Genomic DNA, 144,179 nt, shown 5'->3' on the forward strand with positions numbered 1-144,179 from the left:
CGTGTTCGACAATCTATTTAAAAAATATTTTGCAATATAAATGTCTTACATATGTTTTATTAAAAATAAAACCATTAAATAAATACAATTTAAAAAATAATATTGCATAAAAAGAGCAAGGATTATAAGTGAAATTAGTTGTTTAAGGCATAATAAGATCGTGTGATTGGAATAGTGGCCAATAATACTCATCAACACACGAACAAAGATGTTAGTTATTTGGTCAGATAGACTTGAGAGCAAATTCGGCTGTCTTTTTTTAGAGAGAAAGTAGTAGAACTCTGCATTGAAGATCAACTCATCGCCTTCTCGGCTATTGACATGTAGGGTCTTTTTTTTAGAGAGAAAGTAGTAGAACTCTGCATTGAAGATCAACTCATCACCTTCTCGGCTATTGACATGTAGGGTCTTTTTTTAGAGAGAAAGTAGTAGAACTCTGCATTGAAGATCAACTCATCACCTTCTCGGCTATTGACATGTAGGGTCTTGCAGAGAAACATAATAAGGAATTCCGGTTACAAAGTTTATTCACAACACAGCAAGCATAAGAGCTGCATCGGCCTGTTTGAAAATGGTTGTTTCAAATGTCAAAATGCGCGAATCACAGGTCGTAAGGTGAGAAATACTTCAAATGAGTAACATTATATCATTATTATTATTGCCACTCGTTTCCTCGCGTTATTCATCCGGAACGGGTCAACCTTGTGACATGCAAGTGTGGAGCTATGCTAGCTGCTGGCTAGCTCTTTGAAAACAACTGCTGTGCTAACACATGACTTGTGCAATAATAACAAGATAACAACCTGACAAGTATTATATTATATTCCTCTGGAAGCCCATCTTTATTTATCCATATACTTGCTAGCTATTAACTTTAGCCACTGCTCTTACTTTCACACCACATTCATAATATTGGGTTTAGATGTAGGTCAACTTTAGTCTAATTATCTAATCAAAGAGCCAACCCCTTTCTATAACTTGCATCAAATATGTCTTCTGCTCTCTGCATTTGGACTGCTCTCACAGTGGATGTCAGTCAATGATACCATCATGTTGTGACTTAGCTTACTTATTAAAAAAAAAACGCAATAGTTCGCAGGAAGCCAGAAGTTAAATCGAATTAAATTCTAACTTATTCTGTTGGTTGTCTGTATGCTTGAACCCTTGTGCAGTAGGGAATTTGAGAAAAACAGAATGGAATTTATAATTAAACAGAATGTCCAAATGTGTGTCTGTTGGAGACTCATTCAGTTCCTCTCTGCTTACCTCGTGTCAAAATAAAAGTCTTGCTTTTTTTTGTGCAGGTATGGTGCACGTGCAGGACTTTTATTTTAATATGAAGTAAGCAGAGAGGAAGTGAGTCTACAACATACCTGCACAAAGAAGCAGATTTGTTTAGTTTTTTCCTGCACAAGGACCTACCCTACGGACAATCTGAATAGTAAATTGAATTAGATTTAACTCCTGGCCTTTGGAGGACTATTCTGGGTTTTTTGCAAGCTAATATCTTGCAACGTTAGTGTGTAAATACTAGTGTTGCTAAAAGTAGCTACTTGTGACTGTGGCAAGAGCCTTATGTAATGAGGACTCTGTCTATTTAGCCTGGGTGATCTACCCCCATGCTATATCTCTTTTCTCCTGCTGAATAATCCTCATTGGCTTGTTATAGTTGCAGCCTATCTCACAGGCTCTGTATATCATGCCCTCTGTCCATTATGTGTCTCTCTCGTTCTCCCCCTCGCTCTCTCTTTCTCTCTCTCAGCTCCCAGAGAATCCAGGCAGTTAACACCAATGCAGAGAGCAGCTTGGAGAGGTTCAAGGCCTATGCAGTCTTCCAGGAGATAAAAAAGAAGCTGGAGGAGGTATCTTCATTACTGTGTGTTATCTGTTTCAGTTATCAATTATTGCTTCATCCTCTAAAGTAGGCTAAAATGGCATACAGGGAAACAATGGCTATTTGAATATGTCCTGCTTATGCTGCAAACCTGCTTATGCTGCAAACCTTCTTATGCTGAAAATCCTGTTTTCACACCAACTTGTTTAGACCTCTTTTCTGTTCCTTATACACATTTTCAGTGAAATTGTGACCTCTGATCCATTTCCTCCACACTACAGCCATATGAGTGTTATTCATCTCGATCATACATACTACATGAAGGAGACAGCCTATTTCCATTTCTCTTTCCACTTCGACTGCAGCACACATGCATCCCTTCCCGGAAACGGGCTTTTCCTCCATGTCATACAATGATAAAGTTATGTTGTTTGAACCAATCAGATAACTTTATAGAGTGCAGGACCATTTATCTGATTGGTTCAAACAACATAACTTTATAGAGTGCAGGACCATTTATGTGATTGGTTCAAACAACATAACTTTATAGAGTGCAGGACCATTTATGTTGTTTGAACCAATCACATAAATGGTCCTGCACTCTATAAAGTTATGTTGTTTGAACCAATCAGATAAATGGTCCTGCACTCTATAAAGTGTGTTTATTGGTAGCTGCTTTGCTCCTTCTGACCTCATCACTACTATAAACATCACAAGCTAGATGATGGCAGATCTCTCTCTCTCTCTCTCTCTCTCGCCCGCCCGCCCGCCATCTCTCTCTCTCGCCTTAACACAGCCTAGCCATCAGTGAAGAGCAGTGCTGTTGGGTCCAAAATACACAACTAGACCTCTATTACACAGACAGAAATAAACGGAACTAAACTAACTCTTTTGACTCTGGATGTGTAACATTCATCTCTTGTAGGGATGCACGATATATCAGTGAATATATCGGAATCGGTCGATATTAGCTAAAAATGCCAACATCGGTATCAGCCCAACGTCTAGTTTATAACGCCCCATTGTGCAAACCCGATGTCAAAGCTGACGTGCATACTATATAACGTAGGTACATGACATAATGACGCCATGTAAAATCTGAGCTACACGTGCAACACGGCATTCTTAAACTAGCCCCACAATGTCTGCTGTGTGGATCGAGCAGTTGTTTCAAAGAGTAACAACATTTCAGCGAGACGACTCCAAGGCAAAATCCATGAAAGCCAAGATAATGTAATTCATTGCCATTGACAATCAACCGTTCTCTGTCGTGGGTGATGTTGGCTTTCACCGACTGGTCGAGCACCGGTACATGCTACCAAGTGCGCTATCGTTCAGATGGTTCCCTATCGGCGTTACACAGTAATAGCATCACTGCTGTTAGCTTCACGACACACATACTATGGAATGCCGTTTGGGTCTTTGCGTGTTAAAAAAAAAGATGTACAAAAAAGGTCTGCAAACACCGGCCACGAACGATGTGTTTACCATACCGCAACTCCAAATCACGACCGGATGTGATACAGCCTGGATTCGAACCAGGGACTGTAGTGACGCCTCTTGCACTGAAATGCAGGGCCTTAGACCACTGCATCCGTGTGTGTTAACTATTTAATTGTACTAGAATGCTTAAAAGGCCGCAAACATTTTCAATATCGGTTATCGGTATCTGTTTGTTTTTTTTGCCAGGTAAATATCGGAATCGGCCAAAAATATCATATCGGTGCATCACTAATCTCTTGTCCTACTTTAGATTTTACAAGTCTGTCTGGGAGCAGTGCTGGCTATCTGGTTCCTATTAGGATCTCTGTTTTGGTGTAATGGTATTCTACTACTATGTATCTGATAATCAGTGTGTGTTTTCAGTGAATTCTTTGCAGTTCTTTTAATGATTTTACAAAGCCCATGGATCAAAGAATGGTTGAACTAAATATTAAATGTCTTGTTAGGGATACATTTTTTGTTGTTGTTGCTGTTTCCTAACATCAGTCCTTTTTTTTCCCCCATATTTGGACATGACATTATGATATAGTACTGATTTATCAATCTTATGACTTATACTGCCTTGTATCTCTGTGTAGGATGGGGAGTCATTTGTGAAGAAGATTGGGGGGGTGTTTGCCTTCAAGGTCAAGGATGGTCCGGATGGTGAAGAGGCGACCTGGATAGTGGACGTGAAGAATGGCAAGGGTTGCGTTCACAATGACACAGGTAAGAACAGCAAGGGCCACAACAACAGGTCAGAATGAGAGGTTTCGTCCACATTGACAGTAAGAATGTAAAAAGCTAGTTGTATTTTCACAGGCTGTATTGTGATTGTTGTGGTCTCTCTGTATTTCTCCCGTTCTTGCGCGCCTCTTCCTCTCCTCCTTCTCCGCTTCTAGCAAAGAAAGCGGACTGCACCATTGCCATGTTGGATGCAGACCTGCTGTCCTTGATGACGGGGAAAATGAACCCACAGACAGTAAGTATTACCTGGCCTTGGTGTGGCGTGATTAGACTCAACAAACTCTTTTCTCCCCATAGTTGTTAGTAGCAGACTTCTGCTGTTATTACTTTAGGGAGTTGATATGCTGTATTTTAGCCAGTCTCTTTGTTTAAGTTTGCAAACTTAAACACTCTTCTTTGACTTATGGGTGTGAGGGAGGCTGTCTATATTCTAATTGGTCCATTTCAATATTTAGGTTTTACACAATGGTGTGGGCTGTACTTCTGCTCTTCATGACCTCTCATTTGACTTAATTTCTTTAGTCAGTCAGCCAGCCGACAAGCCAGCCAGTCAGACATACTGGCTAACAGTACGCTAGCTAACAAGGGCTAACAGTACGCTAGCTAACAAGGGCTAACAGTACGCTAGCTAACAAGGGCTAACAGTACGCTAGCTAACAAGGGCTAACAGTACGCTAGCTAACAAGGGCTAACAGTACGCTAGCTAACAAGGGCTAACAGTACGCTAGCTAACAAGGGCTAACAGTACGCTAGCTAACAAGGGCTAACAGTACGCTAGCTAACAAGGGCTAACAGTACGCTAGCTAACAAGCTTCAACACTGAGTTTTTACATTTAAATTATTATACAAAATGTTATATACATACTGTACAGATCCTTTCGGAATAGTATTCACGCTTTTTCCACATTTTGTTATGTTTCAGCCTTGTTCTAAAAGTTATTTAAAAAAAAGTTTTTACCCAGCAATCTACACACAATTACCCAATACCCCAAAGTGAAAACTTTAAAAAACTGATACCTTATTTACGTAAGTATTCAGACTCTTTGCTATGAGACTTGAAATTGAGCTCAGGTGCATCCTGTTTCCATGAAACATCCTTGAGATGTTTCTACAACTTGATTGAGTCCACCTGTGGTAAATTCAATTGTTTAGACATGTTTTGGAAAGGGACACACATCAATATAAGTACGTGTCAGAGCAAATACCAAGCCAAGAGGTTGAAGAAATTGTCTGTAGAGCTCCGAGACAGGAATTTGTCGAGGCACAGATCTGGGGAAGTGTACCAAAACATATTTGGAGAGACTTGAAAATAGCTGTGCAGCGATGCTCCCCATCCAACTTGACAGAGCTTGAGAGGATCTGCAAAGAAGAATGGGAGAAACTCCCCAAATACAGGTGTGCCAAGCTTGTAGCATCAGACTCGAGGCTGTAATCGCTGCCAAAGGTGCATCAACAAAGCACTGCGTAAAGGGCCTGAATACTTAAGTAAAAAATTCATTTAAAAAAAAGAAAAATTGCAAAAATGTCTACAAACCTGTTTTTTCTGTGTCATTATGGGGTATTGTGTATATTTGGGGCGGCAGGGTAGCCTAGTGGTTAGAGCATGGACTAGTAACCGAAAGGTTGCAAGTTCGAATCCCCGAGCTGACAAGGTACAAATCTGTCGTTCTGCCCCTGAACAGGCAGTTAACCCACTGTTCCTCGGCCATCATTGAAAATAATAATTTTTTCTTAACTGACTTGCCTGGTTAAATAAAGGTAAAATAAAAATAGATTGATGAGGGGGAAAAACTATGTAATCAATTTTAGAATAAGGCTGTAATGTAACAAAACGTGGAAATGTTAAGGGGTCTGAAAACGTGGAAATGTTAAGGGGTCTGAATACTTTCCGAAGGCTAAGTATACAAAACATTAAGAACACCTGCTCTTTCCATGACAGACTGACCAGGTGAAAGCTATGATCCCTTATTGATGTCACTTTTTTTCTATTGTGTTATTGACTGTACGCTTGTTTCTGCCATGTGTAACTCTGTGTTGTTGTTTGTGTCGCACTGCTTTGTTTTATCTTGGCCAGGTCGCAGTTGTAAATGAGAACTTGTTCTCAACTAGTTTACCTGGTTAAATAAAGGTGAAAAAAAAAACTTGTTACATTTATTTCAATCAGTGTAGATGAGTTAAATATGTTATTTTCAAGCCTTGAGACAATTGAGACAAGGATTGTGTATGTGTGCCATTCAGAGGGTGAATGAGCAAGACAAAAGATTTAAGTGCCTTTGAACAGAAGAAGAAAGAAAGAAGAAAGGAAGACAAAATAAGGACAAAAGAAGGACAGAAGAAAAAGGAAAAGAAAGAGGACAACAAAGTGAAACAGTCAGCACTTCTATTGCAACTTCGTATTTCGTCGTCCTAACGTAGTCTACACTGCTATCTGCCCAGCAGCTAGCCAGCTAGCAAACGTCCACCGTCTACCGAATAGCATCACTGTAGAAACTATTACACTCAACTGAACGACTTGATTAGTGTAGTGTTAGCTAGCTACATAGTTGTCTTTGCTGTCTTCGTATCCAAGATAATTGTGTAGTTTAGAGCGTGTAGTCTTAGAGTGATTATCTTAATTTACCGAGGTTAGCTAGCCAGCTATTTGTCGTCCTTAACGTAGGAGACACTGCTAGCTAGCCAACAGCTAGCCAACATCTACTGAATAGAACTTCCGCACTCAACAACCCGGTCGCATTCCGCTTCGCTCCACAGGTAGTATCACATTTTTCATTTCATTTCATTACAGCACAACGGTTTGATTTGTTTGATCGTAGCTAGCTACATAGCTAGCTACATAGCCGTCTGTGTATCAAAGATAATTGTGTAGTCTAGAGCGATTTTCTAGGTTAGCTAGCCAGCTATTGTCGTTCTTTTAACGCAACGTAACGTAATCAACACTGCTAGCTAGCCAGCTAGCCCCGAATAGCAGCACTGTAGAAACTACTACACTCAACGGAACGACTTGATTAGTGTAGTGTCAACAACGCAGCCACTGTCAGCTAGCCTACAAAGTCAACAACGCAGCCACTGCCAGCTAGCCTACTTCAGCAGTACTGTATCATTTTTAATAATTTTAGTCAATAAGATTCTTGCTACGTAAGCTTAACTTTCTGAACATTCGAGACGTGTAGTCCACTTGTCATTCCAATCTCCTTGCATTAGCGTAGCCTCTTCTGTAGCCTGTCAACTATGTGTCTGTCTATCCCTGTTCTCTCCTCTCTGCACAGACCATACAAATGCTCCACACCGCGTGGCCGCTGCCACCCTAATCTGGTGGTCCCAGCGCGCACGACCCACGTGGAGTTCCAGGTCTCCGGTAGCCTCTGGAACTGCCGATCTGCAGCCAACAAGGCAGAGTTCATCTCAGCCTATGCCTCCCTCCAGTCCCTCGACTTCTTGGCACTGACAGAAACATGGATCACCACAGATAACACTGCTACTCCTACTGCTCTCTCTTCGTCCGCCCACGTGTTCTCGCACACCCCGAGAGCTTCTGGTCAGCGGGGTGGTGGCATAGGGATCCTTATCTCTCCCATGTGGTCATTCTCTCTTTCTCCCCTTACCCATCTGTCTATCGCCTCCTTTGAATTTCATGCTGTCACAGTTACCAGCCCTTTCAAGCTTAACATCCTTATCATTTATCGCCCTCCAGGTCCCCTCGGAGAGTTCATCAATGAGCTTGATGCCTTGATAAGCTCCTTTCCTGAGGACGGCTCACCTCTCACAGTTCTGGGCGACTTTAACCTCCCCACGTCTACCTTTGACTCATTCCTCTCTGCCTCCTTCTTTCCACTCCTCTCCTCTTTTGACCTCACCCTCTCACCTTCCCCCTACTCACAAGGCAGGCAATACGCTCGACCTCATCTTTACTAGATGCTGTTCTTCCACTAACCTCATTGCAACTCCCCTCCAAGTCTCCGACCACTACCTTGTATCCTTTTCCCTCTCGCTCTCATCCAACACTTCCCACACTGCCCCTACTCGGATGGTATCGCGCCGTCCCAACCTTCGCTCTCTCTCCCCCGCTACTCTCTCCTCTTCCATCCTATCATCTCTTCCCTCTGCTCAAACCTTCTCCAACCTATCTCCTGATTCTGCCTCCTCAACCCTCCTCTCCTCCCTTTCTGCATCCTTTGACTCTCTATGTCCCCTATCTTCCAGGCCGGCTCGGTCCTCCCCTCCCGCTCCGTGGCTTGACGACTCAATGCGAGCTCACAGAACAGGGCTCCGGAAGGCCGAGCGGAAATGGAGGAAAACTCTCCTCCCTGCGGACCTGGCATCCTTTCACTCCCTCCTCTCTACATTTTCCTCCTCTGTCTCTGCTGCTAAAGCCACTTTCTACCACTCTAAATTCCAAGCATCTGCCTCTAACCCTAGGAAGCTCTTTGCCACATTCTCCTCCCTCCTGAATCCTCCCCCCCCCTCCTCCCTCTCTGCAGATGACTTCGTCAACCATTTTGAAAAGAAGATCGACGACATCCGATCCTCGTTTGCTAAGTCAAACAACACCGCTGGTTCTGCTCACACTGCCCTACCCTGTGCTCTGACCTCTTTCTCCCCTCTCTCTCCAGATGAAATCTCGCGTCTTGTGACGGCCGGCCGCCCAACAACCTGCCCGCTCGACCCTATCCCCTCCTCTCTTCTCCAGACCATTTCCGGAGACCTTCTCCCTTACCTCACCTCGCTCATCAACTTATCCCTGACCGCTGGCTACGTCCCTTCCGTCTTCAAGAGGGCGAGAGTTGCACCCCTTCTGAAAAAACCTACACTCGATCCCTCCGATGTCAACAACTACAGACCAGTATCCCTTCTTTCTTTTCTCTCCAAAACTCTTGAACGTGCCGTCCTTGGTCAGCTCTCCCGCTATCTCTCTCAGAATGACCTTCTTGATCCAAATCTGTCAGGTTTCAAGACTAGTCATTCAACTGAGACTGCTCTTCTCTGTATCACGGAGGCGCTCCGCACCGCTAAAGCTAACTCTCTCTCCTCTGCTCTCATCCTTCTAGACCTATCGGCTGCCTTCGATACTGTGAACCATCAGATCCTCCTCTCCACCCTCTCCGAGTTGGGCATCTCCGGCGCGGCCCACGCTTGGATTGCGTCCTACCTGACAGGTCGCTCCTACCAGGTGGCGTGGCGAGAATTTGTCTCCTCACCACGCGCTCTCACCACTGGTGTCCCCCAGGGCTCTGTTCTAGGCCCTCTCCTATTCTCGCTATACACCAAGTCACTTGGCTCTGTCATAACCTCACATGGTCTCTCCTATCATTGCTATGCAGACGACACACAATTAATCTTCTCCTTTCCCCCTTCTGATGACCAGGTGGCGAATCGCATCTCTGCATGTCTGGCAGACATATCAGTGTGGATGACGGATCACCACCTCAAGCTGAACTTCGGCAAGACGGAGCTGCTCTTCCTCCCGGGGAAGGACTGCCCGTTCCATGATCTCGCCATCACGGTTGACAACTCCATTGTGTCCTCCTCCCAGAGCGCTAAGAACCATGGCGTGATCCTGGACAACAAACTGTCGTTCTCAACTAACATCAAGGCGGTGGCCCGTTCCTGTAGGTTCATGCTCTACAACATCCGCAGAGTACGACCCTGCCTCACACAGGAAGCGGCGCAGGTCCTAATCCAGGCACTTGTCATCTCCCGTCTGGATTACTGCAACTCGCTGTTGGCTGGGCTCCCTGCCTGTGCCATTAAACCCCTACAACTCATCCAGAACGCCGCAGCCCGTCTGGTGTTCAACCTTCCCAAGTTCTCTCACGTCACCCCGCTCCTCCGCTCTCTCCACTGGCTTCCAGTTGAAGCTCGCATCCGCTACAAGACCATGGTGCTTGCCTACGGAGCTGTGAGGGGAACGGCACCTCAGTACCTCCAGGCTCTGATCAGGCCCTATACCCAAATAAGGGCACTGCGTTCATCCACCTCTGGCCTGCTCGCCTCCCTACCACTGAGGAAGTACAGTTCCCGCTCAGCTCAGTCAAAACTGTTCGCTGCTCTGGCTCCCCAATGGTGGAACAAACTCCCTCACGACGCCAGGACAGCGGAGTCAATCACCACCTTCCGGAGACACCTGAAACCCCACCTCTTTAAGGAATACCTAGGATAGGATAAAGTAATCCTTCTCACCCCCCTTAAAATATTTAGATGCACTATTGTAAAGTGGTTGTTCCACTGGATGTCATAAGGTGAATGCACCAATTTGTAAGTCGCTCTGGATAAGAGCGTCTGCTAAATGACTTAAATGTAAATGTAAATGTAACAGGGTGTGGTAGTAGGTGTCAGGTGCACCGGTTTGTGTCAAGAACTTCATTCAACACTGGGGTTTTTCACACTCAACAGTTTCCCTGTGTATCAAGTGGTCCACCACCCGAAGGACATTCAGCCGACTTGACATTTTTTAAAAGTATTTGGCATAATTTTCTTGATAAAACGCTTCACTTGTTGATTAACTTCATCAACACAGTCTAGACTTTTGCTATGGGGCACAGTCTTTTACTAGCCAGATCCCAACACTGGCCTCTTGATAGGTGATCCCTTTAGAAAAGAGCCCATTAACCTTATTGTTTCTTAAGTAGAACACGTTCTGGAAAATGAAAGAACGGGTTCAATATGAGGTCAACGTCTGTGTCAATGTCTGTGTTATTTTACTTTTAATTTGCTCTGTTTGAAGGTATGTCTGATTTTAATGGACTTTTGTATACTAAATTGTAGTATAGGAACTCGGCTGTGAATTTGTAAGGTTTGTTCAGGACTCTCCAACCCTGTTTCTGGAGAGCTACCGTACTGTAGGTTTTCACTCCAACCCTAATCTAGCGTACCTGATTTTTAATAATTTTCTGGTTGATAAGCTGCACCAGGTTAGTTACAACTGGGCTTGGTGCAAAAAAATCGAAGAGGGTTGGGATCTTCACAGTGCAATGATGTCATACTTGTTGACCTTAGATCCGACTGTACTATTATCTATCGTTCAAAAGGTTGACTATGGTCCATTTCTTCTCTAGTTTTCCCCCGTTTTATATAATGGTGCTTTTGTAATGGAGGATAGGTGTGTCTTTGGAACTACGGTCTCACCAAGGAAACCTCCAGGGTTTCTGTTACGATGTCTATCGTTGTTGCTTAAGCCGGCTGTACACTACACAAGTACATTGAGTACATCAGACAACGTGTTCACACTTGTAGCTCTGAGAAGGCCTGCATGCTTAGTGCTTCACTCTCTTATTGAGCTGTAGCCTATATTGGGCAATACAGCGGGGAGAGATTTGTCCATGAAGGCTGCCTGTTTAGTTAATCTGGTTTCACTTTTCCCAGTGGTTTTTCACACGCTGGGTGAAGTGCCAAAACCGTTAGGGTCACTGTGTCTGCTGCCTGCCACACAAGGCACACAAGGCACAGGATATGCAGATCCTGCTGCTGCCCCACTCTCCACACTGATGCTAATTTCTCCATTTTAACTCTTTAAACCAGACAGGAACACACACTACCGGAGTATAGTGCAGGTCAGGAATCATTTCAAAATGGTTTGTTTTCCGACCCACTCCAGAAGAGTATTTCCTCATTGTGTTGTCTGCAGTGTGATTTACTTTCCACTGCTCAAAATGGAGGCTGCACTTTGACGAACAAATGTTTGGAGAGATGAATTGTGTGTGCAACATGTGTGTTTGTGTGTTTAATAAAAAATGGTCTTGTGCTATGCCCTCCCAAAAGCATCTGTGAAATTAGTCTTGCTTGCTCTCTCTCTCTCTCTGTGTGTTTTGATTCTAATGACTGACTCTCTATTCTGATCCTTAGGCGTTCTTCCAGGGCAAGCTGAAGATCACAGGGAATATGGGAATGGCCATGAAGCTCCAGAGTTTGCAGTTGCAGCCAGGCAAAGCCAAGCTGTGAGGTAGAACCTGGGGCTACAGTCAGAGGTCACCTCCCTAGCACTATTCTAGTGTCAGATCTTCATATCCTAACCTGAACCACTAGGGGTTACAACAACAAAACTGGTCCCAGACCTGCACTAATGGGTAACTTCTACCATTTCTCTAGCTCAACAGCAGCCACCCCCATCCAACTCTAGTAGTTTGAGGAGAGGAAGGATGAGGATGTGAGGAGAGAATGATGAGATGGAATAATGGATGAAGAGAAAGACTTTTCTCCCTTTCGCTCTCTCTGACCCCTCTGTCTTTTTCTAATATATTAATGACCAGAACACACTAGACTAGAAATATATATATTGCCTCCAGGACCCTGAAGGTCCTCTATGATAGATTTTCTGCCATTTTAGAATTTTGTTCAAAAAAAATAAAAAATAATATTACTCCTCTGGCACCAAATGACACATCTGTACAACACTTGATACATGGCATCTATGGACCAAGCTCTCACATGTTTTTCCAGGACAGCATGTCAAACAACATGGCGGCTACTGATCAATAAACATTAATAAACAACATAACAACTTGGTACACGTGTTCCAAACACTGTCGAGACTCTCAACATCTATGCACATTCAGATCGACCAAACAATGGCGCTATAACGGGCACATGTTTGTCTCCCCTGATCCTTTTTAACTCAGACCGATGAGTCTAGCTAGCTAAGTTATAAAGTGTGATTCAGTTTGGCCACATGGGGGAATTGTTGGACAGAATCATTCATGCGTTGACTCATAGAACCCATATTGTTTGAGAAAGGTTCTTGGAAAATATCACATTAAAAGCCTATTGCATGATCTGTTTGATTTTGAGCTCTGATAATTGGCAAGCTTGGTAAGGAGTACAGAAGTAGCTCGTCCTAGGGCAGTTTATCCAATTTGTCCTGATGGTGGAAAAGTGGGCCCACAACTTGATCCCCAGCATTGCATCTTCCAATTCTATTTTTATATGAATTCGGTTTGATTTATTATGACTCAGAGAAGATCTGTTTGCATGAAAATTATGTCATGAATTTAATCATGCCCCTCTCATCTGACAATGTCTGATCTTTTTCCCCCCATTAAGTTTCATGTGGTAATGGATATGTTATCGATCTTGACATAATTCATGTATTGTACTGTCTCAGAGCTGCGCTATAGTCATTTCTCCTTATGCAGCCTTTATGAGATATGAAACACTAAAGTGCCTCTCAGGTGTGCAGTATCCCCTGTTACTTTATGAACAAGTGTAAAACTATTGATAAGCTCTCATCTGATTCATAAAAATCTGAAATACACCTGAATGAATTTTACTGTGTTACTTTCAGCCATGTTGTTCTGACTGTGACCGCCTGAATGACTCATGATGCTAAAGTGATTTATCCTAAATAAACTCTCTGTTACTTGCTAATAAATGCTGTTTAAAAATGGTATTCTCCCTCTTTAAAAATGGTTTACTCGTAGATAGGCATGAAGGATAGGAGGTAGACTCATAGATGGCGGGAAATGCAGAGGTGAAAGTTGCAGATCCCAGTTACTGGAGGCCATACATAGTCTTGAGTCTGCAGCTCTACCACTAACCATTCTTTTTTTCCCTTGGAAATGTTTTAGGTTTGTTATATACTATCCTTTATCATTTTCCCCTAACCCTACCTCTCCCCCTAACCCCACCACCACCGCTCGCTCCCCTAACCCTATCACCGCTCGCTCCCCTAATTGGAGTAAACTAATGGACAACATCACTTAGGCTTCTACTTCCAGATCATACATACTATATGAATTTTACGGACAGTATATTTTACATTAGTTATAATCTGTTTGTTTTTAGTCCCATCCTTCAGCTACCCTCAACCCCTCCCATCTATCTCTGAAAACCATTGAGTTTCTATTTCTATTTGCCATATATTTTTTCAACTGTAATGTTTCACAAAAGTTCGGAACCTTTCTATTCTCATAGCTTCTACAGATTGTAAATTAAAGATAAAACATTTTGAGAATTAACTCCAGGTAAATGTTGCTTTTCTTCAGCCAGTCCTGAACCTGCGACCACAAACAATCTAGATATGGTCAGTACCAAAACGAAGCATCTAATGATTCTGTCTCTTCACAGCAAAATCTGCAGAGCTGGGATGGTTGTATCCCCTAAATATATTTTTTATTTCACCTTTATTTAACCAAGTTCTCATTTACAACTGTGACCCGGCCAAGATAAGGCAAAGCAGTTCGACAGATACAACGACACAGTTACACATGGAATAAAACAAACACAGTCAATAATACAGTAGAAAAATAAGTCTATTTACAATGTGAGCAAGTGAGGTGAGAAGGGAGGTAAAGGCAAAAAAGGCCATGGTGGCGAAGTAAATACAATATAGCAAGTAAAACACTGGAATGGTTGATTTGCAATGGAAGGATGTGCAAAGTATAGAGATCGAAATACGGGTGCAAAGGAGAAAAATATATAAATACAGTAGGGAAAGAGGTAGTTGTTTGGGCTAATTTATAGATGGGCTATGTACAGGTGCAGAAATCTGTGAGCTGCTCTGACAGCTGGTGAGGGAGATAAGTGTTTCCAGTTTCAGAGATTTTTGTTGTTCGTTCCAGTCATTGGCAGCAGAGAACTGGAAGGAGAGGCGACCAAAGGAAGAATTGGTTTTGGGGGTGACCAGAGAGCTATACCTGCTGGAGCGCGTGCTACAGTTGGGTGCTGCTATGGTGACCAGCGAGCTGAGATAAGGATGACTTTACCTAGCAGGGTCTTGTAGATGACTTGGAGCCAGTGGGTTTGTCGACGAGTATGAAGCGAGGGCCAGCCAACGCGAGCATACAGGTAGTATATGGGTAGTATATGGGGCTTTGGTGACAAAACGGATGGCACTGTGATAGACTGCATCCAATTTATTGAGTAGGGTATTGGAGGCTATTTTGTAAATGACATTGCCGAAGTCGAGGATTGGTAGGATGGTCAGTTTTACGAGGGTATGTTTGGCAGCATGAGTGAAGGATGCTCTTTTGCGAAATAGGAAGAAGCCAATTCTAGATTCAACTTTGGATTGGAGATGTTTGATGTACACCCTACTGTTCAAAAGTTTGGGGTCACATAGAAATGCCCTTGTTATTGAAATAAAAGCAAATTTTTTGTCCATTAAAATAACATCACATTGATCAGAAATACAGTGTAGACATTGTTGATGTTGTAAATTATTATTGTAGCTGGAAACAGCAGATTTTTTATGGAATATCAACATAGGCGTACAGAGGCCCATTATCAGCAATCATCACTCCTGTGTTCCAATGTCACGTTGTGTTAGCTAATCCAAGTTTATCATTTTAAAAGGCTAATTGATCATTAGAAAACAATTTTGCAATTACGTTAGCAGATCTGAAAACTGTTGTGCTGATTAAAGCAATAAAACGGTCCTTTAGACTAGTTGAGTATCTTGAGCATCAGCATTTGCGGGTTTGATTACAGGCTCAAAATTTCTAAAAATAAAGACCTTTCTTCTGGAACTCATCAGTCTGTTCTTGTTCTGAGAAATTAAGGCTATTCCATGTGAGAAATTGTCAAGAAACTGAAGATTTTGTACAACTCTGTGATCAGATTAAGCAGAAGCTAAACTACAGGATTGTTTTGCTAGCAGACTGGAATATGTTCCGGGATTCTTCCGATGGCATTGAGGAGTACACCACATCAGTCACTGGCTTCATCAATAAGTGAATCGATGATGTCGTCACCACAGTGACTGTACGTACATACCCCAACCAGAAGCCATGGATTACAGGCAACATCCGCACTGAGCTAAAGGGTAGAGCTGTCACTCTTAAGGAGCAGGACTATAACCTGGAAGCTGATAAGAAATCCTGCGATGCCCTCCGACAAAGCATCAATACAGGACTAAGATCGAATCATACTACACCGGCTCTGACGCTCGTCTTATGTGGCAGGGCTTGCAAACTATTACAGACTACAAAGGGAAGCACAGCCACGAGCTGCCCAGTGACACGAGCCTACCAGATGAGCTAAACTACTTCTATGCTTGCTTCGAGGCAAGTAACATTGAAATATTCATGAGAGCATCCGTTGTTCTGGATGACTGTTTGATCGCACTCTCCGCAGCCAATGCGAGAAAAACCGTTAAACAGGTCAACATTCACAAGGCCGTAGGGCCAGACGGATTACCAGGGCGTGTACTCTGAGCATGTGCTGACCAACTGGCAAGTGTCTTCACTGACATTTTCAACCTCTCCCTGTCTGAGTCTGTAATACCAACATGTTTCAAACAGACCACCAATGTCTTTGTGCCCAAGAACACTAAAGTAACCTGCCTAAATGACTACTGGTCCGTAGCACTCACGTCTGTAGCCATGAAGTGTTTTGAAAGGCTGGTCATGGCTCACATCAACACCATTATCCCAGAAACCCTAGACCCACTCCAATTTGCATACCGACCTAACAGATCCACAAATGATGCAATCTCTATTGCACTCCACAGTGCCCTTTCCCACCTGGACAAAAGGAACACCTATATGAGAATGCTATTCGTTGACTCGAGCTCAGCGTTCAACACCATAGTGCCCTCAAAGCTAATCACTAAGCTAAGGACCTTGGGACTAAACACCTCCCTCTGCAAACTGGATCCTGGACTTCCTGAAGGGCCGCCCCCAGGTGGTAAGGGTAGGTAACAACACATCCGCCACATCAGCGTCCACATCACCAACAAACTAACATGGTCCAAATACACCAAGACAGTCGTGAAGAGGGCACGACAAAACCTATTCCCCCTCAGAAGACTGAAAATATTTGGCATGGGTCCTCAGATCCTCAAAAGATTCTACAGCTGCACCATCAAGAGCATCCTGACGGGTTGCATCACTGCCTGGTATGGCAACTGCTCAGCCTCTGACCGCAAGGCACTACAGATGGTAGTGTGTACCTCACAGTACATCACTGGGACAAAGCTGCCTGCCATCCAGGACCTTTATACCAGGCTGTGTCATAGGAAGGCCCTAAAAATTGTCAAAGACTCCAACCACCCTAGTTATTGACTGTTCTCTCTGCTACCACACGGCAAGCGGTACCAGAGCTCAAGTCTAGGTCCAAGAGGCTTCTAAACAGCTTCTACCCCCAAGCCATAAGACTCCTGAACATCTATGCAAATGGCCACCCAGACTGTTCGCCCTGCTACTCTCTGTTAATTATCTATGCATCTGTCTTTTCTTCACGCAAATGATGGGGATTTGGGCCCATTCCAGAGAAACCAGTTTATCCTTCGCGGATACAGTCCTTAGCCATGGTATATTGGTATTATACCACAAACCCTGAGGTATCTTATTGCTATTATAAACTGGTTACCAACGTAATTATTATATTGTTAAAATGATTGTTAAAATTATTGTGTTAATTCACAAGTTGAATCAAGTATGCTAGCTCTGGAAAATCTGGGGTTTACAAACCACTGATTGTCACGTTCTGACCTTTATTTCCTTTGTTTTGTATTTATTTAGTATGGTCAGGGCGTGAGTTGGGTGGGCGGTCTATGTTCGTTTTTCTAGGTTTTGGGTATTTCTATGTTTCGGCCTAGTATGGTTCTCAATCAGAGGCAGGTGTCATTAGTTGTCTCTGATTGAGAATCATACTTAGGTAGCCTGGGTTTCACTGTGTGTTTGTGGGTGATTGTTCCTGTCTCTGTGTTTGCACCAGATAGGACTGTTTAGGTTTTCGTACATTTATTGTTTTGTTAGTTATTTCATGTCTAGTTCCTTTATTAAAGAACATGAATAACCACCACGCTGCATTTTGGTCCGCTTCTCCTTCACCACAGGAAAACCCTGAACACCGATTTAGGTATCAGTTCTCAATTGACATAATATAAGACACATGTGAGTCTTTCACATGACACCATCTTTGGCCATAGTCATAGTTCATATCTAATAGAATAACACAACAGATTACATAAACTGGAATGTTACTCTCACTCACGGTTTAAAAGAAATAAACTACCCAAAATATTAATACGTGCTGCTGCCCCAACATTTTAATTATCACTAAAGCCCATGATACACTGGTTTTTCTCTTGCCATATTGCGGAGCAAAAGTTTCTGCAACTAGTTTACATTTGAAAAATAGCAACGTTTTATTATCTGGCGTATCTTGACATAGTGGGACATTTTTAGGAATCCTCCAAACAGAGGCCAGATATTGGTCATGTGATCAGCTCTTCCGGAATATTTTGGAAAAAATGGCGATCGTTTTTGAGCTCAAGCGAGAGACAATGAACTCCAATGTTGGAGTAAAATGTTGGCCGTTCATGTCTCATATGTTGCTTATTTTATCATGATACAGTAATACATACATACCATGTTCAGTTTCAAGTTGATATATGAAGTCTATTATTCATGTCCATGTTGCTCATTGCGAATCCAGTGTCTCATACCCCACTCCAATGCCAGCTAAATTGCTTGGCAATATTTCCCCCAAAAATGACAAATGGCCCTAAAAGAGCAAATAACCCTTTTGTGAACTGCAAACAACCATTGAATTGCTCAAAGGGGTTATTTGAGTCATTATGGTTCCACATAGAACCATCATCTTTCCCAAAGAACCCTTGAGGAACCCTCTTTCCTTAGTGTGCACTGTATCGTTTAAACAAAAATATCCAGATTTATGGAAAGACAGGCCTGCTAACGGTGGAACTATCATCATTTGTGTTACAAAGAAATGTCTACCGAAAGAAGATAGCATAGCATCTGATGGTAGGTATAGGCTGCGTCTCAAATGGCTCCCTATTGTCTATATAAAGTAGGTCCCAATGGGCCCTGGTAAAAAGTAGTGCACTATATGGAATAGGGTGCACAACGTGTGTGCTATTATGACATATCCTGTCTGACGCCGTTTTTTGGAAGACTCTTGTTTCCTGTCTATATGGAATGTCACCTTCCAAAACAAATATCATTTTAAGACGAGCTGGAATGATACGAGTTCTCTCTAAATGCTTTAATGCTAATGCTGATAAGTTTATAAGCTCATATGATATTGGTTCCCCATTGGTGGTCAGTTGCAATTTAGGCCTTTGAGGGAACAAATGGCTAATAACACAATGGCACTGCCATCCCTGGCTCACTGGTTCATGATAGCTCTCTCTTTGTACTTGGCTCAAAGAAAAACAGGGAATGTATGATTCAGCATTAGCCAAGATACGACATCCAAGATACTTTCGGTCCAAGATACAGTCTCACTGTGATACTAATCCATGTTGATTCATGAGCAATATGAAAGTTATTCTTGTTGAATCATAACGGAAATAAATAAAAACGTCCCCTTTTCTTTCTTTCTTTCTTTCTTTCTTTCTTTCTTTCTTTCTTCAGAACAAACTAATTGCAACATGAAATGGCCTCATTATTAAATGGGGATTGGAAAAGACCTGTCTCAGACCATGAAAAAAATAAAAGTTTAAAAAGCAAAGAATTTTGTGCTTTTGGCTGTCCTTCAGCCCAGTTTTTTCTCTTCTATCTTTTCTTCTCCCCTTCTTTCACTGAACTTTCCCTCTGTCACTCCCACTCTCCTATTACATCTGGTAGGGATCTGTGATCTGGAGTGACTGTGGCTCCTCTCTATCCTGCTATGTGATTGCCTCTGGTTCGACTGGACACCAGACTACCTTTGTCACTGCTAACCTCCCTCCGTCAGAGAAGGTAAACAATGCATGTATTGTATAGATATGCTGTAATGATGTAGGCATCTATATTAGATATGCTCATTATGTGCTATGTATTATGGACTGGCTGTGAATGAATTGGTAACGTGTCACCAATCATATACCGTCACATTAGAAAAGGATTGTCTGTATATGGACTGAGTGGCAGTGTGAATAATAGTAAGTTGTACAAGTGCTGTTCAGATGTGTATGACCTTTTACAGACTCACCTACAACTTTGATAAAAATATATATTTTTGACAGCTTGTGAGTCATTGATTCAATGTTGTTGTGTTTTTTATTTTTTATTTTTTAACTTTAACGAGTCCTTTAGGTAGGTGTGAGAACATGATGTCTGTCTATGAGTAGTTTTATGCATGTGGGGTTGAATATGCTCCCTTTTGTTACAGTCGTGGTGTCTGGTACGTGTGTGGGGATATACTCAGGATCACATGTGTAGGTTTGCATGGTTTTTAATTGTATTTATTTTATCTGACGTGAACATAGACACTCGGCACACACACACACACACACACACACACGCACGCACGCACGCACGCACGCACGCACGCACGCACGCACGCACGCACGCACGCACGCACGCACGCACGCACGCACGCACGCACGCACGCACGCACGCACACACACACACACACACACACACACACACACACACACACTGTGAGGCTCCAGGGTCTGGCACACACAGGCTCTTGGCTGGTGGTGTGGTAGCGACACACACACACACACAGACACACACACAGACACACACACACACAGTGCCTGTTTGGAACTTTTTACTGGCTGGCCATAGGATCAAAACACTTCTCTACTGGGACACGTTCTGCCTGCTGGGAGAATAATATCACCATTACAATGCCTTTATTGTTAAAAAAACAACAACATACAGTGGGGCAAAACAAGTATTTAGTCAGCCACCAATTGTGCAAGTTCTCCCACTTAAAAACATGAGAGAGGCCTGTAATTTTCATCATAGGTACACTTCAACTATGACAGACAAAATGAGAAAAATAAATCCAGAAAATCACATTGTAGGATTTTTAATAAATTTATTTGCAAATTATGGTGGAAAATAAGTATTTGGTCAATAACAAAAGTTTATCTCAATACTTTGTTATATACCCTTTGTTGGCAATGACAGAGGTCAAACGTGTAAGTCTTCACAAGGTGTTCACACACTGTTGCTGGTATTTTGGCCCATTCCTCCATGTAGATCTCCTCTAGAGCAGTGGTGTTTTGGGTCTGTTGCTGGGCAACACAGACTTTCAACTCCCTCCAAAGATTTTCTATGGGGTTGTGACCTGGAGACTGGCTAGGCCATTCCAGGACCTTCAAATGCTTCTTACGAAGCCACTCCTTCATTGCCCGGGCGGTGTGTTTGGGATCATTGTCATGCTGAAAGACCCAGCCACGTTTCATCTTCAATGCCCTTGCTGATGGTAGGCTTTGTTACTTTGGTCCCAGCTCTCTGCAGGTCATCCACTAGGTCCCCCCGTGTGGTTCTGGGATTTTTGCTCACTGTTCTTGTGATCATTTTGACCCCACGGGGTGAGATCTTGCGTGGAGCCCCAGATCGAGGGAGATTATCAATGGTCTTGTAAGTCTTCCATTTCCTAATAATTGCTCCCACAGTTGATTTCTTCAAACCAAGCTGCTTACCTATTGCAGATTCAGTCTTCCCAGCCAGGTGCAGGTCTACAATTTTGTTTCTGGTGTCATTTGACAGCTCTTTGGTCTTGGCCATAGTGGAGTTTGGAGTGTGACTGAGGTTGTGGACAGGTGTCTTTTATACTGATAACAAGTTCAAACAGGGGCCATTAATACAGGTAACGAGTGGAGGACAGAGGAGCCTCTTAAAGAAGAAGTTACAGGTCCGTGAGAGCCAGAAATCTTGCTTGTTTGTAGATGACCAAATACTTATTTCCCACCATAATTTGCAAATAAATTCATTAAAAAATCTTACAATGTGAATTTCTGGATTTCTTCCCCTGGTTTTGTCTGTCATAGTTGAAGTGTACCTATGATGAAAATTACAGGCCTCTCTCATCTTTTTAAGTGGGAGAACTTGCACAATTGGTGGCTGACTAAATACTTTTTTTGTCCCACTGTACTTTGTACATTTTTCACTTGACTATATTTACATTTACATTTAAGTCATTTAGCTATATGGAAAATAGAAAGAAGTTACAGTATAGAGAACATGCTGGGTGCTGTAGGTCAACCCATATGATCGTCACAATAAATGAGAGAATGGATTTTTAAAAATACGCCAAAATAGGAACATAATGTCTACCACTAAACATTTTCAATACTAAAGCAGACGGTTTGATCTTGTCCCAGACAATACACGTTCTGTCCTCGTTAGACTGCTGTTCTGACAATGTAACCAGCTACTTTTTTCACACACTCTTTAAAAAAAAATCTCATGTCCTATAAAGCTACCTATTCCATATACACACATACACTTTTATGTTTGGTAATCTATTTTTCTGTCTCATAATACTTGCCTCTTGCTTGAAATCCTCTGTAAAGCTGTAAAATAAAATAGGAAATATTTGTCCTTGGTCACTGATTATAGTTCAAAAATATATATATATCCATTCATTGATTTATCACACTGTTATATAGACCCATCTGATCATTGGTGCTTCTGGGCAGCTGAGGTATCTGAGGTAGCTTGACCACCAGGCACGACCAGCAGACATGGCCAGCCCCAGGAGGTCTCTCTTTCAGGGCCTGAGTATGCTGCTCCTGGCCTGGGCTCTGGTACACTGCCAGCCCCCTCTGGAGCCCCAGAATGAAGAGGAGAAGGAGGAAGAACCCATGGAGGAGACAGAGCCAGAGATAGAGACCTTTACAGTCCCGGCTGTAGTGAAGGCCGAGCCGGGTGTATGTCCAGGGGAATGTACCTGTACAGAGGGAGCGGTGGACTGTGCTGGGGTTGACCTCATGGAATTTCCTAGTGAGCTGCCTGAGAGCACACGCATTCTCTCGCTGCAGGTGGGTCACACACACACACCCAACACAACACCCACATTCTCTCCCTACAGTTGGGTCTCAGACATCCATTAGATACATCAGTCACAATTGACAGACACTCCCAATACCTGATAGATCTTGTTACAGGCGGGTCACACACACCTAAAACGCGATAGATCTTTCTTCATAGGACTGATTTAAGGTTTAAAGCACATAAGTGAGGGCTGGACATGTCCAGGGTAGGAGTATATTTATCTAAGTTAATCAATAATGAATGAATGAAGCGTTGCTGTTCTGCCAATAATACTTTTGCCTCTTCTTCGTCTCAGAACAACCAGATAGAGGTAGTAACCATTGAGGACCTGACACGTCTGCAGCAGCTGGAAACACTAAACCTGCAAAACAACTGTCTGACCACGCAAGGTAAAAACCAGACAGAGACTTATAGAGCTAGGTAAACCAGACAGAGACTTAGAGAGAGCTAGGTAAACCAGACAGAAACTGAGAGAGAGCTAGGTAAGCCAGACAGAGACTTAGAGAGAACTAGGTAAACCAGACAGAATCTTAGAGAGAGCTAGGTAAACCAGACAGAGACTTAGAGAGAGCTAGGTAAGCCAGACAGAGACTTAGAGAGAGCTAGGTAAGCCAGACAGAGACTTAGAGAGAGCTAGGTAAACCAGACAGAGACTTAGAGAGAGCTAGGTAAGCCAGACAGAGACTTAGAGAGAGCTAGGTAAACCAGATAGAGACTTAGAGAGAGCTAGGTAAACCAGACAGAGACTTAGAGAGAGCTAGGTAAGCCAGACAGAGACTTAGAGAGAGCTAGGTAAACCAGACAGAGACTTAGAGAGAGCTAGGTAAACCAGACAGAGACTGAGAGAGAGCTAGGTAAGCCAGAGACTTAGAGAGAGCTAGGTAAACCAGACAGAGACTTAGAGAGAGCTAGGTAAACCAGACAGAGACTGAGAGAGACAGACATTTAATCTGAAAATAGCCAAGGGAGAAAGTGGCAGACAGACAAACATTAGTCTGACCATGCAAGGTAAACCAGACAGGGGGACTTAGAGAGAATCAAACGAAAATAACAAAGGACTTAAGGGGACAGAGATCTGAAAGTAGCTAGGGGAGATACAGACAGACAGACAGACAGACAGACAGACAGACAGACAGACAGACAGACAGACAGACAGACAGACAGACAGACAGACAGACAGACAGACAGACAGACAGACAGACAGACAGACAGACAGACAGACAGACAGACAGACAGACAGACAGACAGACAGACAGACAGACAGACAGACAGACAGACAGACAGACAGACAGACAGACAGACAGACAGACAGACAGACAGACAGACATTTAGTATGGTTGGAAGTTGTCCAATTGGTTGATGATAAACTGTGGGAGCTCTGTTAGCGTCTGTTAGCGTCCTGTTCTCTCTGGGATTCACTGTCTAGGTCCATGTCAAATCGGAGCCTCCAGCTATTTTACTGGTTTGTTCATTTATTCGAAACCCTTTTGCAGAAGCAGCAGCTACTCTTCCCGAGGTCCACAAAAAACACAAAACATTGATACACTGATAGATGAGGACAGTCACACACATTTTAAATAAAACGATATATAAACAACACAACACAAAATAAAAACAATACAACAAAACAATTGTGTGCATTAGAGTGTGCCTGTGTGTTTGTGTGTCTCCTCACAGTCCAGGCCTTTCCATTTATTTTTTGGGGGCGACAGGTAGCCTAGTGGTTCGAGCGTTGGGTCAGGAACTGAAAGGTTGCTGGATCGAATCCCCTAGGTCAAATCTGTCGTTCTGCCCCTGAACAAGGCAGTTAACCCACTCTTCCCCAGTAGATCATCATTGTAAATAGGAATTTGTTCTTAACTGACTTGCCTAATTAAATGAATGAGTTGTTGTTTAATGTGTTTTTTAAAGGTCATTTTGCTGTTTGCTTGAGTAATTGGAGATGGAAGGGAATGGCTCTGTGTGTTGCCATGAATTTGTTTTGGACTTGTGGCATATGTATGGGTGTCTGAACTGAATCTGATTTAATTTTAAAAGTCAGTTAAGAACAAATTCTTATTTTCAATGACGGCCTAGGAACAGTGGGTTAACTGCCTTGTTCAGGGGCAGAATGACAGATTTTTACCTTGTCAGCTCAGGGATTCAATCTTGCATCCTTTCGGTTACTAGTCCAACACTCTAACCACTAGGCTACCTGCCGATTATGCTAACATAGAATTTCCGTCACAGTAATATTTCTCATGAAAACTAGAAGAGAAGTGGTTAATTTTTCAACAACCAGGAAAGACTGGCATGCGTGTTGTTGTTGATAGTTCTGTTTATGCAGTTAAAGGTGCTACACTTAGTATAAAAAAAAAAAAAAATTGCATTGTAACAAACAAACAAAAATACATGATATATCTGGTGCTAATAGTGGAATGATAGTGTTTAACAGTATTACTTATCCTCCATTGTTGTGATTGGCTGTGATATTCGCTTATTGATTTCTTCCGCCGGAGTGGCATCTGTTGTCATACTGGGAAAGCTGTTCTGATTTGTGGATGTGTCAATTTCAGTTTATGTGAGAAAACAAGTACCGAATAGTGTAGGGAATCATTGTCACATCGTAATCGCTGTGAAATATATTTTTAATAACAAGAAATAAGCTGGTAGACCAAATCAGCTGTTTGAAGCTGGCAGTGGTGTAAAAAGTACTTAATTGTCATACTTGAGTAAAAGTTCTAGATACCTTAATAGAAAATGACTCAAGTGAAAGTAACTCAGTAAAATAATACTTGAGTAAAAGTCTAAAAGTATCTGGTTATAAATGTACTTAAGTACAGTGGTGGGAAAAGTACTCAATTGTCATACTTAAGTAAAAGTAAAAAGTATAAGTCAAGTCTACATCAAATTCCTTATATTAAGCAAACCAGACAGCACGATCTTCTTGTTTTTTAAATTAACGGACAAACGGGCACAATCCAACACTCAGACATAATTTACAAACACAGTATCTGTGTTTAGTGCGTCTTCCAGATCAGAGGCAGTAGGGATGACAACTCGTTACATTGATAGGGGCGTAAATTTGAACCATATTGCTGCCCTCCCTGAGCATTCAAAATGTAACAAGTACTTTTGGGTGTTAGGGAAAATGTATCGGGGTCAAAAGTACATAACTATAAATAGTAAAGTACAGATACCCATAAAAAAACTTCTTAAGGAAAGTATTTAAAGTATTTTTTGGTCCACCAGCTTCAACCAGCTGTAAAAACTATATTTTTTGTTATTGAAAATATATTTCATAGCGATTTAGGTGGTACAACAATTATTTAGAAAATGTTTTGTTGTCTAAGGGAAGGAAATGCTGTGAGTTAAGAGGACTCTATTTATTTTGAAAGATGAGAGGTTGAGGATTATAATAAATACTGCTTTGACGTCATCCAAGCAAGCCTAATGTGCACTTCACATCTCCATAGCGTAGCACCCCATATTATCGGCATATTCAACCGTGTTTAAGAAATATATTACCTTCAACAGTATTATCTTGTGATCAAGCCATCAATGTTTTGTAATTATTGGTGTCGTAAAAATGTTAGCTAACGCGTTAGCAATTAGCATGTTTGAAATTTCAGTGGAAATACTACTACTATCAGCTTTTTAATAAGCGGTTTAGCAAAAATAAATATGTCCCGTATTATCGGCATACGGTCTCCAGTTATTGGCCACCACACTATTTTGGATCAAACAGAGGCTCTTTCTCTTACAGGGCTATCCTGCAACTGGGGAGCAGACAGACACTCTCTTGTCATCAACCAATCAGGGCCTGTGTCCTAAAGTGGGAAGGATCAATGGAAAACACAGTCTCACATTGGAATGAGAAATGTTCAAAAAAAGAGTCACCAACCTCGTATCTGAAGTGTTTACTAGATAGTTGGCTAGTTCGCTAGCCTTCCAATGAAAAAATAATAATACTTGCCTGAATTCTGTTCAAATCAAAAATCGAATCAAATCAAATCGAATCCAATCAAATGTATTTGTCACATACACATGGTTAGCACGTGTTAATGCGAGTGTAGCGAAATGCTTGTGCTTCTAGTTCCGACAATGCAGTGATAACCAACAAGTAATCTATCTAACAATTCCAAAACTAGTGAATTCTGTTAGCTATATTTCAGAGGTCAATAGTTGGATATTAAATGAAGTATGGTCTGTTGGGCAGTCAAATTTTGCAATATACAGCGTGTCCCACAAAATGTGTATATATATAGTACATGTAATATATATTACTTAAGTAACATAAATTGCAATGAAAATTGGTGGTCAGCTAGCTAGAAGGGTGTCTTCAGTCGCAAAACTTACCGTTATTTTCCAGTCCATTTAAATGTTGATCTCCAGGTGATTTAATCCTCTAACTGCTAGAGAGTGTCCGAAGTTAGGGGGTGTCCAATGTTGGGGGGAAATTAGCTACCATAAAACTCATATCATATACAATGTCAACTTTTATGATCACTATGTTTGATGTACAGTTATAAGATGACATGGTGTCATACCCTTAGTTGTTCTGAACAGAATGAGTCTGTTTGTCTATTGTAAAGAGAATTACCCTGAGTTGTTCTGAACAGAATGAGTCTGTTTGTCTATTGTAAAGAGAATTACCCTGGGTTGTTCTGAACAGAATGAGTCTGTTTGTCTATTGTAAAGAGAATTACCCTGGGTTGTTCTGAACAGAATTAGTCTGTTTGTCTATTGTAAAGAGAATTACCCTGGGTTGTTCTGAACAGAATGAGTCTGTTTGTAAAGAGAATTACTCTGGGTTGTTCTGAACAGAATGAGTCTGTTTGTAAAGAGAATTACCCTGGGTTGTTCTGAACAGAATGAGTCTGTTTGTAAAGAGAATTACTCTGGGTTGTTCTGAACAGAATGAGTCTGTTTGTCTATTGTAAAGAGAATTACCCTGGGTTGTTCTGAACAGAATGAGTCTGTTTGTCTATTGTAAAGAGAATTACCCTGGGTTGTTCTGAACAGAATGAGTCTGTTTGCAAAGAGAATTACCCTGGGTTGTTCTGAACAGAATGAGTCTGTTTGTAAAGAGAATTACTCTGGGTTGTTCTGAACAGAATGAGTCTGTTTGTCTATTGTAAAGAGAATTACCCTGGGTTGTTCTGAACAGAATGAGTCTGTTTGTAAAGAGAATTACTCTGGGTTGTTCTGAACAGAATGAGTCTGTTTGTAAAGAGAGTCTGTCTATTGTAAAGAGAATTACCCTGGGTTGTTCTGAACAGAATGAGTCTGTTTGTAAAGAGAATTACCCTGGGTTGTTCTGAACAGAATGAGTCTGTTTGTCTATTGTAAAGAGAATTACTCTGGGTTGTTCTGAACAGAATGAGTCTGTTTGTAAAGAGAATTACTCTGGGTTGTTCTGAACAGAATGAGTCTGTTTGTCTATTGTAAAGAGAATTACTCTGGGTTGTTCTGAACAGAATGAGTCTGTTTGTCTATTGTAAAGAGAATTACTCTGGGTTGTTCTGAACAGAATGAGTCTGTTTGTAAAGAGAATTACTCTGGTTTGTTCTGAACAGAATGAGTCTGTTTGTAAAGAGAATTACTCTGGGTTGTTCTGAACAGAATGAGTCTGTTTGTCTATTGTAAAGAGAATTACTCTGGGTTGTTCTGAACAGAATGAGTCTGTTTGTAAAGAGAATTACTCTGGGTTGTTCTGAACAGAATGAGTCTGTTTGTAAAGAGAATTACTCTGGGTTGTTCTGAACAGAATGAGTCTGTTTGTAAAGAGAATTACCCTGGGTTGTTCTGAACAGAATGAGTCTGTTTGTAAAGAGAATTACTCTGGGTTGTTCTGAACAGAATGAGTCTGTTTGTAAAGAGAATTACCCTGGGTTGTTCTGAACAGAATGAGTCTGTTTGTAAAGAGAATTACCCTGGGTTGTTCTGAACAGAATGAGTCTGTTTGTCTATTGTAAAGAGAATTACTCTGGGTTGTTCTGAACAGAATGAGTCTGTTTGTAAAGAGAATTACTCTGGGTTGTTCTGAACAGAATGAGTCTGTTTGTAAAGAGAATTACCCTGAGTTGTTCTGAACAGAATGAGTCTGTTTGTCTATTGTAAAGAGAATTACCCTGAGTTGTTCTGAACAGAATGAGTCTGTTTGTAAAGAGAATTACTCTGGGTTGTTCTGAACAGAATGAGTCTGTTTGTCTATTGTAAAGAGAATTACTCTGGGTTGTTCTGAACAGAATGAGTCTGTTTGTAAAGAGAATTACTCTGGGTTGTTCTGAACAGAATGAGTCTGTTTGTAAAGAGAATTACTCTGGGTTGTTCTGAACAGAATGAGTCTGTTTGTAAAGAGAATTACCCTGGGTTGTTCTGAACAGAATGAGTCTGTTTGTAAAGAGAATTACTCTGGGTTGTTCTGAACAGAATGAGTCTGTTTGTCTATTGTAAAGAGAATTACCCTGGGTTGTTCTGAACAGAATGAGTCTGTTTGTAAAGAGAATTACCCTGGGTTGTTCTGAACAGAATGAGTCTGTTTGTCTATTGTAAAGAGAATTACTCTGGGTTGTTCTGAACAGAATGAGTCTGTTTGTAAAGAGAATTACTCTGGGTTGTTCTGAACAGAATGAGTCTGTTTGTAAAGAGAATTACCCTGAGTTGTTCTGAACAGAATGAGTCTGTTTGTCTATTGTAAAGAGAATTACCCTGGGTTGTTCTGAACAGAATGAGTCTGTTTGTAAAGAGAATTACTCTGGGTTGTTCTGAGTTGTTCTGAACAGAATGAGTCTGTTTGTCTATTGTAAAGAGAATTACTCTGGGTTGTTCTGAACAGAATGAGTCTGTTTGTAAAGAGAATTACTCTGGGTTGTTCTGAACAGAATGAGTCTGTTTGTAAAGAGAATTACTCTGGGTTGTTTCTGAACAGAATGAGTCTGTTTGTAAAGAGAATTACCCTGGGTTGTTCTGAACAGAATGAGTCTGTTTGTAAAGAGAATTACTCTGGGTTGTTCTGAACAGAATGAGTCTGTTTGTAAAGAGAATTACCCTGGGTTGTTCTGAACAGAATGAGTCTGTTTGTAAAGAGAATTACCCTGGGTTGTTCTGAACAGAATGAGTCTGTTTGTCTATTGTAAAGAGAATTACTCTGGGTTGTTCTGAACAGAATGAGTCTGTTTGTAAAGAGAATTACTCTGGGTTGTTCTGAACAGAATGAGTCTGTTTGTAAAGAGAATTACCCTGAGTTGTTCTGAACAGAATGAGTCTGTTTGTCTATTGTAAAGAGAATTACCCTGAGTTGTTCTGAACAGAATGAGTCTGTTTGTAAAGAGAATTACTCTGGGTTGTTCTGAACAGAATGAGTCTGTTTGTCTATTGTAAAGAGAATTACCCTGAGTTGTTCTGAACAGAATGAGTCTGTTTGTCTATTGTAAAGAGAATTACCCTGAGTTGTTCTGAACAGAATGAGTCTGTTTGTAAAGAGAATTACTCTGGGTTGTTCTGAACAGAATGAGTCTGTTTGTCTATTGTAAAGAGAATTACCCTGAGTTGTTCTGAACAGAATGAGTCTGTTTGTAAAGAGAATTACCCTGGGTTGTTCTGAACAGAATGAGTCTGTTTGTAAAGAGAATTACCCTGAGTTGTTCTGAACAGAATGAGTCTGTTTGTAAAGAGAATTACCCTGAGTTGTTCTGAACAGAATGAGTCTGTTTGTAAAGAGAATTACTCTGGGTTGTTCTGAACAGAATGAGTCTGTTTGTAAAGAGAATTACCCTGGGTTGTTCTGAACAGAATGAGTCTGTTTGTTTGTAAAGAGAATTACCCTGAGTTGTTCTGAACAGAATGAGTCTGTTTGTAAAGAGAATTACTCTGGGTTGTTCTGAACAGAATGAGTCTGTTTGTAAAGAGAATTACCCTGAGTTGTTCTGAACAGAATGAGTCTGTTTGTAAAGAGAATTACCCTGAGTTGTTCTGAACAGAATGAGTCTGTTTGTAAAGAGAATTACCCTGAGTTGTTCTGAACAGAATGAGTCTGTTTGTAAAGAGAATTACTCTGGGTTGTTCTGAACAGAATGAGTCTGTTTGTAAAGAGAATTACCCTGGGTTGTTCTGAACAGAATGAGTCTGTTTGTAAAGAGAATTACCCTGAGTTGTTCTGAACAGAATGAGTCTGTTTGTAAAGAGAATTACCCTGGGTTGTTCTGAACAGAATGAGTCTGTTTGTAAAGAGAATTTGCCGTTGCACACGCACCTTAATGCACTCATGACTCCTTTTTATGCACACCACAATTATGACTCCTTTTTATGCACACCACAATTATGACTCCTTTTTATGCACACCACAATTATGACTCCTTTTTATGCACACCACAATTATGACTCCTTTTTATGCACACCACAATTATGACTCCTTTTTATGCACACCACAATTATGACTCCTTTTTATGCACACCACAATTATGATTCCTTTTTATGCACACCAAAATGATCTGTTTCCCTGAATTGCATTGTGAAAGCCAAACAGTGTAATATCGTATTTTATAACTTCTACTTTACTACTCATGTTGCAATAGAACAGGCTTTCAAATGATACACACCTGACTCAGATTGCGATTTATAATGTACATTTTTGGATTGTGTAAACAACAACAGTAATCCAAACAAAACAACTACAAGTGAGTTTGCTCTAGTTCCTCGACGGCACAGCTAGGAGAGCTCAGAAAAGCTCCTTGTAATCGAAAAGACTCTTCTTTGAGTCATAAAAGTGCATTGAAATGACTTGGGAACTGGAGATAACACGCGATAAGTGTGGCCACTTGGAGACACCAGTTAGTCCTCTAACTCAAACCCTTAAGTGTTGCACCTACCACACATTATCCAAGAATATTCTTATCATGTTACTGAATGTATCCAGAGTATTTTCACATTTGGTTATCAACAAATGCAGTGAAAAGTACAGCTAATTTAAAATTCACAGAAAGTCAACAGTGTAATGTTTGGATTCAGTCTTGTCAGGTGAATTGTTGTGTCCTCACATTTGGTCCAATACTTTTCCTATAATCTCGAAACGGTTCCCTTTCAATTGTTACCATGGTTATGCATTTCATATTTCTTCTGTAGGAAACATTTACATTTAGCCCTATCCATAGGCTAATTCCCATGAGTGTAAAGGGTTAAGGAAATACAGGCTGGCACCACATTACTACAAGACAAAACAGCTCAATCAAGCAGGATGGTCTTGTAAGTATATAAGCAAAGCTTGCTTTCATGTAAGTCTATATATGAGTACCTGTGACCAGCACACCACCACCTGCTGCCCAGCTGATTGGTTAGCATACTGTACATGTAAGTCTATATATGAGTACCTGTGACCAGCACACCACCACCTGCTGCCCAGCTGATTGGTTGGCATACTGTAAATTGAGAAATGTTATGACTAAACTTAACAAAAAGAAGAAGAAATTATATTTTCAAACAAAGATAAATGACATAAAACACTATGGAAAAAGACTTTGGAGTACTGTAGCTTAAATAATAAATAAATAATCATAATAAATTAATCTCCATCGTTCATTGAAGTTGATGGGTAATTTATAACAAAACTTTTCGATATTGCTAATCATTTCAATTATTATTTTACTAGTAAAGTGGAACGACTCAGAAGGGAAATTACAACATTGAACAATAATAATGAAATAATGAAAGAGAAGGATTGCTGTTTTGAATTAGGTAAAGTTAGTGTGGGCGAGAAGGAAAAACAATTGTTATGATGAGCCTAAAATAATAAAGCACCCTTTGCTGGTTCTAACAGCCGCCTAATCAGTTTGCTGCCTATTCTTAGTAAACTGATGGAGAGAATTGTGTTTGACCAAATACAATGCTATTTTTCAGAAAACAAGTTAACTACTGACTTTCAACATGTGTATGGAGAAGGGCACTCAACTTGTACTGCACTGACTCAGATTACTGATGATTGGCTAAAATAAAAGGATAATAAGACGATAGTTGGAGCTGTATTGTTAGATTTCAGTGCAGCCTTTGATGTTATTGATAATAAATTGTTATTGGAAAATACTCACTTGCTATGGCTTTACATCACCGGCCTTCACATGGTTGGAGAGTTATTCATCCAATAGAACCCAGAGAGTGTTCTTCAATGGAAGCTTCTCTAACATCAGATATGTACAGTGGGGTGTCCCTCAGGGCGGTTGCCTTGGGCCGTTACTCTTCTCTATTTTTACAAATAATTTGCCACTGGTCTTACACGAAGCTAGAATGACTATGTATGTGGATGATTCCACACTAACCCTAACCCTAACCCTACAACAACAATGTGTGCTGATTGAACCAAACTAAATAGATTCAACCAGTGTGTGGGTTCTAGTTCTTCTAGATCCACTCCATTAATAATGTATACCTAATTAAAAGGATGATTAACCATATGTGTTTTATTTTCTCTGCTGTCCAGGTCTATTCACTAAAACAAATCAGTCTGATCTTTATTTTCTGTGTTGTATATGTTTTTAGTCTGAATAACATTTTCCATGTTATATTTTTCTTGTGTGTCTGTGTGTGTCTGTGTGTGCCTGTGTGTGTTTGTGTGTCTGTGTGTGTTTGTGTGTGTCTGTGTGTGTTTGTGTGTGTCTGTGTGTGTCTGTGTGTGTCTGTGTGTGTATTCAGGCCTTGAAGATGAAGGATTTACAGCGCTGGAACAACTGAGTTACTTGTACTTGGCCAATAACAAGGTGATTAATTCTAAACACAGCCGTAAACATAGACTTTACCCATTCAACAAAACAACACATCACGATTCCTCCGTCATTGCGATATAACTTGAACAAGGGGAATATGGTTCCATCTAAACATTCTTCAGTACATGTTTTCACTTGTGGTCGTCATTAATATATAATCAGGTCTCCCAGGAGTGAGTAGCGTACAGTATAGTGTGCTGTGCTCATTTAAAAGTACTGCTAGTGTCATGTTTGTCATTTATTATCATGTCTTGTCCCTGTGCTCCCCATTCTATTCGTTTCCCTCTGCTGGTCTTATTAGGTTCTTTCCCTCTTTCTATCCCTCTCTCTCCCCCTCCCTCTCTCACTCTCTGAGTCTCTCTTTCTCTATCGTTCCGTTCCTGCTCCCAGCTGTTCCTATTCCCCTAATCATCATTTAGTCTTCCCACACCTGTTCCCGATCCTTTCCCCTGATTGGAGTCCCTATTTATTCCTTTGTGTTCCGTCCCTGTCCTGTCGGTTCCTTGTTTAGTATTCACCGTGCTGTGATTGTGTTTAAAGCCCTGTCCTGTCGTGTTTTTGCCTTCATCAGATGCTGAATGAGCAGGTGTCTCTGTCAACTACGGCCTGCGCCTACCTGAAGCGACCTGCAGTCTGTTTTCTCTTGTTATTCCCCTCTACAGACTAGAGGATTTCTGTTATTCCCTGTTTGGACTTGAATAAACTCTGTTCCTGTTAAGTCGCTTTTGGGTCCTCTATCACCTGCATGACAGAAGGAACTGACCAAGGAATGGACCCAGCGACTTCAGACGCTGAGTTACACTGCCGTCAAGATCCAGGAGCCATGCTCGGCAGACACGAGCAGGAATTGTCTGCTGCTCGCCATGCCGTGGAGAACCTTACGCTCAGGTTTCCGACCTTCTGGACAGTTCCAGAGTCTACGTCTCGTGCCACCTGTTACTTCCTGGCCTGCCGACTCCAGAACCTAGGGTTAATAACCCACCTTGCTACTCCGGGCAGCCCACTGAGTGTTTGCTCCTTTCTCACGCAGTGTGAGATTGTGTTCTCTCTCCAACCCAACACATACTCTAGAGAGAGAGCTCGGGTTGTTTTACGTCATTTCACTCCTTACTGGCCGGGCTCGAGAATGGGGCACAGCTATCTGGGAGGCAAGGGCTGATTGCTCTAACAAGTTCCAGAACTTTAAAGAGGAGATGATTCGGGTTTTTTGACCGTTCAGTTTTTGGTAGGGAGGCTTCTAGGGCCCTGGCTTCCTTATGCCAAGGTGAACGGAATAACGGATTATTCTATTGAGAGCACTCTTGCTGCCTCTAGTGAGTGGAACTGTTTGTAAAGAGCGCTGCTCGCTCGTTTTCTGGAGGGACTCCACGCAGTGGTTAAGGATGAGATTCTCTCCGGGAGGTTCCTTCAGATGTGGACTCTTTGATTGCTCTCGCCATCCGCATAGAACGACGGGTAGATCTTCGTCACCGGGCTCGTGGAAGAGAGCTCGCATCAACGGTGTTTCCCTGCTCCGCATCGCAACCATCTCCCTCCTCTGGCTTTGAGACTGAGCCCATGCAGCTGGGAGCGATTCGCATCTTTGACTAAGGAGAGGGAACGGAGGATCACCAACCGCCTGTGCCTCTATTGCGGAGTTGCTGGACATTTTGTTAATTCATGTCCAGTAAGAGGCCAGAGCCCATCAGTAAGCGGAGGGCTACTGGTGAGCGCTACTACTCAGGTCTCTTCATCTAGATCTTGTACTGTTTGTCGGTCCATCTACGCTGGACCGGTTCTGGTGCACATGCAGTCTGTTTGATTGACTCTGGGGCTGAGGGTTGTTTCATGAGAACGAAGCATGGGTTCGGAAACATAACATTCTGTCAGATTGTAAAGACAAGCCTACGCCCATGTTTGCCTTAGATGGTAGTCATCTTCCCAGTATCAAATTTGAGACACTACCTTTAACTCTCACAGTATCTGGTAACCACAGTGAGACTATTTCAGAATGAGTTTTTGATTTTCCGTTCACCGTTTACACCTGTTGTTTTGGGTCATCCCTGGCTTGTATGTCATAATCCTTCTATTAATTGGTCTAGTAATTCTATCCTATCCTGGAACGTTTTCTTGTCATGTGAAGTGTTTAATGTCTGCCATCCCTCCCGTTTCTTCTGTCCCTACTTCTCAGGAGGAACCTGTTTGACAGGAGTGCCGGAGGAATATCATGATCTGAACAGAACGGTCTTCAGTTTGTAAAGAGAATTCCCTGAGTCCTCCTCACCAGTATGATTGTAGTATTGATCTCCTTCCGGGGACCACTCCTCCTCGAGGTAGACTATACTGAGTCTGTCGGCTAAAGAACGTAAGGCTCTCGAGGATTATTTGTCTGTGTCTCTTGTAACGAGGTACCATAGTGCCTTGTTCTGAACCGAATGGGTCGGGGTTTTTTTGTTAAGAAGAATTACCTGGTTGTTCTGAACGCCCTGCGTCTGTTTGTCTATTGATTATCGAGGGCTGAACACATAACGTTTGTTAAGAATCAGTTGTTGAACAGTTATCCGTTCCCTTATGTCATCAGCCTTCGAGTTGTTCTGAACAGGAGCCAGTGCTGTTTGTTGGACCTTCGTAACGAATTACCATTGTTCTGATCAGAAGAGTCTGGGGAAAGAGAAAACGGTTGTTCTAACACTCCGTTAGGCATTTTGAGTACCGGGTTCTGCCGTTGTTCTGAACAGAATGCCAGCTGTTTTTCAGGCATTAGTTAATGATGTTCTGAGAGACATGAATGAACATCTTTGTTTTTGTCTATCTTGACGAATATCCTGATTTTTTCTGTCACTCGATGATTCATGTTCAGCACGTTCTGACGTGTTCTACAGAAGCGTCTGTTTTAGAGAATTGTCTCTACGTTAAGGCTGAGAAGTGCTCTTTTTGTCTCCTCCGTTAATTTTCTCGGTTCCGTTATTTCCGCTGAAGGCATTCAGATGGATTCCTTTTAAGGTCCAAGCTGTCAGTGATTGGCCCGTTCCAAGGTCACGTGTCAATTTGCACTCCTTTTTAGGTTTCGCTAATTTCTACTCCTTTTTCATTCGTAATTTGGTCAAGTTGCTGCCCCTCTCACAGCTCTTACTTCTGTCAAGACGTGTTTTAAGTGGTCCGGTTCCGCCCAGGGAGCTTTTGATCTTCTAAAAGAACGTTTTACGTCCGCTCCTATCCAAACAGTTACTCCTCGTCACTAGACAATTCATTTCGACTGACGTTGCAGATAGGCAGCCATTCAAATGATCCCAGCGCTTCCAGTCTGACGATAAGGTTCATCCTTGCGCTTATAAACTCAACAGCCTAATCCCATCTGAAAACAACTATGATGTGGGTTTGAACTCTAGCCATCCGCTTAGCCCTAGGAGAAGGCAGAAAAGTGGTTGGAGGGGGCGAAAAGACTTTGTCGTTTGGACAGACCATAAGAACCTTGAGTACATCCGACTTGCCAAACGAGATAATGCACCGATCAAGCTCGTTGGGCGTTGTTTTTCGAATATTCTTATCGTTTCGAGTTTGTGATTTCTTACCGTCCGGGTAGCAAGAACACCAAGCCTGATGCCTTATGTTCTGTTTAGTTCTTCTGTGGCTTCTACTGATCCCGTCCAGGGGATTCTTCCTTAATGGGCGTGTTGTCGGGTTAACAGTCTGGGGAATTGAAAGACAGGTTAGCAAGCACTCACGCACACTTCTTCTGTAGGCGCATTGTCCTAGTAACCTCCTATCCGTTCCTGTTTCCACTCGTCTGGCTGTTCTTCAGTGGGCTCACTCTGCCAAGTTAGCTGGTCATCCCGGTGTTCGAGGCATGCGTCTATTGCCAGCTTTTGGTGGCCGACTCAGGAGCGTGACATCGCCGTTTCGTGGCTGCTTGTTCGGACTGCAGCAGACTAAGTCGGGTAACCTCCTGCCCCTGCCGGTCGTCTCAGACCGCTCCCCATTCCTTCTCGACCATGGTCTCACATCGCCTTAGACTTCATTACCGGTCTGCCTTTGTCTGCGGGGAAGACTGTGATTCTTACATACTGAAACGGTTGTCTAATAGGTTCTCTAAGGAAGAAATTTCATTCCCCTTAAACAAAGATAAGGAGACGGCACAAATCATTATTGAGAATGTATTCAGAATTCATGGCCTCCCGTTAAACGCCGTTTCAGACAGAGGCCATAATAAATTCACGTCACAGTTTTGGATGGGAGTTCTGTAACAAAACGTTTGATTGGTGCGTAATCAGTCTCTCTTCCGGGTTTCATCCCCAGTAAACGGTCAAGCAGAGAGGGCCAATCAGAACGATTAATGAAATAATGAAAGAGAAGCCTTTCTTTCAGAAAGGTAAAGCGTCTTGGGCAGAACAGCTCCCCTGGGCAGAATACGCTCACTGGTCGCTTCCTTCGTTCTGCTACCGGGTTATCTCCGTTTCAGAGTAGTCTGATTACCAGCCTCCTCTGTTCTCATCCCAGCTTGCCGAGTCCAGCGTTCCCTCCGCTGAGCGTTTGTCCAACGTTGTGAGCGCACCTGGAGAGGGTGAGGTCTGCACTTTGCCGTTACAGGGCACAGACGGTGAGAGCCGCCAATAAACGCAGGATTAAGAGTCCAAGGTATTGTTGCGGCCAGAGAGTGTGGCTTTCCACTGCAACCTTCCTCTTACGAAAGCTTCTTGGAAAGTTGACTCCTATGGCTTTCATTGGTCCGTTCCGTGTCTCCCAGGTCGTCCAATAGAACGCTGTGAGTGTTCTTCAATGGACATCTTCGTCGTCCATCCTGTCTTCCATGTCTCCTGTGTTAAGCCCTTTCTTCGCACCCCCGTTCGCCGTTCTTCCCTCCCCCTCCCGTCCTTTGAGCGCACCTATTTACAAGGTACATAAGATCATGGACATGCGTTCTGGGGACGGGGTCACTAACCTTAGTGGATTGGGAGGGTTACGGTCCTGAGGAGAGGAGTTGGGTTCCGTCTCGGGACGTGCTGGACCGTTCACTCATCGATGATTTCCTCCGTTGCTTCTAGGATTCCTCCTCGAGTGCGCCAGGATGGCGCTATTTTCTCTCGGTGAGTGGGGGGTACTGTCATGTTTGTCATTTATTATCATGTCTTGTCCCTGTGCTCCCATTCTATTCTTTCCCTCTGCTGGTCTTATTAGGTTCTTTCCCTCTTCTATCCCTCTCTCTCCCTCCCTCTCTCACTCTCTCGCTCTCTTTTCTATCGTTCCGTTCTGCTCCCAGCTGTTCCTATTCCCCTAATCATCATTTAGTCTTCCCACACCTGTTCCCGATCCTTTCCCTGATTGGAGTCCCTATTTATTCCTTTGTGTTCCGTCCCTGTCCTGTCGGTTCCTTGTTTAGTATTCACCGTGCTGTGATTGTGTTTCGCCCTGTCCTGTCGTGTTTTTGCCTTCATCAGATGCTGCGTGTGAGCAGGTGTCTCTGTCAACTACGGCCTGCGCCAACAAAACCACAGCGACCTGCAGTCTGTGGCCGCTTCTCTTGTTATTCCCCTCTACAGACTAGAGGATTTCTGTTATTCCCTGTTTGGACTTGAATAAACTCTGTTCCTGTTAAGTCGCTTTTGGGTCCTCTATCACCTGCATGACAGCTAGGTCATCATGGAGCTCTCTGAAGCCATCTTCACACCTTTATGTGTTCTACTCCTATTGGAATCCTAATTTTAAAAACATGGATGGTCTTAAGGTTGAGACAACCAAAGTCCTGCATCCACAAGAATTCAGCAATACAGATATGTAATAACTCAGGCTAAAGCAGTGTCTCTCTTCAAAGTGTAATTGTTTTCTGAACTAAACTGCAAAATAACCAAATGGCTGAAAGAAGTCAAAGAACCATCAGAAAATGTAACTTATACACACTGTATGTATGCCATTCAGAGGGTGAATGGTCAAGACAAAATATTTAAGTGCCTTTGAACAGGGGTATGGTAGTAGGTGCCAGCCGCACTGGTTTGAGTGTGTCAAGACATGCAACATGGCTGGGTTTTTCATTCTCAACAGTTTCCCGTGTGTATAGAATGGTCCACTAACACAATCAATGGGGGCCCCGTTCTGTAATTCAACCACTACAGTTTTAGATAGCTGGCTGCTAGACAAACTTACCAGTCAACATGGGCTAATTTAGTGACTGTCAGAACAAAAGGAAAACTGCACAACCAAATGTTTGAAATTGCACCTTGTGTATTATACTATTGTAACTCTCAACAGTACGTTTTTTGTATTTAATTTTTTATTTCACCTTTATTTAACCAGGTAGTGTTATGCAGGTGAATGAGGACCCAAAAGCGACTTGGCGAAAACAGAGTCTTTATTCCAGTCAAGGAAATATGCAATACTCCTAGACAAATCGGAGCGGTAAACAAAGCATAAAAAACAATTCCACTCGTAATGACGAGGACAGACTGGAGACTCGACCATAAACTGTAGGTTGCCTCGGGAAGGCACTGACCGTAGCAGACTCAGACACCTGCTCACCACGCAGCATCTGAGGGAAACACGACACGACAGGGCGAGACAAAGACACAGCACGGTGAACAATATACAAGGATCCGACAGGACAGAAACGGAAAACAAGGGGAGAAATAGGGACTCTAATCAGAGGAAAAGATAGGGAACAGGTGTGGAAAGACTAAATGATTGATTAGGGGAATAGGAACAGCTGGGAGCAGGAACGGAACGATAGAGAGAAGAGAGAGAGGGAGGGAGAGAGAAAAAGGGAACGAACCTAAAAAGACCAGCAGGGGGAAAACGAACAGAAGGGAAAGCAAAATGACAAGACAATATAAGACAAAACATGACAGTACCCCCCCACTCACCGAGCGCCTCCTGGCGCACTCGAGGAGGAATCCTGGCGGCAACGGAGGAAATCATCAATCAGCGAACGGTCCAGCACGTCCCGAGACGGGACCCAACTCCTCTCCTCAGGACCGTAACCCTCCCAATCCACTAAGTATTGGTGACCCCGTCCCCGAGAACGCATGTCCATGATCTTACGTACCTTGTAAATAGGTGCGCTCTCGACAAGGACGGGAGGGGGGGAGGGAAGACAAACGGGGGTGCGAAGAAAGGGCTTGACACAGGAGACATGGAAGACAGGATGGACGCGACGAAGATGTCGCGGAAGAAGCAGTCGCACAGCGACAGGATTGACGACCTGGGAGACACGGAACGGACCAATGAACCGCGGAGTCAACTTACGAGAAGCTGTCGTAAGAGGAAGGTTGCGAGTGGAAAGCCACACTCTCTGGCCGCAACAATACCTAGGACTCTTAATCCTATGTTTATTGGCGGCTCTCACAGTCTGTGCCCTGTAACGGCAAAGTGCAGACCTCACCCTCCTCCAGGTGCGCTCACAACGTTGGACAAACGCTTGAGCGGAGGGAACGCTGGACTCGGCAAGCTGGGATGAGAACAGAGGAGGCTGGTAACCCAGACTACTCTGAAACGGAGATAACCCGGTAGCAGACGAAGGAAGTGAGTTGTGAGCGTATTCTGCCCAGGGGAGCTGTTCTGCCCAAGACGCAGGGTTTCTGAAAGAAAGGCTGCGTAGTATGCGACCAATCGTCTGATTGGCCCTCTCTGCTTGACCGTTAGACTGGGGATGAAACCTGGAAGAGAGACTGACGGACGCACCAATCAAACGACAGAACTCCCTCCAAAACTGTGACGTGAATTGCGGGCCTCTGTCTGAAACGGCGTCTAACGGGAGGCCATGAATTCTGAACACATTCTCGATGATGATTTGTGCCGTCTCCTTAGCGGAAGGAAGTTTAGCGAGGGGAATGAAATGTGCCGCCTTAGAGAACCTATCGACAACCGTAAGAATCACAGTCTTCCCCGCAGACAAAGGCAGACCGGTAATGAAGTCTAGGGCGATGTGAGACCATGGTCGAGAAGGAATGGGAAGCGGTCTGAGACGACCGGCAGGAGGAGAGTTACCTGACTTAGTCTGCGCGCAGTCCGAACAAGCAGCCACGAAACGGCGCGTGTCACGCTCCTGAGTAGGCCACCAAAAGCGCTGGCGAATAGAAGCAAGAGTACCTCGAACGCCGGGTTGACCAGCTAACTTGGCAGAGTGAGCCCACTGAAGAACAGCCAGACGAGTAGAAACAGGAACGAAAAGAAGGTTACTAGGACAAGCGCGCGGCGACGCAGTGTGCGTGAGTGCTTGCTTAACCTGTCTTTCAATTCCCCAGACTGTCAACCCGACAACACGCCCATAAGGAAGAATCCCCTCGGGATCAGTAGAAGCCACAGAAGAACTAAAAAGACGGGATAAGGCATCAGGCTTGGTGTTCTTACTACCCGGACGGTAAGAAATCACAAACTCGAAACGAGCGAAAAACAACGCCCAACGAGCTTGACGAGCATTAAGTCGTTTGGCAGAACGGATGTACTCAAGGTTCTTATGGTCTGTCCAAACGACAAAAGGAACGGTCGCACCCTCCAACCACTGTCGCCATTCGCCTAGGGCTAAGCGGATGGCGAGCAATTCGCGGTTACCCACGTCATAGTTGCGTTCAGATGGCGACAGGCGATGAGAAAAATAAGCGCAAGGATGAACCTTATCGTCAGACTGGAAGCGCTGGGATAGAATGGCTCCCACGCCTACCTCTGAAGCGTCAACCTCGACAATGAATTGTCTAGTGACGTCAGGAGTAACGAGGATAGGAGCGGACGTAAAACGTTCTTTTAGAAGATCAAAAGCTCCCTGGGCAGAACCGGACCACTTAAAACACGTCTTGACAGAAGTAAGAGCTGTGAGAGGGGCAGCAACTTGACCGAAATTACGAATGAAACGCCGATAGAAATTAGCGAAACCTAGAAAGCGCTGCAACTCGACACGTGACCTTGGAACGGGCCACTCACTGACAGCTTGGACCTTAGCGGAATCCATCTGAATGCCTTCAGCGGAAATAACAGAACCGAGAAAAGTAACGGAGGAGACATGAAAAGAGCACTTCTCAGCCTTCACGTAGAGACAATTCTCTAAAAGGCGCTGGAGTACACGTCGAACGTGCTGAACATGAATCTCGAGTGACGGTGAAAAAATCAGGATATCGTCAAGGTAGACAAAAACAAAGATGTTCAGCATGTCTCTCAGAACATCATTAACTAATGCCTGAAAAACAGCTGGCGCATTGGCGAGACCAAACGGCAGAACCCGGTACTCAAAATGCCCTAACGGAGTGTTAAATGCCGTTTTCCACTCGTCCCCCTCTCTGATGCGCACGAGATGGTAAGCGTTACGAAGGTCCAACTTAGTAAAGCACCTGGCTCCCTGCAGAATCTCGAAGGCTGATGACATAAGGGGAAGCGGATAACGATTCTTAACCGTTATGTCATTCAGCCCTCGATAATCCACGCAGGGGCGCAGAGTACCGTCCTTCTTCTTAACAAAAAAAAACCCCGCCCCGGCCGGAGAGGAAGAAGGCACTACGGTACCGGCGTCAAGAGACACAGACAAATAATCCTCGAGAGCCTTACGTTCGGGAGCCGACAGAGAGTATAGTCTACCCCGAGGAGGAGTGGTCCCCGGAAGGAGATCAATACTACAATCATACGACCGGTGAGGAGGAAGGGAGTTGGCTCGGGACCGACTGAAGACCGTGCGCAGATCATGATATTCCTCCGGCACTCCTGTCAAATCGCCAGGTTCCTCCTGAGAAGTGGGGACAGAAGAAACGGGAGGGATAGCAGACATTAAACACTTCACATGACAAGAAATGTTCCAGGATAGGATAGAATTACTAGACCAATTAATAGAAGGATTATGACATACTAGCCAGGGATGACCCAAAACAACAGGTGTAAAAGGTGAACGAAAAATCAAAAAAGAAATAGTTTCACTGTGGTTACCAGATACTGTGAGGGTTAAAGATAGTGTCTCATATCTGATACTGGGAAGATGACTACCATCTAAGGCGAACATGGGCGTAGGCTTGTCTAACTGTCTGAAAGGAATGTCATGTTTCCGAGCCCATGCTTCGTCCATAAAACAACCCTCAGCCCCAGAGTCTATCAAGGCACTGCATGTAGCACCCGAACCGGTCCAGCGTAGATGGACCGACATAGTAGTACAGGATCTAGATGGAGAGACCTGAGTAGTAGCGCTCACCAGTAGCCCTCCGCTTACTGATGAGCTCTGGCTTTTACTGGACATGAATTGACAAAATGTCCAGCAAGTCCGCAATAGAGGCACAGGCGGTTGGTGATCCTCCGTTCCCTCTCCTTAGTCGAGATGCGAATACCTCCCAGCTGCATGGGCTCAGTCTCTGAGCCAGAGGAGGGAGATGGTTGCGATGCGGAGCAGGGAAACACCGTTAACGCGAGCTCTCTTCCACGAGCTTGGTGACGAAGATCTACCCGTCGTTCTATGCGGATGGCGAGAGCAATCAAAGAGTCCACACTGGTAGGAACCTCCCGGGAGAGAATCTCATCTTTAACCACTGCGTGGAGTCCCTCCAGAAAACGAGCGAGCAGCGCCGGCTCGTTCCAGTCACTAGAGGCAGCAAGAGTGCGAAACTCTATAGAGTAATCCGTTATGGATCGATCACCTTGGCATAGGGAAGCCAGGGCCCTAGAAGCCTCCCTACCAAAAACTGAACGGTCAAAAACCCGAATCATCTCCTCTTTAAAGTTCTGGTAATTGTTAGAACAATCAGCCCTTGCCTCCCAGATAGCTGTGCCCCACTCTCGAGCCCGGCCAGTAAGGAGTGATATGACGTAAGCAACCCGAGCTCTCTCTCTAGAGTATGTGTTGGGTTGGAGAGAGAACACAATATCACACTGGGTGAGAAAGGAGCGGCACTCCGTGGGCTGCCCGGAGTAACAAGGTGGGTTATTAACCCTAGGTTTCCGGAGGCTCGGCAGACCAGGAAGTAACAGGTGGCACGAGACGAAGACTCTGGAACTGTCCAGAGAGGTCGGAAACCTGAGCGGCCAGGTTCTCCACGGCATGACGAGCAGCAGACAATTCCTGCTCGTGTCTGCCGAGCATGGCTCCTTGGATCTCGACGGCAGTGTTACGAGCGTCTGTAGTCGCTGGGTCCATTCTTTGGTCGGATCCTTCTGTTATGCAGGTGAATGAGGACCCAAAAGCGACTTGGCGAAAACAGAGTCTTTATTCCAGTCAAGGAAATATGCAATACTCCTAGACAAATCGGAGCGGTAAACAAAGCATAAAAAACAATTCCACTCGTAATGACGAGGACAGACTGGAGACTCGACCATAAACTGCCGGTTGCCTCGGGAAGGCACTGACCGTAGCAGACTCAGACACCTGCTCACCACGCAGCATCTGAGGGAAACACGACACGACAGGGCGAGACAAAGACACAGCACGGTGAACAATATACAAGGATCCGACAGGACAGAAACGGAAAACAAGGGGAGAAATAGGGACTCTAATCAGAGGAAAAGATAGGGAACAGGTGTGGAAAGACTAAATGATTGATTAGGGGAATAGGAACAGCTGGGAGCAGGAACGGAACGATAGAGAGAAGAGAGAGAGGGAGGGAGAGAGAAAAAAGGGAACGAACCTAAAAAGACCAGCAGGGGGAAAACGAACAGAAGGGAAAGCAAAATGACAAGACAATATAAGACAAAACATGACAGGTAGGCTAGTTGAGAACACCTTTATTTAACCAGGTAGGCTAGTTGAGAACACCTTTATTTAACCAGGTAGGCTAGTTGAGAACACCTTTATTTAACCAGGTAGGCTAGTTGAGAACAAGTTCTCCTTTGCAACTGCGACCTGGCCAAGATAAAGCATAGAAATTTGACACATACAACAACACAGAGTTACACATGGAATAAACAAAACATACAGTCAATAATACAGTAGAACAAAAGAAAACAAAAAGTCTATATACAGTGAGTGCAAATGAGGTAAGTTAAGGGAGTTAAGGCAATCAATAGGCCATGGTGGTGAAGTAATTACAATATAGCAATTAAACACTGGAATGGTAGATGTACAGAAGGTGAATGTGCAAGTAGAGATACTGGGGTGCAAAGCAGCAGGATGAATAAATAAATACAGTGTGGGGATGAGGTAGGTAGATGGGCTATATACAGATGGGCTATGAACAGGTGCAGTGATCTGTGAGCTGCTCTGACAGCTGGTGCTTAAAGCTAGTGAGGGAGATATGAGTCTCCAGCTTCAGAGATTTTTGCAGATCGTTCCAGTCATTGGCAGCAGAGAACTGGAAGGAAAGACGACCAAAGGAGGAATTGGCTTTCGTTCCAGTCGTCGAGACCCCGACATGTATTTTTTTGTTCTATAATGAACATTTTCCCTCTCCTTCCCTACTTGGATCTTAAACCTTGGATCTCTTATTCTTAGTGCGTCAGAGTACAATTCTGCGTGAAATTGATATTATTTTCTATTCTATTTTGTTATGATGCTGTACCCTTGCCAGCCGTGCTGCTGTTGCCAGCAGGAGAGGTGGCAGACAGTTAACCAAGCTTCAAAGGCCCATTTTACTTTAATCCATAAACCATGTTGAAAAGGGGACAGATAGAGTATGATGCTATGTACACTCTTAGGAAAAAAAGGTGCTATCTAGAACCTAAAAGGGTTCTTATGAGAACCCTTTGAAGAACACTTGTTGGTTCCAGGTAGAACCCTTTTGGTTCCAAGTAGAGCCATTTTGGGTTAAATGTAGAACCCTTTCCACGGAGGTTATATCTGGAACCAAAATGGTTCTACCTGGAACCAAAAAGAATTGTTCTTGGAACCAAAAAGGGTTCTCCTATATGGGCAGCCAAATAACCCGTTTGAAACCAAGAGTGTCAAGTTATGCTCGCTACCACTGTAGTAGTTTCTCCTATTTCTCCTGTCATAGCCATTTCAAGCAATGCAGAATCTCCCTCTTGGCATCATTTGGGAGGAGAAACAGGTATGAAATGTACTGAAGTGTTAATTTGTTTTGACTCATCCGTCAATGTCCCAAGGCCAATTGAGAATGATTGTCTGTGTGGAGTAAATTACCCCTCACTGCCAGCACATACAGGTCATTTTGTGGTCAGTACAACAGGAGAAAACAAAAGAAGAGAGTAACATAATATCTCTCTCTCTCTGGTTTTTCCCTCCCAGCTCACCACAGCACCCAAACACTTGCCTCCCTCACTGGTCAGTGCTGATTTTGCCGCTAATTTACTCACGAAGATCTACCCGTACACATTTGGGCAGAAGCCAGGATTGAAGTAAGCGGTCAAAGTCTGTGTGTGTGTGTGTGTGTGTGTGTGTGTGTGTGTGTGTGTGTGTGTGTGTGTGTGTGTGTGTGTGTGTGTGTGTGTGTGTGTGTGTGTGTGTGTGTGTGTGTGTGTGTGTGTGTGTGTGTGTGTGTGTGTGTGTGTGTGTGTGTGTGAGGGTGGGTGGGTGGGTGGGTGGGTGGGTGGGTGGGTGGGTGGGCAGGTAGGTAGTTGGTTGGGCATAGGAGGATTACATTTTCACAGTAGAAAGGTCTTATGTTGCTGTAGGTGTTATATTGCATTTAATTACTTTGCTTCATTCATAAAATAAAACAAATCACCCATCGCTTATCTTTCCCCTTTGCTCCACTCCAGACCACTAATTTCATGCATTCCCCCATGTCCTAACCACCCCAGGTCAGTGTATCTCCACGACAACAAGCTGACAGATGCAGGGCTACCTGAGAACATGTTGAACGGTTCTGACAGCCTGGAGGTTCTCGTCATGTCCAGTAACTTCCTCCGCTACGTCCCTAGGAGCCTGCCCTCTTCCATCTACCGCCTCCATCTGAAGGTGAGTGGCTACAGCCCTCACACAATAACAACCTATCCTGAGAGCTCACTGCTCCATCTGAAGGTGAGTAGCTACAGCCCTCACACAATAACAACCTATCCTGAGAGCTCACTCCTCCATCTGAAGGTGAGTAGCTACAGCCCTCACACAATAACAACCTATCCTGAGAGCTCACTGCTCCATCTGAAGGTGAGCAGCTACAGCCCTCACACAATAACAACCTATCCTGAGAGCTCACTCCCCATTCATACGGCCAAGTTCATCTCTAAAAGTACAGAAGTTTGAGCATGTGTCCGTTAGGCCCATGGATTTTTTATTTTATTAGCACGAATTAGATTGAGCAATAAAAGCCCCATTCGTGGTCTTCTTAGATTACACTTGTTTTTGACAGTATGGAGCACAATACCACAGAGTAGTTTAGAAGGTAACTCCCTCAAACCTTTATTCCATAGGCTGGGATCTGAACTATGCAGTTGTTGCAAGAGCACATTTTTCACTGGTCGCAAAAACAATGATTAATGGGCATCTTAAACTTCTTCAATTAAACTATTATTCAGTTTAAATACACATACAGTGCTGTGAAAAAGAATTAGCCCTTTTTCACATCTTCTCTACCTTTACATATCTTTGAACATCTAAATGTTATCAGATCTTCAACCAAAACCTAATATAACATAAAGGGAACCTGAGTGAACAAATAACACAACAATGACATATATATTTCATATATTTCATAAACAAAGTTATGCAACACCCAATGCCCATTGTGTGAAAAAGTAATTGCGCCCTTACACTCAATAACTGGTTGTGTCACCTTTTGCTGCAATGACTCCAACGAGACACTTCCTGTAGTTATTGATCAGCCTCTCACGTCGCTGTGGAGGAATTTTGGCCCACTCTTCCATGCAAAACTGCTTTAACTCAGCGACTGCTCGTTTCAAGTCTTTCAAGTGGGGTTAGGTCTGGACTTTAACCAGGTATTGAGTGTAAGGGTGCAAGTCTTTCAAGTGGGGTTCGGTCTGGACTTTAACCAGGTATTGAGTGTAAGGGTGCAAGTCTTTCAAGTGGGGTTCGGTCTGGACTTTAACCAGGTATTGAGTGTAAGGGGGCAATTGCTTTTGGTGTTTCATGTTTTTGTTATTTGTAAACTCAGGTTCACTTTATCTACTAATAGGTTTTGCTTGAAGATCTCATAACATTCAGTATCAAAAATAAGCAAAAACAGAGAAAAGGGGGCAAAAACCTTTCCACGTTGCTGTTGCTGTTCATGTATACGTGAACAGCAACAACCACAATCCGCAAGGGGCCAAGAGCTCAATGAGAGAGCGGCTCTATGATTCACATCAACGCGCTATGTAGATATCGATAATAAGTGATATCCATATCGCCCATAGGTTGCACCACTTCTGTCGTCCGGCAACTTTATTCAAGTTGGACAATCTTTAGATGCCGACAGCAGTCGCGCCATTGCAAGACTTGGCTTAGGCTGTAACCCAAGAGCCCATTCCTGCTCTTTTTTTCCCGTGATTCATCAAACGCATGTGGTGTGTCATCGTAGTGGTCTCTGACTTGTGGTCAGACTCTCTCAGGCGGAACAAACTTAAACTTGCGCCCTTTTTCAATGCTGATGTGAATGTCATAGAGAAACCAGAAAGGTGTAGATGTTTTTCGCAAACATCCTTTCTCAATTTACAAGTAATCCTCGAAGTAAGAATCAATTTTCTTCAAAAGTATCTGTAATCTGATATATATATTATATTATTATATATATTATATATTTTTGCTGGTAACATAACAGGTTAGTTACTGTTTTTTTTTGTTTTTTTGTAATCCATTACTCCCTATCTGTGATAATGATATGTGATGCTTGCTTGTGTGTCTGTGCTTCTTCTTGGTTAACAGAGTAACAAGCTGGAGAAGATCCCGTCAGGGGTTTTTGATAGCCTGACCCAGCTCAGAGAGCTCTACCTGCAGAACAACTTGCTCAGCAACGAAGGCATGGACAACGAGACCTTCAGGTAATGTTGTAGCACTGTAGTAGTATTCTAGTACTACTATAGTACTATTTTAATAGTACTGTAATAGCATTTCGCTACACTCGCGATAACATCTGCTAACCAGGTGTATGTGACCAATACAATTGAATTTGATTTAGTACAGCATGGATGATAAGACCTGCAGGTGGAGGACCTGTTACTATCAATTATATTGTAGTATAATAAGACACACTAACAAATAAAACACACTCAACAGAGAGCAATTCAGTGCAGCTGTCTTCTTCTATTCTTCCTCTTCTTCTAAGTTGATTCGACATATCTGAGGCCACATGTTACGTGAAAACCCCGAGGGTATTGATTCAAAACAAAGACCTATACTGTAGACTTTACAACGCGGGCAAATATAAGGCATGGACAATGACACCTTCACGTACTGTAGTAGGAAGAGTGTGTCGGATGTTCTTGCATACTCCATAAACAATTGACTGGATCTTATAACCAATGTTTCAGTCAGTAGATAAGACTTTCAGCAGGGTTCTTTTAAAAAATATATACTTTAGCTGCGAACTACAAACTACTCTCTTTTTATTGTAGGACACGCAGACACACAAACACGCTCGACAGAGTCATTCAGTCACTCCACCTGAGTGCAGTTGATTCGATATATCCAAGGTTGAACACGATCACTGTTGCCCATTATGTGTCAATGGTTATTACAGAGTGCATCAATTCAAAACAAAGACCTATAGACTTGACAACACGGCAAACTCTGAGAAGGTACATAAGGGAATGGTGAGTTTAGTGTCCACTTGTTACTTTCGATGTATGACTATTGATCTCATGTTCAGTTCCGCGAGAGAATGTGAGAGAATAGAGTGGTGTGAGTGAGTGAGTGAGTGAGTGAGTGAGTGAGTGAGTGAGTGAGTGAGAGTGAGTGAGTGAGAGAGAGAGAGAGAGAGAGAGAGAGAGAGAGAGAGAGAGAGAGAGAGAGAGAGAGAGAGAGAGAGAGAGAAGCCAGTGGTGAGAGATTAGGTTGAACTTGTACATTCTGAGAAAATGTCAAAATGGGAGAGAAAAGTGAGATTTGTCTATTCATGGAAAGATAAGATGACCGCTTAAAGTGATGATCTCCTGTATCAAATATAATGTCACCCTCTCCTCTCCTCTCCTCTCTCAGCCAGTTGACCAGTCTGGAGTATCTGGACCTGTCCAACAACAACCTGAGTGTGGTTCCTCAGGGTCTGCCTCGGAGTCTGATATTGCTACACCTGGAGAGGAACAGTATCCACAGTATCCCTGGCGATGCTCTCACAGCCTGTCGTAACCTTGAGTACCTACTGCTGCACAACAACCAGCTCCACTCCCGCTCCATACACCATGCTGCATTCCAGGTAGGTGCTGCAGGATACTTGGGATACTTCAATATAATGCCTCTCCTCTCTCCTCTCCTCTCTCCTCTCTCAGCCAGTTGACCAGTCTATAAGATACTTCAGTCCTATATAGAGGGCTATAGGACATACTGCGGACAGTTGAATTACCACAGGTGTATATGGCTCGAAGGACCATGAAAAATATTCTAAAGCCTGATCTGACTGCTAGTTCGGTCAGGTTGAACCGCCACAGAGAGTTGGGCACAATTGTTTTGATGTTATGATTATGATCATCTATTTGTCTGTTAAATGAGCAATGAAAATCCTGAAATGTGCTATGAAATGCCATTAGAATTACATGAAAATGTTCACAAAGAAAGAGTTTTCTCTTCTCAACCAGGGCCTGAAGAAGCTACACACCCTCCACATGTACAACAACCAGCTGGAGCGTGTCCCCAGGGCTCTGCCCCGCCGAGCCAAGACTCTCATGCTGCTTCACAACACTATCAACGTGATTGAACGCAACGACTTGGTCTTTCTCTATTCCCTGACCGAGCTCAACCTCAGTTACAACCGCCTCACCAGCCCCAAGCTACACAGAGAAGGTGGAGTATATGGATATGTTTTGTTGTGTTTTGTTTTGTTGTACTTTGCTCTGCTGTCATCTACATGAATACTGTACATCTACAGTAGATCTATATGTGGTGTCATGCTGGTATTGGTATGAATGATTCGGGAGACAGGCACAGGAATGCATAATAGTTTTTTGTATTTTTTGTACCCAAATTACCCCAAAAATGTTGTACCCAAATTTCAGCGTGCCGTGTAAAGGCACAGGTACGAAGACCAAACAAACACTATACAAACACATGTTAGAAACCCAAAACAAAAGAGCGAGGAGTACCTCGAATAAATAACACAAGTACCCAATGATTATCCCACGGGACGAGACCCATAATCATCTGCACAATGATTATCCCATGGGACGAGACCCATAATCATCTGCACAATGATTATCACATGGGACGAGACCCCTAATCATCTGCACAATGATTATCCCACGGGACGAGACCCATAATCATCTGCACAATGATTATCCCACGGGACGAGACCCCTAATCATCTGCACAATGATTATCCCACGGGACGAGACCCGTAATCATCTGCACAATGATTATCCCACGGGACGAGACCCGTAATCATCTGCACAATGATTATCACACGGGACGAGACCCGTAATCATCTGCACAATGATTATCCCACGGGACGAGACCCATAATTACATTTACATTTAAGTCATTTAGCAGACGCTCTTATCCAGAGCGACTTACAAATTGGTGCATTCACCTTATGACATTGAGTGGAACAGTCACTTTACAATAGTGCATCTAAATCTAAAGGGGGGGAGGGTGAGAGGGATTACTTATCCTATCCTAGGTATTCCTTAAAGAGGTGGGGTTTCAGGTGTCTCCGGAAGGTGGTGATTGACTCCGCTGTCCTGGCGTCGTGAGGGAGTTTGTTCCACCATTGGGGGGCCAGAGCAGCGAACAGTTTTGACTGGGCTGAGCGGGAGCTGTACTTCCTCAGTGGTAGGGAGGCGAGCAGGCCAGAGGTGGATGAACGCAGTGCCCTTGTTTGGGTGTAGGGCCTGATCAGAGCCTGGAGGTACTGAGGTGCCGTTCCCCTCACAGCTCCGTAGGCAAGCACCATGGTCTTGTAGCGGATGCGAGCTTCAACTGGAAGCCAGTGGAGAGAGCGGAGGAGCGGGGTGACGTGAGAGAACTTGGGAAGGTTGAACACCAGACGGGCTGCGGCGTTCTGGATGAGTTGAAGGGGTTTAATGGCACAGGCAGGGAGGCCAGCCAACAGCGAGTTGCAGTAATCCAGACGGGAGATGACAAGTGCCTGGATTAGGACCTGCGCCGCTTCCTGTGTGAGGCAGGGTCGTACTCTGCGGATGTTGTAGAGCATGAACCTACAGGAACGGGCCACCGCCTTGATGTTGGTTGAGAACGACAGGGTGTTGTCCAGGATCACACCAAGGTTCTTAGCGCTCTGGGAGGAGGACACAATGGAGTTGTCAACCGTGATGGCGAGATCATGGAACGGGCAGTCCTTCCCCGGGAGGAAGAGCAGCTCCGTCTTGCCGAGGTTCAGCTTGAGGTGGTGATCCGTCATCCACACTGATATGTCTGCCAGACATGCAGAGAGGCGATTCGCCACCTGGTCATCAGAAGGGGGAAAGGAGAAGATTAATTGTGTGTCGTCTGCATAGCAATGATAGGAGAGACCATGTGAGGTTATGACAGAGCCAAGTGACTTGGTGTATAGCGAGAATAGGAGAGGGCCTAGAACAGAGCCCTGGGGGACACCAGTGGTGAGAGCGCGTGGTGAGGAGACAGATTCTCGCCACGCCACCTGGTAGGAGCGACCTGTCAGGTAGGACGCAATCCAAGCGTGGGCCGCGCCGGAGATGCCCAACTCGGAGAGGGTGGAGAGGAGGATCTGATGGTTCACAGTATCGAAGGCAGCCGATAGATCTAGAAGGATGAGAGCAGAGGAGAGAGAGTTAGCTTTAGCAGTGCGGAGCGCCTCCGTGATACAGAGGAGAGCAGTCTCAGTTGAATGACTAGTCTTGAAACCTGACTGATTTGGATCAAGAAGGTCATTCAGAGAGAGATAGCGGGAGAGCTGGCCAAGGACGGCACGTTCAAGAGTTTTGGAGAGAAAAGAAAGAAGGGATACTGGTCTGTAATTGTTGACATCGGAGGGATCGAGTGTAGGTTTTTTCAGAAGGGGTGCAACTCTCGCTCTCTTGAAGACGGAAGGGACGTAGCCAGCGGTCAGGGATGAGTTGATGAGCGAGGTGAGGTAAGGGAGATGGTCTCCGGAAATGGTCTGGAGAAGAGAGGAGGGGATAGGGTCAAGCGGGCAGGTTGTTGGGCGGCCGGCCGTCACAAGACGCGAGATTTCATCTGGAGAGAGAGGGGAGAAAGAGGTCAGAGCACAGGGTAGGGCAGTGTGAGTAGAACCAGCAGTGTCGTTTGACTTAGCAAACGAGGATCGGATGTCGTCGACCTTCTTTTCAAAATGGTTGACGAAGTCATCTGCAGAGAGGGAGGATGGGGGGGAGGGGGAGGAGGAGTCAGGAGGGAGGAGAAGGTGGCAAAGAGCTTCCTAGGGTTAGAGGCAGATGCTTGGAATTTAGAGTGGTAGAAAGTGGCTTTAGCAGCAGAGACAGAGGAGGAAAATGTAGAGAGGAGGGAGTGAAAGGATGCCAGGTCCGCAGGGAGGCGAGTTTTCCTCCATTTCTGCTCGGCTGCCCGGAGCCCTGTTCTGTGAGCTCGCAATGAGTCATCGAGCCACGGAGCGGGAGGGGAGGACCGAGCCGGCCTGGAGGATAGGGGACATAGAGAGTCAAAGGATGCAGAAAGGGAGGAGAGGAGGGTTGAGGAGGCAGAATCAGGAGATAGGTTGGAGAAGGTTTGAGCAGAGGGAAGAGATGATAGGATGGAAGAGGAGAGAGTAGCGGGGGAGAGAGAGCGAAGGTTGGGACGGCGCGATACCATCCGAGTAGGGGCAGTGTGGGAGGTGTTGGATGAGAGCGAGAGGGAAAAGGATACAAGGTAGTGGTCGGAGACTTGGAGGGGAGTTGCAATGAGGTTAGTGGAAGAACAGCATCTAGTAAAGATGAGGTCGAGCGTATTGCCTGCCTTGTGAGTAGGGGGGGAAGGTGAGAGGGTGAGGTCAAAAGAGGAGAGGAGTGGAAAGAAGGAGGCATAATCATCTGCGCAAACCACAATGGCACGAAAGCCAAAACACACAGCACAGGTACTCACACGCACCAACAGACATTGTAACAATAATCGACCGCACCATGGTTAACAAAGGGCACATATATACAAATACAATTAGTGGGAATAAAAGTTCCAGAGGGATCCGTGACATGTGGCTCTTAAAATCAAATTATATTTGTCACATGCAGTGAAATGCTTAATTACAAGCCCTTAACCAACAATGCATTTTTAAGAATAATAAGTGTTAAAGTATTTACCCAAATAAACTGAAGTAAAAAATAAATAAATAAGATAGAGAAAAATAACAAATATTTAAAGAGCGACAATAAAATAACAGTAGCGAGGCTTTTACAGGGTACTGGTACAGAGTCAATGTGGAGGCTATATACAAGGTACTAGTACAGAGTCAATGTGCGGGGGCACAGGTTAGTCGAGGTAATTGCGGTAGTATGTACATGTAGGTGGAGGTAAAGTGACTATGCATAGATTATAAACAGAGAGTAGCAGCAGGGAGGGACAATGCAAATAGTCCAGGTAGCCATCTGATTAGCTGTCTGAGGAAAGCCTGATCTGAGGGCCCATGCCAAATCTTTTCAGTCTCCTGAGGGGGAACACCAAGACACCGTGCCTTCTTCACGACTGGCTTGGTGTATTTGGACCGTGATAGTTTGTTGGCGATGTGGCTCTTGCACACATATCATGTTTGTGATGAACTGTTCTGTCTATATTTGTTTTATTTAACAAGGCAAGTCAGTTAAGAACAAATTCTTATTTACAATGACGGCCTACCCAGGCCAAACCCTAACCCGGACAACACCGGGCCAATTGTGCACCGCCTTATGGGACTCCCAATCACGGCCACTTGTGATACAGCCTGAAATCGAACCGGGGTCTGTAGTGACGCCTCTAGCATTAAGATGCAGTGCCTTAGACCGCTGCGCCATTCAGGAGGCCTATATGAATATCTATATTTGGGCCTGCTGTATGACACAGAAAGAATTTCCTAACGGAATCAGTAAAGTTATAACTACATTTAACTACAATGTTTTTTGTGTCTATTTTTTCATATTTAAATGAGACCATGTTGATTATCATCCAGCCTTCAGGAAGCTGCGTCTGCTGGTGACCTTGGACCTGTCAGGGAATGCCCTCCACTTCCTGCCCTTGGGCCTGCCCCGCTCCCTGCAGGTCCTCCGGGTGAAGGACAACCAGCTGAACTCCATACCAGAAGGGGCGCTGCAGGGCATGACCAAGCTCAGGGACATCAATCTCAGCCACAACCAGCTCAGACTCAACTCCATCTACCAGGGAGCATGGATGGAGCTCAGCGCTCTGACGGTGAGACTGGGTGGGGGGTTAACACAAGTAACACCTAAAGGTTTTCTGTGTGATAAGCTGGCTGCTGGGGCTGTCCTTCATTTGTTGGACCTGTTGGTTCGCACTCTGATAGTGTAAAGAGGGCTTTATAAATACAGTGATTGATTTGATTGATGTGTTCCTCCAGACTTTGGACCTGTCCAGTAACCAGCTGTCCCATGTTCCGTCTGACCTGCCTGAGTCTCTGGAGTACCTGTACCTGCAGTCCAACCACATCAGCACTGTTCCCGCCACCGCCTTTGAGGGCACTCCGAACATCAAGGGCATCTTCCTACGGTGAGAGACTGGGCACTAATGAACGAACGCACACACACACACACACACACACACACACACACACACACACACACACACACACACACACACACACACACACACACACACACACACACACACACACACACACACACACACACACACACTGGACTGGGCACTAATGAACGAACGCACACACACACACACACACTGGACTGGGCACTAATGAACGAACGAACGAACGCACACACACACACACACACACACACACACACACACACACTGGACTGGGCACTAATGAACGAACGCACACACACACACACACACACACACACTGGACTGGGCACTAATGAACGCACACACACACACACACACACACACTGGACTGGGCACACTGGACTGGGAACTAATGAACGAACACACACACACACACACACACACACTGGACTGGGCACTAATGAACACACACACACACTGGACTGGGCACGAACACACACACACACTGGACTGGGCACTAATGAACGAACGCACACACACACACACACACTGGACTGGGTACTAATGAACGAACGCACACACACACACACACACACACACTGGACTGGGCACTAATGAACGAACGCACACACACACACACACACACACATTGGACTGGGCACTAATGAACGAACGCACACACACACACACACACACACACACACACACACACACACACACACACACACACACACACACACACACACACACACACACACACACACACACACACACACACACACACACACACACACACACACACACACACACACACATTGGACTGGGCACTAATGAACGAACACACACACACACACACACACTGGACTGGGCACTAATGAACGAACGCACACACACACACTGGACTGGGCACTAATGAACGAACGCACACACACACACACACACACTGGACTGGGCACTAATGAACGAACGCACACACACACACTGGACTGGGCACTAATGAACGAACGCACACACACACACTGGACTGGGCACTAATGAACGAACGCACACACACACACTGGACTGGGCACTAATGAACGAACGCACACACACACACACACACACACACACACACACTGGACTGGGCACTAATGAACGAACGCACACACACACACACACACACACACACACACACACTGGACTGGGCACTAATGAACGAACGCACACACACACACTGGACTGGGCACTGATGAACGAACGCACACACACACACACACACACACACACTGGACTGGGCACTAATGAACGAACGCACACACACACACTGGACTGGGCACTAATGAACGAACGCACACACACACACTGGACTGGGCACTAATGAACGAACGCACACACACACACACACACACACTGGACTGGGCACTAATGAACGCACACACACACACACTGGACTGGGCACTAATGAACGCACACACACACACACTGGACTGGGCACTAATGAACAAACGCACACACACACACTGGACTGGGCACTAATGACGCACGCACACACACACACACTGGACTGGGCACTAATGAACGAACGCACACACACACACACTGGACTGAACCCATTTCTTGGTTCAAACCCACAGCTCGTGTGTGTACCAAATTCAATTGTGAGTACCAATCACTTACAATACATATATGAATGAATACACTCTCTCAAACCAGTACATACACGCACTCTCACTTATGTTATTATAGAAGCGTAATGAAACCGCCATTCAACTCCCCATGAACTCCTAGATCCAGCAGAACACTCTCCTGTCCACTGTTCCATTCATGTCTGTAGCATTGTTTCTGAATGAGACATTTCTGGCCTTCGACTGGGCTCCTACCATCACTCCATTCATCCTCTGTTGTGAGTGTGTGACAAAGTCCTATTGATTGATGCCAAATCTAAGACAGAGCCACATATCCCTTAGTCCACTGAGTCCCAAGCTGCATCCAATGGCACCCAATTTACTATATAGTGCACTATTTTTGACCAGAGCCCTACTGGAATTTAGTGCACCATACAAGGGGATAGGGTGCCAATATCTGACAGATATTTGGTTGATAGTTCCCTCCTTAAGTTTATTTTCCGTTTGGATCCGACCTACTCTGCTCTGCTGTGCTGTTTGTGTTTGTTTGTTTGTGTGTGTGTGTGTGTGTGTGTGTGTGTGTGTGTGTGTGTGTGTGTGTGTGTGTGTGTGTGTGTGTGTGTGTGTGTGTGTGTGTGTGTGTGTGTGTGTGTGTGTGTGTGTGTGTGTGTGTGTGTGTGTGTGTGTGTGTGTGTGTGTGTGTGAGGGCATGCGTGTGTGTGTCTGTGTGTGCTGCGCTGTGCTGAGGAGACTGTTATGTAACGGATGCAGAGGAGGGAGCTGAGGATGGAGTAAGTTGTCTTTCTGCTCTACTTCTGCGCTGACTGTACTCATTCAAATCCCTCACACAGATATACACTATGTATATTTCCCATCATGTGTTCTTGGATTCTAAATTAACTCTCATAATTATCTGGTTAGGTTATGAAATGTAAATCATTTCAATGAATCGGGTATTTTACAAAGTTAAAGTCATGATTTCCTTTGTGTCGACATTCTTGGTTGTTTTCCTCTCTTGGAAGGAGGACTATGAACCCATGGTGGTAAAGTTGTAGGGATATTCCCCCGCTGTGTCTAGATCTGTTTCTTGGCTTGTTGATGCTCCACTGCTTTTCCTATTAATTAAATTAAGTCAATGATTGGATTTCCAACTAAAACAGCTTGGCTCTGCCAAGTTGTTTTCTCTTAGTTTCCTTCCTCCTGTCCCCTTCTGACCTCTTCTTTGTCTGCAGGGCGGGCTGGGTCCCAACACTCTAAACCAACAAAACCCTTGTCACCTCGTCGACTTGTATCCTTTCCTTTTGCTACCACTCATCTGAATATTTACTAGTATATGTAGCTAGGTTAGTATCAGTTTCCATCATGGTCATTTAAAAAAAACTGAAACGTAATTAAATAATAACAGAAATAATTAAACTTTTCAGGTCAGTTTGGAATGTAAGCCATCCAAGACTGTTGGGATGCTGCCCTGAGTTTTTGTCGGTTTGTTTTTGAGGAGTCTAATTGGTGCTTTAACAGATAATGAACTATACAGATCCTGACCCCATCCAGCCCACTCTGTCTGTCTGTCCTGTTGGTCTCTTCATGCTGTGGGCTCAGCCTCAGCAGCTGCTGCAGTATCACAGCAGTTAGAAATGCTTGTTTTTCCACCAAATCCCTCCACATCTGGGAGCTGCTGGCTCGAGCCAATTACAGCCAATCTGGAATGCTCCATGGCCTCAGTGGAGGAGGGGAGGTGAATTTGTGTGTGCACATCTGTTTGCGTCTGTGTGGCCTAATGCATGCGTCTGTTTACATTGAGTGTGTGATATAAACGTCTGTGCGTATGTGAGTGTGCCCGCACATGCGTGAGTGTCTGGGTCAGATAGTGAGTGAATTACAAACTAAGACGGGTCGGATTCAATGACACTCAGGACGTCGTAGATGAGCCCATTCTGAAGACAGTGGAAAATTGGCTTGATTCGGATAACATGGCCTTATTTCCCCTTGACGCAGTACAGGGAGTATCAGGCTGCTTACTAACTCAATAGAACTTTGAATGGAAGTGATGAGTCATAGAAAGAATAGTATACAGCCACTCTAATTGGCTGCGTTACTGAATCTCAGCGTTTGTTTACAGCACATGTTGTGTTGTTCCTTACAGGACAATATCAATATCGGATTGGGTCTTATAGTATGCTGGTTCAGACTCTAAGCACAACATCCGATCAGTCTTGCTGTGCTGGTTTACACATCAAACTCAAGCATCTGCTCAGTCACCATCACATATTGCGAGTCTGTCTACTGACCTCAGCCCCCGGCCCTCTGCTCTGTCTCCCTCTCAGGTTCAACCATCTGTTAGCCCACTCTGTGAAGGAGAGCTCCTTCAAACACCTGACCAATCTGCAGGTGCTGGACATCGGCCACTCGAGCCACTCCAACCCCTCCGGAGCATCCTTCAGACAAGAGGAAGAGGAGGAGGCAGAGATGGAGATGATGGAAGAGAAAGTGGGAGAAGGATTCGCTTCATAGGTTTATCCCATGGACACACACAGCTTGAATGATCTAAAACCAAAATGTTGCAGTTGTTTAGGCTGCAATCCCAAAGTCCTGTTCTTTTGAAAGTACAGAAAACAGTGGTCGTGCTCAATTCTGAAATGTAAATTGAACTATGAATGGAAGCGCAAAGTGATATTTTTTTCCCATATAGTGGTGAATTGACGATGCACATATCTCTGGTGCAGGATACCAGATCAAATTATATTTTTGTTTGTTCTATTATTTTTCTGGGCTTTGCTTGTCAAGGCAATGACAGATCCGGTTGCATTTCTGTGCTTGAGTCTGCATGCCAAATGGCACCCTATTGAGTGCACTGCTTTTGACCAGGGCCCATAGGATTCTAGTTGAATGTGATGCCCTATATAGGGAATAGTGCACCATTTGGGACAGATCCTTTGTCTCAACACCACTTTAGTGGAAGCAGAAAAGAGAAGACAGTCAGATCTGTCATATGTTGATCATACTGTGTGGGTCCCATCTCTGAACTTTACTGTGTGCTAGCTGTGTCACCTTACAAAGAAGATTATGTCAAGGTTTGAAGTTTTTTGTTTTCAGTTCTGAGCCTGTATTTATACTGTAAAGCATCTCAGACTAGGAGTGCTGATTGAGGATTAGGTCCCTCTCTCATTCATTATGGTCCAAAAGGCTAAACTGTTCCTAGATCAGTATCCCTACTCTGAGATCTTTTGTGAATATTGGCCCTGGTTGTGATTGCGTGATGTAGTCTGGTAAGACAGTCTGGCTTTATGTAAATTTTGTCGTTCTTATATCATCGTTACTACAAGTTCTGTGACCGTGTTCAATCTCCTCGCTCTTCGACTACCATGAGATCCATGCTGTTAATGTAATGCCTTACTTTAATCCAGTCTTGTTTTGTAAGACGGCAAGTAATTTGCATATGGTATCTGAAAATCTCATGCTATTAAATTAGTCACCTCGCTATGAACCAATGTATTCACCTTCAGATGTACCATTAGTCACCTCGCTATGAACCAATGTATTCACCTTCAGATGTACCATTAGTCACCTCGCTATGAACCAATGTATTCACCTTCAGATGTACCATTAGTCACCTCGCTATGAACCAATGTATTCACCTTCAGATGTACCATTAGTCACCTCGCTATGAACCAATGTATTCACCTTCAGATGTACCATTAGTCACCTCGCTATGAACCAATGTATTCACCTTCAGATGTACCATTAGTCACCTCGCTATGAACCAATGTATTCACCTTCAGATGTACCATTAGTCACCTCGCTATGAACCAATGTATTCACCTTCAGATGTACCATTAGTCACCTCGCTATGAACCAATGTATTCACCTTCAGATGTACCATTAGTCACCTCGCTATGAACCAATGTATTCACCTTCAGATGTATAGATTTGTATTTCACACAGCAATACATTTCACGCATTAACAGGTTTCTGAGCACACAACAATATTAAGCGTGAAATGTATATAAAATGCACTTTATTTTCTTTTTTTGAGATGTCAGCATATAAACAAAAACATTGAGCAACTAGAAATCATGACAGAAATATAAAAAGAGAGACAGTCCAGATGTTGAGATTGTGGTTTTGAAACAACATACTTTTCCAGGGCCACATGTTGGAGGAATTCAACTATTCATTTTGTCTGTGTCAAACTGTCCCATTTCAGACACAATAATAGAAATGTCTCAAATGACTCCGATCAATGAAGTCTACCTCCAGTCTGCCTGTCTACCCAGCAGGGAAATCTATAGACAATGCATGTTCTTTATCCTCCTGCTATTTACCTTTATTCAGGGCCAGCTTTAGCCTTTTGGGGGCCCTAAGCGAGATTTAGTTTGGGGGCCCCCCCACCTCCCAGCAAAACATTTTAGTGGCCCCCCACTTCACAGCAGAGAGACACATTTTAGTTCTGAAGATACTTTCCTGCAATTCTACCAGAGGTGGCACCACAGGTCCCAGAGTGGTGTGGTGAATTATTTTGCTGGGCCCCGGCGTTTTTCCTGATCTGATAACCTAACCAGGTAAAACTCCAGATCTTATATGGTATGACGTGATTAATCCGTTGTAAAAAGGTTTAATATGGGCTATGATGGGACAAGAGCTTTTCTAAACTAAGTTCCTTCTGAAAGTACACCCCTTGACTTTTTTCCACATTTTGTTGTGTTACAGCCTGAATTTAAAATGGATTACATTGAGATTATGTGTCACTGGCCTACACACAACACCCCACAATGTCAACGTGGAATAATGTTTGTAGACATTTTTACAAATTCATAAAAAAATGAAAATCTAAAATGACTAAGTATTCAACCCCTTTGTTATGGCAAGCCTAAATAAGTTGAAGAGTAAGAATGCACTTAACAAGTCACGTAAGTTGAAGAGTAAGAATGCGCTTAACAAGTCACGTAAGTTGAAGAGTAAGAATGCGCTTAACAAGTCACGTAAGTTGAAGAGTAAGAATGCGCTTAACAAGTCACGTAAGTTGAAGAGTAAGAATGCGCTTAACAAGTCACGTAAGTTGAAGAGTAAGAATGCGCTTAACAAGTCACGTAAGTTGAAGAGTAAGAATGCGCTTAACAAGTCACGTAAGTTGAAGAGTAAGAATGCGCTTAACAAGTCACGTAAGTTGAAGAGTAAGAATGCGCTTAACAAGTCACGTAAGTTGAAGAGTAAGAATGCGCTTAACAAGTCACGTAAGTTGAAGAGTAAGAATGCGCTTAACAAGTCACGTAAGTTGTGTGGAACCACTCAAATCAAACGGTATTTGTCACATGCGTCAAATATACCGTGAAATGTTAACTTACAAGCCCTTAACCAACAATGAAATAGAGTTAACAAAATATTTGCGAAATGAACTAAAGTCATTTGAAAAAACACAATAAAATAACAAAGCTATATCAAATCAAATAAATGTTTATTGGTCACATACACATGGTTAGCAGATGTTATTGCGAGTGTAGCGAACGGCTTGTGCTTTTAGTTCTGACAGTGCAGCAATATATAACAAGTAATCTAACAATTCCACAGCAACTACCTAATACACACAAATCTACGTAAAGGGATGGAATAAGAATATGTACATATAAATATATGGATGGGCCATGACCCACCGGCATAGACGAGGTGCAATAGACGGTATAAAATATAGTATATACAGTGGGGCAAAAAAGTATTTAGTCAGCCACCAATTGTGCAAGTTCTCCCACTTAAAAAGATGAGAGAGGCCTGTAATTTTCATCATAGATACACTTCAACTATGACAGGCAAAATGAGAAAACAAATCCAGAAAATCACATTGTAGGATTTTTTATGAATTTATTTGCAAATTATGGTGGAAAATAAGTATTTGGTCAATAACAAAAGTTTATCTCAATACTTTGTTATATACCCTTTGTTGGAAATGACAGAGGTCAAATGTTTTCTGTAAGTCTTCACAAGGTTTTCACACACTGTTGCTGGTATTTTGGCCCATTCCTCCATGCAGATCTCCTCTAGAGCAGTGATGTTTTGGGGCTGTTTCTGGGCAACACGGACTTTCAACTCCCTTCAAAGATTTTCTATGGGGTTGAATTCTGGAGACTGGCTAGGCCAATCCAGGGCCTTGAAATGCTTCTTACGGTGCCAGTCCTTCGTTGCCCGGGCAGTGTGTTTGGAATCATTGTCAGGCTGAAAGACCCAGCCATGTTTCATCTTCAATGCCCTTGCTGATGGAAGGAGGTTTTCACTCAAAATCTCACGATACATGGCCCCATTCATTCTTTCCTTTACACGGATCAGTCGTCCTGGTCCCTTTGCAGAGAAACAGCACCAAAGCATGATGTTTCCACCCCCATGCTTCACAGTAGGTATGGTGTTCTTTGGATGCAACTCAGCATTCTTTGTCCTCCAAACACGACAAGTTGAGTTTTTACCAAAAAGTTATATTTTGGTTTCATCTGATCATATGACATTCTCCCAATCTTCTTCTGGATCAACCAAATGCTCTCTAGCAAACTTCAGACGGGCCTGGACATACTGGCTTAAGCAGGGGGACACGTCTGGCACTGCAGGATTTGAGTCCCTGGCGGCGTAGAGTGTTACTGATGACAGGCTTTGTTACTTTGGTCCCAGCTCTCTGCAGGTCATTCACTAGGTCCCCCCGTGTGGTTCTGGGATTTTTGCTCACCGGTCTTGTGATCATTTTGACCCCACGGGGTGAGATCTTGCGTGGAGCCCCAGATCGAGGGAGATTATCAGTGGTCTTGTATGTCTTCCATTTCCTAATAATTGCTCCCACAGTTGATTTCTTCAAACCAAGCTGCTTACCTATTGCAGATTCAGTCTTCCCAGCCTGGTGCAGGTCTACAATTTTGTTTCTGGTGTCCTTTGACAGCTCTTTGGTCTTGGCCATAGTGGAGTTTGGAGTGTGACTGAGGTTGTGGACAGGTGTCTTTTATACTGACAACAAGTTCAAACAGGTGCCATTAATACAGGTAACGAGTGGAGGACAGAGGAGCCTCTTAAAGAAGAAGTTACAGGTCTGTGAGAGCCAGAAATCTTGCTTGTTTGTAGATGACCAAATACTTATTTTCCACCATAATTTGCAAATAAATTCATAAAAAATCCTACAATGTGATTTTCTGGATATGTTTTTCTAATTTTGTCTGTCATAGTTGAAGTGTACCTATGATGAAAATTACAGGCCTCTCTCATCTTTTTAAGTGGGAGAACTTGCACAATTGGTGGCTGACTAAATACTTTTTTGCCCCACTGTACATCTGGGATGAGTAGTGCGAGATGTGTAAACATCATTATTAAAGTGACTAGTGATCCATTTGTTAGGGTGGCCAATGATTTCAGGTCTGTATGTAGGCAGCAGACTCTCTGTGTTAGTGATGGATGTTTAACAGTCTCATGGCCTTGAGATAAAAATAGCTTCTATGTCTTTCGGTCCCAGCTTTGATGCACCTGTACTGACCTCGCCTTCTGGATGGTAGCGGGGTGAACAGGCAGTGGCTCGGGTGGTTGTTGTCCTTGATGATCTTTTTGGCCTTCCTGTGACATCGGGTGCTGTAGGTGTCCTGGAGGGCAGGTATTTAGCCCCCGATTGATGCGTTGTGCAGACTGCACCACCCTCTCCACAATTATCTCCTTTGTTTTGTTGACGTTGAGTGAGAGGTTGTTTTCCTGACACCACACTGCCAGGTCTCTGACCTCCTCCCTATAGGTTGTCTCATCGTCTCATAAGCATTTTTCGACGGCTGGCCTTGCCTTCCACCTGGCTACCCCTACTCCGGTCAACAGCCCTGCACCCCCCACAGCAACTTGCCCAAGCCTCCCCCATATCTCCTTCACCCACATCCAGATAGCTGATGTTCTGAAAGAGCTGCAAAATCTGGACCCCTACAAATGAGCCGGGCTATACAATCTGGACCCTCTCTTTCTAAAATGATCCTCCAAAATTGTTGCAACCCCTATTACTAGACTGTTCAACCTCCCTTTCGTATTGTCTGAGATCCCCTAAGATTGGAAAGCTGTCGCGGTCATCCCCGATTTCAAAGGGGGAGACACTAGACCCACACTGCTACAGACCTAAATCTGTCCTTTCTAAGGTCTTCGAAAGCCAAGTTAACAAACAGATCACCGACCATTTAGAATCCCACCGTACCTTCTCCGCTTTGTAATCTGGTTTCCGAGCTGGTCATGGGTGCACCTCAGCCACGCTCAAGGTCCTAAATTATATCATAACGTAAACAAGATCATAACCGCCATCGAAAAGAGACAATACTGTGCAGCTGTATTTGTCATCCTGGCCAAGGCTTTCGACTCTGTCAATCATCACATTCTTATCGGCAGACTCAACAGCCTTGGTTTCTCAAATGACTGCCTCGCCTGGCTCGCCACTTCTCAGACAGAGTTCAGTGTGTCAAATCGGAGGGCCTGTTGTTGCCAAACATACCCTCGTAAAACTGACTATCCTACCGATCCTTGACTTCAGCAATGTAATTTACAAAATAGCCTCCAACACTCTGCTCAGCAAACTGGATGCAGTCTATCACAGTGCCATCCGTTTTGTCACCAAAGCCCCATATACTATAATAATAATAATAATAATATATGCCATTTAGCAGACGCTTTTATCCAAAGCGACTTACAGTTATGTGTGCATACATTCCCACCACTGCGACCTGTACGCTCTTGTTGGCTGGCCCTCGCTTCATATTCGTCACCAAACCCACTGGCTCCAGGTCATCAATAAGTCTTTGCTAGGTAAAGCCCCGCCTTATCTCAGCTCACTGGTCACCATAGCAGCACCCAGCCGTAGCATGCACTCCAGCAGGTATATCTCACTGGTCACCCCCAAAGCCAATTCCTCGTTTGGCCTCCTTTCCTTCCAGTTCTCTGCTGCCAATGACTGGAACGAACTGCAAAAATCACGGAATAGGCTCTATTCAGTGCACCAGTCCCTCCTGCAGCAAAGCACCCCCACAACATGATGCTGCCACCCCCGTGCTTCACGGTTGGGATGGTGTTCTTCGGCTTGCAAGCCTCCGCCTTTTTCCTCCAAACATAACGATGGTCTTTATGGCCAAACAGTTCTATTTTTGTTTCATCAGACCAGAGGACATTTCTCCAAAAAGTATGATCTTTGTCCCCATGTGCAGTTGAAAACCGTAGTCTGGCTTTTTATGGTGGTTTTGGTTTTGGAGCAGTGGCTTCTTCCTTGCTGAGCGGCCTTTCAGGTTATGTCGATATAAGACTAGTTTTTACTGTGGATATAGATACTTTTGTACCTGTTTCCTCCAGCATCTTCACAAGGTCCTTTGCTGTTGTTCTGGGATTGCTGTTGTTCTGGCTGATTTCCTTTGACTTTCCCATGATGTCAAGCAAAAAGGCGCTGATTTTGAAGGTAGAACTTGAAATACATCCACAGGTACACCTCCAATTGACTCAAATGATGTAAATTAGCCTATCAGAAGCTTCTAAAGCCATGACATCATTTTCTGGAATTTTCCAAGCTATTTAAAGGCACAGTTAACTTTGTGTAAGTAAACTTCTGACCCACTGGAATTGTGATACAGTGAATTATAAGTGAAATAATTGTTGGAAAAATGTATTGTGTCATGCACAAAGTAGATGTCCTAACCAAAACTATAGTTTGAAGCAAGACTTTTGTGGAGTGGTTGAAAAAACAAGTTTTAATGACTCCAACCTAAGTGTATGTAAACTTCCGACTTCAACTGTATACATTTGTAAGAGTATTCCACCTTGAAGAGTGCCTGTTTTAGCCAGCAGCATACCACTATGCATCCCAGTGCTGGCTTGTCTCTAAAGCTAAGCAGGGTTGGTCCCTAAATGAGAGTCCAGATGCTGCTGGAAGTGGTCTTGGAGTGCCAGTAGGAGGCACTCTTTTCTCCTATTCCCCCCCAAAATATCCCAATTCCCCAGTGCAGTGATTGGGGACATTGCCCTGTGTAGGGTGCCGTCTTTCAAGTTGGATGTTAAATTGGATGTCCTGACTCTCTGTCGTCACTAAAGATCCCATGGCACGGCACTTATCATAAGTAGGGGTGTTAACTCCATTACGGCCACCTAATCATCCCCAGCTTCCAATTGGCTCATTCATCCCCCCTCCTCTCTGCTGCAACTATTCCCCAGTTCACTGCTGTAAATGAGAATGTGTTCTGATTCAACTTAACTGGTATAATTAAGGGATATTTTTTTTCTCCAAAGGCACACATACAATAAGTAAATCTCCTGCTATGCAGCTATGGCATGTACAGGAACTGGAAAGTGAACAGCAAATACAATATGTCCTCTGTTAAGCCACAAATAAATCCAGTCACCGTGCTTGTTGTCACTTATCCCAGCTAGTGACGTGTCCGCTTCAGTGAAGGACTCCTGGAAAATAATGATTTCCCACTCTCAGGTTTCAGAGACGCCTATCCTTCCCCATTCGCTGTGCTCCCGCCCTTTATCCACCATGCATGAAAGCACAGGGCGAAGTCTTGCCGCAAACCTCACGTTTCTCACAAACAAAACAAGACATGAAAACGAATCACTCAATCACTCAACAATAACAAACAAGATGGGATCAATCCGTGCTCCCTCTGTTCACCTGTTCATCCATGTCCACCTGCATTCCAGTGGTGTTCATTTCAGTGGTGTTCATTCCAGTGTACTGAACGGTGGGGGGGGGGGGGGGGGGGGGGTTTCTTTCCTCCAGCTGCATGAGACAGGGCATGGCTTCCCCCTGGGGGAGGCGGCTGGAAGCTACTGTTGTTGTTCTGTCAGTTCATCAGCTGCTGGTTTTTATCATGGGCTTGGTCTCACCGATCAGAGGCAATGAGGTCAGAGAGGGAGTGGCGATGGCGAGATGGGGAGAGAGGGGTGAGGGTAATTAATATATACAAGGAGAGAGGGAATGGGTGGAGGAAGCTGGATAAAGGAACAGGTGGGGGAAAGGAAACATATAGACAAGAAGTTGGAGACAAATTATGCTGAAATGTAGAGGAAGGGAGATGACACAGAGACAGATAGACATTACCAGTCAAACTTTTCCAGACATTCAGTGCCTCACACAAAACATAGTCTCTAGCTTGTTCAGTAGAAAAATGAATGTGTCATAAATAACCACACCGTATTTGGCAGACCAGGACAGATAGACTAGTAGCCTGGTTTATCAGCAGGTCTGTGCCCTCTGTGCCAGCATGTCTGTGACCTGAGCTGAGTATCAACAGGAGTTGTACTCTGTGGGGAACTAGCTAGGTGTGATGATGGCAGCATGTACAATAGTGTGAAAGGGGTATTAATAGAGGCACCATAGTATGATAAGGGAGGCAGCTACTCACCCCATCTCCTTCTTTCATTAAGTATTTTCTACAGATGTGGGCCATGATACCTGTGGTCAACACATCCCCCGTCACATTCACCATGGTCAGGAATCTGTCTCTAGAAGCAGGAGAGGAGCAGGAGACAGGTTTTCAGGGTAAGATGTGTGTGTGTGTGTGTGTGTGTGTGTGTGTGTGTGTGTGTGTGTGTGTGTGTGTGTGTGTGTGTGTGTGCGTGCGTGCGTGCGTGCGTGCGTGCGTGCGTGCGTGCGTGCGTGCGTGCGTGCGTGTACTGTATGTTTGTGTGTGTGTGTGTGTGTGTGTGTGTGTGTGTGTGTGTGTGTGTGTGTGTGTGTGTGTGTGTGTGTGTGTGTGTGTGTGTGTGTGTGTGTGTGTGTGTGTGTGTGTGTGTGTGCGTGTACGTGTGCGTGTGCGTGTGCGCGTGTGTGTGTACTGTATGTTTGTGTGTGAGTGTGCGAGTGTGTGAGTGTGTGAATATGCGTGTGTACATGCAATAGTTTTTACAAACTCAGATGAGGTTGATTGATTTCCAACCAGGTATTTAACCGTCTTCAGAATTCTGAAAGGTTCTTGAAATGAATTGAAGCCTGCATATGTGTCCCTTTCACAGCACACAACAAAACAGGCCCGTGTTGACTAGCATGTGTTAAAATGAACATGGTCAAATATTTCAATTAACACTCAGTAAAATAACCCCAATGCCTATCCCTATCATATTTTCCAGGATGTTTTTGAAATTGACATTGATTGATTGATTAATTAATTAATTATGCTACTCAAATATAAGTAACATACATTTTTCTAAACTATTCCAATCTGTTACTTTGACTTCTTGCACACGTTACTGAAATGGTTGTTCCAGTTTTGATGTTTAATTTAATCTCATATCAATGTCTTCCCAACCCTGGCAGTCATTCACATTGCAGGTTGCGGGTGAATACAAACTCCAAATGTTGGAAATCCTAACTCTGGCTGGATTCCAATAGGCACTTGTACATTAATGTGGATTCTTCCATGATTACAGATAGTCCTGAATACTAAGCTGTTAACTATTTAATAATACGCATAAGTGAATCGGCCCATATACTTTTGGACCCTTAAATATGGGGGGGACTATGTACAAAAAGTACAGAAATCTCTAAACGGTTCACCCGATATGGATGAAAATACCTTCCAATTAAAGCTGTCATTCTGCACTTAAACCTCATAGTGATTGTATAATTTCATACAGAGCCTTAACTACACACAATTTGACTGTCCCAATACTTTTGGAGCTCACTGATATTAGGTTAACGTATTACAAGTGGGCAGACATTTGGGACATGTAGCCTATTTGAAACATTATGAAACGCAAACCGAACATAACTGTTTAAACCTGGAATCTGGGGCTTGGTTCGTGAAGACTGGACTGTTGTCATCACAGTTCCATGATTAGTGAGGATTATTAGGGTGGATTTATAGGACTTCTGTTCAACCGTTACTGTACACTTTTCTCACCTTTGAACAACTGAATATAATATACAAGATCAGAGTATTTGTTTATCTAGCAATTCATTTTAATGACAACATTTAGGATTTCACTTGGTGAAGGACACAGGACTGAACATTTATTAATGCAACAACCATGTCTGTCACTAGCAAACACAGTCCTGGGTATTACTGGTAACTCTAAAATTCACTTAAAAGGCAACATGACAAGCAGGGTTTTAGGGCCTAAAACGTTACATTCAACTCCGATCCTGGAGAGCCGAAATATTTCTGGTTTGGAATTTTTTTGTGGTTCTTCAAAGAACAATCTCATTTATGGATCTTCCCCTATGGCATCGTTTGTCAATAACCTTATTTGGTTCCAACTAGCACCTTTATTTTTAAGAATCAACAGAAATTAAATGCATTGGGGTAACTAATCTAATTATGTAGAGTTTCACTGTTACGCAAAGGGTAATTTGCGTAACAGTGTCTGTCAATATTACATCCATCTGAGTTCATCTGATTGCTTCCTCCAATCAATGTTCTTTATGTGGTAAACATGTTGAGACTGTGCACGAGCCTTAACCCGGAAGCCAGCCGCACCAATGTGCCGGAGGAAACACTGTACAACTGGCGACCATGTCAGTATGCATGCCCACCACAGGAGTCATTAGAGCGCAATGGGACAAGGACATCCCAGCCAGTGTCGCAGCCGGCCGTAACAGGGAGACCCATGAGTCGGCGCACCATTGGCCCAGCGTCATCCGGGTTAGGGGACGCTGGGCCAATTGTGCGCCGACTCATGGGTCTCCCTGTCACAGCCGGCTGCGACACTGCCAGGGATCGAACCCGGGTCTGTAGTGACGCAGTGTCTTAGACCGCTGCGCCACTCGGGAGGTCCCATCTCTTACCGTCCACCAGGAACACAATGCTGAACGGGAAGTCCCTGGTCAAGACACGAGGGGGAGTGTCAATGGTCAGAGGTGAAAGAAAGAAAACTGAAAAACAAAGCACACCCAGCAAACAAAAATTGGTTCTGTGTAAGTTCCCAGAACGTTCGTTAGGTTGCGGAAAAGGTTCTCATAACGCTAAAACTGTCCAGTTGTGCTGATGATTATACAATGTTTATATAAAACATTCGCCTGACATTGCAAGAACATTCCCAGAACACATTTTTGTCTGTTCTTTAAAGATTCCACAATGTTTCATTAGGTTGTGGGAACAGTCTGGTGGGGACATTGTGGGGACATCATACAATAGATGTGCCCAAAACACAAGAACTGTCCATTTCTTAATATCACATATCACATTTTGTTTGCAGCAGTATGTTCAAAAACATTACTGGTACATTGTGTAATTACTTTACCTGGAAACCTACTGAGATTTTTTTGTGGAATGTTCTGTGGTGGTTTTTACAGATGTTGTGCACAATATTTTAGTGAACGTTAGGATAACATTCCAAGGATATGTCATTGAAAACAAATAACTAACATTTTGTTATCAAAAACTGTCACGTTCTTTCAAAATCAAACCCAGAAGCAGACCAGGACAAGGAGAGTAGGAAGAAGGTGAGTATTTATTTACAAGTGAATGTGAATGGGTAGATATATCCAGGTGGTGTAGCGGGCAGCGGTGGTGAGTTGATGGGAGTAAATAGGTGGATCCAATGGGGTAGCGGAATCCTCCTACGACCAGGCGGGAATGGGGTAAATGATCCAGGTGAGTAACTGAAGACAGAACAAACGGAGGTAAGTCTAAGGCAAGCAATACGTAAAAGGACAGGTGTGCAGATTACTGATGGGAGACAGGTGCGGGTGAACATCGTTCTCCCAACAAGCTAATTCGCCCAGCAACCAGACAGGGTGCGTTCCAGGACACCGGAAACACACTCCACGACAGAAACACAGGCATACACAGACTCAGGAAGCAGGATTCGTGACAAAAACATTCTTTGAATGAAAAATTTGTTGAATGTTTTTGGGATGTTATCATTCTAATGTTAGATAAAACCCTAACTAGAACTTAATGGGAATCTTAGGTAATGTTCCCGGATTGCTGGTGTTGGAACTTAGATCTGAATAGAGCCCATTTTAATCTGTTTCTAATTGTACAATTAACATAGCAGACGATCTATGTGCATTTTATTTGGTCAGAGGGAGTGGGGGCCTGTCTCTGAGGGCAAGAATGTTGGGGGGCTAGGGTCAGTCTGTTATATCTGGCGTATTTCTCCTGTCTTATGCGGTGTCCTGTGTGAATTTAAGTATGCTCTCTAATTCTCTCTCTCTATTTCATTCTCCTTTCTTTCTTTCTTTCTTTCTTTCTTTCTTTCTTTCTTTCTTTCTTTCTTTCTCTTTCTCTCTCTCTCGGAGGACCTGAGCCCTAGGACCATGCCTCAGGACTACCTGGACTGATGACTCCTTGCTGTCCCCAGTCCACCTGGTCGTGCTGCTGCTCCAGTTCCAACTGTTCTGCCTGCGGCTATGGAACCCTGACCTGTTCACTGGACGTGCTACCTGTCCCAGACATGCTGTTTTCAACTCTCTAGAGACACTCTGAATGATCGGCTATGAAAAGCCAACTGACATTTACTCCTGAGGTGCTGACCTGTTGCACCCTCTACAACCACTGTGATTATTGTGGTCATCTATGAACATTTGAACATATTGGCCATGTTCTGTTATAATTTCCACCTGGCACAGCCAGAAGAGGACTGGCCACCCCTCATAACCTGGTTCCTCTTTAGGTTTCTTTCTAGGTTCTGGCTTTTCAAGGGAGTTTTTCCTAACCACTTCTACACCTGCATTGCTTACTGTTTGGGGTTTTAGGCTGGGTTTCTGTACAGCACTTTGTGACATCAGCTGATGTAAGAAGGGCTTTATAAATACATTTGATTGATTGCATGATTCGACAAGGGTTGAATAGGAACCATGTGTCTGGAGTTAGAGCCAATACATTGTAATTACTGTTCTATAACACTGTGTTATATCATTATATACTCTCAATATGACAGTACTGTTTTTATATATTATTAAGGCTTTAAAGTAGTGTTAGGTTTAAGCTCTCTGTGTATGAGAAGTGCAATTATCTAGTGGACAGCAGTAGACTATAGGGACGTGTACTCCCCATAACTCAAGGCCTCACCAGACAAGAAGATCTGTGAAAGGTACGGAGGAGTACGAAGGTTCCTGAGTCAAGCTGGGACATGATAACACCAACATGAGGAACAGACTCAGTTCCTGCCCAGCAACAGAGACTGATTGTTCATCCTAGAAATTAGAGCCTAACATTTGGCGTTGTTGGCTTGATTCACCACGATCTACAGTCGAACTAACGATTCCGAATCAGTGGAACTGGAGCCGGCAAACAAAACAAGACGGGCGAAGTTCCTAAACCTGTTACCACTCATCCTGACATCTTGGGGAGACGAGGGACTGAATATAAAATGTACAGAAAACGGACCTTGAGAGCCTGAAGTTATTCAGTAGGCCCACTGTGTATACGACCGGTCGTAGGGTTTCCTAGGAAGGTTTAGCCACCATAAATGTTAGACTAGGCAATGTGGGCACAGCATGCTTGGGAAGGTTTATCCCCCATATAGGGTAGATACTGTAGGTACTGTGGGCACAGCATGCTTGGGAAGGTTTATCCCCCATATAGGGTAGATACTGTAGGTACTGTGGGCACAGCATGCTTGGGAAGTTTTATCCCCCATATAGGGTAGATACTGTAAGTACTGTGGGCACAGCATGCTTGGGAAGTTTTATCCCCCATATAGGGTAGATACTGTAGGTACTGTGGGCACAGCATGCTTGGGAAGGTTTATCCCCCATATAGGGTAGATACTGTAGGTACTGTGGGCACAGCATGCTTGGGAAGGTTTATCCCCCATATAGGGTAGATACTGTAAGTACTGTGGGCACAGCATGCTTGGGAAGTTTTATCCCCCATATAGGGTAGATACTGTAGGTACTGTGGGCACAGCATGCTTGGGAAGGTTTATCCCCCATATAGGGTAGATACTGTAGGTACTGTGTGCACAGCATGCTTGGGAAGGTTTATCCCCCATATAGGGTAGATACTGTAGGTACTGTGGGCACTGCGTGCCTAGGAGGGTTTAACCATCCCCTAGGACTAGGAGTTGAAGTACCCTATGAGGTTTGAGGGGAGTGGCCATACATACGACATGTCTGTTTGACTGTCTGTATTGTCAGTGTGGGTTTTGGAGAAGCTGGCACATCTGTATACTGGTACGCATGGTGAAGGTTGCATGTAATTTCTGGAGAAAGGGACATTAAACAGAGCCATGGATAGACCGAAAGTGGCACACAAGCAATCTAACAATTCGGCTTGAGGATGGGAAAATGTTTAGCAAATTTGGTAAAATTGGTTCGCACTTCCCTTCTGATGGAAAATTCCACACTGATTATCTGAGATGAGTTGGCACAAGCGTTTTAATGTCAGCGTTCTATCAATGGAAAGGTAAAACCGATAAAACCAAAACTAAAAGGCCTGCAAGGTCAACTAAACTAGCCGACTCCAGTAAGACGCGACCAATAAAAACCAGGAGTAACTGGGGAGGAATCTAAAGCTATGCAACTACTACCCAACTACTACCCAACTACTACCCAACTACTACCCATCTACTACCCAACTACTACCCAACTACTACCCAACTACTACCCAACTACTACCCAACTACTACCCATGCCAATAACAATACCGGGATCATTCTTTATGGTAGCTGGGGTAGAACCGATTTTAGGTTTGGATAATCTTTGTGAACTGTGGGCAAAAGATGCCTTTAGATTGCGGTCTTATCAAAGGGTGTAAACCTACAGTGGTGGAGGGAATTCCACCTACACGGCAGTATCCGATTAAGCCGGGGGCTGGGGACTCAGTGGCGGTGGATATCCTGATATTACTGAGAACCAACTCACTGTACCAGCCCCTATTTCTAGTGAGAAAGGAAAGGATGTGGTGTATCATATTGGAGTCCCAGGTACTACTAACAAACATTCAGTTAGGATAACACCTATAGCCCACATCAAAACTATTCATTCTCTGGGAGGACCGAACACTCTACGTGCTCTAAACCTGGCGTTTTTAGAGGCACTTTATTCTGTCTTATTCTGAAATAGGGGAACCTCTTACATGACGAAAGAGAGGAGGGGTCCTCGTGAGAGAACAGAGTGGAGCCAAGATTGTGAGGATGCGTTTTTATAGAAACCATTCAAGATTGTGAACTGGAGGCATTTGTAGAGTTAAAGAATCAGTTGTGTCAAGCGGCTGCATTGGGGTTGCCAAACCTGACATTTCCATGCATGAATAAGATAGGTACTGTGGTAAGTTGCGCGGAACCATGGGGGAAAAGACAGAGACCAGTCACGTACTGGAGTAAATCTTTAGGCAAATGGAATGCCACTGTGACTGGGAGAAGTGCAAGCAACCAAAATGGTTCTGCAAAACACGGCCTCGATTACTGTGGGTCAAAACATGTATTTGTATGTTCCAAATGCAGTTGCAACTACTGTTCACAGAATCCCAACACGCCCGGTGGACTAAATGGGACGCAGGGGTAGTTCAATTGATACAGTACCTTTTAATTTGGTGAACATTTGGTATCTGGCTGATATATTTTATAATATGCGAGCGTTACATATTAATCTCAAAATAAGACATTAATGAGTGTGAAGCAAGTAGTGAATAGACCGCGGCGATTGGTAATAAATATATACATTTAAACACTTCAGTGTAGATTCAAATACAAACGATACCTTCCAATAAGGAGAAAGTAAAGGGGGCGAAGTGGCTTCCCTGTAAACAGAAGTTATCGTGTGGTTTTGTCTGTAATTAAAACCTTTTTGCTCACCTGGTAAAGTATTGTTAGAGGGTAAGAGAGGTAGAGTATAGTAGAGATTGTAGAGGGAAGATAAATATGCTGGGTGATGGTGATTGAGAGGGCTTTCCTGTTGGGAAGAGTGGATGAGTCGGGGTTGAGGGAAGCAGATATGTAGACGAGTGAAAGTAACAACGAAAGTGAGAAAGAAAGGAAATGGGAAATTAAATGGGAAGTAAGATATAAAGATTTATAATTTTTAGGACTGGTTAAAAGCAAAATGTGTATTTTCTCTACCAGGAGAGGATGGGGTGTCCCTATCTCTCCCTTTGCTTCCTGAGGCTGTTGCCTTGGGAGAGCAGTTTGTGAAATTCTGCAATTCCATAAAGTTGGTGCACTGAATCCTGTGTCATTATTGCCCTTGCCCAATGAGGGAGAAGCTCATGAGTGTGATCCAGACTAAATCACTCCAAAGCCTCACCCCGATCTGTAGGAAACAGAACTAGAATCGGGTAAAGTAGGCTATTATACACAGACGGCTCTAGTCACATGACGACAGGAGGAAAGCGAGTGATTGGATATGCTCTGTGTGATGATGTGGAAGCATCTAAAGCTGGCCCCATTGCCGCATCAATGTCAGCCCAGGGAGTTGCGCTGCCGGTTGCCAGCAGGGGAGGATGCTACAATGTACACAGACTCTCTCTATGCGTTAGGAGTGGTTCATGATTTTGGGGCATGCTAACTGCGACAGGAACACCAATTAAACATGGACAGGAAGTGGAGGCATTACTAGAAGTGTGTCTATTACCCAGTAGACTAGCTGTGGTAAAATGTGAAGCTCACACCAGTCGTACTGATAAGATAGCAGTATGGAATTTCCGAGCAGATGACGCGGCGAAAGCGGAGCCACAATCTAAAACAGAAGATGCGACCAAACTGCATGTAAATCGTGTAAATACTAAAGCTGGGATTCTCAGCAAACTCCCGCCAAACAGCTAGCACCACCAGACGGATCCTTTTCATCATTGCAGATGGACTTTATATGGCCACTTCCTCGAAGTAGGGGTAAGACTCACGCACTGGTAATTGTGGACTGGTTTTCAGACTCTCCTAAGGGAGGTAATTCCACAATGGGTGAATCAATGCTGTCATACTGTCAGAAAATGACCCATGCCTTGCAGTGTATTCACAGGTCAAATTAACACACCCCAGGAGATAACCACAAGCACAGCCTGAGTCTGGGCGACATCAAGGTCCACCAAGCCGGAGAGTTTCGGACAACGCTGGTCACGCCCACAGCAGTGAAAACTACAACCTCTCCTTCATGTGAAACGAGGCTGACTAAGGGGTAAGCTGGAGGAGGAACCACTAGCAGAAGAGCTGGAGAAAAGGAGACTTGAGTTATGTTCAGAAAGGTGTCATAACAGCATTCATCTGTGTACTGAAAACTGTATTCCTTTTGCACTAGCAGTAGTGATGTATGGGAACAATGATAATTACCGCATTTCAATGCCAGTGCCATTCATAGGAGAGTGGACAGGTGAGAGGGTGAACTGGGTGAGAGGTGCAGTTAATATCACAGGGGCAAAGCAGATCATTATCCTTTTCATACGTGAGTTCCAAAATATCTCTAACAGTCCCCAAGAGTGAGTTTTCTCATGTGCGTAATGTCCGAATTCTATCACTCTACCAAAATGTGATTGCTAAGCAACAAGACAGTTAACCCTTGCTGCCCTCAAACTAAGGCATGCTGCCTGCTCCTTTTCCATAGGCCGTGTATCAACTGGTCAATTTTACAGTTTGAAATGAGGTGTGTTCCGCGTCCTCATGAATTCACATAGAAGTAGCTCATTTCACTGTGGCAGACAACTTAGTTTTGAGGCACGCTATGCTAATCAGTGGAGGCTGCTGAGGGGAGGACAGCTCATAATAATGGCTGGGACAGTGCATGGAATGGAAACCATGTGTTGTATGTATTTGATACCAGTCCGCTAATTCCGCTCTAGCCATTACCACCAGCCCGTCCTCCCCAATCAATGTGCCAGCAACCACCTGTGATGCATATGTAAGACAAGGATTAGCTAGATGAGCTGGGCAAACTTGTCTCTTCGATGAGAGCCCAAGTACTCCACCAGTGTTTCCTCAGATCAAATAGGAAGACATTTGTGCATCTCCAGTCAGAACTGAACCTGCCTGAACTCTTCCCTTAGTGCATTTTCCGGCTGGTGGCCACATCACATCCATTGTTGTTTTCCTGACTAATAAATACTGTGTGTATTCATATCAAAGTCAGTACCTTATTACCTTATCATAATACAGTTTCTGTATATCATGTTATGTCATTTCTACTGTAGCAGACTGTATTTCTGTATGGGGCATAATGTATTCTGTGTATATTCCTTTATAACCGTGGACAAGCAAGGTACTGATTTCATAACCTTTGTTGTGTTAAATTCAATTTTGATAATGTGGTTGCATTCATCTATTAGTTCTGTGAAACGATGTTAACACTAATGGCGTCAAAGAAGTATTAGCTGGTGTTGTATCCGGAAGCTGCCCTGGCCTTATCATGACCATTGCATTGGCCTGCATTTGGCCTGTATAGCTCTGCTCTGCCCTCTTGTGGAGATCATCAGTTATTATGTGTTTTATTGCTATATCCTCATGTTGTATTCTAATTACTAATCATTCCTCTTTATTCTGTACTTTCAGAAACCACAAACACAAACAGTATTTGCCAATATCAGAACTGGACCTGGACATATTTTGTGCTGAAGATTGAGGACAGCTTTTGTATGTTAGAAATATACTGTTTGGAGAGGGAGTGGGGAGGATGAGGGAGTGGGGAGGATGAGGGAGTGGGGAGGATGAGGGAGTAGGGAGGATGAGGGAGTAGGGAGGATGAGGGAGTAGGGAGGATGAGGGAGTGGGGAGGATGAGGGAGTGGGGAGGATGAGGGAGTGGGGAGGATGAGGGAGTGGGGAGGATGAAGGAGTGGGGAGGATGAGGGAGTGGGGAGGATGAGGAAGTGGGGAGGATGAGGGAGTGGGGAGGATGAAGGAGTAGGGAGGATGAGGAAGTGGGGAGGATGAGGGAGTGGGGAGGATGAGGAAGTGGGGAGGATGAGGGAGTGGGGAGGATGAGGGAGTGGGGAGGATGAGGGAGTGGGGAGAATGAGGGAGTGGGGAGAATGAGGGAGTGGGGAGGATGAGGGAGTGGGGAGGATGAGGGAGTGGGGAGGATGAGGGAGTGGGGATGATGAGGGAGTGGGGAGGATGAGGGAGTGGGGAGGATGAGGAAGTGGGGAGGATGAGGGAGTGGGGATGATGAGGGAGTGGGGAGGATGAGGGAGTGGGGAGGATGAGGGAGTGGGGAGGATGAAGGAGTAGGGAGGATGAGGGAGTGGGGAGGATGAGGGAGTGGGGAGGATGAGGAAGTGGGGAGGATGAGGGAGTGGGGAGGATGAGGGAGTAGGGAGGATGAGGGAGTGGGGAGGATGAGGGAGTAGGGAGGATGAGGGAGTGGGGAGGATGAGGGAGTGGGGAGGATGAGGGAGTGGGGAGGATGAGGAAGTGGGGAGGTGGGTAAAATATTGCCAATAAAATTGCATAATGGGACTGTGTTTGATTTACATGCAAAGTTTATGTACAATTACAAAAAAATAGGGATTTTGGTCTCCAGACGGAGACTCATCAAAGCAAACAGCAGAGCCAGGAGGGGTGAGGCCTTCCAGCTACCGCAGACCTACTGCACCTCACCCACTATAGGTCTGCCTACATCACCACCAGCATCTTCAGAGGGACCTGGGCCTTCGTCGGTGAGCAAGGGGTCCTCAGATTCAGGGTTCTCAATGGCCACAAGGTTGGGGCGCTGTCACCGTCATTCTCAGAATTTCTGCATTTTGCGAGTTGTCTCCTTTTGAAAGACATGGCTAATGCTACAGCTTAGCCCACTAACTACATACATAAACAACAACAATGAATGGCTCCAAGTGAGTGGCAGGGATGACATGATTGGCTGCCGGTGTGGTGATACTGATGAAATGTCTCCACAGATGGTTTGTTTACATAACAGTTTAGGATAATTAACATGACAGGTTAGGAGAACTAACGCACCAGGTTAGGTGAATTAACAAAGGAGGTTAAGAGAATGAGGTTAAGGTAAGGAAAAAGGTTAGGCTTAGCTACAATGCTACAGTTGTCGACAACTGTGTTCCCCCGAAGCGACCACTGGCTAGAGCTGATGTAGGCCTAGCTACTCCATCTAGACACAACGGTAGAAACGTAAACAAACCATGTGTGGTGACAAAACATCAGTATCATAACACTGACACATGCCAATTGTTTCAATAAATCTCTATCAGAAAATGGTTTGTGTGGTAATAATTTCTTTATTTACTGTTTCAACCACATGTTTTCAAGTACTGGTGACACGCATTGCATTCCAATTTTTGCATAGATTCTAATGGACACATATGATGGGTGTAAAATACTTTTTTGAAGGTTGTACTGATTATGATGAGCTAATGCTAAGCTATTTGCTGCCTGTGTGGAACCATGTTTGTTGACATCAATCAATGTATTCTGGGTGTCAGGTGAACGTCTGTCAGTTTTTATAGCAAAACGAGGTGGATGTTTCACTCATCTTTCTTGTAAACCTCCGTAAATTAATGATAGGAAGTGAATGATGGTAGATGACACACCCCCTAGATTATAATGGACACATAATGTGTGTAAAATACTTTTTTGAAGGTTGTACTGATTATGATGAGCTAATGCTAAGCTATTTGCTTAGCGAGCAAAACAATACCGGCGGTGTAATTATGGAACAGACGGTTATTTAATGCAAATAGAACAACCGAGAAGCAGATAATCTTATGGTGTGTTAGAATCAGACACAGGTGGACAAATGATGTTGATAATTCAGCTTGGGCAATGACATAATTGGGATCTTGATGGTAGGGGCCTTGTTTTACCATGCTATCAAAACCCTCATGTTGAAGCGCATTAATACATATGGACGTTACTGTCCAACTAATTGCTTTCAAGGCTCATAGTCTACGTCTTGTTATGCCATTTGAAAATGAGGATGATGGAGAGGGTATTAGTGAGCTGTCTCTGATAATCTGAAACCAATGGGGGAAGTCTGGTGGAATATGTCAGGTAGTGGAGGCCCCTTGTCCTTTTTAGATAAAACTATACTAAATATATTCACCTCACCAAATAATGTATTTAATAACCTCTAGTGACACCCCATCCCGGGTCCGGGAGCGTAATCATCGACTGAAACTAATTAGCATAACACCACGGACATAAATATGACTAGAAAATATTCCTATTCATGAAAATCACAAGTGAAATATATTGAGACCCAGCTTAGCTTTTTGTTAATCACCCTGTCATCTCAGATTTTCAAAATATGCTTTACAGCCAAAGCAAGACAAGCTTTTGTGTAAGTTTATCGATAGCCAAGCATAGCATTATGTCCAGCTAGCAGCAGGTAACTTGGTCACGAAAATCAGAAAAGCAATCAAATTAAATCGTTTACCTTTGATGAGCTTCGGATGTTTTCACTCACGAGACTCCCAGTTAGATAGCCAATGTTCCTTTTTTCCCAAAATATTATTTTATAGGCGAAATAGCTCCGTTTGTTCTTCATGTTTGGCTGAGAAATCGACCGGAAATTGCTGTCACGAAAACGCCGAAAAATATTCCAAATTAGCTCCATAATATCGACAGAAACATGGCAAACGTTGTTTATAATCAATCCTCAAGGTGTTTTTCAAATATCTATTCGATAATATATCCACCGGGATAATTGTTTTTTCAGTAGGACCGATTGGAAAAATGGCTACCTCTGTATTTTACGCGAGAATCACTCTGAGAGCCATCAGGTGACCACTTACACAATGTAGCCGCTTACGGGTATTCTTCAACATAAATGCGTAAAACTACGTCACAATGCTGTAGACACCTTGGGGAATACGTAGAAAAAGTAATCTGGTTGATAGCCCATTCACTGCTCAATAGGAACGCATCGGAACGCAGAGCTTTCGAAACATGAGGCACTTCCGGATTTGATTTTTCTGCAATATCAGTTCTGTTATACTCACAGACAATATTTTTACAGTTTTGAAAACTTTAGAGTGTTTTCTATCCTAAGCTGTCAATTATATGCATATTCTAGGATCTTGTCCTGACAAAATATCCCGTTTACTTTGGGAACGTTATTTTTCCAAAAATGAAAATACTGCCCCCTAGTCACAAGAGGTTTTAAACACACTGTTTTGTTAGGTTTACAGTAGCTTCAGCAGCACTCTGTAGGGTAGCACCATTTTGTAGCTGGAGGACAGCTAGCTTTTGTCCTCCTCTGGGCACATTGACTTCAATATAAAACCTAGGAGTTTCATGGTTCTCACCCCCTTCCATAGACTTACACAGTAATTATGACAACTTCCGGAGGACGTCTTCCAACCTATCAGAGCTATTACAGCATGAACTGACATGTTGTCCACCCAATCAAAGGATCAGATAATTAATCTAGTATTGAAAGCATATGCTACAACTAGCACTGCAGTGCATTACATGTGGTGAGTAGTTGACTCAAGAGAGTAAGACAATAGTTGAACAGTTTTGAACAAATACATTTTGGTTGAGAGAGAGCTAGCTATTTTTGGTTGTATTTTTTTTAAACGTTCAACTACCTAGCAAATGCAGCTAGCTAGTTTAACCTACACAAACAGAGAGGGATGCTATGTTAGCTAGCTGGTTATGGCTATCCAATACTGGAACTCTTCCAAGTCAAGGTGAGCTTGTGGTTTCAATAATTTATTGCCACCGGGGCCGGCAGTGTAACTGCTAAACTACTTTCTGACTGTGCATTGTACTGCATGATTGTAGCGGGTTTACTAACGCGTTAGTTCTAGTAGTTCTGACATGACAAAGATGTAGGCTGTGTGATGGTCATATGAAGGTTTGACTTGAAAAGGTTTTTTTCACCTGGTCACAGACAGCTGATGTGTTGTGCACTGAAGTCCACAGGTGAAGGGAAAAGGTGAGGAGGAGAGTGTGTAGATAGTTGCGAGAAGGAGTTATATACACAACGAGCAAAGTAATCATACTTTTTTATGTGGCTGCTATGAAAGTGTACTGTTTGGGTGTGTTCAGGGGTGTATTCATTCCGCTAAAATTCTGTTGAAAAACGTTTCTTAAATGGAAGCAAAAGGAGTGAAATGGGGATAGACATACCTGAATTTGTCCAATAGAAACTCTCATTTGCAACTGTTAAACTAATGATTACATCAGGCCTGGGTAAAGGCCGTATGCGGCCCGCGACCTGATTCAATAATGCCCGCGGAATCATGCTCAGATCACATAAAGAATTTGCGAGTAAAGATTTGAAAAATGTATTTGTTATTCAAATTATTATCCCAATGAATACTCGCCTTTGTGTACTGATTTAACTCCAACCACTTTATTTTGAAGGGAGGTATAAATAACGACAGACAGTGACTGACAGGCTGACACACAAGTCACAGTTACAAATAGTAGCTAGCTAGAAATTGCGCAAAAATATTTCTCCTTGGCCCTGGATGAGAGCAGTGATGCACGTGACACGGCACAGTTGTTGATATTCTTAAACCCAGACTTTGAAATTACAGAGGCGCTTGCTTCAGTGCAGTCAATGAAGAGCACCACCACAGGGAAATGTTGATTGGAGGAGGTTAATAAGTGTTTGGAAAATCTGGGACTGAGTTTTGAAAAGTTACCCAGTGTGACCACTGATGGGTGCCCTAATTTGACAGGAAAAAACCTTTTGTCCTTTTGATAAGGTTACTAGATCAAGTTGCTGAGCTGAACCCAGATCAGAAAAGTATTTTCCTGCATTGCATTATTCATCAGGAGGTGCTCTGTAAATGTGTTCTAAAAATGAGCCATGTTGTGGATACAATCACTAAAGTGGTAAACTTCATAAGAGCAAAATCTTTAAACCACAGTCAGTTTGTCTCACTGTTGGAAGAGACAGAGTCAGGTCATGCATCCCCTACCACACAAACGTGAGATGGCTGAGTTTGGGGAAGGTTCTTAAAGGGTGTGGGACCTGAAGACAGAGTTTGCTGAGATTTTGCAAATTAAAGGAAAATATGTGGATTTCCCTCAACTGCAACATAAATAATGGTTTGTTGATTTTGCATTCACCGTGGATGTTATTTGAAAAATGTATATATTTTTATTTATTTAACTAGGCAAGTAAGTTAAGAACAAATTCGTATTTACATGACAGCCTACCCCGGACGACACTGGGACAATTGTGCTCCGCCCTATGGGACTCCCAATCACAGCCAGATGTGATTCAGCCTGGATTTCAACCAGGTACTGCAGTGACGCCTCTTGCACTGAGATGCAGTGTCTTAAACCACTGCGCCACTCGGGAGTGGCACCACATCTTGGCCCTTATGAATGAACTGGATTCCAAACTACAAGGGTCGTGGCCAAAACTTTTGAGAATGACAAATATTAATTTTCACAAAGTCTGCTGCCTCAGTTTGAATGATGGCAATTTGCATATACTCCAGAATGTTATGAAGAGTGATCAGATGAATTGCAATTATTTGCAAAGTCCCTATTTGCCATGCAAATGAACTGAATCCCCCAAAAACATTTCCACTGCATTTCAGCCCTGCCACAAAAGGACCAGCTGACATCATGTCAGTGATTCTCTCGTTAACACAGGTGTGAGTGTTGACAAGGACAAGGCTGAAGATCACTCTGTCATGCTGATTGAGTTCGAATAACAGACTAGAAGCTTCAAAAGAAGGGTGGTGCTTGGAATCATTGTTCTTCCCCTGTCATCCATGGTTACCTGCAAGGAAACACGTGACGTCATCATTGCTTTGCTCAAAAAGGGCTTCACAGGCAAGGATATTGCTGCCAGTAAGATTGCACTTAAATCAACCATTTATCGGATCATCAAGAACTTCAAGGAGAGCGGTTCAATTGTTGTGAAGAAGGCTTCAGGGCGCCCAAGAAAGTCCAGGAAGCTCCAGGACTGTCTCCTAAAGTTGATTCAGCTGCGGGATCGGGGCACCACCAGTACAGAGCTTGCTCAGGAATGGCAGCAGGCAGGTGTGAGTGCATCTGCACGCACAATGAGGCGAAGACTTTTGGAGGATGGCCTGGTGTCAAGAAGGGCAGCAAAGAAGCCACTTCTCTCCAGGAAAAACATCAGGGATAGAGTGATATTCTGCTAAAGGTACAGGGATTGGACTGCTGAGGACTGGGGTAAAGTATGCTTGGGGTCATTATCCATTTGGAAGACCCATTTGCGACCAAGCTTTAACTTCCTGACTGATGTCTTGAGATGTTGCTTCAATATATGCACATAATTTTCTTGCGTCATGATGCCTTCTATTTTGTGAAGTGCACCAGTCCCTCATGCAGCAAAGCACCCCCACTGTCATGTTTTGTCTTATATTGTCTTGTCATTTTGCTTTTCCCTCTGTTCGTTTTCCCCCTGCTGGTCTTTTTAGGTTCGTTCCCCTTTTTCTCTCTCCCTTCCTCTCTCTCTTCTCTCTATCGTTCCGTTCCTGCTCCCAGCTGTTCCTATTCCCCTAATCAATCATTTAGTCTTCCCACACCTGTTCCCTATCTTTTTCCCTGATTAGAGTCCCTATTTCTCCCCTTGTTTTCCGTTTCTGCCCTGTCGGATCCTTGTATATTGTTCACCGTGCTGTGTCTGTGTATCGCCCTGTCGTGTCGTGTTTCCCTCAGATGCTGCGTGGTGAGCAGGTGTCTGAGTCTGCTACGTTCAAGTGCCTTCCCGAGGCAACCTGCAGTTCATGATCGAGTCTCCAGTCTGTTCTCATCATTACGAGTGGAATTGTGCTTTATGATTGTATATTTACTTTACTGGATTAAAGACTCTGTTTTCGCCAAGTCGCTTTTGGGTCCTCATTCACCTGCATAACAGAAGGATCCGACCAAAGAATGGACCCAGCGACTACAGACGCTCGTAACACTGCCGTCGAGATCCAAGGAGCCATGCTCGGCAGACACGAGCAGGAATTGTCTGCTGCTCGCCATGCCGTGGAGAACCTGGCCGCTCAGGTTTCCGACCTCTCTGGACAGTTCCAGAGTCTTCGTCTCGTGCCACCTGTTACTTCCTGGTCTGCCGAGCCTCCGGAACCTAGGGTTAATAACCCACCTTGCTACTCCGGGCAGCCCACGGAGTGCCGCTCCTTTCTCACCCAGTGTGATATTGTGTTCTCTCTCCAACCCAACACATACTCTAGAGAGAGAGCTCGGGTTGCTTACGTCATTTCACTCCTTACTGGCCGGGCTCGAGAGTGGGGCACAGCTATCTGGGAGGCAAGGGCTGATTGCTCTAACAATTACCAGAACTTTAAAGAGGAGATGATTCGGGTTTTTGACCGTTCAGCTTCTAGGGCCCTGGCTTCCCTATGCCAAGGTGATCGATCCATAACGGATTACTCTATTGAGTTTCGCACTCTTGCTGCCTCTAGTGAGTGGAACGAGCCGGCGCTGCTCGCTCGTTTTCTGGAGGGACTCCACGCAGTGGTTAAAGATGAGATTCTCTCCCGGGAGGTTCCTTCAAGTGTGGACTCTTTGATTGCTCTCGCCATCCGCATAGAACGACGGGTAGATCTTCATCACCAGGCTCGTGGTAGAGAGCTCGCGTCAACGGTGTTTCCCTGCTCCGCATCGCAACCATCTCCCTCCTCTGGCTCAGAGACTGAGCCCATGCAGCTGGGAGGTATTCGCATCTCGACTAAGGAGAGGGAACGGAGGATCACCAACCGCCTGTGCCTCTATTGCGGATTTGATGGACATTTTGTCAATTCATGTCCAGTAAAAGCCAGAGCTCATCAGTAAGCGGAGGGCTACTAGTGAGCGCTACTACTCAGGTCTCTCCATCTAGATCCTGTACTACTTTGTCGGTCCATCTACGCTGGACCGGTTCGGGTGCTACATGCAGTGCCTTGATAGACTCTGGGGCTGAGGGTTGTTTCATGGACGAAGCATGGGCTCGGAAACATGACATTCCTTTCAGAGAGTTAGACAAGCCTACGCCCATGTTCGCCTTAGATGGTAGTCATCTTCCCAGTATCAGATTTGAGACACTACCTTTAACCCTCACAGTATCTGGTAACCACAGTGAGACTATTTCTTTTTTGATTTTTCGTTCACCTTTTACACCTGTTGTTTTGGGTCATCCCTGGCTAGTATGTCATAATCCTTCTATTAATTGGTCTAGTAATTCTATCCTATCCTGGAACGTTTCTTGTCATGTGAAGTGTTTAATGTCTGCCATCCCTCCCGTTTCTTCTGTCCCCACTTCTCAGGAGGAACCTGGCGATTTGACAGGAGTGCCGGAGGAATATCATGATCTGCGCACGGTCTTCAGTCGGTCCCGAGCCAACTCCCTTCCTCCTCACCGGTTGTATGATTGTAGTATTGATCTCCTTCCGGGGACCACTCCTCCTCGGGGTAGACTATACTCTCTGTCGGCTCCCGAACGTAAGGCTCTCGAGGATTATTTGTCTGTGTCTCTTGACGCCGGTACCATAGTGCCTTCTTCCTCTCCGGCCGGGGCGGGGTTTTTTTTTGTTAAGAAGAAGGACGGTACTCTGCGCCCCTGCGTGGATTATCGAGGGCTGAATGACATAACGGTTAAGAATCGTTATCCGCTTCCCCTTATGTCATCAGCCTTCGAGATTCTGCAGGGAGCCAGGTGCTTTACTAAGTTGGACCTTCGTAACGCTTACCATCTCGTGCGCATCAGAGAGGGGGACGAGTGGAAAACGGCGTTTAACACTCCGTTAGGGCATTTTGAGTACCGGGTTCTGCCGTTTGGTCTCGCCAATGCGCCAGCTGTTTTTCAGGCATTAGTTAATGATGTTCTGAGAGACATGCTGAACATCTTTGTTTTTGTCTATCTTGACGATATCCTGATTTTTTCACCGTCACTCGAGATTCATGTTCAGCACGTTCGACGTGTTCTCCAGCGCCTTTTAGAGAATTGTCTCTACGTGAAGGCTGAGAAGTGCTCTTTTCATGTCTCCTCCGTTACTTTTCTCGGTTCCGTTATTTCCGCTGAAGGCATTCAGATGGATTCCGCTAAGGTCCAAGCTGTCAGTGATTGGCCCGTTCCAAGGTCACGTGTCGAGTTGCAGCGCTTTCTAGGTTTCGCTAATTTCTATCGGCGTTTCATTCGTAATTTCGGTCAAGTTGCTGCCCCTCTCACAGCTCTTACTTCTGTCAAGACGTGTTTTAAGTGGTCCGGTTCCGCCCAGGGAGCTTTTGATCTTCTAAAAGAACGTTTTACGTCCGCCCCTATCCTCGTTACTCCTGACGTCACTAGACAATTCATTGTCGAGGTTGACGCTTCAGAGGTAGGCGTGGGAGCCATTCTATCCCAGCGCTTCCAGTCTGACGATAAGGTTCATCCTTGCGCTTATTTTTCTCATCGCCTGTTGCCATCTGAACGCAACTATGATGTGGGTAACCGCGAACTGCTCGCCATCCGCTTAGCCCTAGGCGAATGGCGACAGTGGTTGGAGGGGGCGACCGTTCCTTTTGTCGTTTGGACAGACCATAAGAACCTTGAGTACATCCGTTCTGCCAAACGACTTAATGCTCGTCAAGCTCGTTGGGCGTTGTTTTTCGCTCGTTTCGAGTTTGTGATTTCTTACCGTCCGGGTAGCAAGAACACCAAGCCTGATGCCTTATCCCGTCTTTTTAGTTCTTCTGTGGCTTCTACTGATCCCGAGGGGATTCTTCCTTATGGGCGTGTTGTCGGGTTGACAGTCTGGGGAATTGAAAGACAGGTTAAGCAAGCACTCACGCACACTGCGTCGCCGCGCGCTTGTCCTAGTAACCTTCTTGTTCGTTCCTGTTTCCACTCGTTTGGCTGTTCTTCAGTGGGCTCACTCTGCCAAGTTAGCTGGTCATCCCGGTGTTCGAGGCACTCTTGCGTCTATTCGCCAGCGCTTTTGGTGGCCGACTCAGGAGCGTGACACGCGCCGTTTCGTGGCTGCTTGTTCGGACTGCGCGCAGACTAAGTCAGGTAACTCTCCTCCTGCCGGTCGTCTCAGACCGCTCCCCATTCCTTCTCGACCATGGTCTCACATCGCCCTAGACTTCATTACCGGTCTGCCTTTGTCTGCGGGGAAGACTGTGATTCTTACGGTTGTCGATAGGTTCTCTAAGGCGGCACATTTCATTCCCCTCGCTAAACTTCCTTCCGCTAAGGAGACGGCACAAATCATCATCGAGAATGTGTTCAGAATTCATGGCCTCCCGTTAGACGCCGTTTCAGACAGAGGCCCGCAATTCACGTCACAGTTTTGGAGGGAGTTCTGTCGTTTGATTGGTGCGTCCGTCAGTCTCTCTTCCGGGTTTCATCCCCAGTCTAATGGTCAAGCAGAGAGGGCCAATCAGACGATTGGTCGCATACTACGCAGCCTTTCTTTCAGAAACCCTGCGTCTTGGGCAGAACAGCTCCCCTGGGCAGAATACGCTCACAACTCGCTTCCTTCGTCTGCTACCGGGTTATCTCCGTTTCAGAGTAGTCTGGGTTACCAGCCTCCTCTGTTCTCATCCCAGCTTGCCGAGTCCAGCGTTCCCTCCGCTCAAGCGTTTGTCCAACGTTGTGAGCGCACCTGGAGGAGGGTGAGGTCTGCACTTTGCCGTTACAGGGCACAGACTGTGAGAGCCGCCAATAAACGTAGGATTAAGAGGCCAAGGTATTGTTGCAGCCAGAGAGTGTGGCTTTCCACTCGCAACCTTCCTCTTACGACAGCTTCTCGTAAGTTGACTCCGCGGTTCATTGGTCCGTTCCGTGTCTCCCAGGTCGTCAATCCTGTCGCTGTGCGACTGCTTCTTCGCGACATCTTCGTCGCGTCCATCCTGTCTTCCATGTCTCCTGTGTCAAGCCCTTTCTTCGCACCCCCGTTCGTTTTCCCTCCCCCTCCCGTCCTTGTCGAGAGCGCACCTATTTACAAGGTACGTAGGATCATGGACATGCGTTCTCGGGGACGGGGTCACCAATACTTAGTGGATTGGGAGGGTTACGGTCCTGAGGAGAGGAGTTGGGTTCCGTCTCGGGACGTGCTGGACCGTTCACTTATTGATGATTTCCTCCGTTGCCGCCAGGATTCCTCCTCGAGTGCGCCAGGAGGCGCTCGGTGAGTGGGGGGTACTGTCATGTTTTGTCTTATATTGTCTTGTCATTTTGCTTTTCCCTCTGTTCGTTTTCCCCCTGCTGGTCTTTTTAGGTTCGTTCCCCTTTTTCTCTCTCCCTTCCTCTCTCTCTTCTCTCTATCGTTCCGTTCCTGCTCCCAGCTGTTCCTATTCCCCTAATCAATCATTTAGTCTTCCCACACCTGTTCCCTATCTTTTTCCCTGATTAGAGTCCCTATTTCTCCCCTTGTTTTCCGTTTCTGCCCTGTCGGATCCTTGTCTATTGTTCACCGTGCTGTGTCTGTGTATCGCCCTGTCGTGTCGTGTTTCCCTCAGATGCTGCGTGGTGAGCAGGTGTCTGAGTCTGCTACGTTCAAGTGCCTTCCCGAGGCAACCTGCAGTTCATGATCGAGTCTCCAGTCTGTTCTCGTCATTACGAGTGGAATTGTGCTTTATGATTGTATATTTACTTTACTGGATTAAAGACTCTGTTTTCGCCAAGTCGCTTTTGGGTCCTCATTCACCTGCATAACACCCACAACATGATGCTGCCACCCCTGTGCTTCACGGTTGGGATGGTGTTCTTCGGCTTGCAAGCCTCCCCCTTTTTCCTCAAAACATAACGATGGTCATTATGGCCAAACAGTTCTATTTTTGTTTCATCAGACCATAGGGCATTTCTCCCAAAATTATGATCTTTGTCCCCATGTGCAGTTGCAAACCGTCATCTGGCTTTTTTAAGGCGGTTTTGGAGCAGTAGTTTCTTCCTTGCTGAGCGGCCTTTCAGGTTGTGTCGATATAGAACTAATTTTACTGTGGATATAGATAATTTTTTACCTGTTTCCTCCAGCATCTTCACAAGGTCCTTTGCTGTTGTTTTGGAATTGATTTGCAGTTTTCGCACCAAAGTACGTTTATCTCTAGGAGACAGAATGTGTCTCCTTCCTGGGCGGTATGACGGCTGCGTGGTCCCATGGTGTTTATACTTGCGTACTATTGTTTGTTCAGATGAACGTTTGTAAATTGCTCCCAAGGATGAATCAGACTTGTGGAGGTCTACAATTTTTTTCTGAGATCTTGGCTGATTTCTTTTGATTTTCCCATGATGTCAAGCAAAGAGGCACCGAGTTTGAAGGTAGGCCTTGCAGTACATCCAGAGATACACCTCCATCATTACTTTAAGATATGAAGGTCAGTCAATCTGGAAAATTTCAATAACTTTTTTTCTTCAAGTGCAGTCGCAAAAACCATCAAGCGCTATGATGAAACTGGCTCGTATGTGGACCGCCACAGGAAAGGAAGATCCAGAGTTACCAGAGGATAAGTTCATTAGAGTTTCCAGACTCAGAAATTGCAGCCCAAATAAATGCTTCAGAGTTCAAGTAACAGACACATGTCAACATCAACTGTTCAGAGGAGAGTACGTGTATCAGGCCTTCATGGTCGAATTGCTGCAAAGAAACCACTACTAAAGGACACCAATAAGAAGAAGAGACTTGCTTGGGCCAGGAAACACAAGCAATGGACATTAGACCAGTGGAAATCTGTCCTTTGGTCTGATGAGTCCAAATGAGAGATTTTTAGTTCCAACCGCTGTCTCTTTGTGAGACGCAGTGTAGGTGAACGGATGATCTCTGCATGTGTGGTTCCCACCGTGAAGCATGGAGGAGGAGGTGTGATGGTGTGGGGGTGCTTTGCTGGTGACACTGCCTGTGATTTATTTAGAGTTCAAGGCACACTTAACCAGCATGGCTAGCACAGCATTCTGCAGTGATATGCCATCCCATCTGGTTTGCGCTTAGTGGAACTATAATTTGTTTTTCAACAGGACAATGACCCAAAACACCTCCAGGCTGTGTAAGGGCTATTTGACCAACAACGAGAGTGATGGAGGGCTGCATCAGATGACCTGGCCTCCACAATCAGATGACCTGGCCTCCCGACCTCAACCCAATTGAGATGGTTTGGGATGAGTTGGACTGCAGAGTGAAGGAAAAGCAGCCAAATAGTACTCAGCATATGAGGGAACTCCTTCAAGACTGTTGGAAAAGCTGATTGAGAGAATGCCAAGAACGTGCAAAGGTGTCATCTAGGCAAAGGGTGGCTACTTTGAAGAACCCAAAATATAAAAAAACATTCGGAATTGTTTAACACTTTTTTGGTTACTACATGATTCCATATGTGTTATTTCATAGTTCTGATGTCTTCACTATTATTCTACAATGTAGAACATAGTAAAAAAAAATAAAGAAAAACCCTGGAATGAGTAGGTGTGTCCAAATGTTTGACTGGTACTGTATGTTTCAGTAAGAGTGTATTTTTAGCATTTATAGCGATGGTTATCAACTGTACTGCAGGGATGGAACATAAGTGGCAGAGAAATTGAGGTTGTGGTGGCAGCTGCAAAGAGGTATTTGGGTATATGAGATTTGACCTCAGAAGAGTTACATGGTGTGTTAAGAGGTGGTGTCCCATCCTTTCAGGTTGTTGGCCTGAAGTAGGACTAAATATATTTAGATCGGGGAGTAGGGTGGTGTTTTTTTTTTTTTAGTGAGTGTAGCGTTAAATGGTAGGGTATTGTTTTTTAAGCAAAGAATAAGGGAGTTATACTCCAGTCTAGTAGGTGGCGGTAATGCAACATTTATTGGATGACAACCGCCGTTAAACCTCATGGAAGAAGACAAAGTGTCGAGGGATTAACATGGCGTCTATGATTGCTGTGTTGATCGGGGCCGTAGATGAGAAAAACAATATACTGAACAGGAAGATAAATACGGTCTAGGTCCATTTTCAGCTAAAAACCTGCATATTACAGTAAGGCATTAGATATTATTTGTGGACGTTTTTGACGTGCATCAGTTTTATAGAGTACCTAGCTAGTAAAACAATTGTCAATAGAAACGCTAAGCCGCCAGCGGATATATGTCTAGTTTGCGAACTAACCAGCCATCCATGTATTAGGTACTTAAGTAGCTGTCGGTTAGCAAAAACATTTGCTCGCGAGCAAGGAAGTCCGTGCGCGAGCTGGCGGATATGTATTTGTCTCGAGGCGTTTTTAATACGTTTTAGTTTGCTGTTTCTGCAGGGTGTCTCGCTGTGCCAGAAGGCCCTTTCGCGATGTGGTTTGGTTTCTTAATAAACAAGTGCTTCAGCCATGGTTTTGTTCAGCTAGATGCTTATAGCAACGCGGGTGTATTTACATACACTAGCGTTGCTCCGAATTGTATTGGGTTGCACAGAAAACTGTCCGCGGGAAGCCCGTAGTTAAATAAAATAAATAATAATTTAAACTTACTGTGCTGGTTGGACATTATGAAAACATTGAATTTGAAACTAAATGTAAGTTATAGGAATGTATTGTAAGTGTAATGAAACAGCAGGGAGTAGGTCTCGAGCCCGAGGTCCGGCGCGCTATCGACTGTGCAGCAAAAGCATGCGGGTCGAGGGTTCGAGACCTGCTCCCCCTGTTTCATTACAGTATTATTAAACGGACTTTCCAAACGTGGGACTATTGTAGAACCACTTCCTCTCTGGTTACCTCATGTCAATATAAAAGTCCCCCACAAGTTATTCCTTTTTCGTCCATGTAATAGTGCAGGACTTTTATTTTGATATGAGGTTAATATGTTTACAACAGACCTACGTTTTGGAAACTGTTTAATAATACGTGTTTTTAGCTACATATTTTGTTAACTTCTGGCTTTTTGGGCTACCCAATACTATTGGAAGCAATGCTAGTGTATGTAAACGCAAAGCGTTGCTAAAAGCAGCTACTAACCAACTAGCGTTAACTACGCCCTTTGTTATATTGTAATAATGTGTCTTTGCAATGAACACAGCTAGTTATAATTTGACCTTTTTCTGAACTGGTCCAACTAACCATATATTTTCCTAGCTTAGATGCACTCTTGTTTAATCAGGCCTTTGGGACTTCATTGCAGCAAAGGTTTTGCCACTGTCTACTTTCTCAGTTCCTCTTATCAATACCCAATTAGTTCAATATATGATTTGATAGTATTACTATTTAGTATATAATAATAGTTTTGGCAATTGCTCTTCTAAGGTAAATGTAGGTAATGCCAACAATGAATGCATTTAATCTCCACAGGTTTTCGTTGGACTAGCTGCCTCACGAGACCCTGATCATCCTCAATACAGAGTAGCAGTTGGAGTGGGAGAGGACAGGATCGAGGCATGGAGGAGTCAAAAAGCCCATTAAAATCAGTCAAGCCCTCTCGCAACGAGGCCAAGGGATCCAAAGCTTCATCCTCTGCCAGCTCCAGGCCCCTGAAAGAGACTCCAGCCCAGAGAGAGTGCCCCAAGCCTGCCACTGCCTGTCGGAGCAAGGAGCACATTACCGCAGCCAGGGAAGAGCATAAGGACCAAGGCAGTAACTGTGGGACAGGCAGAGCCTCCACTGCCAGCCCTCAGAACCCAGGGAGAGGGAAGCCTCGTAGGCCAACTGGTAGGGCCAACTCTGGGGAGAGGGGGAAGGTGAGACTTGCAGGCCAGCGGCAGCAGAGGGGTGATGCTAGGCCCTCGTTGGTTACAGGATGCAGCCCGGCTGGTGTAGGTAGAGACACAGGAGACACAGGTATGGTGGCCACTTCATCTGAAGAAGGCCTTACTTTACAGACCAAGACAAGTCCATTGAAGGAGAAGTCACCGTGTGAGTTATTCTATACTTTACATAACTATAGGTTAATGTTTGAGTCATTAGCCGCTATAATAAGTCTCTGTTGGAGACCTCTTGTTGTTTTGCCATGGAAACTATTTTTGGTCAAAATATTTGTTTCCTACAGCTGTTTCATATTCTGCCTGTCTGTGTTTGCAGGTGAGAAGGCTGGTGCTGTGGTGGGCACGGGGCAGCCTGCATTGGAGGTCACTGTGGTGGGGTCAGGGGTCAACGAGCGTGGTCAGGGTAGAAACATGACCTCTGAGCAGAAGCTGGGTCTCAGACAGGCTGAGGAGCGCCTCTACAGAGACTACATACACAGACTGGTCAAGGTGAGGAGAGAAAATAAGTTACCTCAGTTTGTATCAGTCAACTGTTGTCTGTATGTATTGTCTGTATCAGTTACTGGAATTTATGTACACAATTGCACATTTAAGGCAGCTTCAGTCTCAAGTTAGATCAGTCTGATGGTGCTGAGCGATTAACCAACATTTTGGTTATTTTTTATTTTTTAAGCAGCTAACTGACAAATAACCTCTTTCAGCTAGGGAGCACTATTTTTATGTTTTTAAAAATAGGCCCATATGCTAGAATATGCATATAATTGACAGATTGTGCTAGAAAACACTCTAAAGTTTCCAAAACTGTCAAAATATTGTCTGAGTATAACAGAACTGATATTGCAGGCGAAACCTGAGTTTTGCTTGCGTAACACAGTGGGGCAGCCATTGACTCTCCCTCTCCTACTGAAAAAGAGACAGTGCCGGTAGATATATTATCGATTATTTATTTTAAAAACAACCTGAGGATTGATTATAAAAATACGCTTGACATGTTTCTGTGGACATTTCGTCTGCGTTGTCGTGACCGCTCGAGCCTGTGGATTTCTGAACATAACGCGCCAAGCAAACAGAGTTATTATGGATATAAAAATAATCTTTATGGAACAAAAGGAACATTTATTGTGTAACTGGGAGTCTCGTGAGTGAAAACATCCGAAGATCATCATAGGTAAGCGATTCATTTTTTTAAAATTGCTTTTCTGATTTTCGTGACCCAGCTACTTTGATGCTAGGTATTCATAATGTTTTGTTTAGTCATCGATAAACTTACACAACAGCTTGGATTGCTTTCGCTGTAAAGCATATTTACCAAATCTGACAAGACAGGTGGATTAACAAAATGCTAAACTGTGTTTTGCTATATTGCACTTGTGATTTCATGAATATAAATATTTTTAGTAATATTATTTGTGTGGCGATATGGAATTCAGCGGTTGTTGATGACAATTATCCCGCTAAAGGGAAGGGTAGCGTCAAGAAGTTAAGAACAAGTTTATCTTTAATGCAACCGCTGTGTCAGATTTTAAAAATGCTTTATGGCAAAAACACAATATTGAATAATCTGAGAACAGCGTTCAGCCACAAAAACAAGCCATACAGTTACCTGCCAAGTTGTGGAGTCAACAAAAGTCATAAATAGCATTATAAATCTTCACTTACCTTTGCTGATCTTCGTCGGAATGCACTCCCAGGACTCACACAAGAAATTTTAGTTTGGTTCGAATACGTCCATATTTATGTCCAAATACCTACGTTTTGTTCGCGCGTTTAGTTCACTTTTCCAAAGGCACAATGCGTGAGCGCAAAATCCAGACGAAAAGTCGTGTTCCATTACAGTTTGTAGAAACATGCCAAACAATGTTTACAACATTTTTATAATACATCTTCAATAATATTCCAACTGGACAATAGCGTATTCATTACAGAGGAAAAAGAAGGAACGGCGCTCCCGTGTGACCGGCCGTAAACAACTGATTTGCCTCAGCCTAGTCCACTTGTTGAAACAGCTCTTATTCGACACCCTTCCACAATAGAAGCCTCAATCAACTTTCTAAAGACTGTTGGCATCTGCTGGAAGCCTTGGGAAGTGCAATCTGGCCCCATAGACACAGCATATTGGATAGGCAATCACATAAGTGAAACTACAAACCTCAGATTTCCCACTTCTTGGTTGGATTTTGTCTCAGGGTTTCGCCTGCCATATGAGTTCTGTTATACTCACAGACATCATTCAAACAGTTTTAGAAACTTCAGAGGGTTTTCTATCCAATACCACTAATATGCATATATTAGCATCTGGGGCAGAGTAGCAGGCAGTTTACTCTGGGCACCTTATTCATCCAAGCTACTCAATACTGCCCCCCTGTCACCAAGAAGGTCAATTATTTGAATTCCATTTAGTTTTTTTCCTGTCAGCTCGATGTTCAGTTTCTGTAGAGATAAATCAGATTAAGCCGAACTGTGCAATATGGTAGGGAGTTGTAGTTTCCAACAGCCCAATATTTGACATAGTTTAGCAGAGAAAATTGGGTAATTAACTACAATGAGCATAATCCATTGCACGCCTGCTTACTTGTCTATGTGGAACAGACACAGAGACCTAGTTGGCACAGAGAGAAAAGAACACATGAGAGGGGTAGAAAGCAGTTGCTTTGCAAAGGTGTACTTGAAAATGCATGATCTAAGTGATTTGATATAGTTGGTAGCCTGTTCAGCAGTCATAAAAGTAGGCCGTTTTTACTTTGAAGAACTTATCAAATTGTGATTTTGTCTGACAGCATAGGCAGCAGCTCTATAGAGACGAGGACTTGGAATAAATAGTCATCCAATTTAATATTTTATTAAAGTAATGCGAATATATTATGGCTAAGGGATAAGCAGTAATGGTCTGTCACTACCATCATGGGATTTCTATTGTTTTATTCTGTGTTGCAGTATTCAAACCACAATGCATAGTGCATTTAATGTTGAAGTCTTATCAACTTGTAATTGGTTAATTAGAATTATCACCAGGTAAAACTGTTTCAATGCTAATAGTCAACAGCTCAAGACGTAGAGTTAAGATTTCCATGTCTACAGGGCAGAGGGGTGGGGCACTATCATGTCATACTCTCTTACATGTGATTGGTTTCACTGCTCTATCTCCGCCACCACAGCCGTCTCCTGAATACCCTAACTTCCAGTATCTATGCAAGCTGTGTTCTGTACACATTGAGAACATACAGGGGGCACACAAACACATCAAGGAGAAAAGACACAAGAAGAACATCATGGTGAGAGAAAAAGCTACTTTTATTTAATTTCTCATAATTATCATGTTCTCCGACGACAACTGATGTGTAGTGTAACTTAGAAGGGAAACCTAGGCGGTTATTTCCATTTTTATGACATTTTATAAGTGGAAATGTTTACTTGAGGTGGAGCTTATTGATGTGTGTGTGTCTGTTTATTTTTCCTCCCCCACCCAGAATTCTCCCTAGTCAATTAGACAGGGCCATTGGATATTTGTATTCACCTTGCCTTTGTCCCTCTCCCCTGTGCTGTAACTGTTTTAGGATAAGCAGGAAGAGAATGAGCTGCGGGCGCTGCCTGCCCCCTTCCCAGCCCAGCTGGGAGCCGTTGACGCAGCCGTCCTCCGGGCGGCCAACCAACACGGCATCTCAGAGCAGGACTTCCTGGTGCGACAGGAAGTGGTCGACAGGATGGAGAAGATCATCCAGCAGCACCTCTCAGGTAACCAACTCTTCCTATCCTTCTGTCTCCTCCCTGTCATCTAGGCCTCTGATCTACAAAGTCTGAATGGGTGAACGCTGTGCAACCGCAGCTGGTCTTTCTCTTCCATGTGTGTGTCCAATAATGTCCACTTCACTTTCATGCGCATTTATTGTGTAACTGGGAGTCTGCGCATGTCACGTGTGGCAGCTGTGGCAGTGTTTTCCCCTTACTGCCACAATGACATGCAGATCATTATGCATTGATATTAGGGCTGGGCGATATGGCCTAAAACTCATCTATATATATATATTTTTTTAAATTTATGGGCGGTTCACGATATATATCAACAAACAAAATATTCTCTCTAAAGAAGCTTTTTTCTGTACAATTTGATGGTCAAATACACTGAATTTATACCTAGGCCGAATTATATGCTTTCCACAACCATAAGACCCACTAATAATTTAAATATTTTATCAAAATAGTTGTACCTGCTTTTTTTTGTTTTGTTGCAATAATCACTGATCTGTCTGTAAAAATGCCCTTTTTGTTACACATTTATACAGAACCATGCACAATGCACATTCACTAATAATGTAACAGGCATAAAATAAACACCCGACTCATGAACAGTCTCTCAGGCACAATCCCAGATGCTAGTGAGTAGCCAGCTAATATTTATATTTCAAGTTTAGTCCACTTAGATCATGGTATAATTTCACAAGCTCTTTCCCTAAACAGCTAGTATTTTATTTTTTAATTTCTTTCCCTAAACAGCTAGTATAACAATCATTATTTGACAAAAATGCTGCTAGCGATACGTGGTACGGTAATGTGCGCGCGACAAACTGAGCATTAATTCTTATATATATAATAATATATGCCATTTAGCAGACGCTTTTATCCAAAGCGACTTAGTCATGTGTGCATACATTCTACGTATGGGTGGTCCCGGGGATCGAACCCACTACCCTGGCGTTACAAGCGCCATGCTCTACCAACTGAGCTACAGAATGATTGTGCATTGGTACATTTTAGTCGTGTCTGCTGTTCAAAACATTTTGAAAAAGGGAACAGGCGTCTGTCCGGTGAACGGCGCGAACAGGATGCTAAGGCCACTGACATGTTCCCTAGTGGTATCGCGATACTTGTCCTGCTATCGTATGATGAGTGAAACGTTGGTATCGTGACAACACTAGTAGGGAGATATGATCTGAAGCATGTATAATGCTGTTTAATGTTTCTTATCCAGTTTGCTCCCTTCGGCTCTACGGCTCCTGTCTCACCCGATTTGCCTTCAAGACAAGTGACATTAACATTGACGTCACTTACCCCTCCACTGTAAGTCTTCGTTGTGTTCTCACCTAACCACTAATGCAAGTTATGTAAATGTAAAGTAGGCTATTCGAGACTATTGGGACACAGCCTTGGTTTGCATCAATCACCTCAATGTCAGTCTGTATCAGATGATCAGCGATTGCTCTTCAACGTGATTGTCTTGGATAGGATTGAACTGATTTTGGCTAGTGCTTATTAGTTAAGAGGATCCAAGTTCCTGTGAATAATAGGACTTAATAGGACACTGCAAAACACATTTAATAGGACCGAACCGAGTTCACCAAATTGACACCCCTAATGAATGCATTTGATTGAATATGATCAACTAATGCCGACCATGACTAACAAATGTCATGCTGTTGTTGTCTCTCCAGATGACCCAACCAGATGTGCTGATACTAGTACTGGAAATCCTGAAGAACAGCAGTGAGTGTTGAACAGCCCTGCATGAATAAACACTGTCGGTGTAGAGAGCGACTGTAGATTCAGCACAAGGAGGATTGTGTTGTGGCACCGGGCAGAGTCAGTGAGCTCTTTGTTCCAGCCCACAGGCCAGAGCAGGGAAGAGTAGAGCTGTACTGAGTTCTGTGTTAGACTGGAGAGTCCATATTAACCTGTTACGAATCCCTTTTGGCCCGACAGTCTAGGGGGGATGGTAATGAGATCCGTAACATAACTCATGCAAATTATTATTGTGACAAAGTAAAAGTGTGAACGAAATAACCACGACAACAGAAATCTACCGTCAAACTCTAGGTTTATTTATAAACACACGGTAATGGGGGGAGCAGGAAAAGGGGCTGAGCTGGACCCAAGGAAAGAAACAATAAATATACAAAAACACACCCCTAAGCTAGACTAGCCTACTTTAACAACAACTAACTAACTAACCAAAAATACAGTGGGTGGTCCGCCCAGTTCTAACTAGTGTATTTAACAAAGTTCACCTACGGGTAGTGTATGCCCATGGGCGACTTGTCTTGGTTTCCCCCTTTTCCCACCAGCAATCAAACACAAACACCATAAACAAAAACAATACTCACAGGTGATGACAAAGTGCTATGAGGTGCTTAAACAAGAGAGGTTTAAGACACAAAGCGAGAGTGAAATACAGAGACCTACAGACATGGCATTTACAGAGAGATTGAGCTGAGCTTTAGAACAAACAAATGATGGGGTTTTTAAACCATGGGAAGGAACTGTGATAGGTCAGGAAATAGGAGGAGGTGTGTCTTCTGATTGATGATTGATTGTTGACTGATTGGGGAGTGATGGTTTTCACCTGTGAGGGGAGAAGGAGAGAAAAGAAACACACACACAGGATAACTGTATCCGTAACAAACCTCTTTGAATGAAGAATGTTGCTATGAAACGAGAACATTTATAGAAAACCTGATAACTAATGCATGTTAGTTTTAATACAACCCCTCTTTTTTTCCCCAGAAGTTACAGTATGTCAATTGGGAGTCATGTTGTTGTCTTTGAGTTTGGGAGCAGTCAAAGAATATTTTCTCTTTACAGCTGAATATTCTGAGGTGGAGTCTGACTTTCATGCCAAAGTTCCGGTTGTGTTTTGCAGAGATGTCAACAGGTCAGTGGAATGTCAACTCTGCCGCTTTCTATTAGCTACACTTTTATCTATTTACAACATACTACTGTTTGAAATATCCTCTGACTTACTGGTTGCTGGATGGTTTTCATTCCTGGGCACATTATAGCAATACATTTTGCAACCGAAAACAAAAAAAAAGAGTTTTTTTCAGGTAGCCCCTCTCTGTTTCAGTCAGTTTTCTTCCGTTTGGTGCCTAATGAACACAACCCTGATGAGTTTGTTGTCTCCACAGTAGGTTGTTGTGCACGGTGAGTGCAGGTAATGACGTAGCCTGCCTCACTACTAACCACCTGGCTGCCCTGGCTAGACTGGAACCCAGACTGGTGCCTCTGGTCCTGGCCTTCCGCCTCTGGGCTAAGGTAAGGCTGGCCTGGGGGACGTTCTCTTTAATGGATAGTATGCCATCATAGATACCATTTACATCATATCTAGTGCTTTTGATGATTACACTTTTTCAATGTTCAGGCCTTTGCTGACGGAACCTAAACCTCTTCATACCAACAGTTCTTAAAGTTGACTGTGTTTGTCTGTGGGTGTCATTGTAATGAGTCAATGATATGATATGCTCGACATACCTTTGCATACTGTGGCTTTAGTTGTTTTGATGACCCCAACAGCCCCTGACCAGAGACAATTCTATATTTGGTTGTTTCTGTTCATCTAGTTGTGCCACATTGACTGCCAGGCGGAGGGGGGTATCCCCTCTTACTCCTTCTCTCTCATGGTCATCTTCTTCCTCCAACAACGCAGGGAGCCCATCCTCCCTGTCTACTTCGGCTACTGGGTAGGTGACACCACAGAAATATATTAACTAGAGTGGACATCGTTCTCTTTGTGACTCGTTCTATTTTAATAGAACTGGTCACCATTATGACAGGCACATTTTGAAGGTAATAAATGACTTTGAAGTGACAAGTCATCACATGTTGCTGGCTTTTCTGTTGTTGATAGCTAAGCTATGTTGTGTTCTGTTTGAGATTGAAGGCTTTGACGTGAAGCATGTGGACGAGTACCATCTGACTGGGATAGAGATGGATATATTTGTGGGGTGGGAGCACAGATCCCCCAGTGCAGAGGGACGGGGGGACGGCAGGGGGGAAGGACGGAAGGCCACGTCTGAGCAAAAGAAACCTGATGTGAAGACCCGGCATGTAGCGGGGAAGGTGAGTAGTCCGGGAGGGGAGGGTCTACTCACCGGCTCTGCAAACAGCACGCTCGCACTATGGTCGAGTTCTGAATTTCTTCACTTTTCCCAAAAAGTGTACACTTGCTCACTCTCCCCTTTATGGATTTATTAGAAAAAAAGTGTACACTTGCTCACTCCCCTTTATGGATTTATTAGGAAAAAAAGTGTACACTTGCTCACTCTCCCCTTTATGGATTTATTAGAAAAAAAGTGTACACTTGCTCACTCTCCCCTTTATGGATTTATTAGGAAAAAAAGTGTACACTTGCTCACTCTCCCCTTTATGGATTTATTAGGAAAAAAAGTGTACACTTGCTCACTCTCCCCTTTATGGATTTATTAGATTGTTTTGAAATCTGACACCAGTCTTTTGGTAACACTTAATGACAACTTTCATAAGTACACAGTCCATGAAGGGAAGTGAGCGAGGAGAGAATGTGACCGTTACTATGGCTTTCAAGAATCAGAATGTTTTTATTTTGTTTATGGCGCTTCCTGAACTAAGCCGACGTCATTGACATGGTGTATTTCCCACTCTCTGTCCCTCCCCAGACGCGTCTATCCCTGGACCTGGGTAAGGGTGTTTCCCTGGGCCAGTTGTGGCTAGAGCTGCTGAGGTTCTACACGCTGGAGTTCCCCCTGGAGGAACACATCATCAGCATCCGCCTCAAAGAACATCTCTCGAGAGAGATGAAGAACTGGCCCCGACGCAGGCTGGCGATCGAGGGTAAGTGACAGAGAGGGGAGGGGAGAGACCGCTGAATGGGGGTGTATTCGGACAGGTGAAACGATAGAAACGTACTGAATAGAGCTGACATGTCATTGTATTCTACATGACAGACAATCCGGTTATACATCTTTATGTGACTAGCTCTCCTCCTTTGTTACCTATTTTGTCATTACTATTTGTCTCCCTCGATGAGCCTGCTGAAGTACCAGGGGTTAATAGGTTGGGGTTGGAAAGGTCAGAAAGACCTCATATTTTTTTAGATATCTCAGTGAGTTTCTACACCCCACTACCACCTTTTCAAGTCGTCATCCTCCATTTCCTCTTCTCTCAGATCCGTTTGCCCCGAAGAGGAACGTCGCACGCAGCCTCAACAGTCAAATGGTCTTTGAGTACATCCAGGAGCTCTTCCGCACCGCCTACAAATACTTTGCCTGCCCGCAGAGCAAGGACCGGAACGCAGTGGAGTGGCAGAGAGGCAAGAATACAACCAAACATGAGGGCATGAAGTGGGAGGAAGGCGAAAGAAAGGGTGGAGAAGACGGGTCTGAGAAGAGTGGAGGTGGACAGGGCGATGGGAATGAAGGGAAAAGTCAGAGCTCTGAGACAGGTCAGAAGGAGGATGGTGAGAGTGATGAAGGGGAACGGGCTGAGCGGACATTGAATGGCGGGCTTATGGACTTGGTCCTTAGTTGTGGGGGGGCTTCAACGGATGGGGCTGTAGCGGAGCCTGGCACCACTCTGGAGCCTTGCTCCGCCTCAACCCACAACGGCCTACTGGATGGGGCTGTAGCGGAGCCTGGCACCACTCTGGAGCCTTGCTCCGCCTCAACCCACAACGGCCTACTGGATGGGGCTGTAGCGGAGCCTGGTACCGCTCTGGAGCCTTGCTCCGCCTCAACCCAGAACGGCCTACTGGATGGGGATGAAGAGGAGGAGAAGCAGGGACACATTGCACCAGAGGACCTGCACTATATCTTCGACAGAATGATCTTCACTGGCGGAAAGGTAACACTTGTTTTCCAATGGACAACGTAAATTCTATAACTGATTTGACAGCACATTTTGTATATCTATGTCATTTCCAGAACTCCTTTGCCATAAGTGTAATAGTTTGACTCATGGATTTTGGCTTAACGTTTATGAGAAAGCAGGTCTTTACCATAGTTTTCAGGTATTATCTTGAGTTTCTGGTCATTTTGAATGTTCACAGGTTCTGCTTTCCAACAGGTCAATCCTCTTTATTATTTGATTATCCCCCCCTGCAGCCTCCTACAGTCGTGTGCAGCACATGTAAGAGAGATGGCCATCTGAAGGACGAGTGTCCTGAGGACTTCAAGAAGATCGAGCTCAAACCGCTGCCCCCCATGACCGACCGCTTCAGAGACATTCTGGATGGCCTTTGTAGACTCTGCTACCGTAAGTCGTCCGCTGTTCATCATCCTTGTGCCATCTTGCAAGGAGTTTGAGTGATTTTTTTTTTTATATCCAGATTTTGTCCCAGCATATTTTTATTTTTACCTTTTTATTTAACCAGGCAAGTCAGTTAAGAATAAATTCTTATTTTCAATGACGGCCTAGGAACAGTGGGTTAACTGCCTGTTCAGGGTCAGAACGACAGATTAGTCAGCTCGGGGGTTTGAACTTGCAACCTTCCGGTTCCTAGTCCAACTCTATAACCACTAGGCTACCCTGCCGCCCCTTCTATATTATGGAGCGAAGACGGGTGTCTATAACCATACACTGTTAAAAACAATATATATACTTAAATAACACACACGGGAATACTCAAGCACGCTAAATATCATTTTTTATTTTCCTGTTTTTTTTTGTTGTTGTTAAATGTCTTGTTGTGTTTGTAGATGAGCTGTCCCCTTCCCCTGCAGAGCAGCTGAAGAGAGAGCAGATCCTGGGTAGTCTGGAGAGGCTCATACAAAAGGAGTATAATGGTACGTACAGATCACAACTGAGTTGCATATGTTAACAGCTGAGAACAGCAGTGTAAAGGAATACGGAACTTCCACTTCAGGGTGTTACTATGAAACAGTTGTGATATCATTCTACAGACAATGCCCAGCTGTGTTTGTTTGGCTCCTCCAAGAACGGCTTCGGTTTCCGTGACAGCGACCTGGACATCTGCATGACCCTGGAGGGCCATGATACAGCAGAGGTACATTAACTCACTGGACCGGCACCCATTTTGACATTTTTAAACTAAGCCTTCAGCTCTTTGTCTGATCTCATCTCCCTAGTCATTTCTGAGATGTAAATATGTCTACCTCATGTCTAACAGAAGTTGAACTGCAAAGAGATCATCGAAGGCCTAGCCAAGGTGCTAAAGAAACACACAGGTAAGAGACCAGTTTGTCCACAGCACATTACTTTGACTCCTTTCAGAATGCAAGGTTTGACTGCTTGCTATGAGTACAGAGTGTAGACAGTCATATTTTGTGACTTGGTGATTGATTAACCTGTGTTTTCCCATGTCAGGTCTGAGGAACATCCTGCCTATCACAACAGCCAAAGTGCCTATTGTGAAGTTTGAACACAGACAGAGCGGACTGGAGGCAGACATAAGCCTCTACAACACTCTGGTGAGTAAACCGACTGGTAAGCGTCAGTCACTGGTTAACAGGTCCTTTTGTAACTCAAGCTAAATTGCTATTATCTACATAATTGCCTACCAGCTTAAAACTTCTCATGGGCAGGTGAGACAGTGTCCCACCTGGCCAACATCCGGTGACATTGCAGAGCGCGAAATTCAAAAATACCAAATTCAAATATTTAACATTCTTGTATGCATTATACATCCAAATTAAGCTTAATTTATTGTTAATCCAGCCGCTGTGTCAGGCTTTACAGCGAAAGCAAACCATACGATTATCTGAGGACAGTGCCCCGCATACAAACACATGAAGATCAGATTTCAACCAGGCAGGTGCGCCACAAAAGTCAGAAATAACGACATAATAAATGCCTTACCTTTGATGATCTTCTTCTGTTGGCACTCCAAAATGTCCCAGAAACATCACAAATGGTCTTTATGTTCGATAATGTCCTTCTTTATGGCCCAAAAATGTCCATTTATTTGTTGAGTTTGATTCAGAAATACACCGGTTTCAACTCGCCCACAAAGGATCTAATAAGTTACAAACTTGGTCCAAACATTTCAAACAACGTTCCTAATCTAACCTCAGGTACCCTAAAACGTAAATAATAGATTAATACCGGACAAAAACAACGTGAATCGCGCTCCAGTTCACGCGCATCAAAACAGTAGAGTCCACCTGGAGTGACACTTACAATGAATAGCACTACTTCTTCATTTCTCCAAAAAAAAAAAACATTGAACCATTTCTAAAGACTGTTGACATCTAGTGGAATCCATAGGAACTGCAACCAGGTTCCTAATAATAAGGGTATCCCATAGAAAACAATTGGAAAATCCTATGACCTCAATTTTTTCTCCTGGATGGTTTGTCCTTGGGTTTTCCTGTGGGTTTCCATATCAGTTATGTTATACTCACAGACATTATTTTAACAGTGTTAGAAACTTTAGTGTTTTCTCTCAAAATCTACCAATCATATGCATATCCTAGCTTCTGGGCCTGATTAACAAGCAGTTTACTTTGGGCACGTTTTTCATCTAGAGGTGAAATTACTGCCCCCTACCCAAGAGGTTAAGCAATTAAATGCATGCATCTGTATGGATTCATTGGCATCAGTCCTCTTCCAGGCTCAACACAACACCAGAATGCTGGCTACCTACGCTGCCCTGGACCCTCGCGTACAGTTCCTGGGATACACCATGAAGGTGTTTGCGAAGCGCTGTGACATAGGTTACTATTATATTATTATTATTATTATATTATTATTATTATTATATTATTATTATTATTATTTATTATTATTATATTATTTATTATTATTATTATTATATTATTATATTATTTTATTATTATTATTATTATATTACATAGGTGACGCGTCCAGAGGAAGTCTGTCATCCTATGCCTACATCCTCATGGTGCTCTACTTCCTGCAGCAGAGACAGCCCCCTGTCATCCCTGTTCTCCAAGAGGTACTGTTCGCTTACCCTTTTTACAACCCCAAAAGTGGTTACAGTTGTAGCTTGTCTGTATGGACGTAGCCCACACCAACAGAACATGCCGAAAGACTTTTGTAAAAGCATTTATGAAAAACTTAAGGAAATAACCCAATGTTGGTCTTTTTCTAAGGTCTTTGATGGACATTCTGTACCGCAGAGGATGGTGGATGGTTGGAATGCCTTCTTCTTTGATGCCATTGAGGAACTGGTGAGTGGTTTGGTCATCAACACTACTGAATGTAACATCCTACATGCCTGCTTTTCCTAAATGATGTTTTCCTTGTTGCTTACTAGTCATTGTAGTCAAAAGCGTTCTCTAAAAGTTCTGAATATAATAAAGCTCACCATCTGTTGACGTCCCCCGTAGCGTCGGCGTCTGCCAGAGCTTCCGCAGAACCGCGAGACTGTGGGGGAGCTGTGGCTGGGCCTGCTCAGGTTCTACACCGAAGAGTTTGACTTTAAGGAGCTCGTCATCAGCATCCGCCAGAGGAAACGGCTCACCACCTTCGAGAAGCAGTGGACCTCCAAGTGCATCGCCATCGAAGGTAGTGAAACTATCCTTCTCAGTCACATGGTTGTGATGAGGAAAGGACCAATTTCATCTCTGATGACTGACTTTTTGACTTTTTTTTAGATCCCTTCGACTTGAATCACAATCTTGGTGCTGGAGTTTCTCGCAAAAGTAAGTGAACTATGTCTCCTAAAGTAATCCTTAGGAGGCCAATTCTGTGTTGTCTCTAGTATTTCAGTGATCGTGGTCGCTAACACCACCCCCCCCCCCTCTCTCCTCAGTGACTAACTTCATCATGAAGGCCTTTATCAACGGCAGGAAGCTGTTTGGTACTCCTTTCTACCCCCAGCCTGGCATAGAGGCGGTATGACACACATTAGATATAGGACTGTATTAACAGAGTGTTAGAGTATGAGTGCTGGTATAGGTTCATTTTTGCCTTTTTAAATGACAATGAGTAAGAATGGGACCTGATCCAAGATCGGCACTCTGAAACACATTGTAAGTATGGGCATTGTTGCCATGACACTGAGCTGCATTTATGCACACGTATCAAATGGTTCCATTTGTCTTAAGTAAAGTCTGTTCTCATGTCTAACGATGTTTTCTTCCTGTGGTGCAGAACTACTTCTTTGACTCCAAGGTGCTCACGGACGGGGAACTTGCACCTAATGACAGGTGCTGTCGGATCTGTGGCAAGATCGGTCATTACATGAAGGACTGCCCCAAAAGACGCAGGTACACAGGGAGAGAACATCAGTGAGTTTTTTTTGGAACGTGTGTGTGTGTGTGTGTGTGTGTGTGTGTGTGTGTGTGTGTGTGTGTGTGTGTGTGTGTGTGTGTGCAGACCTGGGTTCAAATACTATTTCAAACATTTTCAATACTTTGAACATTTGCTTTAGCATGCTTGCAGTGCCAGGTGTTACCGGTTTGTACTGTTGTCTGTTGGTTCTATTGCAACAGGCATAGTATATATTATTTGAACCTGTGTTGGGTAGTGTTTCCATGTTTGATTGAACTAATGTGTCATTTGTCCAAAAAGGGGGATGAAGAAGAAGGAGAACGAAAAAGAGGAGGATGTCAAGGATGGAGACGAGCATGAGCCACGGGAGCGTCGCTGTTTCCAGTGTGGTGAAATTGGTCATGTACGGCGGGACTGCCCAGAGCACCGCCACCTTAGACAGAAAGCCGCAGGGGGACCAGGTACACACACACCTCAATGTCCTTTTATTTGGTCATGTACGGCGGGACTGCCCAGAGCACCGCCACCTTAGACAGAAAGCCGCAGGGGGACCAGGTACACACACACCTCAATGTCCTTTTATTTGGTCATGTACGGCCGGACTGCCCAGAGTACCGCCACCTTAGACAGAAAGCCGCAGGGGACCAGGTACACACACACCTCAATGTCCTTTTATTTGGTCATGTACGGCGGGACTGCCCAGAGCACCGCCACCTTAGACAGAAAGCCGCAGGGGGACCAGGTACACACACACCTCAATGTCCTTTTATTTGGTCATGTACGGCGGGACTGCCCAGAGCACCGCCACCTTAGACAGAAAGCCGCAGGGGGACCAGGTACACACACACCTCAATGTCCTTTTATTTGGTCGTGTACGGCGGGACTGCCCAGAGCACCGCCACCTTAGACAGAAAGCCGCAGGGGGACCAGGTACACACACCTCAATGTCCTTTTATTTGCACTACTTTTTAATGGGTACAGGTGACGTAATGTATATTAACTGATGCCAAAGAAAATACTGTACCAAGTTTGACTATGGTTGTGTTTAGAAGCTCAACTTTATTTGAGTGGTCCACAATGTTTTATTTATTTATTATCTGAGCTAGTGGATCAGAGTATTTACCAGCTATGTCTACAGTAACTAACTCATGATTAAAGACCTGTATTTTCTCATTACTAGTACGGCCCAGCACAGGGCAGCAGTGGGACAGAGTGATGTATGTGGTGGTTGGTTTCTCTGTTTCCCACACAGTGCGAGCCATGGTAAGCTCCCAGTCCATCCCCATCCCCCAACCTCCCCAGGACCTCCCTGGACGCACCAGACAACCTTCCGAATGTGTGAGTACAACAGGGAATTGTCTCGCTCCCACTTAGCCACCCTAACCATGTTCAAATGTAATGAATGAGTACTGTTGCAGCTAGCTTCTTTATCTATCAATGTATGTATGTATGTATGTATGTATGTATGTATGTATGTATGTATGTATGTATGTATGTATGTATGTATGTATGTACGATACATTTATTTTAATTTTTTTCTGTCTTTCCCACTACCTCCTGCTCCCTTGCTGTCTCTCCAACTCTGCTCTCTCGGTCTCTCTGTCCAGTCTGATTCCCGCCAGACTCCGCCCTATTCCCCTCAGCCCACCCTGTTCTCCCAGGGTTCGAGCCAATCCTCCAGCTCCCCCCAGCCCTCCTCTTCCAAGACCTCCACCTCCGCTGGAGGGGTACCCCACAAGCAGCCCCAACATCCCCAGGTTCCCCTCTCACTCTTTAGCTTCCCTTCCACCCACCCAAGCCAGTACCACCACCCTGGAGCTCTCACTGCTCTGGGGCTACTGCCATCCCACCACAACCAGCACCAATCACACCTGTCCCAGGGACACCAGGCCCATCACCAACCTCACCACCCCTCCATCTCATGGCCCATCCATGGCCCCGTCCTCCAGACCTCCAGTGGCCCCGAAGGGCCCTCCCCGCCCAGCCTAAAATTTCCCTTACGCCAGACCCCCGGGCAAGGGAATGGGAACACAGGCCCAGGGGGTTCTCCGCTGGGTGGCAGCCCCATGAACCTCAATGACCCCAGCATCATCTTCGCCCAGCCGGCGGGGAGGCCCATGGGCTTGGGAGGAGGGCCGGGACTGGATGGGCACTGGCACAACCACCTGGCACAGCAAGGGGCACTGGTGGCTAATGGCACTGTGGGCAAGTCAGGTACACACTGGGTGGCACTGTCTGTCTGTTAGGTCTGACTGTCTGTGTCAGTCTGTCCACGGCTTGGTTTATTTGTCTGACTGTGGTCAGATTCTGTCCTTGTTCCTGGAGTCTTTAGCAGTAACTGTTTCCCTGTTAACGGTGCTGATTGTGTGGTCAGGTAAGAGACACCAGTGGTTTTGCCAACACACTTAATTTACTGTTCACAAAAAACTGGTGCTAGGACAGAAGGATATTATCAAATTATTGTAGTTGGCTTAGTTATTTGTTTTCAATTCCAAGGATGTTTTGCTGTACCGAATTTGAAGACCTCTCCATTCCTCCCTCCCCCCGCAGATCCGGGCTACCAGACCCAGTTTGGGGGGGTGAGTCAGCAGGGCTCTAGGAATTGGGAGCACAGCAACGCAGCCCACTACTCCCAGTCCCCGTCCTACCGCATGCCACAGAAGTTCATCCAGCAGGGCAACGGATGCTACCCACAACCCGGCAAGCACGTCATGTCCCAAAGTAAGAGGCTCAGAAAGCGAGAGGAGAGAGGGAGAGCGAGAGACGGACAAAGGGTCAAGAGACGTACTGCTAGGATGCCACCTCTCATTTAGTATACTTTTTTACTAAATGTAATCTAAATAATTTACCCCTTCAATCTTAAAAAAATACCCCTACAGCAGTTAACTTTACTTCCTTGTTTGTCTTGACTCCGCCCCAGGTTCTGTGGTGCACCCCAGTCAGCATTTCCCGCTCCTCCCCCACGGACGACGACATGTCAACCTCAATTACATCCAACAGAAGAAATGAACTTTGAACTCTGCTCCCATAGCATATCCATTCAATTAGTTTTTTATGGTCCTTCACCATGACGAAACAAAAACGATATAATCGAACATGTGCATCATTTGGTCACACTACTTTTTAAATGAATTTGATCATTTTTGTTAAAAAAAAATTACATTTTTTCCTTTGGTCTCCTTACATTGATTTGTGATACAAATGTCATATTTTAATAACCCCATTTTTAAAGGGGTTCAGAAAGTGTGTATTTTATTGTGTAAAGGAAGTAGGTAAAAAATATTAGCTGTACTCATATTTTGCTGGCTTACGGATAAATGCTTTGAATAGATATTTGTTATATATATATATATATCATGATGGGGGTGGCCCTATCAGATAGTTGCCTTTTGGAAAGTATTCATACAGCCTGACTTATTCCACAGTGTCAGCCTGAATTGAAAATGGATTCAATTGTTACAATTCACTCTGTGAATTACACAATACCCCATAATGACAAAGTGAAAACATGTTTGTAGAAAATATTTTGCACATTTTATAGGAAATGAAATGCATGCATTGAATTTACAGAAGTATTCACACCCCTGACTCAATACTTTGTAGAAGCACCTTTGGCAGTGATGACAGCTTAGTCTTTCTGGGTACAACCATTTTCAGGTCTTGCCATAGATTTATATCAAAACTGTAACTCGGCCACTCGAACATTCACTGTCGTCTTGGTAAGCAGCTCCAGTGTAGATTTGGCCCTTTGTTTTAGGTTTCCTGCTGAAAGGTGAATTCATCTCCCAGTGTCTGATGGAAAGCAGACTGAACCAGGTTACTGTCCTGCTGAAAGGTGAATTCATCTCTGTCTGGTGGAAAGCAGACTGAACTAGGTTATTGTCCTGCTGAAAGGTGAATTCATCTCCCATTGTCTGGTGGAAAGCAGACTGAACTAGGTTATTGTCCTGCTGAAAGGTGAATTCATCTCCCATTGTCTGGTGGAAAGCAGACTGAACCAGGTTACTGTCCTGCTGAAAGGTGAATTCATCTCTGTGTCTGGTGGAAAGCAGACTGAACCAGGTTATTGTCCTGCTGAAAGGTGAATTCATCTCTCATTGTCTGGTGGAAAGCAGACTGAACTAGGTTATTGTCCTGCTGAAAGGTGAATTCATCTCCCATTGTCTGGTGGAAAGCAGACTGAACTAGGTTATTGTCCTGCTGAAAGGTGAATTCATCTCCCAGTGTCTGGTGGAAAGCAGACTGAACTAGGTTATTGTCCTGCTGAAAGGTGAATTCATCTCTGTGTCTGGTGGAAAGCAGACTGAACTAGGTTTTCCGCTAGGATTTTGCCTCTGCTTAGTCATCAACACTAAGAAACCGAATGTAACTATCATAAAAACTCCTTAACGATGACAAGCATACCCATAACATGATGCTGCCACCACTATACTTGAACATTTGGAGAGTGGTACTCAGTAATGTGTTGTATTGGATTTGACCCAAACATAACACTTTGTATTCAGGACTTTGTTGCAAACAGGATGCATGTTTCGGAATAATTTTATTTTGTACAGGCTTCCTTCTTTACATTCTGTCAATTTAGGTGAGTATTGTGGAGTAACTACAATGTTGTTGATCCATCCTCAGTTTTCTCCTACCACATCCATTAAATTCTGTAACTGTTTTAAAGTCACCATTGGCCTCATGGTGAAATCCCTGAGCGGTTTCCTTCCTCTCCGGAGTTAGGAAAGACGCCTGTATTTTTGTAGTGACTGGGTGTATTAATACACCATCTAAAGTGTAAATAACGTTGCCATGCTCAAAGGGATATTCAATGTCTATTTTTTAAATTACTTTTACCCATCTACCAATAGGTGCCCTTCTTTGCGAGGCGTTGGTAAATCTTCCTGGTCTTTGTTTGAAATTCACTGTTCGACTGAGACAATTATCTGTAAGGTATGTGTGGGGTACAGAGATGAGGTAGTCATTCAAACATCATGTTAAACACTATTGCCCACCAAGTGAATCCATGCAATTTATTATGTGAATATTTCAGCTTTTCATTTTTGATTAATTAAACATTTCTACAAACATAATTTCACTTTGGAATTATGGGGTATTGTGTGTGTAGGCCAGTGACCCAAAAAAATCTAAATTTTAAATGTAGGTTGTAACAACAAAATGTGGGAAAAGTCTAGGGGTGTGAATTATTAAGGCACTGTATGTCGTGCCAAAAATACCTATAGGAAGTTGCAACATTTTAAAATGAATAACAAAGTCCCCCAAAAATACTTTAAACACAAACACTTTGTTTTTGTTGACTGCAGACAATTTTGGCCAGTTTCCCAGACAGATTAAACTTAATCCAGGCTGTATCTCAACCGGCCGTGATTGTGCGCACAATGGGCCCAGTGTCGTCTGGGTTTGGCCGGTGTATGCCGTCATTGTAAATAAGAATTAGTTCTTAACTGACTTGCCTAGTTAAATAAAGGCAAAATCGTTTTTTTAAAGTCCTGGACTAAAATAATTTTTAATAGAGATTCTTAATCTGTCCTGGAAACCACTGCCTTGTTTAAAAAAATAATGTAAAAAATAGCCGATTGGGACAGCAAATTGTTGTCGCTCTACGTACAATGCAGTACAGTATGTTTTTCACGGTCATCTTCGGTAATGATTTACATAACTGCAGCTGCTATACTAGAACATGGATTTAATCAGCAGGACACTGGTATTGGCATGTATTGCATACAATGTCACTGTAGTATTATTGATTCATACATTTGTTGATTCTAAAGTTACAGATTTCAGTTATTACATAATGGTAGTGGTTGTCACCCAAGTGAACATTTTCCTAGAAATGCCTCTGAGGAATGTTTTTCTCTCAAATCAATGGAAGAAGCTGTCACAGCAGTCCACATAGCCTTTGTGTTGGATGGACAATGTGAAAGGCAGTAGCAGTAATGTATACAGTCTGGTAGAACTGTTCCTGTTAGTCTCAGGTAAACCAGAACAGTAGGGGACAGTGGTAGGAAAGGAAGGATGCAAGTAAGAATGTATGCTTATGAATAGGTGGACTGAATAAGTGCTCATGATAACTACTAAAAGTCTAGCAATTTCAAAACTATACTACACACAGGCATGAAGGTTGTAAGGCTGGAGTGTGGGCCCAACCTTGCTGTTTGGTCTGGTCTTCTATGAGGTGTACAGGTAGGCAACCTCTCCACTGGCCCTACACCCTGGCTTCTGGTGGGGAACATGCCCCAGCTACTGAACAAACCTGCACCAATTTTTGCTGAGGCAGTGGTGTGAAGTAACTAAGTAAAAATACTTTGAAGTACTACTTTAGTAGTTTTTGGGGGTATCTGTACTTAACTATTTGTATTTTTAACAACTTATTCTACTACATTCGTAAAGAAAACAGATTTTTTTTACCCCCATTTTCCCCGACACACAAAAGCTAATGCTTTGGAAGGACAGCAATATTGTCCAACTCACACACCTTGTCAATATAATGAGATGTCATACCTCTGATCTGGTGGACTCACTAAACACAAATACTGTTTGTACATGATGTCTGAATAATGGAGTATGCCCTGGCTGTCTGTAAATAAATACAATTTAGAAAATGGTGCTATCTTGTTTGCATAAGGAATTTGAATATGGCAATCTAGTATTTTTATCCATAACTGTACTGTACTCAAAAGTAACAGTATCTGGTGTGGCCACCAGCTGCATTAAATACTGCAGTGCATCTCCTCCCCATGGACTGCACCAGATTTGCCAGTTCTTGCTGTGAGATATTACTCCACTCTTCCACCAAGGCACTTGCATGTTTCAAGACATTTCTGGGGGGAATGGCCCTAGTCCTCACCCTCCAATCCAACAGGTCCCAGACGTGCTCAATGGGATTGAGATCCGGGCTCTTCGCTGGCCATGGCAGAACACTGACATTACTGTCTTGCAGGAAATCACACACAGAACGAGCAGTATGGCTGGTGGCATTGTCATGCCAGGATGAGCCTGCAGGAAGGGTACCACATGAGGGAGGGGGATGTCTTCCCTGTAACACACAGCGTTGAGGTTGCCTGCAATGACAACAAGCTCAGTCCGATGATGCTGTGACACACTGCCCCAGACCATGACAGACCATCCACCTCCAAATCGATCCCGCTCCAGAGTACAGGCCTCGGTGTAACGCTCATTCCTTCGATAAACGTGAATCCAACCATCACTCCGAGTGAGACAGAAATGCAATTCGTCAGTGAAGAGCACTTTTTGCTACTCCTGTCAGGTCCAGCGACGGTGGGTTTGTGCCCATAGGTGAAATTGTTTCCGATGATGTCTGGTGTGGACCTGCCTTACAAATGGCCTACAAGCCCTCGGTCTAGCCTCTCTCAGCCTATTGCGGATTGTCTGAGCACTGATGGAGGGATTGTGCGTTCCTGGTGTAACTCGGGCAGTTGTTGCCATCCTGTACCTGTCCCGCAGGTGTGATGTTCGGATGTACCGATCCTGTGTTGTTACACGTGGTCTTCCACTGCGAAGATGATCAGCTGTCCGCCCTGTCTCCTTGTAGCGCTGTCTTAGGCATCTCGCAGTACGGACATTTCAATTTCTTGCCCTGGCCACATCTGCAGTCCTCATGCCTCCTTGCAGCATGCCTAAGGAACGTTCACGCAGATAAGGGACCCTGGGTATCCTTCTTTTGGTGTATGTCAGAGTCAGTAGAAAGGCCTCTTTAGTGTCCTAAGTTTTCAGACCTTAATTAATGGCCTTAATTGACTACCGTCTGTAAGCTGTTAGTGTCTTAATGACCGTTCCACAGGTGCATGTTCATTAATGGTTCATTGAACAAGCATGGGAAACAATGTTTAAAACCTTTTACAATGAAGATCTGAAGTTATTTGGATTTTTACAAAATATCTTTGAAAGACAGGATCCTGAAAAAAGAGGTTTCTTTTTTTACTGAGTTTATTTGCGAGTCATTCTATTGCATTGTTGGTCTATAGGTTAATTTTCATAATTGTGTGGAATTAAATTGGCACGTTTGTATTTTAGTTTGTTGCAATTTTATTTATCACACAGGCACAGCATAAAGAGCCTTGTTTGATGAGCGGAATAGCCTACCACCTGTCAGACAGAGCGAGAGTAACTCCTTAAAAAGCCCGTGGGCTATTGGAGTGAAACCTGCTTTTGTAAGCACAGTCATTGCAACAAATAATAATTCTAAATGCAATCCTGTGTTCACTTCTGTGGCTATGATTTAAAAAGGAGTTATTTCTCAGTCTCAACTCAATCTCAACTTTACTTCAAATAATGAGGCAAGTCTTACCTTGCTTCAAAGTAGCCTTGTAAAAATCCATCCATAGAAACAACACAATCTCACGCTCAATTCCTGCAAATATTTACGGATTTCAGCAGATTGTGGCTTAATTCGTGTGACAGAAAGCACATTGTTGTGTGACTGAATTCGTAGGAAATTACACTTTTTGTGAGACTTCATTCATAGAAAAATACATTTTGGGGGTGGGGGGGACAATCTTAGGAAAGTTATTGGAGCAATGCATTTTGGGGGGACAATCTTAGGAAAGTTATTGGAGCAATGCATTTTGGGGGCGGGGGGACAATCTTAGGAAAGTTATTGGAGCAATGCATTTTGGGGGGACGGACAATCTTATTTTGGGGGGGAAAGTTATTGGAGCAATGCATTTTGGGGGGGACAATCTTAGGAAAGTTATTGGAGCAATGCATTTGGGGGGAACAATCTTAGAAAAGTTATTGGAGCAATGCATTTTGGGGGCGGGGGGACAATCTTAGGAAAGTTATTGGAGCAATGCATTTTGGGGGCGGGGGCAATCTTAGGTAAGTTATTGGAGCAATGCATTTGGGGGGGGGGGGGGGGAACAATCTTAGAAAAGTTATTGGAGCAATGCATTTTGGGGGCGGGGGGACAATCTTAGGAAAGTTATTGGAGCAATGCATTTGGGGGGGAACAATCTTAGGAAAGTTATTGGAGCAATGCATTTTGGGGGAGGGGACAATCTTAGGAAAGTTATTGGAGCAATGCATTTTGGGGGAGGGGACAATCTTAGGAAAGTTATTGGAACAATGCATTTTGGGGCGGAGGGGGACAATCTTAGGAAAGTTATTGGAGCAATGCATTTTGGGGGCGGGTGGGACAATCTTAGGAAAGTTATTGGAGTAATGCATTTGGGGGGGGAACAATCTTAGAAAAGTTATTGGAGCAATGCATTTTGGGGGCGGGGGGACAATCTTAGGAAAGTTCTTGGAGCAATGCATTTTGGGGGAGGGGACAATCTTAGGAAAGTTATTGGAGCAATGCATTTTGGGGGAGGGGACAATCTTAGGAAAGTTATTGGAACAATGCATTTTGGGGGCGGAGGGGGACAATCTTAGGAAAGTTATTGGAGCAATGCATTTTGGGGGCAGGGGGGGGGGCAATCTTAGGTAAGTTATTGGAGCAATGCATTTTGGGCAATAGTGTTCTACACTGCTTTTGGTTTTTGTGTCCCACGTTTATGTCAAAAAACAAATGTGTTTACAACTCAATGTTGTTAATCAACCAGGTTGTCACCGAAATACTTTAAATAAAAACACAAGGCTACTATTATATTATATTTGACTATTAATGCCAATGCTGTTTTCTATGCTGATTTTCGCTTAGTACTTTGGGATACTGGTGCTATGTTGGATTTTATGAGGGTTGCCAGATTGGAGTAAAAAGCTGTATTTTTTTTGTGGTATCGATGAAGGTATTTGATTGGGAAATGGGGATACATTTGAATTATGGGAAACTGCAACTACATGATATTTGCCACTGTAACGAGTCTGCACTATAATCAATTAAGCCATATCAATGCAGTTAAACAGGTAAAATGACACTGTTGGCTTGCACTAATGGCACTTCCAAGGCTGTTTCATGATGATTATTACGGTCTGGTCAATCATGTAACATATGCCAGCATTGTTGACCTACTGTCTCTGCCCAGAGGTGTACTAGGCTATATGAGCCCACGTATGAGCCCACGTATGAGCCCACGTATGAGCCCTGGTTAGAGTCCCTGTTGCAGCTTTCAATTTCTTTCGCTACACTGGAGGCAGCGTTGGGATCACATCCAGCTCACGTCTAGTTATGGGATCTACTGGTGGGAAGCATTCTGTTTTTCTACATTGTGTTGGGTGTAATTACATTTGATATATCTAGTGAACAACCAATAAGCAACAATGGGCGTGACGGATAGAAGTAGTCACTACAGCTGTGATCAAGCCTAACATCAAAGTTGCCTGAAGCTGAATGGAAAGTGTTATTCCCTAACCAGTGTGTCAGAAGATGTGACTGTCTCATTTACATAAGTTAACTTACCAGTGTGGACCCAAAACTAACACATTTAACACATTTACAAGCTACCTGTTTAAAGTGTTATTACAAAGTGTTATTAAAGTGTTAAATGTAGGGTTGTAGTGTTATTACAACCATGGTTTTATTTTTGTTACTGAAGCTTATATATCTAATAACCTGATAATGATCCACATCCTATGGACTGTGAAACCTCTATGGACTGTGAAACTCTATGGACTGTGAAACCTCTATGGACTGTGAAACCTCTATAGGCTGTGAAACCTCTATGAACTGTGAAACCTCTATGGACTGTGAAACCTCTATGGACTGTGAAACTCTATGGACTGTGAAACCTCTATGGACTGTGAAACCTCTATAGGCTGTGAACTCTCTATGGACTGTGAAACCTCTATGGACTGTGAAACCTCTATGGACTGTGAAATCTCTATGGACTGTGAAAGCCGAGTGACAGTTATCACCATTTATTTATGGAGAGCAATTTCTGTTTTTATAACAGGTAGTATACATTTATTTACACTAGTGTGTTGATGAATTAAAAGCCAAATATACCAAAAGCTAAATCAAAAAGAGATTTACAACTATTTAAACATGTTAATAATTACTGAAACATGCAAACTACAAACCTTTTACCAGTTAAAGAAAATGCATACATTATAACTAGTCAAAAATATTTTATTACAAACAATACATACAAGTTAAGTAAAGAATTGACTATAACATGAGTACAAACAGTGTGTGTACTATAATTTTCCATCATAAAAATGTATCCCCATTCCCCAATCAAATAACGTCATCGATACAAGAAAAAAAAAATCTGTATAGGAAATGCGTTATGAAGATCGTGTAGACCTATTTTGTTCCAGAGTGCTCAGGACGTCTGTTATGCAGGTGAGTGAGGACCCAAAAGCGATATAACGGAAACAGAGTCTTTTAATGTCCAAACAGGGAAAACATAAATCCTCAATCATTACAGGGGAAGTCCAAACAGGGAAAACACAAATCCTCTAGTTTAACAGGAGAGTCCCCCTTCTAGTTGTTGAGGGGAGTTGCAGGGCTAGCGGCAACAGACTGCAGGTCCCTTCGGGTAGGCGCGGGCCGTAGAGGATAGAGACACCTGCTCACACGTAGTATCTGATGACGAGGCAGAATACAACTGGACGGAACAAAAGCAAAGCAAACAGCAAACAAGAATCCGACAAGGACAGAAGCAGAAACAGAGAGAGAAATAGAGACTTAATCAGAGGGCAAAATAGGGGACAGGTGTGAAAGAGTAAAACGAGGTCGTTAGGAGAATGAGGAACAGCTGGGAGCAGGAACGGAACGATAGAGAGAGAGAGAGGAATAGAGAGAGAGAAAGAAACCTAATAAGACCAGCAGGGGGAAATGAAGAGAAGAGAAAGCACAGGGACAAGACATGACAATACAATACATGACAACGTCAGACTGGGGCGAAGGTTCACCTTCCAACAGGACAACAACCCTAAGCACACAGCCAAGACAACACAGGAATGGCTTCAGGACAAGTCTTTGAATGTCCTTGAGTGGCCCATTCAGAGGCCGGATTTGAACCTGATTGAACATCTTTGGAGAGACCTGAAAAATAGTTGTGCAGCAACGCTCCCCATCCAACCTGACAGAGCCTGAGAGGATATTCAGAGATGAATGGGAGAAACTCCCCAAATACAGGTGTGCCAAGCTTGTAGCATCATACCCAAGACTCAAGGCTGTAATCGCTGCCAAAGGTTCTTCAACAAAGTACTGAGGAAAGGGTATGTAAATATAACATTTTAATTTTGCAAAATGTTCTAAAAACATGTTTTTGCTTTGTCATTATCTGTAGATTGATGATTTTAATCCATTTTAGAATAAGGCTGTAATGTAGCAATGCGGAGAAAGTCAAAGGGTCTGAATACTTTCCGAATGCACTGTATATGGAGGGCGTACTGTTTCTGTGTGTTCATGTGTTTTTATTCTACTTTCCCTTGAGACATAAAAACAAGACTGGAAGGAAGTTATGATGGGGAGAGAGTTGAGGTATTGACTAAAATGGTGGGGGTCGGGCGTGCAGTCGGCTCGGGCGTGGGGGTCGGACGTGGGGGTCGGGCGTGGGGGTCGGGCGTGGGGGTCGGGCGTGGGGGTCGGGCGTGGGGGTCGGGCGTGCAGTCGGCTCGGGCGTGGGGCTCGGGCGTGGGGGTCGGGCGTGCAGTCGGCTCGGGCGTGGGGCTCGGGCGTGCAGTCGGCTCGGGCGTGCAGTCGGCTCTGGCGTGGGGCTCAGGCTGGCTTGGCAGTCTGGCTGAAATTTAATATAGAGGATGTCTTAATAAGACAATCAAAAGTATTTGTTCTTTATTTGTAAGATTTGTTAATTTGTTAGGCTATTGGTTAAAGTTGCAACTCAATATTAATTATTGAATTATCACTGATCTAGTTCTGTCTTCTCACATATTTAATAATGATCTCTTACCTAGCTTGATGACTGGGCATTTTTGCTTACTTTTTGTTCTACTTTTTGGGTCATATTAGATTGTGTAGAAGTGAGGGATGCAAATTTCAGTCAATTTTGCTGCTGACTAACTGACCCTAATAAACTGGTCAACAAACAGTTACATTTTTTCTAAAAGGTAAATTGATGTGACCAACAAAATGTACTATCAGAGATCTGTATATAATGACGAGATGCATATGTTTCCACCATAACAATTGGAGTCGTCCCAAGGCGGGAAGACAGGAAACAAGTTTATGCCCAAAATAAGCCCATAGAAACGCATTGGACTTATATTGAACATATTTTGGCGAGTGAAACCTCTGATACTATGCATACATACAAGGACCGGACATTTTTCATTAAGAGCTTCATGGAAACATGTAACAACGGCATGCTTATCGTCTTACAGTCAAAAGGATATAGTCTATTATTGAACATGCAGTAGTCCTGTAATGAAGCAGCTAATAAAACGTCATTTTCAAACATTTGCCTAAATGCAAATCTCGGAAAACATAGTTCTAAAGCACGCACCTAATGCAAGCAGTTTCATATGTAACAATATCTGTTAGAAATAGGTGGAATATAATAGCAACTACTATGATGGGTTGGCTGACTACGATTGTGCCTTTTGGCTTGTGTATAACGAAAGAACGTTGACATGAAAACCAATAGAACAGGAGAGAAATGCTGGTTAATGGCATAATATAATAATAATAATATAATAATAATATATGCCATTTAGCAGACGCTTTTATCCAAAGCGACTTACAGTCATGTGTGCATACATTCTACGTATGGGTGGTCCCGGGGATCGAACCCACTACCCTGGCGTTACAAGCGCCATGCTCTGCCAACTGAGCTACAGAAGGACCATGGCATGAGAAAGTCTTATTTAAAATATTTGCCTCCACTTTTCTATTAAGACTTTTTCATGCCATGCCAATCTACGCACAATAACCCATAATGACAAAGCAAAAACAGGTTTTTAGACATTTTTCCTCATTTAGAAAATAAAACTGAAATATCACATTTACATACAGTACCAGCAAAGGTTTAGACAACCCCTCTGGAATGAGTTGGCGTTTCTTTATTATTACTGTGGTTCTGTTGTGACTATCGTAACTGGAATGACAATTTGAGATAAACTGGGCCAATCGTCTTGCCCAGAAGTGGCATCAGAACGCCATTTCCTCATCAGAACGCCATCTCCTCATCAGAACACCATCTCCTCATCAGAACGCCATCTCCTCATCAGAACGCCATCTCCTCATCAGAACGCCATCTCCTCATCAGAACGCCATCTCCTCATCAGAACACCATCTCCTCATCAGAACACCATCTCATCAGAACACCATCTCTGTCAGTCACCCACACAAACTTCAAACTCCTGGACGTATCTCAGCAAAGAAAGGGGTGAGGTGAACCTCTTGAAGTGGTCCTATACACTCGCTCACATTTGGGGGTTTCAAAGGAGAGGTCAACTGAGGAGGTTTACTGAAATCAGGGTCACCCATAAAAGTCTCAGACGGGTAGACTCGCTGACGTCCTCATCAACACTAGACTTGCTTAGACATGTGTAACGGCACATGCTGGGAACACTCTAGGTTACTTTCCTGATAACCCATCAGGTTTCTCTACTCTGGGTTCCATACAAACCACAGGATTTGGCACGATCTTCCCTCCAGCCAAATCGATTCCCAAAATGAAAAAGACCCCCTTCACCGGTTGGCTAGGTCTCAGTCCAACGATAAAGAAACCAGACATAATATCGAATTCCACATTATACAAAGGAACCTCCATGCAACCGATTTCAACCCCTTGTACTAACACACTGTAACCAGCGGCTGAATTGTAAGACAAAGGCAAAACACCCTCCATAATGAAGGGCTGCCCCAGTGTCTCACATTATCTTCACAAAGGGTTTCAGACACCACTTCTAGGCAAAATGATTGGTCCAGTGTATCTAAAAAGATCGTTCCATACACACCTGATCCAAAATCTTGTTTAGGAGATACACCAGTCCCAAATATAGATTTAATTGGCTGGAATGTTCCCATAAGCAGAAACAGCTTTTTCTTGCTCTCATTTTTCTGTTTCAACTTAGCACACAGAGACAAATGTGTCCTTTCTCATGGCAGTAATGACAAACTGGCAGATATGAAAATGTATCTTTGGGCACTGTAGAAAATAACTGAAACCTTGCTGGATTGCTTTTTGCTTAGGGATAACTACTGGGTGCTTTGTTTGTTAAGGTATTTATTTGTCAACACAAACTTATTTGCAAGTACTGCAGCTTTCTCAAGAATGAGATCCTTGTGCTCATGAATGTAGGTAGCAACCCTTTTGTGAAGGCAATTCTTGAACTTCAAGGTCCTTGACCTCTTGAGAACCACACCACCGATCAAAAATATATGCTTGTTCCCTTGCAAACTCAACATGGCTGTGATTCTGTCTTTTTAAATTTACAGAACTGTTGTCTCATAAGCCCGAAGGATGGCAGCTTTAACGGTGTCATAATCTGAACTCTGGACAAGAGAAAGCTTCGTACACTTTCGGAGCTTTTTTCACCAGAACACTTTGGAGGAGCAATGACCAAATCTCTCGCGGCCATTTTAGGGATGTGGCAATCAACTCAAACGGAGTAAAATAGACATGCTGTTATGCTGGTGAATGAGGACCCAAAAGCGACTTAACGAAAACAGAGTCTTTATTCCAGTATATGACAAAAGTAATAATCCTGGAAAAATCAAGAAGAAAACAAAACAGGAAAAAACTTAAATCCACTCGTAGTAACGAGGACAGACTGGAGACTCGACCATTGACTGCAGGTTGCTTCGGGAAGGCACCGACCGTAGCAGACTAAGACACCTGCTCACACGCAGCATCTGAAGGAGACAAAACACGACAGGGCGAGACAAGGACACAGAACAGCGAACATCATACAAGGATCCGACAAGGACAGAAGCGGAAAAAAGGGGAGAAATAGGGCTCTAATCAGAGGGCAAAATAGGGGACAGGTGTGAAAAGAGTAAATGAGTGAGTTAGGAGAATGAGGAACAGCTGGGAGCAGGAACGGAATGATAGAGAGAAGAGAGAGAGGGAGGGGGAGAGAGAGGGATAGAAAAAGGGAACGAACCTAATAAGACCAGCAGGGGGAAATGAACAGAAGGGAAAGCACAAGGACAAGACAATATATGACAAAACATGACAGTACCCCCCCACTCACCGAGCGCCTCCTGGCGCACTCGAGGAGGAATCCTGGCGGCAACGGAGGAAATCATCAATCAGCGAACGGTCCAGCACGTCCCGAGATGGAACCCAACTCCTCTCCTCAGGACCGTAACCCTCCCAATCCACTAAGTACTTGTGACCACGTCCCCGAGAACGCATGTCCATGATCCTACGTACCTTGTAGATAGGTGCGCCCTCGACAAGGACGGGGGGGGGGGAAGACGAACGGGGGCGCGAAGAAAGGGCTTGACACAGGAGACATGGAAGACAGGATGGACGCGACGAAGATGTCGCGGAAGAAGCAGTCGCACAGCGACAGGATTGACAACCTGGGAGACACGGAACGGACCAATGAACCGCGGAGTCAACTTACGAGAAGCTGTCATAAGGGGAAGGTTACGAGTGGAAAGCCACACTCTCTGGCCGCGACAATACCTAGGACTCTTAATCCTACGTTTATTGGCGGCTCTCACAGTCTGCGCCCTGTAACGGCAAAGTGCAGACCTCACCCTCCTCCAGGTGCGCTCACAACGTTGGACAAACGCCTGAGCGGAGGGAACGCTGGACTCGGCGAGCTGGGACGAGAACAGAGGAGGCTGGTAACCCAGACTACTCTGAAACGGAGATAGCCCGGTAGCAGACGAAGGAAGCGAGTTGTGAGCGTATTCTGCCCAGGGGAGCTGTTCTGCCCAAGACGCAGGGTTTATAAAAGAAAGGCTGCGTAATATGCGACCAATCGTCTGATTGGCCCTTTCTGCTTGACCGTTAGACTGGGGATGAAAACCGGAAGAGAGACTGACGGAAGCACCAATCAAACGACAGAACTCCCTCCAAAACTGTGACGTGAATTGCGGGCCTCTGTCTGAAACGGCGTCTAACGGGAGGCCATGAATTCTGAACACATTCTCAATGATGATTTGTGCCGTCTCCTTAGCGGAAGGAAGCTTAGCGAGGGGAATGAAATGTGCCGCCTTAGAGAACCTATCGACAACCGTAAGAATCACAGTCTTCCCCGCAGACGAAGGCAGACCGGTAATGAAGTCTAAGGCGATGTGAGACCATGGTCGAGAAGGAATGGGAAGCGGTCTGAGACGACCGGCAGGAGGAGAGTTACCTGACTTAGTCTGCGCGCAGTCCGAACAAGCAGCCACGAAACGGCGCGTGTCACGCTCCTGAGTAGGCCACCAAAACCGCTGGCGAATAGAAGCAAGTGTACCTCGAACGCCGGGATGGCCAGCTAACTTGGCAGAGTGAGCCCACTGAAGAACAGCCAGATGAGTAGAAACAGGAACGAAAAGAAGGTTACTAGGACAAGCGCGGCGACGCAGTGTGAGTGAGTGCTTGCTTAACCTGTCTCTCAATTCCCCAGACAGTCAACCCGACAACACGCCCATAAGGAAGAATCCCCTCGGGATCGGTAGAAGCCACAGAAGAACTAAAGAGACGGGATAAGGCATCAGGCTTGGTGTTCTTATTACCCGGGCGATAAGAAATCACAAACTCGAAACGAGTGAAAAACAACGCCCAACGAGCTTGACGTGCATTAAGTCGTTTGGCAGAACGGATGTACTCAAGGTTCTTATGGTCAGTCCAAACGACAAAAGGAACGGTCGCCCCCTCCAACCACTGTCGCCATTCGCCTAGGGCTAAGCGGATGGCGAGCAGTTCGCGGTTACCCACATCATAGTTGCGTTCTGATGGCGACAAGCGATGAGAAAAATAAGCGCAAGGATGGACCTTATCGTCAGACTGGAAGCGCTGGGATAGAATGGCTCCCACGCCCACCTCTGAAGCGTCAACCTCGACAATGAATTGTTTAGTGACGTCAGGAGTAACGAGGATAGGAGCGGACGTAAAACGCTTCTTGAGGAGATCAAAAGCTCCCTGGGCGGAACCGGACCACTTAAAGCACGTCTTGACAGAAGTAAGAGCTGTGAGAGGGGCAGCAACTTGACCGAAATTACGAATGAAACGCCGATAGAAATTAGCGAAACCTAGAAAGCGCTGCAACTCGACACGTGACCTTGGAACGGGCCAATCACTGACAGCCTGGACCTTAGCGGGATCCATCTGAATGCCTTCAGCGGAAATAACAGAACCGAGAAATGTGACAGAGGAGACATGAAAGGCGCACTTCTCAGCCTTCACGTAGAGACAATTCTCTAAAAGGCGTTGGAGTACACGTCGAACGTGCTGAACATGAATCTCGAGTGACGGTGAAAAAATGACTCAACTAAAAGTGAAAGTCACCCAGTAAAATATTTCTTGAGTAAAAGTCTTTGGTTTCAAATATACTTAAGTATCAAAAGTAAATGTAATTGCTCAAATGTACTTAAGTATCAAAAGTAAAAGTATAAATAATTTCACCTTCCTTATATTAAGCTATTCATATCAGGCCTTTATGGTAGTGGCCAGATGGAAGCCACTCCTCAGTAAAAATGCACATGACAGCCCTCTTGGTGTTTGCCAAAAGGCACCTAAAGGACTCTCAGACCATGAGAAACAAGATTCTCTAGTCTGATGAAATCAAGATTGAACTATTTGGCCTGAATGCCAAGCGTCATGTCTGGAGGAAACCTGGCACCATCCCTACGGTGAAGAATGGTGGTGGCAGCATCATGCTGTGGGGATGTTTTTCAGAGGCAGGGACTGGGGGACTAGTCAGGATCGAGGCAAAGATGAACGGAGCAACGTATAGAGAGATCCTTGATGATAATTTGCTCCAGAGTGCTCAGGACCTCAGACTGGGGCAAAGGTTCGCCTTCCAGCAGAACAATGATCCTAGGCTTCAGCCAACACAATGCAGGAGTGGCTTCGGGACAAGTCTCTGAATGTCCTTGAGTGTCCCAGACAGAGCCTGGACTTGAACCTGAATGATCATCTCTGGAGAGACCTGAAAATAGCTGTGCAGCAACTATCACTACCCAATTTTTAAGTAAACAATTGGTATTAGATAAACAATAGATAAGTAATGAGGGGGGGGAATGCAATTAGTCTGGATAGCCATTTGATTATGGAGTCTTATCGCTTGGGGTTAAAAGCTGTTGAGAAGCCTTTTGGTCCTAGACTTGACGCTCCGGTACCGCTTGCCATGTGGTAGCAGAGAGAACAGACTATGACTGGGGTGGCTGGTGTCTTTAACATTTTTTATGGCCTTCCTCTGACACAGCCTGGTGTAGAGGTCCTGGACAGTGTGCAGCTTAGCCCCAGAGATGTACTGGGCCGTACGCACTACCCTCAAGGCACTACACCTTGCAGTCCGAGCAGTTGCCGTACCAGGCAGTGAAGCAACCAGTCAGGATGTGCTCGATGTTGCAGCTGTAGAACCTTTTGAGGATCTCAGGACCCATGCCAAATCTTTTCAGTGTCCTGAGGGGGATTATGTTTTGTTGTGCCCTCTTCACGACTCTCTGTGTGTTTGAGCCATTCTAGTTTGTTGGTGATGTGGACACCAAGGAACTTGAAGCTCTCAAGCTGATCCACTGCAGCCCCGTCGATGAGAATGGGGGCGTGCTCTGTCCTCCTTTTCCTGTAGTCCACAATCACCTCCTTTGTCTTGATTATGTTGAGGGATAGGTTGTTATTCTGGCACCACCCGGTCAGGTCTCTGACCTCCCTATAGGATGTCTCATCATTGTCGGTGATCAGGCCTACCACTGTTGTGTCGTCTGCAAACTTAATGATGGTTTTGGAGTCGTACCAGGCCATGCAGTCGTGGGTGAACAGGGAGTACAGGAGGGGACTGAGCACGCACCCCTGAGGGACTCCGTTGTTGCAAAAAAAAAAAATATATATATTTCATAAAACGGCATTAACACTTACCTGTCCAGAAGTATGTCCTGTCCTTGCAGAAACAGCTCCTCAGTTCCTGTTTGAATCATAACACTCAAAGATTCCTCAAACAAAAAATCCTTCAGACACTTTAGACTTTGACTTCGCTTTTCCTGATTTATTTGTCATGATATCTTCAATGAAATCGTTGAAAATAAAACTTTCCGAAATACTGCGCGTAACAAGCGTCACAGCAAGTCCTCTGACAGTCAAGGCGAGAATGGAGTTCCTTACGCGTGCATTTACAAACAAGGAATGGTGGTCCAACCCAAAACCATTACATACTGGCGTTTACCTCAGCTCATTGGCTATCTACCCAGCTAGATTTCAAGAAGATCAGTGGTCATTGGGCAGAAATACAGTCAATCAATGAAGCTTTGCTAAAATTATTGGTGCGCAAGGAAGTACTCTCTCGTTGTCTTCAAATCAGTTCACTTCGGTCAATACTCCCCACAAAAAAAACAATGATGTTTGGCTGTGTTGCAAACATCCAGAGGAATACACTGAAACCAACCATGACTAGAACACTAGAACAATTTTTTACTGTGTGTAATTACGTCGAATGCTCCGTAAAAAATTGATAGAGATGGAATTCACGGCACACACGGTTTACAAAATGTTTCGATTTAGGCTATAAAAATGGATTTTATCAAAGAAAACGGCACTTCATTTGATCACTGGGACCCTCAGGAAGAGAAATAAGAGCAAGATATCAGAATGTAAGTCATAATTTTACCTTCAGTTGTGAATGTGTAAAAATTGTCATGGCGGAAAATGTTTGTTGTTGATTGCTCTTCTCAAACAAAAGCATGGCATTTGTTCTCTGTAATAGCTATTTTAAATTGGAAAACATAGTTTGATTACCAAGATCCTACTCTTTTGAAGGATGTAAGACACTTGCATTTTCAAGAATGTTACAACGTTGTATTTTTAGTTGTCACTCTGAAATTTCCCCTGATGTTGATCCCTGTACAGGGATAGCAGTCATAAGAGGTTTAAGAAGGAAATCAATTCCACAAATTAACTTTTAAGAAGGAACACCTGTTAATTGAAATGCATTCCAGGTGACTACCTCATTAAGCTGGTTGTGAGAATGCCAAGAGTGTGCAACGCTGTCATCAAGGCAAAGGGTGGCTATTTGAAGAATCTGAAAAAGTAAATAATATTTGTTTAACACTCGTTTGGTTACTACATGATTCCATATGTGTTATTTTATAGTATCGATGTCTTTACTATTATTCTACAATTTCGAAAATAGTAAAAATAAAGAAAAACACGAAGTGTATATTGTAGTGTATATTGCCTTGATAGAAAATAAAAAGGTACAGAAGAAATCACCAGACCATGGGTCAAATACATTCAGATATGCCATATACATGAAAGACATGTCGTATGTTTACATTGTAAATTATGTACATTGAAAATCTAAAACACTCCTACATTATCAATCAAATATTCCCTTCTTATTCAAGTTTAATCTAGGACTACAACATATGGTTTGAGATCTTGATAGGTAGAGTATTATTGGTATGTGAAGTGTCATTACATGAGTGTGTTTTCTCCATCTGCAGCCTTTTCATTTGTTTGGTGTTAGGAAAGACTTAATTTCCTTTTCATTTGTGTCAATTTAAAACCTAAGCAACCAGGCAAAGGAAGTTTCAATCAATTACCTTAGTTGATCAATCAAGTACAAGGGAGGTGTGAAAACCTTCAGACACTTGGGCCTCCAATAATTCATTTTGAAACCCCAGCAACATAATGAATAGGGCAGCTGTGGAAGACTCAACGAGGTGTTGCACACAGCTGGTAAGGCTTGGGACTGTGTGTAACCCCCATCTTAAAGTCCAGGCTGGGTTCCACCCCTGGGGGAGAGAAGAAGGTGAACCTCTGCAGCAGGGAGGTGAAGAACAGGAAGAGTTCCATCTTGGCTAGCTGCTCCCCAGGACACACCCTCTTACCTGGGGAGGGAACCAATCACAGTAAACCTTCTCTAACTGACACTGTAAAGCAGGGGTGTCAAACTCATTCCATGGAGGGCCCAGTGCCTGCAGGTTTTTTGTTTTTTCCTTTCAACTAGACAACCAGGTGAGGAGAGTTCTTTATTAATTATGACCTTAATTGGGGCGGCAGCGTAGCCTAGTGGTTAGAGCGTTGGACTAGTAACCGAAAGGTTGTGAGTTCAAACCCCCGAGCTGACAAGGTACAAATCTGTCGTTCTGCCCCTGAACCCTGAACAGGCAGTTAACCCACTGTTCCTAGGCCGTCATTGAAAATAAGAATATGTTCTTAACTGACTTGCCTGGTTAAATAAAGGTTAAAAAAAAAAAAAAAAAAAAATTCAGCAATCAAGTACAAGAGAGAAGCAAAAACCTGCAGACACTCGGCCCTCCATTGGAATGAATTTGACACATGCTGTAGAGTACAGAGCAGTTACTTTGGATTGAGATACTAACACTAACGTACACTGTAAAATATTTCCTGTAACTTACTGGCCTCAATTTATTTAGCAGTACAGCTACTGTAATCCATTTGACGGTAATCCATTTTATAGTACCAAAAATGTTACTGAAATCCAATTACCCATGCAGTGACATATTACACAATGTTCTTAGCAAGTTTTTCATTTTGGTCCATTCAAATCTATTGTACCCCCCTCACTTGCAATGACACATTGAGCAAATTCAGATGATCAAACATAACCGCCAGGTAGGCAACATGGGAGAGCCATTCCTAACAATCGAAATGTTCGAAGCTCATAAAAGCATCCCAACAGTTTACCCCGGGAAAGCCAGCGGACCTCTGCATGATAAAGCACCTGCTGGTGCTCCCTCCCCGTATCCCTGCAGAAGGCCTGGAGACACCTGCTGGTGCTCCCTCCCCATATCCCTGCACACTCTTCTTGATTTCCATGCAAGAAATTGCCAAGAAACTGAAGATCTCGTACAGCGCTGTGTACTACTCCCTTCACAGAACAGTGCAAACTGGCACTAACCAGAATAGTAAGAGGAGTGGGAGGCCCCGGGGGACAACTGAGCAAGAGGACAAGTACATTAGAGTGGATATTTGAGAAACAGATGCCTCACCAGTCCTCAACAGGCAGCTTCATTAAATAGTACCTGCAAAACACCAGTCAAGGTCAACAGTAAAGAGGCGACTCCGGGATGCTCGTCTTCTAGGCAGAGTTGCAAAGAATAAGCCGTATCTCAGACTGGCCAATAAAAATAAAAGATTAAGATGGGTAAAAGAACACAGACACTGGACAGAGGAACTGCCTAGAAGGCCAGCATCCCAGAGTCGCCTCTTCACTGTTGACGTTGAGACTTGTGTTCCAGCAACAATAGTCATTTACAACATTAACAATGTTTTCGGATCAATTTGATGTTATTTTCATGGTCAAAACATTAGCTTTTCATTCAAAAACAAGAACATTTGTTTGACCCCAAACTTTTGAACTTTAGTGTATGTAAATCATTGTTTGAATGTGTTGGTAACCCGTTGTATAAAGGTGATAATGCCCTCGAACTCGTTGTTTAGAGGACACATTGGCACTTTTTTGCAGTTTTCAGTTTCTCTGGGTCCATCTGGATTATTGTACCAGAATTTAGAACATAACAATACAGTATCATACCGTTAATGTATGCAGTAAGTAACTGTTAAAATAAAGTCTAACGGTGTACTCTAACTATATAGGCAAGTCAATGATTCAACTTCAAGTCAATCAGTTAAACCGATTAAACCGAGTCAAGTATTACTATGTAAGGAAGATGAGTTGTGCTATTTCCTATTGGGCAGCTTTATTTGGCACCAGTTTGGGGGGTTCAACTGATACGGAAGAAACGTAGTACAGTATTACCTAAAGAGAATGGAAGGAATGCATCTCTCTTCCTAAACTTGCCCTCCTCATCCAGGAAGTGTCCAGGGTTGAAGGTGTGAGGGGTCTCCCACTCTGACTCATCAAACAGGATCGACTGGAGGGTGCCAAGCACAATGGTGTTCTGAGGGGGGGGGAAATAACAGACATTATCTCATCAACAAGTACACAATGTTATGGCATCAATGTTTTATGTGTAGTTGAAATAATGAGGAAAACGAGGGAAAAGGAAAAAAGCTTATACTTTTAAGTCCCTATACGATAACCAAACACATTTAATTCTTCTAAATGTACAAACACCACATGGTGACAACACACTACACATTAATGTAGTTATAAGGAATACATCCACATAAAGCGCTGAATCATGCAGTGGATGCGCCGTGAGATCACATGATTAAGTAGAACAAGTACATGATCTCTATGCTTGAGATGAGATGACTGACCTTAGGGATGGTGTATCCTCCAACCTCAGTGTCTTTAGTTGCCATGCGGGATACGTTGAGCGGTATGATATTTCCCATCCTCTGTGTCTCATGGATGACTGCGTCTGTGTAGGGCATGCGGTTCCTGTCTTCCATAGAGGGCTGCCGAGACGACCTAACAACTGCATCGATCTCTGCCTGCACCTTGGCTACAACAGGGATACAAAGTATAAAGACACAACACAAAGGAAGTCTTCATGCAAATAGAGTGTGTGTGTGTGTGTGTTTGTGTGTGTGTGTGTGTGTGTGTGTGTGTGTGTGTGTGTGTGTGTGTGTGTGTGTGTGTGTGTGTGTGTGTGTGTGTGTGTGTGTGTGTGTGTGTGTGTGTGTGTGTGTGTGTGTGTGTGTGTGTGTGTGTAAGCGTGCCTCCATGTGAGAGAATGAGCTTTTATTAATCAATCAAGATCAAATCGCTTTGACGAACTGATTAAATGCTATAGGGGAAACTTAGTCATTGTGATGTTAGTGGGAGCACTTACCTTGTATCTCCGGGTAGTTGATCATAAAGAGAAGGCCCCAATGGAGGGTGGTAGAGGTGGTCTCTGTCCCAGCCACAAATAGATCCAGAGTGCAGAAGGACAAGTTCTCCAAGTTAAACCCAGCCGTTGTGTCATCTTCACACTGTGGAACAAAACACACCAAAACAACCTCAACATGCTAGACACTTAAAAATATTTGACAATCTAACGAATTGATGTAGCTAAATTACCAACGTGTCAAGAGAATTTGATAAAAAATGTTTACATGTGTTGCAATACAAATCCACACCTTCTCTATCTCGTTGAGGAAGCAGTCGATGAAGTCTCTTGGTGATGAGGGGTCGTTGTCCTTCATGTGCTCCTGAATCCTGATGTTGATGAAGGAGATGACCTCCTTCCAGCCAGTGAAGATCCTTCTGTGAGGACCAGGAACCCGACGCATGACCCACGGCATCATGTTATACATCTGAAACCAGAATTCAGCCAGGGACGGACTGAAAACAGAATTCGGCCAGGGACGGACTGTAAACAGAATTCGGCCAGGGACGGACTGTAAACAGAATTCGGCCAGGGACGGACTGTAAACAGAATTCGGCCAGGGACGGACTGAAAACAGAATTCGGCCAGGGACGGACTGAAAACAGAATTCGGCCAGGGACGGACTGAAAACAGAATTCGGCCAGGGACGGACTGAAAACAGAATTCGGCCAGGGAATTACAAACACAGCAGCCCCTCAAGGCCCTAATTTCTAGTAAAATAATGATAATTCTGACGAAAACATAGTTCCTGGCAGCATGATTATGATATTCAGTGGGGCAAAAAAGTATTTAGTCAGCCACCAATTGTGCAAGTTCTCCCACTTAAAAATATGAGAGAGGCCTGTAATTTTCATCATAGGTACACTTCAACTATGACAGACAAAATGAGGAGAAAAAATCCAGAAAATCACATTGTAGAATTTCTATTGGGTTCAGGTCTGGAGACTGCTAGGCCACTCCAGGACCTTGAGATGCTTCTTACGGAGCCACTCCTTAGTTGCCCTGGCTGTGTGTTTCGGATCGTTGTCATGCTGGAAGACCCAGCTGTGTGTTTCGGATTTGTCATGCTGGAAGACGACCCATCTTCAATGCTCTTACTGAGGGAAGGAGGTTGTTGGCCAAGATCTCGCGATACATGTCCCCATCCATCCTCCCCTCAATACGGTGCAGTCGTCCTGTCCCCTTTGCAGAAAATCATCCCCAAAGAATGATGTTTCCACCTCCATGCTTCATGGTTGGGGATGGTGTTCTAGGGGTTGTACTCATCCTTCTACTTCCTCCAAACACGGCGAGTGGAGTTTAGACCAAAAAGCTCTATTTTTGTCTCATCAGACCACATGACCTTCTCCCATTCCTCCTCTGGATTATCCAGATGGTCATTGGCAAGCTTCAGACGTGCCTGGACATGCGCTGGCTCGAGCAGAGGGACCTTGTGTGTGCTGCAGGATTTTAATCCATGACGGCGTAGTGTGTTACTAATGGTTTTCTTTGAGACTGGTCCCAGCTCTCTTCAGGTCATTGACCAGGTCCTGTCGTGTAGTTCTGGGCTGATCCCTCACCTTCCTCATGATCATTGATGCCCCACGAGGTGAGATCTTGCATGGAGCCCCAGACCGAGAGGGATTGACCATCATCTTGAACTTCTTCCATTTTCTAATATTTGCACCAACAGTTGTTGCCTTCTCACCAAGCTGCTTGCCTATTGTCCTGTAGCCCATCCCAGCCTTGTGCAGGTCTACAATTTTATGATGTCCTTACACAGCTTTCTGGTCTTGGCCATTGTGGAGAGGTTGGCGTCTGTTTGATTGAGTGTGTGGACAGGTGTCTTAAATACAGGTAACGAGTTCAAACAGGTGCAGTTAATAAAGGTAATGAGTGAAGAAAAATGTCTGTGAGAGCCGGAATTCTTACTGGTTGGTAGGTGATCAAATACTTATGTCATGCAATAAAATGCAAATTAATTACTTAAAAATCATACAATGTGATTTTCTGGATTTTTGTTTTAGATTTTAGATTCTGTCTCTCACAGTTGAAGTGTACCTATGATGAAAATTACAGATCACTACATGCTTTGTAAGTAGGAAAACCTGCAAAATCGGCAGTGTATCAAATACTTGTTCTCCCCACTATACATTCAATTGTTAGGGAACTACTACCAGATAAAACTTCAATTTGTACATGACTCTCACCTACTGGAGCTATAAATATAGCCACTTAAGCCTCTAAATATGTTAATGAGCAAGTGTTTCTTTCCCCTCCCACAATATTTTTCCATAATGCACCATAATGTACAGAATGCTGCATTAAATATACAGCAATACAGTATTTTTGTTGATTTAGAATTAACAACCATTCAGTAATTGCTATTAGTGAATATGTAATTATATATTACAGCATACCAACTGATATTTGCTGTTTTATATCACTTGCACTTAACAAAGGCTTCTAAAATGACATGAACTACAGGGCAAAATAGATCAAAAGGTAGCCACTCAACCATTAAAAAAGTTGTACTTATCAACAAATAAATCATATATCATGCATTATTAAGGTGTCTAGTATGATTCATAGAAGTTTCAAATGATTTCTCAAAATAGTCACAAGACCACAACCATAAATCTCCAAGATGTACTTTTACAGATGAATTTGGCATCAGAGGTATGTCATTTTTATTTAACAAGTCTCAATTTCCACCTTTATGACCTGCCCAAAGTAAACTGCCTGTTGCTCAGGCCTTGAAGCCAGGATGTGCATATAATTGGTACCATTGGAAAGAAAAGACTGACGTTTGTAGAAATGTTTAAATAATGTATGAGAATTTAACACAATAGATCAAATCCAATCAAATCAAATTTTATTTGTCACATACACATGGATAGCAGATGTTAATGCAAGTGTAGCGAAATGCTTGTGCTTCTAGTTCCGACAATGCAGCAAGATACAGTAGATGGTATCGAGTACAGTATATACATATGAGATGAGTATGTAAACAAAGTGGCATAGTTAAAGTGGCTAGTGATACATGTATTACATAAGGATGCAGTAGATGATATAGAGTACAGTATATATTTATACATATGAGATGAATAATGTATGGTATGTAAACATTATATTAGGTAGCATTGTTTAAAGTGGCTAGTGATATATTTTACATAATTTCCCATCAATTCCCATTATTAAAGTGGCTGGAGTTGAGTCAGTGTGTTGGCAGCAGCCACTCAATGTTAGTGGTGGCTGTTTAACAGTCTGGTGGCCTTGAGATAGCTGTTTTTCAGTCTCTCGGTCCCAGCTTTGATGCACCTGTACTGACCTCTAGATGATAGCGGGGTGAACAGGCAGTGGCTCGGGTGGTTGTTGTCCTTGATGATCTTTATGGCCTTCCTGTAACATCGGGTGGTGTAGGTGTCCTGGAGGGCAGGTAGTTTGCCCCCGGTGATGCGTTGTGCAGACCTCACTACCCTCTGGAGAGCCTTACGGTTGTGGGCGGAGCAGTTGCCGTACCAGGTGGTGATACAGCCCGCCAGGATGCTCTCGATTGTGCATCTATAGAAGTTTGCGAGTGCTTTTGGTGACAAGCCAAATTTCTTCAGCCTCCTGAGGTTGAAGAGGCGCTGCTGCTCCTTCTTCACAATGCTGTCTGTGTGGGTGGACCAATTCAGTTTGTCTGTGATGTGTATGCCGAGAAACTTAAAACTTGCTACCCTCTCCACTACTGTTCCATCGATGTGGATAGGCGGGTGTTCCCTCTGCTGTTTCCTGAAGTCCACAATCATCTCCTTAGTTTTGTTGATGTTAAGTGTGAGGTTATTTTCCTGACACCACACTCCGAGGGCCCTCACCTCCTCCCTGTAGGCCGTCTCGTCGTTGTTGGTAATCAAGCCTACCACTGTTGTGTCGTCCGCAAACTTGATGATTGAGTTGGAGGCGTGCGTGGCCACGCAGTCGTGGGTGAACAGGGAGTACAGGAGAGGGCACAGAACGCACCCTTGTGGGGCCCCAGTGTTGAGGATCAGTGGGGTGGAAATGTTGTTGCCTACCCTCACCACCTGGGGGCGGCCTGTCAGGAAGTCCAGTACCCAGTTGCACAGGGCGGGGTCGAGACCCAGGGTCTCGAGCTTGATGACGAGCTTGGAGGGTACTATGGTGTTAAATGCCGAGCTGTAGTCGATGAACAGCATTCTCACATAGGTATTCCTCTTGTCCAGATGGGTTAGGGCAGTGTGCAGTGTGGTTGAGATTGCATCGTCTGTGGACCTATTTGGGCGGTAAGCATATTGGAGTGGGTCTAGTGTGTCAGGTACGGTGGAGGTGATATGGTCCTTGACTAGTCTCTCAAAGCACTTCATGATGACGGAAGTGAGTGCTACGGGGCGGTAGTCGTTTAGCTCAGTTACCTTAGCTTTCTTGGGAACAGGAACAATGGTGGCCCTCTTGAAACATGTGGGAACAGCAGACTGGGATAGGGATTGATTGAATATGTCCGTAAACACACCAGCCAGCTGGTCTGCGCTTGCTCTGAGGGCGCGGCTGGGGATGCCGTCTGGGCCTGCAGTGAAGGAGAGGCAGCATGTTTTGGTTGCAGGCCATGTCAGTGGCACTGTATTGTCCTCAAAGCGGGCAAAAAAGTTATTTAGTCTGCCTGGGAGCAAGACATCCTGGTCCGTGACCAGGCTGGTTTTCTTTTTGTAATCCGTGTGTCTGAGCCGTTGAATTGAGATTGTACTTTGTCTCTATACTGACGCTTAGCTTGTTTGATTGCCTTGCGGAGGGAATAGCTACACTGTCATGTTTCCGGTCACCTTGCCCTGATTAAAAGCAGTGGTTCGCGCTTTCAGTTTCACGTGAATGCTGCCATCAATCCACGGTTTCTGGTTTGGGAATGTTTTAATCGTTGCTATGGGAACGACATCTTCAACGCACATTCTAATGAACTCGCACACCGAATCAGCATTTTCGTCAATGTTGTTTTCTGACGCAATACGAAACATATCCCAGTCCACGTGATGGAAGCAGTCTTGGAGTGTGGAATCAGATTGGTCGGAGCAGACCTCAGCATGGGAGCTTCTTGTTTTAGTTTCTGTCTGTAGGCAGGGATCAACAAAATGGAGTCGTGGTCAGCTTTTCCGAAAGGAGGGCGGGACAGGGCCTTATATGCGTTGCGGAAGTTAGAATACCAATGATCCAAGGAGATGGTAGGAGAAAATCCAAAGAAAATCCAACTGGAAATTGAGAGCCCATGCTCTTACAATGGAATGTATTAGAGGCATACTGAATTCTAGCGCTCAGGATGCAATTCTTCCACAGGGTTTCAGCAGTCTATGTTCAAGGTTTCAGGCTTGTAACTTCCAAAAACGAATAAGAAATATCAGTTTTAGTACAGGAACAGTCTTGGAAATTTGTGTATGCGCGCGATGAAGACAGAACGTACCTGCTAAAAATCGGTTCCTATTGAACATACTTCTGTCCGTAAGAAATGTTATAGTTTCATTACATTTTAGGGAGTAGTTAGAAATGTATTTTGACTTATAGAAACAAAGTTTAGGGGTAGATTCAGATTCCTTTCTCTGCATGTTGAACGAGTGGATTAATCAAATTGATGGCGCCAAATAAACTGACTTTTTGGGATATAACTACATGTTGTATCTGAGACCCTTTGGATGACAAATGAGAAGAAGATTTTCAAAAAGTAAGTGAATATTTAAATTGCTATTTGTAAATTTATGAAAACTGTGCCTGCGAAAAAATATTTTGATGTGGGGCGCCGTCCTCAAATAATCGCATGGCATGCTGTCGCAGTAATGGCTACTGTAAATCGGACAGTGCAGTTAGATTAACAAGAATTTAAGCTTTCAACCAATATAAGACACTTGTATGTACCTAAATGTTTAATATCCGTAATTTTTATGATTTTTTATTTGAATTGCGTGCCCTCCAGTTTCACCGGAAGTTGTCCTTCTAGCAGGACACCGAGACTTAAAAATTCTTATTTTCAATGACGGCCTAGGAACAGTGGGTTAACTGCCTTGTTCAGGGGCAGAACAACAGATTTTTATCTTGTCAGCTCAGGGATTCAATATTGCAACCTTTCCTTTTGCTAGTCCAACGCTCTAACCATTAGGCTACTATTTTCTTTGTAAATACAATTTTTAAAGGGTGTAGTTTATATTATGTGCCTTCAATTTGAATACATTGTATCTATAAAGCTTGTTATATATGAAATTATCTGAGCAATTACATTTATGACCAATAGAACAAATACAGTCGCTCTGGATAAGAGCGTCTGCTAAATGACTTAAATGTAAATGTAAATATCTAATTTATATATATATTTAATCATAGCAGATTATTTTATTTTTTTCATTAGATTGAAGTTGAGTTGGGCTATGGATATTCTTGATCAATATAATCTTAAATGATTGTACTATTATCCATTAGCCTACGTGCACCACATGACCAAAAGTTAGGTTGATTTAGATAGGGTTTTTGGGGCAAAAAGAGCTATGGCCAGTATGTTTCTGACAAAGTTAGGTTCAATGGAAAACTTCAGTCCTGGCAGATTTCCTGATTATTCTTGAATTGATGGATGGCCATAATATTTACATTTAAAAACCTATAGTGCATTTAATATTGTTTTCTCCTCTAGGGTAGACAATTGTAGTCAACAAGTCAAAGTAAGTAACCACATAAGGTTGAAGCAGTCTACAAATAGAATATGAGAGAGAGAGAGAGAGACTTACCCCGGCCCATAAGCCCCCTTCCAAGTAAATAATCTCGTTCATTGTTTTCAGGAGGGTTTGGAATTGGTCATCGCTGTATTCAAAGCGGTCACCAAACACAAGACAGCAGATCACATTGGAAACAGCATTGTTCATCAGTATCTGGGGGCTGAAGGGTTTTCCTGCATGGGCCAAAAGAAAACCTTATTCCCCACAAAAGCAATATGGCTTACATCAAAAGTACAATGCCACCATATAGGCTAGTGACCAATCCTCAAAAAGGGCATTTGTTTGACATACCCCTACCAGAGGTATAACAAAGCACAACCAATCCTCAAAAAGGGCATTTGTTTGACATACCCCTACCAGAGGTATAACAAAGCACAACCAATCCTCAAAAAGGGCATTTGTTTGACATACCCCTACCAGAGGTATAACAAAGCACAACCAATCCTCAAAAAGGGCATTTGTTTGACATACCCCTACCAGAGGTATAACAAAGCACAACCAATCCTCAAAAAGGGCATTTGTTTGACATACCCCTACCAGAGGTATAACAAAGCACAACCAATCCTCAAAAAGGGCATTTGTTTGACATACCCCTACCAGAGGTATAACAAAGCACAACCAATCCTCAAAAAGGGCATTTGTTTGACATACCCCTACCAGAGGTATAACAAAGCACAACCAATCCTCAAAAAGGGCATTTGTTTGAGATACCCCTACCAGAGGTATAACAAAGCACAACCAATCCTCAAAAAGGGCATTTGTTTGAGATACCCCTACCAGAGGTATAACAAAGCACAACCAATCCTCAAAAAGGACATTTGTTTGAGATACCCCTACCAGAGGTATAACAAAGCACAACCACGTTTTTTCCCCTCTAAGGTCTCCAATATATGAAATTGATGGTTGTATACATAAGCTCATGTGGCCCAATATCGCAAGCTCTGATATTGCAAAAATGTTGAAAATAAGCAGTCAATTGTCTCCCCTACCTATACAAACAAACAGCATTAGGATATCTTAAAGGATTTGGGAAATATAGACCTGTAAACAGATACATTAGGAGGAAATATGAACTATGAATACAAAATGTAACTTTCTGATAGCTGTTCAATAGACAACTTCCAGGTCAAATTTGCTCTCATTCAGTGCTGTATGGTCCTGCCCGACAAAAGTGGATAAAGTTACGTTTTTTTGATGTTGTGGCTATTGCAATCAGCTTTAAGGCAAGTGGGCCCAGACACTGAACGCTCAGTTATTTCAAAGGTTCCTCTGTGGACTTTATACATTATGTGCCCCCCCCACCCAAATCCAATATGGTGTCCAATATCCAATATGCCTGCAACATCACCATTAACTGTTGGTTCAATTACCTCTGTACATGTTTTAAATGAGAGATATTTTTCAGATTTGTGTACTGTACTTGTTATGCAGGTGAATGAGGACCCAAAAGCGACTTGGCGAAAACAGAGTCTTTAATCCAGTAAAGGAAATATGCAATACTCCTAGACAAATCGGAGCGGTAAATAAAGCATAAAAAACAATTCCACTCGTAATGACGAGAACAGACTGGAGACTCGATCATAAACTGTAGGTTGCCTCGGGAAGGCACTTGACCGTAGCAGACTCAGACACCTGCTCACCACGCAGCATCTGAGGGAAACACGACACGACAGGGCGATACAAAGACACAGCACGGTGAATAATATACAAGGATCCGACAGGACAGAAACGGAAAACAAGGGGAGAAATAGGGACTCTAATCAGGGGAAAAGATAGGGAACAGGTGTGGGAAGACTAAATGATTGATTAGGGGAATAGGAACAGCTGGGAGCAGGAACGGAACGATAGAGAGAAGAGAGAGAGGGAGGGAGAGAGAAAAAAGGGAACGAACCTAAAAAGACCAGCAGGGGGAAAACGAACAGAAGGGAAAGCAAAATGACAAGACAATATAAGACAAAACATGACAGTACCCCCCCACTCACCGAGCGCCTCCTGGCGCACTCGAGGAGGAATCCTGGCGGCAACGGAGGAAATCATCAATCAGCGAACGGTCCAGCACATCCCGAGACGGGACCCAACTCCTCTCCTCAGGACCGTAACCCTCCCAATCCACTATGTATTGGTGACCCCGTCCCGAGAACGCATGTCCATGATCCTACGTACCTTGTAAATAGGTGCGCTCTCGACAAGGACGGGAGGGGGAGGGAAGACGAACGGGGGTGCGAAGAAAGGGCTTGACACAGGAGACATGGAAGACAGGATGGACGCGACGAAGATGTCGCGGAAGAAGCAGTCGCACAGCGACAGGATTGACGACCTGGGAGACACGGAACGGACCAATGAACCGCGGAGTCAACTTACGAGAAGCTGTCGTAAGAGGAAGGTTGCGAGTGGAAAGCCACACTCTCTGGCCGCAACAATACCTAGGACTCTTAATCCTACGTTTATTGGCGGCTCTCACAGTCTGTGCCCTGTAACGGCAAAGTGCAGCCCTCACCCTCCTCCAGTTGCGCTCACAACGTTGGACAAACGCTTGAGCGGAGGGAACGCTGGACTCGGCAAGCTGGGATGAGAACAGAGGAGGCTGGTAACCCAGACTACTCTGAAACGGAGATAACCCGGTAGCAGACGAAGGAAGCGAGTTGTGAGCGTATTCTGCCCAGGGGAGCTGTTCTGCCCAAGACGCAGGGTTTCTGAAAGAAAGGCTGCGTAGTATGCGACCAATCGTCTGATTGGCCCTCTCTGCTTGACCGTTAGACTGGGGATGAAACCCGGAAGAGAGACTGACGGACGCACCAATCAAACGACAGAACTCCCTCCAAAACTGTGACGTGAATTGCGGGCCTCTGTCTGAAACGGCGTCTAACGGGAGGCCATGAATTCTGAACACATTCTCGATGATGATTTGTGCCGTCTCCTTAGCGGAAGGAAGTTTAGCGAGGGGAATGAAATGTGCCGCCTTAGAGAACCTATCGACAACCGTAAGAATCACAGTCTTCCCCGCAGACAAAGGCAGACCGGTAATGAAGTCTAGGGCGATGTGAGACCATGGTCGAGAAGGAATGGGAAGCGGTCTGAGACGACCGGCAGGAGGAGAGTTACCTGACTTAGTCTGCGCGCAGTCCGAACAAGCAGCCACGAAACGGCGCGTGTCACGCTCCTGAGTCGGCCACCAAAAGCGCTGGTGAATAGAAGCAAGAGTGCCTCGAACGCCGGGATGACCAGCTAACTTGGCAGAGTGAGCCCACTGAAGAACAGCCAGACGAGTAGAAACAGGAACGAAAAGAAGGTTACTAGGACAAGCGCGCGGCGACGCAGTGTGCGTGAGTGCTTGCTTAACCTGTCTTTCAATTCCCCAGACTGTCAACCCGACAACACGCCCATAAGGAAGAATCCCTCGGGATCAGTAGAAGCCACAGAAGAACTAAAAAGACGGGATAAGGCATCAGGCTTGGTGTTCTTGCTACCCGGACGGTAAGAAATCACAAACTCGAAACGAGCGAAAAACAACGCCCAACGAGCTTGACGAGCATTAAGTCGTTTGGCAGAACGGATGTACTCAAGGTTCTTAAGGTCTGTCCAAACGACAAAAGGAACGGTCGCCCCCTCCAACCACTGTCGCCATTCGCCTAGGGCTAATCGGATGGCGAGCAGTTCGCGGTTACCCACATCATAGTTGCGTTCAG

The 144,179-nt window shown here is 44.0% G+C and overlaps 4 protein-coding genes across 10 annotated transcripts in view; 3 read left to right on the forward strand and 1 right to left on the reverse strand.

Annotated features, from left to right (window-relative positions):
• Window positions 1-459: 459 nt before the first annotated feature.
• LOC124038050 (sterol carrier protein 2-like) lies at window positions 460-13,442 on the forward strand. The gene is made up of 6 exons (XM_046353441.1): window positions 460-615; window positions 1,763-1,862; window positions 3,916-4,045; window positions 4,219-4,298; window positions 11,903-11,999; window positions 12,146-13,442. The coding sequence occupies exons 1-5, from the start codon at window positions 572-574 to the stop codon at window positions 11,996-11,998; spliced, it is 450 nt and encodes a 149-aa protein (XP_046209397.1). The 5' UTR covers window positions 460-571; the 3' UTR covers window position 11,999; window positions 12,146-13,442.
• A 6,137-nt stretch (window positions 13,443-19,579) lies between these two features.
• LOC124037162 (podocan-like) lies at window positions 19,580-62,466 on the forward strand. Of its 2 annotated transcripts, none has more exons than XM_046351828.1 (13): window positions 19,580-19,701; window positions 20,114-20,159; window positions 22,353-22,724; window positions 23,033-23,126; window positions 33,403-33,467; window positions 46,585-46,694; window positions 47,100-47,256; window positions 49,159-49,274; window positions 50,431-50,644; window positions 51,024-51,228; window positions 55,519-55,757; window positions 55,924-56,072; window positions 59,977-62,466. In XM_046351828.1, exons 3-13 carry the CDS (start codon window positions 22,428-22,430, stop codon window positions 60,161-60,163), a joined length of 1,833 nt encoding a protein of 610 aa, XP_046207784.1. In that variant the 5' UTR covers window positions 19,580-19,701; window positions 20,114-20,159; window positions 22,353-22,427; the 3' UTR covers window positions 60,164-62,466. The 2 variants fall into 2 exon arrangements, with proteins under 2 accessions (XP_046207784.1, XP_046207783.1); XM_046351827.1 differs by having other exon boundaries at window positions 22,383-22,724.
• A 30,746-nt stretch (window positions 62,467-93,212) lies between these two features.
• On the forward strand, window positions 93,213-112,153 carry LOC124038051 (terminal uridylyltransferase 4-like). 6 transcript variants are annotated; one of them, XM_046353442.1, is made up of 30 exons: window positions 93,213-93,342; window positions 94,637-95,197; window positions 95,363-95,535; window positions 98,202-98,318; window positions 98,601-98,778; window positions 100,013-100,101; window positions 100,473-100,524; window positions 101,620-101,689; window positions 101,943-102,069; window positions 102,375-102,494; window positions 102,688-102,873; window positions 103,449-103,623; window positions 103,958-104,631; window positions 104,892-105,042; window positions 105,486-105,572; window positions 105,690-105,793; window positions 105,917-105,974; window positions 106,114-106,217; window positions 107,360-107,462; window positions 107,604-107,704; window positions 107,862-107,939; window positions 108,099-108,276; window positions 108,366-108,413; window positions 108,524-108,606; window positions 108,865-109,001; window positions 109,285-109,445; window positions 110,237-110,322; window positions 110,592-111,198; window positions 111,535-111,705; window positions 111,905-112,153. In XM_046353442.1, exons 2-30 carry the CDS (start codon window positions 94,723-94,725, stop codon window positions 111,991-111,993), a joined length of 4,782 nt encoding a protein of 1,593 aa, XP_046209398.1. In that variant the 5' UTR covers window positions 93,213-93,342; window positions 94,637-94,722; the 3' UTR covers window positions 111,994-112,153. The 6 variants fall into 6 exon arrangements, 5 of the variants coding, with proteins under 5 accessions (XP_046209398.1, XP_046209400.1, XP_046209401.1 ...); XM_046353444.1 differs by having other exon boundaries at window positions 108,865-108,980; XM_046353445.1 differs by having other exon boundaries at window positions 94,637-95,122.
• Window positions 112,154-130,175: 18,022 nt separating this feature from the next.
• The window catches only part of LOC124038052 (cytochrome P450 2J2-like), a 26,117-nt gene continuing 12,113 nt past the window's right edge, over window positions 130,176-144,179 (reverse strand). The window contains exons 4-9 of the mRNA XM_046353447.1: window positions 140,506-140,666; window positions 134,019-134,195; window positions 133,730-133,871; window positions 133,212-133,399; window positions 132,748-132,889; window positions 130,176-130,852 (exon numbers count right to left, since the gene is read on the reverse strand). Of these exons, the coding sequence (XP_046209403.1) occupies window positions 130,677-130,852; window positions 132,748-132,889; window positions 133,212-133,399; window positions 133,730-133,871; window positions 134,019-134,195; window positions 140,506-140,666 (986 nt within the window). The 3' untranslated portion in view covers window positions 130,176-130,676. The remainder of the gene's footprint in view (window positions 130,853-132,747; window positions 132,890-133,211; window positions 133,400-133,729; window positions 133,872-134,018; window positions 134,196-140,505; window positions 140,667-144,179) is intronic.

Source organism: Oncorhynchus gorbuscha, linkage group LG06 (assembly GCF_021184085.1).
Source record: "Oncorhynchus gorbuscha isolate QuinsamMale2020 ecotype Even-year linkage group LG06, OgorEven_v1.0, whole genome shotgun sequence".
NCBI classification, from domain to species: domain Eukaryota; kingdom Metazoa; phylum Chordata; class Actinopteri; order Salmoniformes; family Salmonidae; genus Oncorhynchus; species Oncorhynchus gorbuscha.

Coding starts and splice junctions, on each gene's coding strand:
- LOC124038050 (XM_046353441.1), top strand. CDS start 572: ATGGTTGTTTCAAATGTCAAAATGCGCGAATCACAGGTCGTAAG. Junction 4,046..4,218: donor TTGCGTTCACAATGACACAG/GTAAGAACAGCA, acceptor CTCCGCTTCTAG/CAAAGAAAGCGGACTGCACC. Junction 4,299..11,902: donor GGAAAATGAACCCACAGACA/GTAAGTATTACC, acceptor TCTGATCCTTAG/GCGTTCTTCCAGGGCAAGCT.
- LOC124037162 (XM_046351828.1), top strand. CDS start 22,428: ATGGCCAGCCCCAGGAGGTCTCTCTTTCAGGGCCTGAGTATGCTGCTC. Junction 50,645..51,023: donor TACACCATGCTGCATTCCAG/GTAGGTGCTGCA, acceptor CTTCTCAACCAG/GGCCTGAAGAAGCTACACAC. Junction 56,073..59,976: donor ATCAAGGGCATCTTCCTACG/GTGAGAGACTGG, acceptor TCTCCCTCTCAG/GTTCAACCATCTGTTAGCCC.
- LOC124038051 (XM_046353442.1), top strand. CDS start 94,723: ATGGAGGAGTCAAAAAGCCCATTAAAATCAGTCAAGCCCTCTCGCAAC. Junction 100,102..100,472: donor ACGTCACTTACCCCTCCACT/GTAAGTCTTCGT, acceptor TTGTCTCTCCAG/ATGACCCAACCAGATGTGCT. Junction 111,199..111,534: donor TGGCACTGTGGGCAAGTCAG/GTACACACTGGG, acceptor CTCCCCCCGCAG/ATCCGGGCTACCAGACCCAG.